This window comes from Rattus norvegicus, chromosome 1 (genome assembly GCF_021556685.1).
Source record: "Rattus norvegicus strain SHRSP/BbbUtx chromosome 1, alternate assembly SHRSP_T2T, whole genome shotgun sequence".
NCBI classification, from domain to species: Eukaryota; Metazoa; Chordata; class Mammalia; order Rodentia; family Muridae; genus Rattus; species Rattus norvegicus.
Window position 1 is genome coordinate 146,622,235 of NC_141534.1, and position 115,222 is coordinate 146,737,456.

General features: G+C 47.6%; 6 protein-coding genes and 1 long non-coding RNA gene across 58 annotated transcripts; 5 read left to right on the top strand and 2 right to left on the bottom strand.

The window, feature by feature from the left end:
- The first annotated feature begins 15,986 nt into the window (after positions 1 to 15,986).
- Sema4b (semaphorin 4B) lies at positions 15,987 to 44,132 on the top strand. The gene is given in 14 exon segments (NM_001170462.2): positions 15,987 to 16,164; positions 30,378 to 30,541; positions 30,841 to 30,903; positions 33,311 to 33,409; positions 34,056 to 34,167; positions 34,451 to 34,564; positions 34,670 to 34,821; positions 36,705 to 36,886; positions 37,012 to 37,162; positions 37,930 to 38,140; positions 38,250 to 38,365; positions 38,600 to 38,766; positions 41,879 to 41,961; positions 42,488 to 44,132. Coding segments are annotated over 14 exon segments (2,466 nt in total). The 5' UTR covers positions 15,987 to 16,052; the 3' UTR covers positions 43,228 to 44,132.
- A 554-nt stretch (positions 44,133 to 44,686) lies between these two features.
- Cib1 (calcium and integrin binding 1) lies at positions 44,687 to 50,220 on the bottom strand. Of its 3 annotated transcripts, NM_031145.2 has the most exons (7): positions 50,124 to 50,220; positions 49,959 to 49,993; positions 47,879 to 47,987; positions 46,120 to 46,270; positions 45,885 to 46,003; positions 45,717 to 45,805; positions 44,687 to 44,922 (listed from the first exon to the last, which is right to left on the bottom strand). In NM_031145.2, exons 1-7 carry the CDS (start codon positions 50,172 to 50,174, stop codon positions 44,901 to 44,903), a joined length of 576 nt encoding a protein of 191 aa, NP_112407.1. In that variant the 5' UTR covers positions 50,175 to 50,220; the 3' UTR covers positions 44,687 to 44,900. The 3 variants fall into 3 exon arrangements, with proteins under 3 accessions (NP_112407.1, XP_087449963.1, XP_087449952.1); XM_087593837.1 differs by lacking the exons at positions 47,879 to 47,987; positions 49,959 to 49,993; positions 50,124 to 50,220 and adding an exon at positions 47,460 to 47,495 and having other exon boundaries at positions 44,695 to 44,922; positions 46,120 to 47,018; XM_087593826.1 differs by lacking the exons at positions 47,879 to 47,987; positions 49,959 to 49,993; positions 50,124 to 50,220 and adding an exon at positions 47,460 to 47,495 and having other exon boundaries at positions 44,695 to 44,922; positions 46,120 to 47,090.
- Positions 50,221 to 50,483: 263 nt separating this feature from the next.
- Gdpgp1 (GDP-D-glucose phosphorylase 1) lies at positions 50,484 to 59,741 on the top strand. Of its 11 annotated transcripts, none has more exons than XR_015624185.1 (4): positions 50,484 to 51,416; positions 56,137 to 56,245; positions 56,970 to 58,857; positions 58,979 to 59,741. XR_015624185.1 is itself a non-coding variant. In XM_087557869.1 (4 exons), exon 4 carries the CDS (start codon positions 56,979 to 56,981, stop codon positions 58,134 to 58,136), a length of 1,158 nt encoding a protein of 385 aa, XP_087413995.1. In that variant the 5' UTR covers positions 50,484 to 50,791; positions 50,985 to 51,436; positions 56,137 to 56,245; positions 56,970 to 56,978; the 3' UTR covers positions 58,137 to 59,741.
- LOC147996861 (uncharacterized) lies at positions 50,637 to 79,869 on the bottom strand. 9 transcript variants are annotated; one of them, XR_015651780.1, is made up of 5 exons: positions 79,784 to 79,869; positions 71,503 to 71,616; positions 60,028 to 63,053; positions 59,124 to 59,211; positions 50,637 to 51,206 (listed from the first exon to the last, which is right to left on the bottom strand). It is a non-coding gene; the product is annotated as an uncharacterized LOC147996861 (long non-coding RNA). The 9 variants fall into 9 exon arrangements; XR_015651781.1 differs by lacking the exon at positions 50,637 to 51,206 and adding an exon at positions 56,292 to 57,067; XR_015651787.1 differs by lacking the exons at positions 50,637 to 51,206; positions 60,028 to 63,053 and adding an exon at positions 56,292 to 57,067.
- Positions 64,082 to 79,548, top strand: Ttll13 (tubulin tyrosine ligase like 13). 22 transcript variants are annotated; one of them, XM_087557680.1, is made up of 15 exons: positions 64,082 to 64,657; positions 64,857 to 65,124; positions 65,702 to 65,742; positions 66,932 to 67,050; positions 69,640 to 69,770; positions 70,143 to 70,299; positions 70,679 to 70,822; positions 71,168 to 71,253; positions 71,562 to 71,793; positions 72,599 to 72,783; positions 75,457 to 75,642; positions 76,902 to 77,082; positions 77,365 to 77,544; positions 78,112 to 78,430; positions 79,064 to 79,548. In XM_087557680.1, the coding sequence occupies exons 1-15, from the start codon at positions 64,642 to 64,644 to the stop codon at positions 79,099 to 79,101; spliced, it is 2,283 nt and encodes a 760-aa protein (XP_087413806.1). In that variant the 5' UTR covers positions 64,082 to 64,641; the 3' UTR covers positions 79,102 to 79,548. The 22 variants fall into 22 exon arrangements, with proteins under 22 accessions (XP_087413806.1, XP_087413819.1, XP_087413827.1 ...); XM_087557693.1 differs by having other exon boundaries at positions 78,117 to 78,430; positions 78,808 to 79,548; XM_087557701.1 differs by having other exon boundaries at positions 78,117 to 78,430.
- Positions 79,870 to 79,934: 65 nt separating the features above from the next.
- Positions 79,935 to 85,813, top strand: Ngrn (neugrin, neurite outgrowth associated). Of its 4 annotated transcripts, none has more exons than XM_087582137.1 (4): positions 79,965 to 80,149; positions 80,561 to 80,671; positions 84,401 to 84,571; positions 84,808 to 85,804. In XM_087582137.1, exons 1-3 carry the CDS (start codon positions 79,986 to 79,988, stop codon positions 84,567 to 84,569), a joined length of 444 nt encoding a protein of 147 aa, XP_087438263.1. In that variant the 5' UTR covers positions 79,965 to 79,985; the 3' UTR covers positions 84,570 to 84,571; positions 84,808 to 85,804. The 4 variants fall into 4 exon arrangements, 3 of the variants coding, with proteins under 3 accessions (NP_001029072.2, XP_087438263.1, XP_087438258.1); XM_087582132.1 differs by having other exon boundaries at positions 84,401 to 84,561; NM_001033900.2 differs by lacking the exon at positions 84,401 to 84,571 and having other exon boundaries at positions 79,935 to 80,149; positions 84,808 to 85,813.
- A 4,617-nt stretch (positions 85,814 to 90,430) lies between these two features.
- Positions 90,431 to 113,447, top strand: Vps33b (VPS33B, late endosome and lysosome associated). 8 transcript variants are annotated; one of them, NM_022286.2, is made up of 23 exons: positions 90,431 to 90,837; positions 95,339 to 95,419; positions 95,871 to 95,932; positions 97,482 to 97,531; positions 97,838 to 97,905; positions 102,200 to 102,245; positions 104,180 to 104,274; positions 105,280 to 105,384; positions 105,988 to 106,084; positions 106,288 to 106,365; positions 106,550 to 106,623; positions 107,040 to 107,126; positions 107,270 to 107,360; positions 107,688 to 107,762; positions 107,977 to 108,041; positions 108,156 to 108,210; positions 109,054 to 109,100; positions 109,968 to 110,100; positions 110,614 to 110,687; positions 112,217 to 112,318; positions 112,472 to 112,547; positions 112,645 to 112,761; positions 113,073 to 113,447. In NM_022286.2, the coding sequence occupies exons 1-23, from the start codon at positions 90,742 to 90,744 to the stop codon at positions 113,150 to 113,152; spliced, it is 1,854 nt and encodes a 617-aa protein (NP_071622.1). In that variant the 5' UTR covers positions 90,431 to 90,741; the 3' UTR covers positions 113,153 to 113,447. The 8 variants fall into 8 exon arrangements, 5 of the variants coding, with proteins under 5 accessions (NP_071622.1, XP_087442981.1, XP_087442991.1 ...); XM_087586855.1 differs by having other exon boundaries at positions 90,432 to 90,837; positions 102,200 to 102,261; XR_015638337.1 differs by lacking the exon at positions 110,614 to 110,687 and having other exon boundaries at positions 90,432 to 90,837; positions 102,200 to 102,261.
- The last annotated feature ends 1,775 nt before the right edge of the window (positions 113,448 to 115,222 follow it).

The window sequence follows — 115,222 nt, forward strand, 5'->3', positions numbered from 1 at the left end:
GGTCCTCAGTACATAACATACACAGTAAAAAGAACAATGATATGTACAATTCTACAATATATATTCTATAGGAACACATAAGAAAAGCATGGCCTGGTGTGGAGGTGTACATCTGGTCACATAGGGAATCAGAGGCCAGCCAGAGCTATACAAGGAAATCCTGTCTCTGAGAGGGGGCGATGGGAGTGTGGGGGGGGAGAGGGAGGGAGGGGGGAGGGAGGAAGAAAGGTAGAAGGAGAAGGGGGAGAAGAGGAGGAGGAGGAGAAGAGGGAAGAAGAAGAAGAAGAAGAAGAAGAAGAAGAAGAAGAAGAAGAAGAAGAAGAAGAAGAAGAAGAAGAAGAAAGAAAGAAAGAAAGAAGAAAGAAGAGGAGGAGGAGGAGAAGAAAAGAAGGGAGGAGAAGGAGGAGGAGGCATGTATGTATGTATTCTGGCAACTTTTTGTCAGGTTGACAATAGGTTAGAGTCATTGAAGAGGATGGAGTCTCAATTGAGAAGACGCCTCCATAAGATCTGTTAGGCAAGCCTGTAGGGTGCTTTTTTCTTTTTTGTCTTTCTTCCTTCCTTCCTTTCTCTTTCTTTCTTTCTTTCTTTCTTTCTTTCTTTCTTTCTTTCTTTCTTTAATTTCTCTTTTTGTTTTGTTTTTTGAGACAGGAGACAGGTTTCTTTGTGTAGCCTTGGCAGTCCTTTAAGTATCTCTATAGCCCAGGCTGGCCTCAAATTCATAGAAATCCACCTGCTTCTGTCTCCCATCTGTTGGGATTAAAGGTCTGTGTTCCACAGTCCTGCCTGGGCATTTTCTTAATTAGTGACTAATGAGGGAGGACCCAGTTCATTGTGGGTGGTGCCATCCCTGGGCTGGTGGTTCTGGGTTCTATAAGAAGTAGGCTGAGCAAGCCAGTAAGCAGCAGCCCCCCATGGCCTCTGCATCAGCTGCCATTTGTCAGTTTTTGCCCTGTTTCAGTTCTTGTACTGACTTCGTTCAGTAATCTAAGATATGGAAGCATAGGTTAATAAACCCTTTCCTCCCCAACCCGTTTTTGGTCCTGGTATTTCATCACAGCAATAGTAGCCCTAACTAAGACAGCATATTAAACCCCTTGGACCAGTAGTCTGTGGGGGTAAGGGAGGAGGAAAGAGAGTGACAGATGACCACAGCTACTAATCAAGGCATGTTTGCAGTCAGGCCAGTGGTGATTGTGTGTGGTGAACTGACATGTTATTAACTCCAACCTCCCCGCACCTGAGGTCACATAGTGGGAAGGTGGGTACTGACAGATGTTGGCAGGGGTGAATCACCAGACCAGGTTCCTTTTAATGGGGTCTTTCCCCAGTGGTGTAAAACATTTCCCTCTTCACCCAATAAAAGGAAGGCTGGAAAAGAAGTAGGAGAAAGGACTATGAGGAAGAAAGAAGCTAGGGAGTAGGGTACATTCTCTCCAGAGCCGTGGGGTAATAAAGGAACCAAGGGGACCACACAGGAGCTAGCTGGAGTCCAAAAGCCCGGAAGGAGCAGGGATTCCTGGTGTTTTTCCCGAGCAGCTGGCACTCACAGGGTGCTCGGGAAATGGAAAGTACTAATTTTTTTTTTTTACATAGCCTCCAGGGCCACGATGACCTTTGACAAGACCTCTAATATAGCCGTGCTTGCAGTATCCCAACGAGAGACCAGACCGATAGACTTCCCGGCTGCACTGCTGGGAAGCCAGTGATAGCAGAGAGGGTGGGAAGACTTCCAAAGCTATTTGCCTAAGTGCTCTCACTATCTTAGCCATAAACACAGTATATTTTATTTTACGGTTAAAGGGCCTGCCCCTGAGAGGGAAGCAAAAGGAAATAATGGAGGAAGTACCTAAAGGTTTATTGACAAGGATGCTCATCTCCATGTTACTTAAGAATCTTAATGCTTCATAGAAGAGACCCTGTTAAAAGTTTTTGTTCCAACGTGGGGGGTTGTATACACTTTTAGCCTCTGGGGCAAAGGCCGGAGGATCCTGGAAGCTCTAGGCCGGCAGGACCTACAGAGCAAGAAGCTATGTAGAACAAACACACAACACAACACAACACAAAACAAAAACAAACAGAAAGAAACCAACCAACCAACCAATCAAAATCCCCAAAAACAAAAACCGAAGAAAACAAAAACAAAACAAAACAAAAACAACCCAAAACAAAACAAAACAAACAAAAAACTGTGTGTGTGGCTTAATTGGTAGAGTCTAGCATGCATGAAGCGTGTTTTCCATCTTCAGTGTCCTATAACTCAGTTGTGGTGCTGATCTTCTGTCATTCCCTCATCCCAGGAACTGGAGGTAGGGGGATCAAAATTTAAAGTCATTTCTCATTTCCTTTCCCCAAATTCACTCTAGTTCCGACACCGCCCCGACACCCACACCAACACACACACACACACACACACACACACACACACACACACACACACAACGCCCCCACACCCCCACGGGGTGATAGTAACAGATTTTGTAGATGAGTCAAAGTAACTACTGTTTTTGTTTTTCTGCTGGAGCTCTTCCAGAGAAGGCAGAGGGACTGTGCTCTTAGGACTCCTAAGGCCCCGGAAGATCTGGCCTTTGCCCTACAGCTTCTCCTGCTCTCTAAACCAGCCAGCTCTGGCCAGCTCAGCCACTTACAAGCGTAGAACTGGTTGTTTCAGGAACCGCCCAGAAAGCTGTTGTCCTTTTCTGGAAGATAAGGAGAAGCGGGATGCTAGAGCGGGAGAGGGACAGGCCAAGGTCACTTGATAGATGCTGTCTATATTTATACTCCTGTCTCTCTGTTTAACCCTTTCCAACTGGCTGTGAGGAGCCGTGAGTGGTTTCAGAGGCAGCTCTGCACTCCTCTCTCTCTCTCTCTCTCTCTCTCTCTCTCTCTCTCTCTCTCTCTCTCTCTCTCTCTCTCCCTCCCTCCCTCCCTCCCTCCCTCCCTCCCTCCCTCCCTCCCTCACCTTCACTGTAAACAATACTACCATTATTGAGAGTTGACCAAGTGCCAGGTGTTTGCTTCTCGCTGTGAGGTTCCTGTTGGTTTCATGCCCACCTTACAGGTGAACTAAGGCTCAGAGAGGTTAAGACACTTGCCTTAGCGGACACAGCCAGTTAATCCAGTTACACAGGGACCTGGATTCCAACTCTGGGCAGGAGTGGATTCCAGTTAGGGAGACTACCAGCCAGGCCGAGCATGCTAAGGTCAGAGAGGGTGCAGCCTAGTGGACTTCAGCCTACGTGGACAGTATGTGAAACGGTGGGAGGCTCTGGCCCGACGTGGGTAGCATCGTATCCAAAGCTGCTGGAAAAGGCTAGGGGACCGCGGAGCGGTGGCAGCGGAGCCAAGGAGGGCGCCTGTGGACAATTCCCGAAACCCGAGCAGCGGGGAGGGGCGGGGCTTGGCTGCTGCCCAGCATTTCCGGGGACACCGCACAGGACGCAGGGTGTTCACGGGACACTCCGGGTCCCCGGGGACGACGACAGGCGGGCTGGCCTGGCAGCTGGAGTGAGTCGGTGAAACTTCGGGGCTGCGCAGAGGCAGCCTTGTCGTGGGACGTAACTTCTTCCAGGTAGGGGACCGAACGAGGTGGGAACCAACGTCTGGGAGTGATTGGACAGGCCCGGGCCTTCGCCGTCGCCCCCGACCTTCCTCCCGCCCCTCTCTCCTAAGAGGGCGCCACCTGCATGCTCTGATGGGCACCAGCCGGGGCCAGTGGGGGAGCCTGTTGCCATGGCAGCGCAGGAGGTTGGGCCCACGTTCCCATGGCCACCCGGGGCCTCTGCGCGAATCCTTTAACAGTGTCTTTCAACACCGCCCCCTACTCCCTGAGCCCAGGGGAAAATCGCTAGGAAAAAGGCCTCGAGCCCCTCCTCTGAACGTCTGCGGTTGTGACCTCTGAGTTAGGGCTTTTGTCATGGCTTCTTTCTTCTTTTTGAACAACAAGGTGGATTAAAGGCCAGGAGGAGGAGGAGGAAGTTGGGGTCCTGGGAATGAGGTCTTAGCTTCTTCTTAGCTGTTCTAGTAGACTAGAACAGAGGTTCAGGAGGCCTGGGTCACTTCGGGAAGGTCATCGAACCTCTGTTTACAATCCCTCACTTGTCATGTGAATCTGTTTAAGAATCACTGGAAAGAGGGGTTGGGGATTTAGCTCAGTGGTAGAGCGCTTGCCTAGGAAGCGCAAGACCCTGGGTTCGGTCCCCAGCTCCGGGGGGAAAAAAAAAAGAATCACTGGAAAGGCTAGTGAGATAGCTCAGTAGATAGGAGCTTGCCATCAAGCCCAAGGTCCTGAGTTCTGTTTCCAGGACACAGATGGTAGAAAGAGGACACTGACTCCTACATCTTGTTCTCTGACTTCCACAGTGCAGTGTGACACATGCATACGGCCATCACATACACAAACACACAATAAATCAGCATTCTCATAAGGGTCCACCGCAAAAAGAACCGGATACTTTGAGATTTAGAAATCAGTTTCCCTTCCCCTTATTTTCACGGAAGCTGAACCCAGAGACATTCATTTACCCTGGGTGATTCAGTGAGTTGGTGGAAAGGTCAGGATTTGAACTTTGTCTCTTGACTCCTTGAGTGAACTCAGGCTGTGACTGAGAGTAATTTTTTTTTTCTGAAGCTCAGAGAAACAGGAGTTGTATATCTTTTTGCACTTAAGGTCTTGAGCTCTTAGAAACAAGTATCTGAAGATGGAGTGGGGTGTGTGTGGCAGAGTGGCTTATGGGATAGAGGTGCCTGTCTTCATGTCTGATGACCTGTGTCTGGTGGAAGGAAGAGAATGAACTCCCAGTTGTCCTCTGACCTCTGCATACATGATACACACGTTCACTCCCTCCCATATAAATAAATAAATGTTTGAAAAACGATGGAGATGAAGCCAGGGTAGCTTGGTGGTAGTGTGCAATGTTTGGTAGCATGTGTACGGCCCTAGATTTAATCTCCAGAACCAAAAGGAAATTGATGATGATGATGGTGGTGGTGGTGGTGATGATGGTGATGATGATGGTGGTGGTGGTGATGATGGTGGTGGTGGTGATGATGGTGGTGATGATGGTGGTGATGACGGTGGTGGTGATGATGGTGATGATGGTGGTGGTGGTGATGATGGTGGTGGTGATGATGATGGTGGTGGTGGTGATGATGGTGATGATGGTGGTGGTGATGATGGTGGTGGTGGTGGTGATGATGGTGATGATGGTGATGATGGTGATGGTGATGATGGTGATGGTGATGATGGTGGTGGTGGTGAGTGAGGGCTGGGTTTGTGTGGTGCACATTTGTACTTGCACTTCAGAGGTGGAGGCAGCAAGATTAAGAGTTCAGAGTTATCTCAGACACAGGAAGTTGGAGGCCAGCCTGGGGGTCCATGAGATTTTGTCTCAAACAAAAACCAAACAAATGAAAGATCCCAAGAGCCCCAGAGCACAAGACTTATAGAGCAGGAAGCCTTTCAGCTCTACCTGGGGCAAGCCTCTCTATTTGCTGCCATCTGCAATGTCCCCATCATCACTTTATTGTATATATCTAATGTATATCATAAATCATCATATGCATTTTGATATCATATAATCCTGGGTGCCAGGATTACAGGCACATGTACTGTGACTTGTTTCATGCAGTGCTGGGAGTCTAATCCAGGGCCTTGTGCATGAGCAAGCGTTCTACTGGCTGAGCTCCATCCCCAAGCCCAGGAAACCCAGTAGGATCTGAACACTCAAACATCCTCCCTCTGGTGAAGCCAACAGAGCAGCTGAGAAGACTCAGAGCAAGGCAACCTCGATTAGGGAACTGGAGCCATTGGCCCTCTTTGGTGCCTTTTCTTATTCACATTCTGTGAAAAGAAAAGAGAAAGGTGGGGGTGGGGTGGGGTGGGGGGAAGCACCTGGGAAGGAACACCGGAATGAATCACTTGGAAATGCTTTGAGACCTTCAGCAAGAGCAGAAAAAACCCATTTGTTCATTTAGTCAACATTTACTGGGTGCCTCATGTTTCCAAGCTCTGCCCTGGGGCTGGACATTTAAAAACCTGAGGTAGGCAGGTCTGGCCTATGCAATCAAGAAGCTTGTGGAAGGGTAGGGAAGAGAGGGATGAGACTCGTAAATGAGTGCTTTACTGCAGTAATGAGTGCCTTAATGGAAATCTAAGCCAAGGGCAGAAGGAGCCCAGAAGAGCAACTCCGGAAATGTGTTGAAAACAGCAGAATCTAGTCTGTGCGGCTTGGAGTCCTTCTGGAGTCCTGCCAGGCTTGCTGTGGCTACTACCTCAGTCTGAGACAAAGGAATGAGTGAGGGAAAGTGGCTAAAGAAATGTAGTCCAGGATGGGATGTCTCTGCAAAGAAACAGATGAATCCTGATGAATTATGAAGTCCTTGTCTGCAGCAGTCCTGGTCCTTTCTGTCAGTTTGTCCTGTGCTTTGAAGGTAGCGAGTAGAAGTAGTGATGGGTGGATGAAAGGAGGGAGGGAGAAAAGAAAGACAGCTACTCGTACCATCAAAAGTGGAGCCGGTTTGCAAGTTGAGACAAAACCTGGTTGAAATTCCACTTCTTGGTATAGTGACCACGTGAGCCATTGGATCCCTTGGCCCCAAGTCTTCACCTGGCATACATGTGGCCTTAGGAAGCCCCTGAACTCTGCAGCTTGTTATCTGAATAGTGGAATTTCCCATTGCTGTGGGGGTTACAGATTGTTAAATGTGAAAAGATCAGCGTATTACCTCCCTTATAGTTAGAACTAAGGAAAATATTACCTGAATGACTGTCAAGTTTGATTTAGGTAGGGGGGCTTGCCAAATACTTCTTGTGGAAATTACATAGCTATTCCAAGTGAAGGATGGCTTCTTTTTACCTAGTAAGGGCTTGTTTTGTAAATTCCTTGTTTCTGAAGATGAACACATTTTTAAAGAAATTGTTGTAGCAGGGTGTGGTGATACACATCCACAATTCCAACCACTTAGAAGGCCAAGGAAGGAGTGTAGTAAGTTTGTGGTCTGCCTGGGTCAAGTTCAAGGTCAGTTTGAGATAGTAAGACCCTGACTTAGAACCAAAACCAACAATAACAAAAACAAAAAAAAGAAAAGACAGGTTCTTCTCTCCACCCCCACCCCCGGTCTTGAGATGGGTTTCTCTGCATAGCCCTGGTGGATCCAGAACTCAAGTTGTGGATCAGGCTGGCCTCGAACTCCCAGAGATCCACTTGCTTCTGACTAAGTGCCTTGCAAGACCAGGCACCTCTAGGGTGCATGACAAAGGCCCTGCTCCTTAGGCAAGCACTCCAAGAACTATGCTGCTGCATCCCTAGCCCTCGTCAAGGTTCTTTTTTTTTTTTTTTTTTTTTCTTTTCTTTTTTTTCAGAGCTGGGGACCGAACCCAGGGCCTTGTGCTTGCTAGGCAAGCGCTCTACCACTGAGCTAAATCCCCAAACCCAAGGTTTTTTTTTTTAAGATTTAATTTTTTTTTTTTTTTTGGTTCTTTTTTTCAGAGCTGGGGACCCAACCCAGGGCCTTGCGCTTCCTAGGCAAGTGCTCTACCTCTGAGCTAAATCCCCAACCCCTAAAATTTTTATTTTATGTATATGAGTGTTTTCCATATAAGGGGAGCACATTTGTGCCTGCTGCCTGTGGCCTTCAGAAGAAGGTGTTGGAGCCCCTGAAGTGGAGTTAGGGTTGGTTGTGAGCCTCTGCAAGTGCTGGGAACCCAAACCTGTGTCCTCTGCAAGGGCAGCAAGTGTTCCTAACCACTGAGCCACCTCTGGAGCCCAGACAAGGATCTTTCTGACATTAGATGAAAGCTCTGATACCTGTTCTCCAGAAGTAGAACTTCACCCTTAGGGCTCCCAGTGCCCTGAATACCACTGTGGAGTCAGGGCCTCTGCTTCATGGGCTGTGCTGAAAGGCTTAAGGCCATATTCCTAGGAGAGGAACCAGAGCATCACAGTATCATGATGGAAGTCTACATCTACTCTTTCAAGGGGAGAGTGGCAGGCCCATAAGCCTACTCCAAGCTCCTTCTGCTGGGTCCAAGCTCCAGAGACCCGGGATGCCTCATTCACAGGGTGCTATCTGACAGTAGGAATCCCTGGGGTTTTCTAGTACTGACAGAGGGACCCATGCAAGTGTGAGGCTTTGGTGTTACCTTTACCTTCTCCTCATGAATGACCTGAGACTCTTTCGTTAGGACCGCAGTGAGCACACTTTCATGGTGTGGCCACCCTGGCAAGACAGGTCGATGGTTGATGTTGGAATTGCAGGTGATCAGTAGCAACTCAACTTCCATCTCCACCAGGCTCCTAGGAATCACTTGTCCCTGCTTATTCTCTTGGTCCAGTATGTCAGCCAAGAGCAGAGCTGTGGGAGGTGTGTCAGCCAGGGTGATTTAAGATGAACTTTGGAGTGGGAAGGAAAAGGGAAATGGGGAGCCTAAGGACTCTGGGGAGGAAACATGGTTCCCTGGGGATAGAGGCACAGGGGTCAGAGTGGAGTAGATTTAAGAGGGGGAGAATTTGATGGCAAATTGGAAAAGAGGTTTTTAATTTTTCTTTTAATCTTTACTCTTTTGAGATAGGGTCTTGCGAAGGAGTTCCAGCCCGCCTGGAACTCAATCTGTGACCTAGGCTGGCGTTGGAATTTACAGGAATCCTCCTGCCTCAGCCTCTCAATGATTACAAGCCTGTACCTGTACCTGGTTTCTTGACTTGAGATCTTGAGAAGAGAACATGGTTTCCTATGCTGGACTGGACACTGAGTCCCCTGCTAGGTCCTCAGCCTTCTGACCCCATCCCCACCTGGCCTAGCATCCCTGCCTCCCACCTGTGAATGGCTGCTGCAATCTGAGAGCAGCAAAGCCATTGAACAGTCAGTCAGTTTCAGGTCTGCCAGGCTAGTCTCCCTGACTGGGCAGGTCTATAGCCACATTCAGCACCTCCTGAACTCCTGTGGGGAGCACAGGAGTGACAGTGGCAACTTCATGTTCCACCCTGCCTGGGCAGGGACAGGCTGAGCCCTGCTGGTTGCACCACAGCCCTGTAGGGTGGGGGGATCCCCTCCCAGGGAGTGGCCAACTCAGGTCCTAACAGGCCCAGTGGGGGCGGCGCTGTGTGGTGGGCTGCTTGCCACAGTAGGCACACCCAGGGCCCAGACTGAGCAGGCTGGTTCCTTCCCTTCAGGGGAGTTGCAGCCTCAGCACCACGTGTGAAGGCGGCAGCTGAACCTGAGGGAGCACTAGGAAGGGGCTTCTCCGGAAGGGCTTCTAAGATGTTTACTCTCCTGCGACCTTGGGGTTCCTTTCAGACAGAGAGGGAGGCCGTACTAGTCTGGAACATGGGGCGTTCACTGTGCTTTATAGATTCTATCCCGTTCCCTAACCACGCCATAAAGTACTATAGTATTACTATCACGGGAGAAGCAGCTAACAGCTAGAGGGACTATAGTCCTCTTAAGACCCGTATAAAACGGGTAGTGATGAGTTCTCTACTGTATGCCCAGCCACTGAATTCTGTCACTTAACGGAGCACATATTCTGGGTAGGGAGTGGAGCACAGCAAAGGGCCTGTAGGAAGAAGCTGGTTTGGGAAGAGATGAGGCAGTTGCCGGACCCTATTGAAAGCTACCTGAGAGAGCTGAAGGCTGTGTTAATTCTGACCCTGGGTGGATGTCCTCTGCTGCAGAGGGCTGCTGCCTTTCCCAAGAAAGTGCTCAGCACTCAGGCCTGGCAATCATTGGCCGATTTAAAAGCACACACGGAGTTGGGGATTTAGCTCAATGGCGCAAGGCCCTGGGTTCGGTCCCCAGCTCCGAAAAAAAAAAAAAATAAATAAAATAAAAGCACACACGGACTGTGTCTGCTGCTGTGACTTCCTCATGTAAATGTATTGCCGCTGCTGCCCAAGTTGCTGCCTGGCCCCTGGGGAGGAGACACAGCCTCGTGCTTAACCGGGGCAGGGTGGGGAACCGCAGCTGCAGGTTGGCAGAAGAAGAGGGCTTGGGGCTACGAGGGGATCGTGGCAGGGGGCCAGGGCCTAGGGAGCTGGGCCACAGCCAGTTCATGTCTGAGAGACCTTGCTAGGCAGCCTGCCAGTCAGTACCCGGTGGTGGGGGAAGGGGTGGGAGGAGCCTGAATGTTGCCTAAGGAGGGGTAGGCGGGACCTTTGGATTCAAGCTCCACTGAGCTTGGCAGGAGGCTCCTCCCCCTCATAGCCTCAAACAAAGCTACAACTCCAGAGTAGAGGTGTGGGAGTCCAGCGCCTAGCTCCCCTGGGTGGGAGTCAGAGGTCAGACCTGGCAAGAGCCCTTTGACAGGTTTCATGCATGACCAAGGACATCTTCCTGCCTGCACCTGGGCAGAGGCTGAGGGGCGAGTGTTGACTGTGATAGTCTGGCTGTGAGGAGCAGCGCTAAGGGAGGCAGATGTGTTCACTCATTTTCTGTTTTCATTCTTCCTTGCCTTTACTTCCTCTTTCTTTTCAGGCTTTCTCCTACTGACCTATCAGTTTGTGCTTCTTCTGCTTGGTTCTTCAGTCATGGTCTGCTTCCCTACTTCCTCGTTCCTTTTCTCCCATGCTGACAGGTATAATATATACACTTCTAGCGGGATATAGACTACATTCCCAGCGTTGAGAAGGTAGACATAAGATCTAGAGTACAAGGCCAGTGTGGGTTACATAGCAAGTTTTAAGCCACCTTGGCCTAAGTAAGTGAGACTATCTAAAACAAAAGGCTTAAAAATTATAAAGCTCAGTACATTCTTTTTTTTTTTTTTTTTTGGTTCTTTTTTTCCAGAGCTGGGGACCGAACCCAGGGCCTTGCGCTTCCTAGGCAAGCGCTCTACCACTGAGCTAAATCCCCAACCCCAGCTCAGTACATTCTAACATTTGTAAATACTTGAAAATCCAACACTAGATCAAGATATAGAATCAGTCATCTCTAAAGTTTCTATATTTGCCTAGGAGGCATGTGCCCACTGGGCTCTGACATCGTCAATCATCATATATTACATCTGTCTGGGTAGCTGCTGCTTCTCCTCTTCCTCCCCCTCTTCCTCTTCTTCCTCCTCCCCCCTCCTCCTCTTCTTCCTCCCCCTTCCTTTCCCCCTTTTTCTCCTCCTCCCCTCTTCCTCCCCCCCTCTTCCTCCTCCTCTTCCTCCTCCTCCTCTTGGTTTTTCCAGACAGGGTTTCTCTATGCAGTCCTGTCTGGCCTAGAACTCACTCTGTAGACCAGACTGGCATCCAACTCAGATGTCCCCCTGCCTCTGTCTCCCAAGTGCTGAGATTAAAGGCGTGCGCCACCACCAGGCTTGTCTGGACTTCTTTATAATATATTCTTATGAACAGTATACTTCTCATCCTTGCACTAGTGAAAAAAGTGTGTGTGTGTGTGTGTGTGTGTGTGTAGGTTGTGGGAGGAAGCACAGATAGATAGACGGATGGGAGGAAGAAAGAAGGCTTGTGAGTGCAGGTGGACAGGGAGCAGACTTATGGATGTCTTTGTTTTGTAGGCTGGGGCATGGAGGAAGTATTACTTTTTTCTTGTTCTGTTTTTTGGTACTCTTTCCAAGTACCCCTCCCACCCCGGTTCTTTGTAAACACTGACATTTGGCTGAAAAACACTTGCTTACATCCAAGCGTGGCAGAGGGGAACAGGAGACACATCGTTGGCTTGGGAACCACTCTTTTGCCTAAAGTAAGTCAATTCAAAGGCAGTTCTTTGTCAGTTGCCCTTCTGTTCTTTCCAGTCCCAGAGAGAGCACATGAGAAACCACATTAGCACATGGACAGAAGACAGTGGAGCCCAGGAGCAAGGCTGCCATGCACGTCGATTGGAGGGTGCTTTCTCAGGTCAAGAGTCAGGACCCTCACGTAGATAGCTCTGTGTGGTTCCTACTGGGGTGCCTTGCTAGGCATGGGGGAGGGGTCAGAAGACCTGGCACTGTTCTCTAAGGGGCTTGCTGCCCACTTGGCGTACGACATACTTTCAAAGCACATGAGCAGGATATAATTAACAACCATGAGAGGCTGCATCAGCCCCTGCCTCCTCTCCTCAGGGATGAGCACAGCCATCAGACAAGCCCTTTGTTGCCAAGACATAAGAGCAGACCAATCTCCTGCCACTTTAGGAGCTACTGATCCCCAGATTCGGGCTCTGAATAAATGCTAATTGAGCAGGTGAGCCATAGGTCAGGCACTGCTCTAAACTGGGGTGTGGAGCAGAAGAAGGAAGTGCTGTAGCTAGCAAAAATTGATTTTTGACAAAGATGTGTGTGCATGTGTATGTATATGCATGGATATGTGTGTGCACATAGGAGATCTCATGCATGTATTCACAGGCATGCGTGTGTGTTTGAATGTATGTATGTGTGTGTGTGTATGTATGTATGTATGTAAACCAGAGAACAACTTTGTATGTCATTCCTCAGGAGCCATCCCCTCCCTCCCTTTTTTGAGACAGGGTCTCTCACTGGTCTGGAACCTCTACCTGTCTCTGTCTCTGTCTCTGTCTCTGTCTCTCTCTCTCTCTCACACACACACACACACACACACACCCCTAAGATCAGACTGACCCAGGCTAGTTATCTCATAGAATGCTCTTTGTGCCGGATATATCCGCTTCCATCCTTATTATTAGACGTGGGTTAACTCTTTGGTAGGAACACCACAGGGATTGATAATGTGAGGTTCTCAGGGCGTCATATAGGAGGCGAGCAAAAATTCCAGTGGACTCCTATTGCGGATGACCACTTGGTTAAGATGGTGGCTACCAGATCTCATTGGCAGGTATACATCTGCCTTTGGGTTAGAGGTCCTCTGTGGGACAGACTGTCAGACATTGTTCTCTCAGTCTTTATTTCCAGCTGTGGTCTTTGCTAAGTGTTCTTTCTAATCCTTCTATTCTACACTTAGCAGGCAGCATTTGTACATAAAGAAATTTCCAGGCTGGAGAGATGGCTCAGTGGTTAAGAGCACTGACTGCTCTTCCAGAGGTCCTGAGTTCAAATCCCAGCAACCACATGGTGACTCACAACCATCTGTAATGGGATCCAACGCCCTCTTCTGGTGTGTCTGAGGACAGCTACAGTGTACTCATAAATTAAAATAAATGTTTAAAAAAAAAAAGAAATCTCCTTCCCTTCCATTCTCTTTACCTTTCTCTCTGTGTCACACTGTTGACTAATGGGTTGAATTTTCATTTGCTGTATTAGAATCCATTACTGATTAAGCCATTTAATAACCAAATGGTCATCCGGCTGCCTCCTATCTGATGCTCAGCAAACTGTCTCTTCCGTTCTTTAGGCATGGCCTCATCAGTCTTTGCTTTGCTTTCAGACCCAACAACATGTCCTGTATACCTCGTACTTTCCCTCATTCTCCAAGGAGATCTCTCTGCTTTTACAGAGGAGTGGCGTGCAGAAACCAAGATCTGGAGGCTAAATCTGCACACCCATTATTTTTATCAGTAACTTGATTAAAGGTCCAAGGAATGCTTAGCCAAATTTACGATGACTCAAAACTAGGAAAGGAGGTGCCAAATGTATGATAATAGAATCGATATTCAAAACGACCTCTGTGGGATGAGATCTGGGCCAGAACCAATAGATTTAAGAGAGATAATTTTGAAGTCTGGTGTTCAGTTGAAAAAGTTTATTGCATCATTTCAGGTTTGGGACACTCTTCACTAGACAGAAATTGGCATCAAAAGATGCTCCAGGTTGTTAGCCAACAAGAGCTCGTAGCAGCCTGACGCCTGCCATCCTCACTCAGTTACCCAGTCATCCCTTCAGCCAACATTTATTGAAGGCCTGCCTGTCCTGTATACAAGTTCCATTCCAGGGGCCTGGGAGGTTTGAGCAGGGGAAGCTGCACCTGCACTTTTGTTTTATTTATGTATGTATTTATTAAGTTCACTTTCGTTGGTTGTTTAAGACAGAGTTTCAAGTAGTCTCCATTGGCCTCAAACTTGTTATGTACCTAAGGCTGCCCTTGAATTCCTGATCTTCCCTCCCTCCACCTGCCAAGTGCTAGAACTAAAGGAATGTGCCACCATTTTCCAGCTGACTTTAAATTTTATTTTCATCTGGGCAGTGGTGGCACATGCCTTTATTCCCAGTACTTGGGGGTCAGAGCCAGAAGGATCTTTGTGAAACCCAGTATCTAAATAGACAGACAGGCAGACAGACAGATAAATGAAATTGGGGGCTGGAGAGATGGTTCAGCAATAGCTCTGGCTGCTTTTCTGAAGGACCCGGGTTCAATTCCCTCACAGCAGTTCACAGCTATCAGGAACTCCAGTTCCAGGGGATCTGACACGTCACATAGACAGATACATGTAAAAAAAATTTTTCGGGCTGGAGAGATGGCTCAGTGGTTAAGAGCACCGACTGCTCTTCCCGAGGTCCTGAGTTCAAATCCCAGCAACCACATGGTGGCTCACAACCATCTGTAATGAAATCTGATGCCCTCTTCTGGTGTATCTGAAGACAGCTACAGTGTACTCATAGATAATAAATAAATAAAATATTAAAAAAAATTTTCAGATAGGGTTTCTCTGTGTAGCCTTGGTGGTCCTGGAACTGGCTCTGTAAAACTCGAGAGATCTACCTGCCTCTGACTCCCAGGTGCTGGGATTAAAGGCCAGACTTTGAAGCCGTTTTTAAAATGATAATTTATTTAATGTGCATTTGTGTTTTGCATATATATTTATTTTGTGTCACACACACAGATCAGAGGACACAACTTGTGGAGTGGACTCTGTCTACTGTGTTTGAGATTATAGAAGAAAAGGAAGAAGCAATTAGAGGGGCCTCATAGCCAGGAGAGCAAGGGTGGGTCTGAGAAAGCAATAAACTTCAGATGATGGAGTAACTAGCTCATTTGGACATGAGGAGTAAGAGAAATGACACGAGAGTGTAGAAGGATGTCAGGGTGGTCACAGGAATTGTGGGACATGGGGAAGTCTGGGACCAACCAAGAGCTTGTCTGCTCTGACTGCCACCTACCTGTGGGGGTGGAGATGAGGGGAGAAAGATGTGGCTCTGAAACTGCCTACTTTGGCAGCGGGTGCAGTGTAGCTTCGAAATTTAAGAAAATTCTGGGCAAAGTGGTTTCATTGCCACAAGAACAATGGACACATATTTTCAGGTTTTTAATTTTATCAGTGCACCTAGGAAAAGCTGAAACGGGTCTCCAAAACCTTGATGTCTTTCTTTGTTGATCTCCCCATCTCACCCTCCTTATTTCCCTCCATCTCTTTGCTGGGGCTCCACCACATTAACTTCAGATTGGGGTACTTGCGGGTGGATACCTCTCATTCCAGCCTTAGGGAATCCTTTCCTATGCTCAGCCACGTGCTGGTTGTGGGGGAAGATCTAGCCTCCTTGGCAGTGAAGTCCATGAAATCCTATTATCCCACTTGAACTAATTCTGCGCCGTCCCCCGGGCTTCGCGTGGACAGAATTCTAAGCATGGACAACCCAGCAGTGTATCTAGATTCTAGACCATGCAGACCTCTCACGGAAGTAAGACTGGAAAGCTACCAGTCTCAGTGTCTGCACAGCTCCCAGAGCCGGGGGTGGGGGTGGGTAGGGGGCAAGTAGGGCAGGGTTCCCGGGAGCCGGAAGGAGGGCGGGTCCGAGCGGTCTAGCGTGCTCTTCGGTCTCCAGGCTTCGGATCCCCAGGCTCTGTTCCACCCCGAGTGCCCCAAGTCGGGTGTCCCGATCTAGCGCCCCTCGTACTCTAGCGCCCAGGAAGGAGGAAGGGAAAAGAGCTGGGCGAGGACTAGCTAGGAGGCCGGCCTACCCGCCGACTTCCTGCTCCGCGCCCTCCTCCCTGCGGCGGGAGCGCGGGGCTTCCACCCCGCAGGACTGGGTAGAGGGATCCTACTCTGTGGCGACCCACGTGACCATCTTCCCTGCCGCCCACCCCAGGTCCGGAGGCGGAGGCCAGGGGAAGGACTCCGGGCCGAACCGCGGGGCGGGGCTCCAGCCTGAGACTCCACTTGAGCAACCTGAGCCGGAGGACGCCGCTCCTGCCGCGGTCCGAGCTCCACGCGCCGCGATGGGCCGGGCGAGCCGCTCCGCCGACCTGCTGAGCGCGCTGCAGCTGCTGTTGCTACTGCTGCGGACGACGACGGCGCGGGCGCTCGGCCCACGGATCAGTGTGCCGCTGGGTAAGTGCTGTGGGGCGCGGCAGAGGGACGGGAGTGCAGCCGGCAAGATGCTTGGTAGGATGGCCACGACAAAGGAGGGTTGAGACCCACTAGGACCAGGAAAGCATTTCCCTTTCCCAAGTGCTGTGGTCAAAGCGAAAGGAGAGGGAAGCTAGGGAGCTGAGAGCCCTTTTCTTCCATTTTCTATCTGGACTCGGTGAGGGCCGCTCTCCTGCTCGGTCACACTTGGCACTGTTTGGGGGCCTCAGGTGCTAGCCATCCTGCCGACTCATCTACTTGTCTTTGATGCTGACCAGGGTCAACCGTGGAGCCACCAACGGCATGGGGCTGAAGGCACTGCTGCTGGCTTTGCTATAAACTCTGGACTTTTGATATTCTCAGGCAGCCACAGCAGAGCCTGGAGCTCGGCGGGTGGTTGCCAGGTCTTTCCATCCTGCCAGCCGGTCTCTGACTGATCGACCTGGAGAATTCACTCCTCCCACCCCCAAACACCGGGACTTGGAAACTGACATTATGAAGACCCATCTATACCCTGCCTAGAGGGACCTGAGGGTACCACTCTGGTGGGACAGGTTCCTTTCTTAGCGCTTCCCATCTGCCCCTGGCTGCCAGTGTTTCCAATCCTTCTGTCTTTCTTTATTTCCCTTAGTCTGATCGCCCAGGAACCTTCTGGGAACCTCAACTTTTGGAATTCTAGGGACTTGGGTCTTAAGCCCAGCAAGTACTTCCTACTACCTGTACTCCAGCTTCCTCACCTGCAAAGTCACCTCAGGCTTAGCCACCTTGCAAAGCCATCTCGGGAAATTTATGAAACTTGGTGCATTGGGTGGGCATCAGGCACATAGGTGCCAACAGACAATGCTTGGCCAAACCCCACTAAATTGCAAACTGTCACGTGTGAGGCACTGCATAAATTAGAGGTTATAGACTAAAACTCTAGCAGACTTCCTTCTTATAGCATCCCCACCCCTAAAAGCATCCCATTTGCAAAAGGATGGAATCAGCTCTTCAATTAAGGCCCGCAACTGGATCTCCGTCTCTTATCAGAAACATTACTGGTAGCTCAAGTTCAAATCTTGCCTCCGCTGCTTAGTTCACCTGTGACCTTAAGTAACAACTTAAGTTCTCTCTGCCTTGATTTCTTCATCTGCAAAATAGGGATATTAGCACCTTGCTCAAGGCTCAACTCATTACCAGTTGCAAAGTCCTGAGGATAGGGCTTGGTACAGAAACCTCTCTGCGGGTGTTTGCTGTCCTTCTTGTTATGTTAAACCTGGACCACTCCTTCATGGAACTGGATGGTTCACCCTGGGGTGGGGATGGTTCCTGAGTGCTTGACTGCAGCTCCTTGGGAGTTCCGTTCTTGGAGTGAGTAAAGACTGAAATCTGAACCCAGGATTCTTGCTCTGCTGCTTTAAAACATTTACTTAGCTTATGTGTGGGTGTGTGAGCACACGAAACACATGTGGAGGTCAGTGAGGTCAGAGGGCAACTGGCAAAATTGTCCCTCAGCCTTGTGGAGCTCAGGAATTAAGATCAGAATCTCAGGTTGGGTGTCCAATCCCTTTCCCGGATGAGCCATCTTCCCATGAGCCCCTCTCCCTGTTTACCCCATCTGAGCTAAGCATGGAACCCATCTTTCATTAGACATGTGCTCTACCTCTGAGCCATACACACCCCTCCCTGCTTCTGTAAGATCAGTGGTTCTCAGCCTTCCCAATGCTGCAACCCTTTAATACAGGTTGCGGTGACCCCCTCTCCCAACCATAAATCATTTTTGTTGCTATGTCATAACTGTAAATTTGCTACTATTATGAACTGTAAATATATGTTTTCCCAAAGGTCTTAGGCAACCCATGCGAAAGGGTCATTTGACCTCCAAAGGGGTTGAGACCCACAGGTTGAGAACTGCTGTCCCAGTCCCTTAGACCCTCTCAGCCTTCGGGATAAGGCAAGGGCTATGAGATGAGAACTCACATCCCACTTATGCCTTGAGAAGGCAGGACTAGCTTTTTGGGGCCATGCCAAACACAGTAGGTCTTGTGTCTTAGGGAGTGGTGGGAAGACTTGATAGGAGAGTAGAGAGGCCCTGCTTCCTGGGAGAACGTCAGTCTTTGCTTAGTTATTTAGCTCCAGGACCTGGCCAGCTTCCACAATTTGGTGATCAATCAGGGCTGCCACAGGTGGGCAAGGTATAACTTGTGCACTTTACAGAGGTATCCAGCTGAGGGGTTGCAAGGGCTTGCAGTCCAGGAACATGATTTTACTGTGTTTGGAGGACTGATTCTGTCAGGGGAGTGGAGATGATTTTTCAGCCTTCTCCAAACTCTGCAATGTTTCAGCAATGCCCAGCCACCTAAACCCTGGGTGTGCATCCACACGTGACTGAGCTACCATGCTATCACAGTGCTTCCTGGGCCTGCGCAGCAACCTTGATACCTGCTTCCACTCCCTTACCTCCCAGCTACTGGCAGGTCCTGTGGCTGGAGTCCCAAATGGGGAATGCCCTGCTGACAGAATAGGCTCACTCTTTGAGTCTGGCGTGAGAGTTTCCTGTCTCATCCCTGGGGGCTCGTTAGATGTTCCTGGCAGTGTACCCATCCTTGGCAGGCCCATAGTGACCATGGGTGCCTGGCCCAGGGCCTTTCATTCTTCAGACTCGGGCCTATCAGGGAATGCACACAACTGAGACCACACCCCTTTTCCCACCACCTGAACTGAATTCACACCCAGGTTCACGCCCAAGGATCTGTCTGTGATCTAAAACCAAGTCGCTTGAAGTGGAAAGTCTAGTTTACTCTGCATCTAGGGTCTCATGGAGAACTCTCATTCCTGTTGATGGTTCTTGGGAGCTCTGAGCTTGGAGGGGTACTTGTAACCTCACCTAATGGTCAGTAGAGGGAAGGAAGACCCAGGACATTTTGGGTGAGAGTTGGGGAGCAGCCATGAGGGTTCCTAACCCAACTGGAAGTCTGTGAAAGCCTTGCCTCAGAGAAGAGCATGAAATTTGGGTTCTTTTAACATGAAAACTCCAGGGCCGGTAATGTGGGGTATGAGCAGGAATCTGGCCTTGAAGAAGCAAAACAAAACTGCTCCCACAGCCTACTGAAGTCTGGTGGAACCACCTTATTTGGGTAATTAAAAGAGTTATTAATGTCTCCCAGCCCCAGAGACATCCTGCTAAAAAGCTCTGGAAACAGTGTATGAACCAGATTGGAATTAAATCTGTAGGCCTGCAAAATGCAGTTAACAAAACCCCATTGAATGCAGAGAACAAGGCACTTGGCACGAGTCAGCTGCCCGTCTGAGTCAAGGATGCCCAAGCGGCCCCTGTGCTGGCTGCTGCTCTCGTTCCCTCTTGCCTGCTTATTGACCTCTGCCTTATATGACCTCGGCTCAGCGTGAGACTTTGTAGTTTTGTCTTGTATGTTGGCCTGTTCGTGATTCTTCAGAGGCACGTGGACAGTGGAGAGCTTCAGAAATGGATGCTGAGAGCCAGGCTGGGAAAACTGGCTTACCACTCTCATCAAAGGACACGTCAAATAGCAAGCTATAGCCTTCTTAAGCCTGTATCCTTATCCACAGAACCAGAAGAAGAGCAGGGCCCATCTCCCAGGCTCCTGAGAGGATTATGGAAATAGCATATGTAAGGTGCTTGGCAAGGGTCCTGACACACGCAGCCTGCCCAGTGGAAGTCAGCAGCTTTTACTGCATGCCACCCTGCTCAAACCTACAAGCCTTACTCTAGGAGTTGGATGCTCAGCACTGCTCGGGATGCCTGCTCTGCCCTGGGGAGGAGAGACAAGCCCAGGTCCCAAGGGTTTATGGGAGGTCATTCCCATGGACTTGCTTAGGTTTGCCCCCACTTCAAGAGCTCCTAGTTCTTTTATTCTGTGGCTCAAGACCCTCCAGTGCTTGGGACTGGATTGCCTCACAACCCTCCCTGCCTGCCTTTTGCTGCTTCTTTTTGCTCTGTGATCTGTGGAAGTCATTCGGCTGGTGCTATGCCTCCTACACTTGTAGAGTGTGGGTGGAGCTTCTTGATACATACACCACGTAGCGTAGTCATCATCTGGTTGATGGAATGAATCTGGTTAAAAGGCTCCCAAAGGGGTTGGGGATTTAGCTCAGCGGTAGAGCACTTGCCTAGCAAGCGCAAGGCCCTGGGTTCGGTCCCCAGCTCCGAAAAAAAGAAAAAAAAAAAAAAAAAGGCTCCGCAAAGTCATGTCACCATTCACACCTCCCTGTTATCCCCTTGTCCTATCTCTGTGGCTGCTTAGGCTGTGTCAGGGCTCAGAAACTTGAGGTGGAGCACCCCCTGCACCCCAGGGGAAGAGGTTTAACGGAACTAGTCCTGTGGTCCATGCCTGCCCTCTCTCCAGTCAGCATCCTGGAGAGCACTATCTCATAAGACTGCACTGTATAGCCACTTTCCCCAGTTGGCCCTCCCTGCTCTTTACCTCTGCCCTCCCTGTCCTGGAAGAGTTTGCCACATCAGGAAAGAAGCCAGCTCCCCTAGGGGGGACAGTGTCTTGTCACAGGAAACTTGCTGCTTGCCATTCTGATGACCACAAGCCTTTCTTCTGCTGCTCACACTTGCCCTCAGATGTCTCCTGGGTCACTGTTAGCCCCATACTTATGTGATCATCTCTGCCACGAGGCTTGCCTACAACCAATCAGGATCATAGCTGGTGTTCAGCCTTGGGAACCTAGGAGATAGTCAGCAAAGTGAAGGGTATAGCTGAGGGTCACAGAGGGGAGTGATTTATCCACTTCAGGGTGCTCCTTCCTGAGCCTGTGATCCTACCTAGAGCCTGTCTGGAAGCCCGTCATCTAGAAAGTTAGGAGAGGCCTCAGGGAGAGGCTTGGGGTAGGTGTGATAGGTGGGAGCCCTCGTTCCTCTTTTCTTCATAAGAGTGGCTAAAGTGGCCAGTGGCTACCTTTGGGACTTATTTTTACCCCCAGTGCTAGAGCGGAACCCAGGACCACAGATCCTCCTATCTGCTAAGGAAACACTGACATTGAGCTACCGCCCAGCCCTGGCCTCTCCTCACTCATTCTGTGGAAGAGGAAGACACCATCCATTTCCAGTACTCACTGGGCTAGGCTCACACTGACCTGTGGAGTTGTATTGTTTTACCCAGCGTAGAAAAATGTTGAGATGGGTCACTAAAGATAAGAGACTGTGCTTGGGCCAGTTTGTTTCTTGACTCGGGAGCCTCATTCTTTCTTAGAGAACAGTAGCTACCTCTGGCTTCACCTACCAGTTACACAAAAGCAGCCAAGTGGCCCAGCGGCCCAGCTCAGCCCTCTAGTAATTGATCAGCTGTGTGAGTCCATCTGGTAAAGAAGTCTGTTGAGGTTATCCTTTGACAGAGCAGACAGAACAAGGCAGCCAGCTGAGGCCCCTGAAGGCACTGTCATATTGGATGTCAGTGGACTTGGCAGGGAATGAGGGGCACACATCAGAGGTTTGCACACTAGGGGTGATGGCCAAAGCCAGCCTGTGGATATATTTCACTTGACTTCCAAGTGACTTAGAAATTTTTAATTAGTGGCTGATATTGATATTTAAAACTTAGGAAATTTTGTATAAATATCCAGATTTCTGGCTGTAGGGGACTCTGGCAACACAGGGCCCCATTTTCCTAGCAATAAGCAGCTGGGGCTTAGCAGCCACCTCCTCTTTCAAGGACCTCATGCCCATATGGTTACATTCATACCAGTTCTGTTTCCCCTGCCCTGGTGGCCCCAGAGACGCAGATGTTACACACAGAAAGCCTGCTACACGTGTGTGAAAAGGTTAAAAGAAGGAAGGAAGGACAATAGGGCAGGAAGAGGAGTGCTGCAGCAACAGTCTGTTAGTCATTGATGCCCTCCTGCAGGCCTTCCACCTCAGAGGCAGGTGGCTGGCCCCAGATTACACAAACGGTCAGTGATGACATCAGGATGTGCTGTGGCTTTTAGGACTTCCTACCCATTACCCTGCATCTCTGTGGCTCATTTTCCACTTCCTGCACCATTTTTAGCTGCCACCTGTCTCTCTGTGGCCTTTGGGTGCGACGACTGAGTGAGCTGCTGGTGATTGGAGGGCTCACACACAGTTTGGAACAAGAACCTTTAGGACCTACGTGCTGACCCCTATCAGTGTAGGGCTTCTTTCTGGGTGGAAGCACCTTTAAATGAGGGACTCTGTTTTTGCTCAGTCAACAAACATTCGTAACACACCTCCTTGGAAGTCACCTGAGCAGGTGATGTGTGTATGGGATAGCAATGAGATTTAGTCTTGACCCTGACTGCCCTTCTGTTGGGTGGGGCAGTCAGAGCCAGAAGCTTACAAATGTGAAACAGTGTCTCCTGAGCCTGCCACAAGTGTGAGGTGTACGACAGGCCCTCCTGAGTGTGGGCAATTTTGGAATTTTGGTTTATTTAAAAAGCATAGAAATATTACAAAAATATGCTTTTGGTTTAGTCCCAGGTATGGGAGGTAGGACTGCTTCAGATTGTCCATGGCAGCTGACTATGCTTTGCCTCGAGCTCTGGCAGGGGCGTGATTTTGCCAGCTACAGATAACTTCTGCAGTTGTGTGACGATTGGCATTCTGGGCACTTTCAGAGGGTTATAAATGCTAGGGACCCTCAGGTGTGGTGGGTTGTTTGTTAAGTAGTTGTGTGCAAAGAAGAAACAAGAAGAAATCAGATATCCTGACTGTGAAGATCAAACTTGCCCCATGAAACGTAATGCCTCTAATCAGCAGGAAGTAGTCTGTCTAACAAGAATGTCCCCCCCCCCCCCCGTTGGGCATTTAGCTCAGTGGTAGAGTGCTTGTCTAGCAAGCACAAGGCCCTGGGTTCGGTCCCCAGCTCCTAAAAAAAGAAAAAAAAATGCTGCCCCCTTTTTCCAACCTCTTAACTTTATTCTGGGATCTCTTTCCTTTTCGCTCTATCCTTTTTTTCTCTCCTATCTAGTGTTAGGCGGTTGAAAGGATGGAAGAAAGAAGAACTAAAGAGTAGCCAAAGACCAGCCATATACTCTTGTGTGGCTGGAGATTCAAGAAGGCCATAGAGGAACCCATAAATACAGCTTAGTCAGAGGGGAGACAGCAGCACAGAACTGGCCGTGACTAAAGCACCCTTGAACTTCAGTTCTGTGTCACTCACTAAATGGATGGGGGCATTGGGTGATGTTCCACTGTGGCAGGCATTGTGAGGTGGTGGTAATTCGTGGAGAGAGAGCCTTTCAGCTATAGTAGGGGGCACCAGGAGACTGTAGTAGCTGGGGTAGGAGAAGTAAGGGCCTTGTTCAGGACTGTGGCTGTAGACTAGTGATGTGGGGCAGATTAGGAAAATTCAAAGAAGAGGTGACATGTGGCTGAGCTGAATGGTAGGAAGATACTAGATCCCAAGACAGGGTGAGTGGCACAAAGGGGCATGAGAGGGGCCCACATGAGAATGTCTTTGAAGTAACCCATTGTGCCTAGGGGCTCACCAGAATTTAAGTGTGGACATGTGGCCCGTCTCAGAGTGAGACGACCAAGAGTAATACATGAGGGAAAAGCTTGAGAGGCCAAAGAGTGGTTAGCAACACAGACAGGAGCTGGGCAGCACAGGTTCCTGTCCCACTCTTACCACATACCCAAGCGGAGAGCAATCCTACCCCTACCCCACTTGAAGGGGATTGTGGGACTGAATCTGCAGAGCCCAGGGTATGTGAGGAAGACGTGAGTTGACCCTTGAGCCTGTGAGCCCTGACACCTGGAGGCCAGGCCATGGGGTCTACTGTTATCAAGTGAGACATTTCCTGGGTCTTAGAGGGTTCACCCACCAAGTATGGGCTGGTTGAGGCCAGTTTCCTGGAAGAGTGTGTGGGAGGTGAAGAAAGGTGAAAGCTCTCTGGAGGAGTTTCTAGAAGTGCTTTCTGAAAGGGAGGGCCTCCATGTGTGATGAAACTGGATGTTAAGGTCACTGTACTCAGTGGCCCCTATTTCTTCAGAAAAAACTGGAGACCTCCGTGAGGAAGGAAGGAGGTGGGTGGGTAGGAGGCTGGTGTTTTCTGGCCTTATCCTGCTGGGGCCTGTGGAAGACAAGAAGCTAGGGCCAGGTCAGCATCTCACACATGGCTCAGGAGTCACAGAGCAGAGCAAAGTGGGACTCTTGAGTCAACACAGGAGAAGAGAGAGAGTGGCCAGCCACTGAACAGAGGGACATAGGAGCTGACCATGGTCCTGCGTGGGTAGAGGGGTTGGGCCGAGGTCAAGGCCTGTAGGTGTTGGAACAGCCTGTGTAGCTGGGACACAGGTCTTGTGGCTTTGGGGTTCTGACGGGTTGGCCAGTTGACACAGGGACAGTTGGAAGGATGGCTTCCCAGAGTAAACGCACCCCATGAACAGAGCTTGTTCACGCTCTTGCTCTGGCTTTGGTCTAGTACTGTTATTATTAATAGTTTTGCTTTTGGGTCAGGGTCTTGAGGTATAGCCTAGACGTCCTTAAGTTCTAGACGTCCTAGAACATCCTAGTAAGTTCTTCCTCAGTCTTCCAAATGCTATAAATGCTTTCTTTTTTGAGGGGTGAGGGAGCGGGTTGAGACATAGTCTTGTGTAGTCCATGCTGGATTCATATTTACTTTGGAGCCAAGGATAACCTCAACCTTCTGATCCTTCATACTTTTACCTTCCATAGTGCTAGGATTACTGACTACTGTACCGAGCCAACAAATGGATTCTTGAGGACTTCAGTCCAGGGGAGACTTTGGCATACAGCCGTCTGTTAGCCACCACACTGGGACTAGCCCTCTTTTGTGGACTTTGTCCTGACCTTAGCCCAGTGAATGTCTCCCTTGCTTGGCTCCCCACTTACATAGCCTGGGGACAAGGTGGCTGCTTCCTGCTCAGTACTGGGTGGTGTGGAGAAAGGAAGTGCATATAGGTCAGTTTGCTGCTGACTGTAGCAAGCAGGTTCAAGGTTCATGATGTCCCTGAGACACCCAGGAGGCCTTGCTCTGACTCTGCAGGGAGGCTGGTATTTTCTGGCCTTATCCTGCTGGGGCCTGTGGGGGACAAGAAACTAGGGCCAGGTCAGCATCTCACTGGTGGCTCGGAAGTCACAGAGCAGAGCAAAGTGGGGTGGGACTCTTGAGTCAGCACTGTCTAGGGTGGGGCTGAACCCTATTCCTGTTTTAACTCAGAAAGTTCCACGCTTCCGGCTGAGTCACAGGGGTAGGGAGAATCTCTGTGAGGCTGGGGGCTGAGGAGTTCCCACATCACTTCCTGCTAGGTTGGGGTGTGGGACCTTGTAGGTGGTTGCCCTAGAATCATAGCCCTATTCTACTTTCTTGAAGGATGGGGTACTCATGGGGAGCAGGCCCTTGGGGGAGTCCCAGCTCTTGGGCAGCCACTGGCTCAAGTTGCCCGGGGCCCATAGAGAGGTTCCATCCTGATTGGGACAGCAGCCATAGTTTGTAGTTAGAGGCTAAAACCCAGGTAGGGGAACAGGGAGAGTATCTGAGCCATATTCACAACCAGGAGACCAGGTGGAACATGCTCTTTGGCACAACAGAGAACACACACACACACACACACACACACACACACACACACACACCCCTACACACCTACACACCTCTACCTCTCCAGTCACCTCTGCACAAAGAGCACCGGGAACTCATGCACAAGCCTGGACAGGCCTTGAGGTTCCGTGCACATAGGCACACAGACACACAGACATGGGCAGGCTCAGGCAGGGCCCTCTGCACAGACGTCTACACAGTCACTCTATTGAGGTGGCCCCAGACACATGGGAGTTTGGGTAGTCACAGCACCCAATGCATGCCTGTAGCACACATCCTGTTTCTAGCTAATCTGCTTGAGACCCTTGTGAGCCACACTCAGACTCTGGTGGAGTGAATGGACTGATGCTGTAAGCTCTCAGCAGGGAGGCCGCACCCCCTGCCCTGCCCTCTGTGGCTTGCCTGGCTGGATTTTCCTGCAGGGCTTTTGGATTTTGTTTTTGAGCTACTCGAGTGTTGATCGTGTGCCAGGCACCGTGCCAGCGCAGGGAGCGTGTGTAAAGTTGTTTTGAGTGAAGCTCTCGGTAAGTGTGGGTTATTATGTACATTGTTATTTACATACGTAATCTTGCTCCTTCTCATAACAGCTCCATGAGGCAGAGGGCTATTATTGTCCCCATTTTGCAGATAAGGAAAGTGGGGCTCTGAGAGGTTAAGTGTCTTGTCCTTATGAGCGGCAGAGGCTGGATTTGAACCAGGTCTTTGACTCCAGTATATGGTCTCAGTCTGCCTTGTGAGATAACCAGTGGCCAATAGTGAAGTCCACAGCCGGGATCATTAGCGCACCGTGACTCTTAAGTCTGAGGCACAGGGTGGAAGGGAGGAGGGCTGAGGGCAGGGACGGAGGGCGGTCCCAGCATGAGAGGGCATGTTATGAAGGCACTGTGCTCACTTTCCATCCCATGGTCATTCTGTTGAGTGTGTTCCCAGCAGATACGGAAAGTCTCGGACCGCTGGCACCCAGGCTTCCCCTCCAGCCTGGCCTGACTCTGTCTGAGGGACCCTGGGCAGCTTGCCATCCACGCAGGCAAAAGTGGAGGGGATGTTGAGCTGCCACCTGGAACTTGTGCTTATCTTGGCCTCTTGGCATTTCTGTATCTGGACAGAATCCAAGGGTGGCTTCCCGCTTAGAGCTGTAGGTCCCACCCAGGTGGAAATGCCCTCCGGAGCAGGCAGATAAGCTCTGGCAAACCAGAGGCAGCCTACGTTTCCAGAAAACCTTGAGGGGTACAAGAGATAAAGGGGTACAGGAGCTGTGTGCTTGATGTCGCTGAGCCTTCGTGAGGCTCCTGTGAGCTGCACTTTTTGTCTCGTCCCTGTGATAGACACAAGAAGCCACAGTGAATTCAGTGGGTATCATATGGAAGGGCCTCCTTGGACCTTCTCAGAGTAGTCCTTGGGCCACCTCCTTCTAAGTTACTGAGAGCTGGTCAAGAGGCTCAGACCAGCAGTTTCAGAATCTCTTGGGAGGGCCTGGAGTCAAGGTACTGTTTAGGGAGATTGGGATTGGTACTGGAACTTTCCTTGGCCTCCCAGTGTATTCAGTACTAAGGGTTGGAAGTCTCGGGTGCTACAAGAATTAAGAGTTTGAGAAGAGGCTCTTGGTAGTTTAGAAAGAGAGAAGGACATCTTTGGGTTTCGACTACCTGTGGTGGCAGTGTCAGAATTCAGGCTCTGGCCTCAGGCAGGACTGTTCCTTAAGTTCTAGTGCAGCTCCCTGTGTAACTCTGGGTTTTAGGAGTACGACAAAACTTCAGCCACAGAGACACACACATTTCCTCAACCTTCTGCACCACATCCCTCTCCAGGAGCAGCTGTGAGCCCCTACTGTCTAGTGACTGGAGGTGTTACCTATCCCATGTGTCTCAGCAGGCTTGGGGAAGCCTACCTGAGAGCTTCTTCAGCATCCTGTGCTGTGTGGTAAAAGGCTGAGCTTCGGTCAAAGAGTTGGTGTGGTTTCCTGTTCTTGAACAGTGTGAGAACCAAGTGTTTTCACTTCCCCTTTCTCTGTGGCTCCCAGGAGTCTTGATGCTAAATGTGCAGCCCACCCCAATAGCTGTGTGAAGATCCCATGACCTGCTTACGTGACTGCTGTCTCTCTGGCTTAGATGTCTTCTTCAGATTGCTTTTCCTCGGCCTGCGATTTTAATGCTTCTCTTTCAACACTTTCTTGTCTTTGCGTTTCCTTACCTCTTCCTGGAAGCAGGCTGAGGGTATGTAAAAACACTGGACTTGCAGACACACATGGAGTCATCCTCACATTGCTTGGCTGGCATGCTGCCTCATGGCTTCCCAGCTCTGTGAGTCTGTTTGTTTGCATGGTCCTGAGCCACTGGTCAGTTGGGACATGCCTGAGACTGGTCAGGGGCTGCTTTCTGCTTGGTGCTGTTTGTTTGTTTGTTTTGGGTCTGTTTTAAATAATTTCTCTCTGAGCCCATCAGTTGTTCAGAGTGTGAACACACTGACTAGCCATTGGGCTGAACACACTGATGGGCCAGTGGGCGTTGATTGTTTCTTTTTCCCTCTTCAATTCTCATCTTTTACATTACGTAAGAATAAGTTGCTTACCCTGAAACCTCAGAATAATACAAGAGGGAAATGCTCACGGCTCCTCGGGTTCACTGCAGTGTCCCCTGTCTGGGTTGTTTTCTCATTCATGTTTTTTTCCCACAAAGGGAAATAATCTGCCCAGGCATTCTGTAACCTTCACTTTTACTTAATAATTATTATCTTCTAATAAGTACATCTTCTGCAGCAATGAACAGGTTCTAAAGTTTTCTCGAGTTGTACTGTGTCTGTGTGTCTGTGCATCCGTATATAAGTAAGTGCAGGAAGGCTCAGTGGGTAAAGGCACCACGGTTAGCCAAGCCTGCCAGTCAGATCCAGTCTCTGGGACTCACATGGTGGAAGAGGGTACCGATTCCCAGAAGCTGCTCTCTGATGTACACACTCCACACTCCTTTAGATGTTAAGCAGGAGAGGCTTTGCTGTAAGAACCCACACTGTCAGCCGTTCTGTACCTGGTTCTCTGGGTCATCGAGAGTTCCCACCCTGCCAGTGTTCCTGTGGACAATGTCATGAGATGCTCACACCACCATTTCTCGTCTCTCATCTCTCAGTTTACTGCAGGGACGAATGAGGCTTTTCGTCCTCCTTGCCCATCCCTTCACGTTCTGCGCTTTCCCCTCCTTGCCACTTACAATAATACCCTGCCTGGGCAGGCTGACACGTTCTTGTCACCCAGCACTCAAGAGGCTGAGGCAGGAGAATCATGATTTTGAGAGTAGTCTGGGCTGTGTAACAGAGCTAGCTCCAAAAAAAAAAAAAAAAGCAAAGCAAATTCCATTTGGCTAAGGTTATATACTTCACAGCGGCCTAGGCTGGGTCATCCACAGTCAAATTAACAGCACACTTAGAATACACGTTAACATTTTATTTTCAATGTCTGATGTAATCCTCACTTGTGTGTATCTGACATACAGTCATGTGTGCTGTTAGGGACCCAACCCAGACACTTACATGTTAGATAAGCATGTACTGGACCACACCCAAGCCCTGTTAGCCTCGTACAGCATATTGTGACCCTCCTTGCTCCTAGGAGGGACAGCAGAGTTTCATTTCCACCCCACTACCACTCCCCAACAGGGGATCTGGCTGGAGGCAGAATCAGAGGGAGAGGGCTGCCCCTGCATTTCCTTTCGTTGGTCAGATGCTGTGCAAAAGGAGGATGTTAAATGTTTCAGCCCTTCTCTGCATTACAGTTATTTATTTGTGTGTGCGTGCACTCTGCCATACTCACGAGGGAGGGGGCAGATGACAGCATGTGGGAGTCACTGTCTTCTACCGTGTGGAGCCTGGGTATTGAACTCAAGTGGGAAGGCTGGTGGCAAGCATCTTGACCCACCGAGCCTGCTCTTTCTTACAGTGTGTTACGTACTTGTCACCCATCACTGTATATTTTAATTTGCTTCATATTCCCCGCCCCTCTCAAAACTGGGCCTCACTTAAGTAAACCCAGACTGGCCTGAAACTGCTAATTCCCCTGCCTCATCCTCCCGTGTGCTGGGATTGCAGGTGTGTACCATTACACCTCGCTAGAGTCTGTATCTCTTACACAATTTATCTGTGTGTTTTCTGGAGTTTCTAATCTATGTTGCTTTTGCACGCTGGGTTATATCCCATTGAGTGGACTATTATAATCTATTCTCACCCTACCTCGGACTCTTAGGTTTCCACTTTTTTTATTAAAAAGAATTATAATGTATAAGTACACTGTTAGCTGTCTCCAGACACACCAGGAGAGGGCAACAGATCCCATTACAGATGGTTGTGAGCCACCATGTGGTTGCTAAGAATTGAACTCAGGACCTCTGGAAGAGCAGCCAGTGCTCTTAACACTGAGCCATCTCTCCAGTCTGGTTTTCCAATCGTATGATTGAAAAAGCTGTAATTAATGTTCTTCTCCGTGTACCTTAGTGCATCTCTATCTTATGTCTGAGTGTCGGGAATGATACTCTTCTTTATAACCAACCTATTGCCTTGGGTCCATGCTACTGACTGTCCTGCAGATCTCCCTTAGACTAAATGCAATCATTCCTAAAATGGACGGAAAAGGCGATTCTCAGGCATGTCCGATTTTCTCTCCTCAGACTCTGAAGAAAGGCTGATTAGAAAATTTGAAGCTGAAAACATCTCCAACTACACGGCCCTTCTGCTGAGCCAAGATGGCAAGACGCTGTATGTGGGGGCCCGAGAGGCCCTCTTTGCCCTTAACAGCAACCTCAGCTTCTTGCCGGGCGGGGAGTACCAAGAGGTGAGAGATGTTTGAGGGTGGCCAGGGGTGGGTGGTTTTGTGTGTGTGTGTGTGTGTGTGTGTGTGTGTGTGTGTGTGTGTGTGTGTGTGTCTGTCTGTCTGTCTGTCTGTCTGTGTGTATCTGTGTGTGTGTGTGTGTGTGTGTGTGTGTGTGTGTGTGTGTGTGTGTGTGTGTGTGTGTCTGTGTGTGTGCGGGAAGCTGGCCTGCTGGTCAGGATGCTCTGGACGGGACAGGACAGGAGTGTGGCTCTGCATACCCTCTGTGCCCTTGCACACCTATTTTCCTTCTCCTTCCCCAGCTGCTGTGGAGTGCAGATCCTGACAGGAAGCAGCAGTGCAGCTTCAAGGGCAAGGACCCAAAGGTGAGACCTGGGCAGAACACTGAGCAGATATGGCTGTATGGGAAAGGCATGGCCTGGACATACCCAGCACTAGGCTTGAGACCCAGCCCCAGCCCTGTATGATGTTGGATAGATTCTTCTGGCTGAGCCTTGCTGTTCTCACCTGTACGATGGGATAATATGACTGCAACCCTGGATAAACCTGGCCCCTAACACTTAAAACAGTGTCCCATTAGTCTTAGTCCAATATGACCTGGCGAGGTGGTGATTATGTCTTTGTCAAGGGTCTCTAGTTGACAGCCAAGTCTGGCAGATTCTAGTTTGGTCCAGTCCAATCCAGCATTCTCCTGTAGGACTTGCGGCTATTCCCAGAGGTCTTCAGGTTAAGTTCTGGATGTCCCCATCCACTCACACTTACTTCTGTGAACAGTCAACAAGTGCATGTTGGTGGTGTGGGGTGGAACACTGTGCCTCCCACAGGCTGGACGAGCGCTCTGGTGGTGAGCCACACCTCAGCCCCTCTTCAGCACTTGGTCTGTGCTGTTAGCTACTAGAGACATTATGAAAGAGTAAAACCATGCCTGTAATCTCAGAACCTGGACCGGAGGGTTAGAAGTTCAAGATCATCCTGGACTACATAGCAGATTGATGGACTGAACACCATGACACCATTTCAAAGAGCTAAAAAAATTGAAAGAAAAACTAATGAAAAATCAGTTTGTACGGTGGTTATGACAAAAAGGAAAAACCAGGGCTGGAGAACTGGTTCAGCAGTCATGAGTACAGACTGCTCTTCTAGAGGACCGGCCTGTTCCACACGACACCTCATAACCTTCTGTAACTCCAGTCCCCAGGGACACAATTCCCTCTTCTGGCCCCCGTGTGTGGGCACCTGACACACAATGAGATCCACACTCAGGCACATAAACAAGAAAGCAAAGCTGTGGTGGCCACACCTTTAATCCCAGTACTCTAGAGGCAGAGGCAGGTGGATCTCTGTGAGTTCAAGGCCAACCTGGTGTACAGAGTGAGTTCCAGGACAGCAAAAACTACCTAGAAAAACCCTGTCTTAAAAAAAAAAAAGACTGGGGGCTGGAGAGATGGCTCAGCGGTTAAGAGCACCGACTGCTCTTCCAGAGGTCATGAGTTCAATTCCCAGCAACCACATGGTGGCTCACAACCATCTGTAAAGAGACCTGATGCCCTCTTCTGGTGTATCTGAAGACAGCGACAGTGTACTTATATATAATAAATGAATAAATCTTAAAAAAAAACCAAAACAGACAGACATTTATATAGTGCAAAGACTAGAGGAAGGTAAGGTATGTGACTGTGAGATACCCAGACACTAAGCAGGACTTAGGTTTCACTCTGCGTGAATGAATCATTTTGGAAACCAGTAGAAAGGTGAGCAGAGAAGTGGCATGGGTGTCTGTTTTTGCATTGTTTTACAGAACTCCAGATTAAGCCCAGGGCCTCACATGTGTTAGATAAGTGCTCTACCACGGAGCTACATCCCCGACCCTCTTTCTGAGAGGCAGGTTCTCACTTTGTCACCTAAACTGGCTTTTTCACCCAGGCTGGACTTGAACTTGTGATCCTCTTCTCTCAGCCTTCTGAGTAGGTAGAATTATAGACTTGTGCCACCAGACCTATCCTGCCTGTGTTCTAAAAAGATGGCTTTGAGCCAGCCATGTTTGTGCCTCCTTGTAATTCTAGCACTTGTAAGGCAGAGGATTATTAATTCCTGTCAAGCCTGGGCTATGTGGTGAAACTCATAAATAAAAACAGACAAATGGGTCCCGTTGTGTCCATGATAGTGTCTTCTCTGGAATTGAACACAAGGAAGCCATCGTGGGTCAGGCCATGATAGTGCCTTTTGCAGGGTGCTATCCATAAAGGGGTGAAAAATTATCAGATTCTGGGTTTTTGTTTATTGAAGGTTTAGCATCCAGGAAGGTGTGGAATTTGAGAGACAGCCAGGCCATAGCCTCCCACTGGAATGATGGAAAGACTTCAGTGGGCCTTGGGGTGTTGGCGGTACCAATTTGGAAATTTCCTATGAGATACCTTGTAGAGGTGGCATTTGTGCCAGGAGTTCAGGGCTGAGCAGTTCTTCTGCTTTACCTCCTGTCTCCCCCAGGGTTGGAGAATCCTCTCAAGAGGATTAAGACACTCTGAAAGGTGGAATTCCTCCCTCTGGGGTGCCTTTCACCACAGAGAAGAACATTAGCCAATCCAGAAACTAGCTGAGCCCCAGTGCAGACCCTGCTTAAGCTCTGCCAGCCAACCTCTGGCCTAGAGCCTGGTCCATTGTTCTGTTACTCACCAGGTCCCCAGTGAAGGCTTGGTTTTGGGTCTGGGGTGGAGGCCTCTGCTTTGCCCCCTGGTGGCATATGTGGACCTGACATGCTCTCCTTCCCCACAGCGTGACTGTCAAAACTACATCAAGATCCTTCTGCCCCTCAACAGCAGCCATCTGCTCACCTGTGGCACCGCAGCCTTCAGCCCCCTGTGTGCTTACATTGTGAGTTCTCTCCTGCAGCCTTCAGCCCCCTGTGTGCTTACATTGTGAGTTCTCTCCTGCAGCCTTGCTGCAGGAGACTGGGGCACAGCCTTCCTGCCAGGGGGGAATCTTCTCTCACCCTGATACCTGGTGAAGGAAGACCCTAAGGGCAGGCTTCTAGGTAGCAGCAGAGTCTTGAGACCCCTGAGCCCATCATCCTGGCTGCCACCCAGCTCCTACTAGGTCTCCCTGCAGGGGCAGGGAGGGGTGCATGCAGCCACCTTGTCTAGAGATCCTGTCTGACTTCCGGCTTCCTGCCCTCCAGTTTCCTTCCCTTGCTATACTTGATGCTCCGGGTCACCTCGTGCACCTTCAGCATGTGCCCACCCTGTGTTCCCACTGTACACCCTAACACGCTCTAGCAGAGGGTGGCATAAAGGCTGCGTTTTGGAACACAGGACTTGGAGTCAGAAGTTGCTGGGTTTGCATGGTGTTGCTCTCCCTGGCTCTAAGCCACACGTCTTCCTGTTCACTGGGGATCAGGGCCCACTGCACACATGCATTCACACAGACCATGGGGTGAGGAGGACACACACTTACTTCCCTGCTGTACACTCCCTCATCCATGTCTCAGTCCTGAGCAGGCCACCTATCTACTCCCCCACAGAACACAGCAAGCTTTACATTAGCCCGAGACGAGGCTGGCAGTGTCCTCCTAGAGGATGGCAAGGGCCGGTGTCCCTTTGACCCCAACTTCAAGTCCACGGCTCTGGTGGTTGGTAAGTGGTGGCACAGGCTGGGTGCTTCTGTGCTCTGTGGAATTCAGGACGACTGAATCTGGGGTGTGTCTGGGCTCTGGGCAGTGTGGGTTCCAGAAGTAAGATGGTGTCCCGCATGCTGTGCTGGTTCGGGGTGGGGGCATCGAGTGACCGCGGGCTGCCCTCTTCCAAGTCCCTGCTTCCATCTAGACAGGATGGATGGGGCTGTGGTCACTCTGGGCCCTGAGTAGGGCACAGGCCCTGGGCCAAGGGAGCCATTCCCATGGGAGCATTCTCTTGGCAGATGGTGAGCTGTACACTGGAACAGTCAGTAGCTTCCAGGGAAACGACCCAGCCATTTCCCGGAGCCAGAGTCCCCGCCCCACCAAGACTGAGAGCTCCCTCAACTGGCTGCAAGGTGGAGTTCTGCCTTGACCCACAGAGCAGTTGTCTAACCCTTAAGGGGGGGGTGTTGTCTCAGGGGTTCCTGGACTGACTGCATATCCTCCATTGGTCTCTGCAGACCCTGCCTTTGTGGCCTCAGCCTATGTTCCTGAGAGCCTGGGCAGCCCAATAGGTGATGATGATAAGATCTACTTCTTCTTCAGCGAGACGGGCCAGGAGTTTGAGTTCTTTGAGAACACCATTGTCTCCAGAGTTGCCCGAGTCTGTAAGGTGAGTGCGAGGGGAGCACCCCCATCTGTGACCTTCCAGAATTATCCTCCAGGGAGCAGCAGCTCAACCAGCAATCAGTCTGTCTCTCCTCTTCCTCCTCATCCTTGTCCTGAATCTGGGTGTCTGGGCTCAGGGCAGTGTGCCTCCCAGGGCTGAGCTGGTGTCTCTATGCTGTGCGGTAACCCCTTTTATTTTTTGGTTTGTTTTGTTTTTTTAAAAAAATTCTTTTTTACATTAAATTTATTTAATGTATATAAGTACACTGTCACTGTCTTCAGACACACCAGAGGAGGGCGTCGGGTCTCATTACAGATGATTGTGAGCCACCATGTGGTTGCTGGGAATTGAACTCAGGACCTCTGGAAGAGCAGTCGGTGCTCTTAACCACTGAGCCATCTCTCCAGCCCTTGTTTTGTTTTTTTAAGATAGTGTTTCTCTGTGTAGCCCTATCCATCCTGGAACTCACTCTGTAGACTAGGCTGGCCTCAAGCTCAGAGATCCTCCTGCTCCTGCCTTCTGAGGGCTGGGAGTAAAGGCTTGTACCACCACTGCTGGTTTCTTTTGGTTTTTGAGCTAAGGTTACACTACGTAGCTTTGGCCATTGTGGGACTCACTCTGTAAGTCAGGCTGGCCCCAAACTCACAGACATCCATGTGCCTCTGCCTCCCAAGTGCTGGGATTAAAGGAGAGTGCCACCACTCCTAGTTGGCCTCTGTTCTTTTAATTGAGAAAATCTTACATTAAAAGTGGGTATGAAGGTGTGTACCCAAAATCCTGACATTCAGGGAGCCGGGGAGTGGTAAATCTCAAGTTTAAGGCTATCCTGGACAACTTAACAAGGTCCTGTCTGTCTGTTTTCCAAGACAGGGTTCCTCTGTGTAGTCCTGGCTATCCTGGAACTTTCTCTGTAGACCAGGCTAGCTCCACTCAGAGATTCACCTGCCTCAGCCCACAGATTCTACCTTAACATTTTAAATAGTCATTCCTCTTTTAGGGTCTCTTGAGTAATCCAGCTGCCCTCAAATTTCCTGTGTAACTCAGGCTAACCTTGAACTTTTGATGGTCCTGCACGTGTTATCCCACCCTATTTACATGGGGCTAGGGATAAGCTATTTGGAAAAGAAGTCCTTGGCTTTCTCATGAGCTGGAAACCCAGGAACGTGCACCTAGAAGTGATCTATAGGAAACAGACAACAGCCAGATTCTTGAGTTGGAACTTCCAGGTTCCAGCCCCACTCCTTAACTGTTAAATGGCAGGGATGGTGTCACTAGCTGTCACATGAATTAAGTTCTGTGGTGTAAAGCTCTTAGGGTCCCGGCTATCCTCACAAGGAGGAGCCACTGTGTTTTCTACTGATCCATTTAAACTAATGCATCTGTATTAACTTAGTTACAAACCTGAGTTATGCTATTTCTCCCTGTTTGCTCAATAACCTGTCAATCATGGACACCTTCCCTATTATTCATTTATGTGTTCATTGTGTTGAAGTCCTTCCTACTTCACTCCCTGGCTGGGTGCAAACTCCTAGACTCTAGCAATCCTCCTGCCTTATCCTCCTGAGTAAGCTGAAGCGGCCAGTGGTGCTAGCATGCCAGATAGCAAGCATTGGCCCCTGAGTTCCCTCCTGTCCCTTCCCTCTTTAGATGGTTTCCCCTCTGTCCTTGTTTGCTCATCGTCCACAGTAGGGAGTATACTTTTGTGATGGAAAGCATACCTTCCTCCCTAAGTTTTCTCTGTTTAGATGCATATTTGTCCTGGTTCTCTCTCTGTCTCCATTCCTGTGTGTCTCAGTTATGCTGAGGAGGGCTGGCAAGGCAACACTGGAGTCTGAGAATGGCCCTCCCTCAGCTTGTGACTAAGCTGTGCCCCTCTTCTCCTCTAGGGCGATGAGGGTGGAGAGCGGGTGTTGCAGCAGCGCTGGACTTCCTTCCTCAAGGCTCAGCTCCTGTGCTCCCGGCCCGATGATGGCTTTCCCTTTAACGTGCTACAAGATGTCTTCACCCTGAACCCCAACCCTCAGGACTGGCGCAAGACCCTTTTCTATGGGGTCTTTACCTCCCAGTGGTGAGATGCTAGGATTTAGCAGGGGACAGGAGGGTGGGTAAAGAGTGGCTAGACCCCACTGATGGCATCTTCAACCTCACTTATCAACTCGGAACTCAGAGTTAATTTGGTTGTTTCCTTCGCAGGCACAGAGGGACCACAGAAGGCTCTGCCATCTGCGTCTTCACCATGAATGACGTGCAGAAGGCCTTTGATGGTCTGTATAAGAAAGTGAACAGAGAGACACAGCAGTGGTATACTGAGACCCACCCAGTGCCCACTCCCCGGCCGGGAGCGGTAGGTATCAGTAGGGTTGTGCTCAGAGTGGCTTCTGGGCAGGCTTGGTCCCTGGACCATGCCGAGAGCAAGGCTGTATGGTCTCATACAAACTGTGAAGCTTCTCTGAATCTGATTTCTCATCTTTGAAATAGGGCATAATAGACCCTTACCAAAGAAGATGGCCCGTGAATGACAAAACGCCATCAGTCCTGTCTGTCTTGTCAGCCTGACCTCTGTACAGTGGTGTAGATTGTTTTTAGTTGTCAACAACAGCAGTCTCGTGTGGTCTAGGTTCTTTGAACTCCTGATCCTCCTGCCTCCACCCCAAGTACTAGGAGTACAGGAGAATGCTACTGCATCCAGCTTTGCACAAGACTGTACTACTGTTGTACCTTACCTTGTCCACCCAGCTAAGCCTTGTGCACAGAGAAACCCTTGGGCAGAGAGAAACAGGGCCCGGGTAGGTGTGGGAATTGGGTATGGCTAGCTGTGCTGAGATAATGATGCCGAGAACCCTAGGGTAACATTCATGGGTAAGACCCCAGGCAAAATAAGTCACACCTTTTGAGGGCTGTGTGCAAATTTTTAAGGATCAGAAGGCCATAGGCCAGCAGGAAACCAGGGCCTTGCTTTCCTCACACGTCAGATCTGCCTTTGGACCAGCGCTGTGCAGAAAGGCAGATGTGCCATGATTTCTGAAGCATAGTTAGTGGGGCAGGGGCTGCTACTGTCCCTGTGGGGCATGCTCCATGCTGATCCTGCTCCTCATGCTTCTGCCTTTTCAGTGTATCACCAACAGTGCCCGGGAACGGAAGATCAACTCGTCGCTGCAGCTCCCGGACCGAGTGCTGAACTTCCTCAAGGATCACTTCTTGATGGATGGGCAGGTCCGCAGCCGCCTGCTGCTGCTCCAGCCACAAGCCCGCTACCAGCGTGTGGCCGTGCACCGAGTGCCTGGCCTGCACAGCACGTATGATGTACTATTTCTGGGCACTGGTGAGTGCTAGCAGTCCCCAGGATCGGGTTAAGGACGGGAATGCATATGTGACTGGCAGATCCTGGGCAGTGAGTTCTGCCAGGGCCTAAGTCATGTTCCTGATTCCAGGTGATGGTCGCCTGCACAAGGCAGTGACCCTGGACTCCAGAGTGCACATCATTGAGGAGCTGCAGGTCTTCCCTCAAGGACAGCCTGTGCAGAACCTGCTCTTGGACAGCCATGGGGTGAGTGGGCCGTGGAATGAACTTGACCACTTTGATTGTCAACCAGCCAGCTTTACACCCCTTGTCAAAGCAAGATGGGAAGTTACAGAGCCCTGGCTTCTGACCATCAAAAGGATGTGTGGCAGATCTTGTCAGAGGTTCCCTGGGGTGACTAGTGACCATGTGAGGAGGGTAGTGTGACTGAGTGTCCTGGTGCCTGTGCCTCTCTCTTACTCTTCATGTTTGGCTATGTAGGGACTGTTGTATGCCTCCTCCCATTCTGGGGTAGTGCAAGTGCCCGTAGCCAACTGCAGCCTGTACCCAACCTGTGGAGACTGCCTCCTGGCTCGAGACCCTTACTGCGCCTGGAACGGCTCCACCTGCAAGCTCCTTAGTCTCTACCAGCCTGATCTGGCCTCCAGGTGAGAACTCCCACAGGCCAAGTGACTCCTCCTCATCTCTGAACACTGCGTCTTTGCTGGGACCCTGCAAGGTCTCATTCTACCCGCACCTGCACATGGTTATTTCTCCGTTCTCTGTAGCCCTCAAAATCTATATGGGACAAATAGACAGGGTTTGCCAGAATAAGGAACATCTAGTAAAGCTTTAGACAAAATGTGGATTGCATGAGAACATAGCTTATTGTAAGTACGGCTGTTAAAAAGTAGTTAGAGGGGGTTGGGGATTTAGCTCAGTGGTAGAGCGCTTGCCTAGGAAGTGCAAGGCCCTGTGTTCGGTCCCCAGCTTTGAAAAATAGAAAAGAAAAAAAAAAGTAGTTAGAGTAACATTTGGATTGGAGATGTCTATTGAGAAAATAGGGGGGGGTTGGGGTTTAGCTCAGTGGTAGAGCGCTTGCCTAGGAAGCGCAAGGCCCTGGGTTCGGTCCCCGGCTCCGAAAAAAAGAACCAAAAAAAAAAGAAAAAAAAAAGAAAATAGGGATTGGCTACTTGGCATAGTGACACACACCTTCAATCCTAGCACGCAGGAAGCAGAGACAGGAAGATTTCTGCCAGGCTAGCCAGGACTACATAATGAGACCCTGCCTTAATTTAAAAAAAAAAAAAAAAACAAAACTAGGGATGAGTCGGTTGAAGTGGGGCGTGTCTGTAATCCAGAGCCTGGTTTTACCCTTACTGTTTGTTTTTTGCTTTATTGAGACAGGCAGGTCTCGAGTAGTCTTGGTGTGGCCTGGAACTCAGTGTATAGTGGTGGAGGATTAGAAGAAAATAGGGTGGCCAGGACCTGGTGTGCACCGTGTATATAATCCTTCCACTCAGAAGGTGTAGAGGTGGGCGGTTCAGAAGTCCCAGGGCATTCTCTGCAAAGTGATGAGTTTCAAGGAGAGCATAGGATACCTGAGACTTTGTCTCACAAAGAGGATGGTGGTGGAGACACGGCTCAGCAGTTAGGAGCACTTCCTGCTCTCATAGAAGACCTAGGTTCCATTCCCAGCACCCATATCAGGCAGTTTATAACCAACCAAGTGCTTCTAACTCACTTCCTCCATACACCTGCTACACATAAATTCACCTAGGCACATGCAAAGACACACACATAAAAGTAATAATTAAATATTTTTTTAAGAGGGATGTCCATGAAGTGGAGCCCCTCAGCCCTATCAGTGGGTTGGATTTTAACCTACATCCTATTTTCCTAAACAGGTAAAACCAATGGTCCTAGTGTTTAATACACACGGTCTGTCTCATTCGTAGTGTTCTGTGGTTTACAGCAAAAGGCCGGGAATTACTGCATGCTTAAAGCACAGAAGTGGTACACACCCAAAGCCATGTTCTTGTCTCGTGGTGGTGTGCTGCTGCCTGTTCTTAAACTTTTTCTGGAACTTCCCTATTTGGGGATGTTTTTGTGTGTGTGGCCTGCAGTTCCATTACTAGGGAGGTAGAGGCAGGAAGATCTGTAGTTCAAAATCATCCTGACTATATAAAGTTTGAGGCTAGCCTAGGATATATAAGACCCTTTTTGAGCTAGGTACTATAGCAAATGCTTTTAATCCCAGAACTTGGGAGGCAGAGGCAGGTGGATCTCTATGAGTTTTGAGGCCAACCTAGTCTACACATTGAGTTCCAGGACAGTCAGGACTGTCCAGAAACACAGTCTCAAAAAACAAAAACAAACAAAAGCCTCCCTTTCCTCCCCACCACCACCATACAAACAAAACCAAAACCAACCAAACAAAACAGCAACAACAGCAAACCTGAGAAGCGGTAACTCCTTGAGGGATATATGGAAGATTCTACCTTGGTTGCTTCAGAGCAGATTCTGAGCACCCTCTGTACTGCCTTTATTCTTTTTTTTTGGTTCTTTTTTTTTTTTTCGGAGCTGGGGACCGAACCCAGGGCCTTGCGCTTCCTAGGCAAGCGCTCTACCACTGAGCTAAATCCCCAACCCCCTGCCTTTATTCTTTATGCTTGGTGAGACTGTCTCGCTGTAGCCCTGGCTAGCCAGGAATTCACTACATAGAACATGCTGGCCTCAGAGTCACAGAAGTCTGTCTCAGCTTCCCCAAGTGCTGGCATTAAAGATGTGCACCACACCACTACACTGCTCGATTGAGTTTTCTAACTTTTAGGTGCATGGAATTCATCTTTCTTTTCTTTTTTTTTTTTTTTTTTTTTTTTTTTTTTTTTTTAAGGAGCTGGGGACTGAACCCAGGGCCTTGTGCTTGCTAGGCAAGCGCTCTATCCCTGAGCTAAATCCCCAACCCCTCATCTTTCTTTTCAAGTCCTAGCTTCTTCTTCTTCTTTTTTTAAAGAATAAAAGGATCTCTCTCTCTCTCTCTCTCTCTCCCCCCCCCCCCACTCTCTTCCCCTCTACCCCCAAAACAGGGTCTTGCTCTGTAGCCAGGACTGATGTGCAACTTATGGCAGTCTTCGTGCCTCAGCCTCTTGGTTTTTCTGTAGGAGGGTGGGAATTCAGACAGGGTCTCATGGAGTCTAGACTGGCCTCCATTCACTGTGTTGTGGAAGGTAACTGAATTTCTGTACCTCCTGTGAATACTTCCCAAGTGCTAGGCACATTCTGCTTTTAGAGCAAAAGGAGGTTGTACGTGACTTTTATTTGTAGTAATGTGTAGACAGGGATTTCAGGAGACAGCTCAGTCAGGGAAGTAATTGCCTCAACAACTGGGCATCTGAGTTTGATTTTCAGAACACACATAACAATGCCAGGCATGGTGGTGGCAAGAGAGACGGGTGAACCCTACAGTTCCCTGCCCATCTGATCTCTCCTAGTTGTTAAACTCCAGGCCAATGAGACTGTGTCTCAAAGGAGTTGGATAGTGTTCCTAAGGATGACACCAAGTTTTTCCTCCAACCTCCACATTAGCACGCACATGTGATTATGATTCTTGGAGATACCCAGTGAGCCCCGTGGTGGTGGAGATTCTACAGGCGAGCCTCTTGCACCTGCTTTGGACCTGGTGGTCCTTACACACCAGGTTCTCTGCCTGGGACCAACTCTGGAGGGAAAAGGGAACACTGGCTTATGGAATTCTACCTAAGACTCTCTTATACCCAGGCCATGGATCCAGGATATTGAGGGTGCCAATACCAAGGAACTCTGCAATATTTCCTCAGCCAAGGCCCGGTCTTTTAAGCCAGGTAAGATGCCCTGGAAAAGGTGAGCTGTATTTGCTTGGAAAACAATTCTAGGTATTTTTAGGTGCGTATGGATTTATTTCTCTAGCCCTACAAAGTAGGGTCCAGATCATGAATCACTTAACAAATCACCTAAGTTACCATTGGTCTTAGAGTTTCTGTTGCTGGGAAGAGACACCATGATTGCCACAACTCTTATAAAGGGAAACATTTAACTGAGGTTAGCTTACAGTTCAGAGGTTAGTCTATTATTGTCAGAACATGGCAGCATGCAGGCAGACATGGTGCTGGAGAGTGGCTGAGGGTTCTACCTCTGGCTCAATGGACAGCAGGGAGAGAGAGTGTCACTGAGCCTAACTTAGGCATCTGAAACCTCAAAGCCTACCCCCAGTGACACACTTCCTCCAACAAGGGGGCCATTTTCATTCAAACTACCACACTATCTGCACCAGATTGCAGGAGGGCGGGACTAAGCCTGGGGCTGCTCTGTGCAACGGCCTCTTCTACCCCATGCTTATTCTGCCCACAGGTAAGCCATGTAAACAAGTCCAGATCCAAGCAAACACAGTGAACACCCTGGCCTGCCCACTCCTCTCAAACCTGGCTACTCGGCTCTGGCTGCACAATGGGGCTCCTGTCAATGCTTCTGCCTCCTGCCGGGTGTTACCCAGTGGGGACCTGCTGCTGGTAGGCAGCCAGCAGGGCTTGGGGGTGTTCCAGTGTTGGTCCATAGAAGAAGGATTCCGGCAGCTGGTGGCCAGCTACTGCCCAGAGGTGAAGGAGGATGGAGTAATGGACCAAAATGACCAGAGTGATGGCACCCCGGTCATTATCAACACATCACGAGTGAGTGCACCTGCTGGTGGCAGGGCCAGCTGGGGTGCAGACAAGTCATACTGGAATGAATTCCTGGTGATGTGTACTCTGTTTGGGCTTGCTGTGGTGCTTCTGGTTCTGTTCTTTCTCTACCGAAATCGGGATGGCATGAAGCTCTTCCTAAAGCAGGGCGAATGTGCCAGTGTGCACCCCAAGACTCGCCCTGCAGTGCTCCCACCTGAGACCCGACCACTCAATGGTGTTGGCCCTCCCAGCACCCCCCTTGACCACCGAGGCTACCAGGCTCTGTCGGATAGCTCCCCAGGGCCCCGAGTCTTTACTGAGTCAGAGAAGAGGCCACTGAGTATCCAGGACAGCTTTGTGGAGGTGTCTCCTGTGTGTCCCCGGCCCCGAGTTCGACTGGGCTCTGAGATCCGAGACTCTGTGGTATGAGAACTGACTTTAGATGTAGCCACCCTGACCTCAGGGGCTGTGAATGTTCAGTGGAGGTCAGCTACCTCTGCTGTCACAGAACACAACCATGGTACCCTGCCTGGGAGGCAGCTGGTATCACAGCACCAACAGCCTGGCCAGCCGGTTCCAATGTCTGGCTGAAAAGGGCTGCCTCCAGGGGCCAGAGGGTCCCTGTCTGGATGGCAGAACTCTGCTACTTAACTGAGCCCTTTGTTTAAAACTGCAAATGTGAAGCCAGAGAGAGAGGAAGGAGAGATAGATAAGGAAGACTGTACGGCACAGCCACTCCAATTCAGCCTGCTGGGCTCTTGGGGACTTCTCTGAAGTGGCTTTGTGAGCTGGAGTTGGGAATCCCTCCCCCACTGGACTATTCATTCTACCTTCCGCCTTACTCCGCTGCTGAGGCCACTGCAGAATCAGGGCCCTGCTCCAGCTTCAGCCAACCAAGGACATGTCTGTGACCGCTGACACCCCACCACCTCAGGGACTAGAGGGCTAGGCTGGCTCTGCAGCCCTCCTCACCAGACCCTGGGCTCAGTCCCAGTTCCCAGACTTCTCCAGCCTGTATCAGGCTGTGGCCTGGAAAGCAAGGGAGTGACCCCAGGGGGCGTTGTGACAGAAGACTGTTGCCTGCTGTCCTTTTCCCAGTTGAGGAACTGTGTCGCCACCCACCTCATCAGCCCTGTTTTCTAATTCCAACACAGACTTCTGGATCCTCCCTGTTCCCTGTCCTAGCTCACCATGCCCTTGCCCACCACTCTAAGGGATACTGACACTGCCCATCACGAGGACCCTGAATTTACATGGGTTTTGTATTTTTTTTTTAATAAGATGCACTTTACTTTCTTTTTTTTTTTAAATAAAGTCCAGCAAATTATAGTTAACTGTGGCCCAGACTCTTGAAGAACTTCGCTTTGTGTGTGTGTAACATGAATGCATGTGTGTGTACATGTGGAGACCAGAGGCTCTCCTTAGGTACCATCCTTAGGAACTGCCTTGTCAGACAGGGTCTCATTAAGCATTCACCCTGAGGATAGAGTGGCTAGCTAGTAAGCCCAGGGATCCTCCTGTCTCTGCCTCCCCAGCATTGGGACTTAAGGACTGAGGTCCTCAAGCTTGTGAGGCAGATACTTGACTAAGTAAGCTATCTCCCCAGCCTGGCGCCGGGTTTTATCTGTCTGGGAGTTCTTCCCTGGTAGAGTGTGGCCTTACCAAGATGAATTCCCTTCCTTTGCACCCAGTTCAGGGTACTGGACAGGATTTTTTTTTTTTTTTTACTCTCTAGTGTTTTAAGTTTTCAGATGATATGGGAAAACTGACCTCTCTTTGGTGAACCATTCTGTAAGTTCCCACACATGTGGAAATGAACTTGAGTGTCTCCGACGTGGGGATGATCACAGGCTCCTACAAGTCCAGTCCTGCTGCTACTGTCATACAAGGAAGTCAAACATTTCTAAACCTTTATTACCAATTAGTAAAAACAGTGATGGCAACAGCAGTGACAAGGGGGAGAGTCCTCCCCTGCCAGGGGGCCAGACTCTGCAGCGCCCTCTCCAGGCTGGGCCGGCTCTGGCCCTGACACCGCAGGCATAACCTTGGCCACATCTCAGCAGTGGAAAGGTCTTGGACAGGATGTTGGTACTTGAAAGCCATCACAGGACAATCTTAAAGGAGCTGCACAAGGGAAGAGTGAGTTGGCTTTGGCCTTTTGGTTTGGTTCTGGGGATCGAACCCAGGGCCTGACACCTTTTAAACATGCACACTCCACCACTGCTAGATCCCAGCGCAGGGGTTTTCTGATCGAAAGGGGTGGTACAGACCTGACTAATCACACCCATTTCTTTCCCCCTGAAGCAAGTTCTGGCTGGTATGGAATTCACTGTAGACCAAGCTGGTCTTGAATAGGCACCAAGTCTGCCTTTGCCTTCTGTGTGCTGGGATTACAGACCTGCACCACCACAGCCAAGATTCCTTTGAGGAGCTGGACATAGGTGTCAGTGTTGTGCCTGCACAACAGGTTTGAAACTGTTCAATTCTTGGTACCACAAAACTAGACATTCCAGGTAGAGGAAAGGAAACCAGAGGTCCAAAATCCCAGGCTGGGTGTGGTGGTGCATTCCTTCTATATCAGTAATGGGGAGGCAGAGGCAGGTGGAATTTAAGGTCAGTCTCAGCAACATAAAATCCTGTCTGAAAAAAACAAAACTGGGGCTGGAGAGATGGCTCAAAGGTTGAGAGCACTGACTGCTCTTCCAGGGGTTCTGAGTTCAAATCCCAGCTCACGACCATCTGTAATGAGATCTGATGCCCTCTTCTGGTGTTCTGAAGACAGCTACAGTGTACTCACATAAATAAATAAATAAATGGAGTGGGCTGGGTCCCCTCTGAAAGAATATCCTGAACCATCCCTCTAATACCATCCCAGAGTAGATAGATGGGTACTCAGAATGCAGGCGCTCCTGTCACACCTGGCAAAGTCTGGTGAGCGAGAGATGACGTGCTGGAACTCGGAGAGATTGATGGTCCCATCCCTGTCAATGTCCGACTCTTCCAGGATCTGGGGAAAGGAGGGCTTTAGGCTTCAGCTCCAACCCTTCCCACCCAACACCCGCAGCCTAGCGAAAAGCTCAGCTCACATTGTCGATGAGCTGCTTCATCTCAGAAGCACTGAGCCGAGTGTCCTCGCCCTCTCCCGTGAGGCAGTTCACAAGCCGGCTCAGGTCTTCTCTGTCCAGGGTTCCATCATCATCAAAGTCTAGGCAGCAGACACAGGGAGCACCAAGGACATGCTCAGAGGCAGTCCCCAGGCACGCACCCGCCCTCACTTCCTGTGTGGGAAGGAGTGGATCCAGTAGTTTTCACAGTGCTTACCAAAGATGCGGAAGGCATAGTGTGACTTGATGTCTGGGGTTGCTGTGTCACTGAAGACACTCAGGAGGTCCAGGAAGTCCTCAAAGCTCAGGCTGTCTCTGGTAGGCGACGTGGAGAAGACCATGCAGATTCGCTCCTTGAAGGGGTTGGCCTACATAAGAATGCCTTCTGTGAACATCACAGGACCAGGTCTGGGTTACTCAGCCAGCTCAACTGGAGACTTCTTTTGAGGAAGGATCTCATAAACCCAGGCTGGCCTCAAACTCCTGATCCTCCTGCCTCTACCTCCCAGATACTGAATTACAGGTGTGCACCAGCACACCTGATTCCCTTCTGGAAACTTGAGGAGCTCAGGCTTGGAGGGGAGGCTTTGAGACCAGGACATGGAGGGCACTAAAGGGCCACTAAGCCAGCCAGGGAAGGCACAGAGGCTCCTGGGAGTCTAACTAGACACGACACAAGTAGACTCACAGCTGGAAGAGGAGCTGATTACATGTGAGCACATGCCACTACACACGAGGGGAAATCAAGGGCAACTTTACATAGACAATTTCCTTCTCCTGCCATAGGTCCCAATGATCAAACCTAGGTCATCAGGACTACTAGGCGAGTGTTTCGTTTTCTTCTAAGTCTGGATCTACAGACCAGGCTGGTCTCAAACTCAGAAATCACCTGCCTCTGCCTCCCAAGTGCTGGGATTGAAGGTGTGCACCGCCACCACCCCCTGGCCCAAGGCAAGTGTTTTATCTGCTAACCTGCTCGGCTGGACCACTGGTCATTTTTAAATATACTTAACTCGGGATTATTTTGTTACAGTCAGGCTCTTTTCGGAAGAATCGCAGACAAGTGTTATGATGCATGTTCTCATTCTAGCACCGAGGAGGCAAAGGCAGGTGGATCTAAGAATTCAACGAGAGCCCGGTTTACACAGCAAGTTCCAGCCAGGCCATCCAGGGCTCCACAATGAGAACCTGTCTCAAAATAACAATTATAAGCCAGGCGATGGTGGCACATGCCTTTAACCTCAGGCAGATCTTTGAGTTTGAGGCAGCCTGGTCTACAAAGCTAGTTCCAGGACAGCTAGGGATACACAGAGAAACCCTGTCTTGGAAAAAACAACAACTATAATTATGATTGGTGTTGTTTTTTTATTATTATTATTATTATTATTATTATTATTATTATTATTATTATTATTAACAGCAAGCAATCCTGGTGCTCACATGGTAGGGAAAGGAGGATTGAAGCAAGTTCAAGGTCAGTCAAGGCTATGTAGTAAAAGCCCACATCAGAAAAAGAAAATGGGGGTTGGGGATTTAGCTCAGTGGTAGAGCGCTTGCCTAGCAAGTGGAAGGCCCTGGGTTCAGTCCTCAGCTCTGGAAAAAAAAAAAAAAGAAAAAGAAAATGGCCAGTTAGCTCAGCCGGTAAATATAAAGGCTTGCATTCAATCCTCAGAACCACTGTTTTTAAAGGGGAAGAGTGGGCTGAAGAGATGACTCGGTGATGAAAAGCCCATTCGCTTCCGCAGAGGACCCTAGTTCAGTCTCTAGCACAACTGCCTATAACCCCAGCACCAGGGGTTCCTTGCCTTCTGTACTCCACAAGCACCAGCACTTACATGTGTCCACATCCCACACAATTACACGCCATCATCATCAAAAGAAAACCCCCAGGGAGTGGTGGCATGTGCTCACAATCACAGGGGAGACTTAGGGAACGCAGCAGATAGTGGGTGGATAAAGTGGGTAGAGGACTGAACCTTGAGCTCTGGAAGGCTGAGGATCTGCTCAAAAGATACTCGGGTATGCAGTGACTCTTCCACGGTCCGATGCTCTGGGGGAAGCAACTCGCAAAAGCGTCTGTGGGCACTGGCAGAGAGAGGGGAACTTATTGGTGTGGGCACTGGCAGAGGGGAAATTATTGGTGTCCTCAAGCAGTATTCCCTGTATCTACTACATCCCCATTCTGCATACCAGCTGTGAAATTAAGTCGCATACTGGGGATTTCCAGTCATTGGGCAATCTTTAGCCAAAGAGAGGCAAGTCACAAAACAGCAGAGGCTTGGAGTCCCTTCTTAGGGTTGGTATTTACAAAGAACTTAACCTGTCTCTGCAGACACTGTATCTGAAGGGTCTCTGGCTAGCTGGAGCTTGGTGAGCACAGCTCTGGCCAGCCTTGCTCCCTCTGCAAGGCCCAATTCCTTCTACCTTGCTACTAACCTACATTCCTAAAGCTAATCCCCAAGATCTATTTCCTCATTTGGCCACTTCCTCCTCCTGAGACTGACTACCAAGGTCCAGCTGTCAAAGTGCTGAAGTCCAGCCATCACAAGCCTCCTTTGACTCACCTAGTTAACAAGCCCACTAAAAATTCAGCACCTCATCCTAACATGGGTTTCCCCCTTGTACCTTTATAAATTGTCATTTTCCTATGAGCCACGTCTGTCTCCTCTATCCAGAGGCAGTCCTTTGACCCCTTGCCCCTCTCCCTTGTTCCCTTCCCCTTCTTCCTGTCCTCTATCTCCTGTCTATGTCTCTTATTCCCTGTCCTCTGTCCCTCTACGGCAAATAAATCTCATGCTGAGAACTTGGTCTTGGGAGTCCTGGAGCCATCTTTCCCTTTCCGTATCAGGCATTCTTTGTAACAATCCAGCAGGAAACTTTGTAGTCCCTCTGGCTATCAGACTACAGAAACAATGTCACCGAGAAACTGGCATTCCCCCATAATCTCCTGTTGAAAGAAGGATGAAGCCTGTTGTCCACTAAGGAGGAAATGTCTACCATGAGGAGATTTCACTATTCTGATAACTTGTCATACGGTCTTTCATGGGACTGGAGCTGAGACAAGGATGGTGAGACTACATCTTGACCAGGGCTGCTGCTTAGTTATACATACCTCTTGGCCTGCATTGAAATAAATACCTCACATCAGCTGGACCTGAAGATTGACTTAGAGATGGGGGAGGGGCGGTCATTGGACCGCTTTGCTCCTTTCCCCACTGTGGCCACACTGAATACATTTGCTTTTCAATACTGTCCCATTAATTGGCCTAGTGGAAAGCAGGTAGCGAAGCCTAGCTGGTTAGGACTGCCTGCGTGGACCAAGTTTCTGGACTCTTTTTTTCTTTTTTTCGGAGCTGGGGACCGAACCCACGGCCTTGCGCTTGCTAGGCAAGTGCTCTACCGCTGAGCTAAATCCCCAACCCCTAGTTTCTGGACTCTTAACATTACAGTAACAAAACCACATTTCACCTTCACTCCAGTGACTCCTCTCAGCCACCACCTCTTTCTCAATGGAATTTCATAGCCACAGGGAGACTAGGAAACTAACTCAAGAGTCCTGGCGATCAGATAACTTACAGTGTGCTTTATAGTCAAGTTACCAGAACTCTCTGAACCTGGTTCCTTCATCTGTAACCTCCTCCTGAAGACTTAAGTAATGTGGGAATCACTCAGCAGCTTCTGGACAGAGTAAGGGCTCAGTAAACGTTAACGGCTACTGAATTAAACAGGTAAAGTTGGGATTGTTGCGAGCTCAAGGCATTTTGTTTTTGCCGGAGGGCAAAGTGCGCATGAGCCACAGCAGTTTCTTTCGGACGAGAGCAGGAAGCTCGGCAGTGAAGAGGCTAGCGCAGCTCAAACAGTTCAACTTTTCCTGGATACACAGAAGTGTTTGCATGATACAGAGGTGAGGCACGATCCCAGAACCAGTGATCCTGACGTCCCTGAAGCATGGCCCCGCCCTCGGAGGTGAGGCGTCCAGTACTTGTCCCGCTAGAAAAATCACCCGCAAAGCCCTCCCCACGGCAATCCCGAGTTGGGGGTCAGGGCAACACTCACAGGAGGATCTCCTGCTTGGTCAGGAACGTCAGGTCCTGAAAGGCAAATCCAGACAAGTGTCTGCAAGCCGCCCGAAAGCCACGGTCGACCCGCCACCTGTTCCCGAACCCCACTCCCCTGCGCGGGCCCGCACGCGAGCTCCGCGAGATCTAGCGCCCCGCGCACCTGGTACTCGGCCAGCAGCTCCTTAGACAGGCGACTGCCCGAACCTCCCATCGCCGCGGTGCGCGCACAGCTCGGCCAACTCTCCCCGGGACGCCGGCAACTTTCTCACTTCCGTCCTCGGGGCCGCGTCCCCGCCCAGTCCCCGCAGCAACCGCTGCTCGGCCTCCGCCCCCGGGCCCGCCCCTGCCTACAGTGCCCAGGCACCCTCAGCGCCGCTCAGCGGGCCAGTCCCGGCTCCCCACGGGCCCAGGAGAGCTGGAGGGAGGGCCCGGGGAGGAGCCGGACGCGCCGGGGCGGGGCCCAGGCCTTATAGCCCCGCCTCGCGCACGTGATGCAGACTGCGCTTGCGTCGCGGACCCCACACCTTGCTGAGTTCCGGGACCGGTCTGTGCTCAGAGCCCTCAGATGCATCCGCCTCACCTAAAGCAAATGCAGAAGACCCAAGCCCTGGGTGGAGGCGGGTAACCTCCAGACTCGCTCCCGGGCTGGAGGAAATCCGGTGCCCCTCTGCGGATAGAGGCAGTCCTAGACCGCCTCACTGGACAAGAGCTGCAGCCTCTGCCACCGTGCCAGCTCTTCCACAAGAAGCTTAGCTTGCTCTCGAAGTGGCTCTTGAAGCTGTTTATTGGATTGTGCAGTTATCGCCCATTCGTGGAACAGTTGACAAGGTAGGCTTCCATTTTACAAACATAGGCTCAATATCAGTAATGTGTCGGGACTCGGGCATTTAGAGGTCAGTTATGTCCACAGGTCCCCAGTGCTGTTTTATCATCACAGCTGACGTGTCTTTGATCCTTCCCATAAATTGCGAACTTCCAGCAGTAGGGACCAAGGTTGGTCTATTGCCCTTCTCTCCTTCAGGACATTCAAATAATTATCAGATGCTTGTATGAATGAACGTATTTACACTTCGTGAAAGAGTCCAAGCTTCTGGGAGGAGGAAACGTGGATTCTGTGACAGTTAATCTTGATGGTCATCTTGACTGGATCTGGAGTCAAGTAAAAGGCAAACTGCTGGGCACTCCTGTGAGGGATTTTCTTGATCAGGAAGACCCACTGCGCATTGTGCTCAGGTGGTCACCTCTACAAAAGGGAAACGGAAGATTGGAAACTCGGCTTTTGGCCTGTTTGCCTTGGCTTCCTGATAAGTGTCTATCCTGTTCCTGCCACTAAGGAGTTCCTTTGATGACATTAGAATCATCGTCTTCCGCTGCCAACTCAGACTGAAGACCAACAGCTCTCTAGGAACCCTCCAGGCCTTCAGCACCGGATTGGGACTGCTGAGACACTCTTGTGAGCAGCTGCCGCTGTTGGTCAGCCCAGACCATATTGAGTAAACCCCTAACAAATCCCCTCTTAATACATATTCATCAATTCTGTTCCTCTAACAACAGCGGTTTGCAACCCATCTACTGCTGTGACCCTTTAATGCAGTTCTTCATGTTGTGGTGACCCCCAACCATAAAATTATTTTGTTGGTACTTCATAACTGTAATTTTGCAACTGTTATGAATCATCATGTTTTCCAATGGTCTTAGGTGACCCTGTGAAAGGGTCATGACTCAAAGGTTGAGAAACGCTGTAGAAGCTAATACAAATTCATTCTCCTTGACCCCCAACCCGTGATATATCAGTAAAAGGCAAGATTATAAATGAATAATCCCAAAATACCACTGAGTTCATTTTGAGTTGGCCATCTACTGCCTGCATGCAGTGTGCTTGGTATACCCAGTGAGACTCCCAGTGCACAGATTTATTCTTGATCCTTCTAACTCATTCTAATTCTGAGCTTTATTAATCCTGAGCATGTATAGCTTAAAGTTATTAAATAAATAAGTTGGACCTGGTGGCACAGATCTGTAAACCCAGCTACTTAGTAGACTTGTATGATGATGATGGTGGTGGTGGTGGTGGTGGTGGTGGTGGTGGTGGTGATGATGATGATGATGATGTAGGGGATAGTAATGTGTCTTAGGGTTTCTATTGCTGTGATAAAAACATCATGACCAAAAGCAACTTGCAGAAGGGTTTATTTCATTTTACAACTCTCAGGTTAACTCTATCACTGAGTAAAGTCTAGATGTTAACCTGGAAACAGGAGCTTAAGAGGAAGCCATGAGGCCTGGAGAGATGGCTCAGGGGTTAGAGCACTGACTGCTCTTCCAGAGGTCCAGAGTTCAATTCCCAGCAACCACATGGTGGCTCACAACCATCTATAAAGAGATCTGATGCCCTCTTCTGGTGTGTCTGAAGACAGCTACAGTGTACTTATATATAATAAATGAATAAATCTTAAAAAAAAAAGAAGTCATGAAGAAACACTGCTTACTGGCTTCTTCCTCATAGCTTGCTCCAACTGTTTTCTTTTCTTTTTTTTTTTTTCTTTTCTTTTTTTTTCGGAGCTGGGGACCGAACCCAGGGCCTTGTGCTTGCTAGGCAAGCGCTCTACCACTGAGCTAAATCCCCAACCCCTCCAACTGCTTTCTTACTCAACCCAGGACCATATGCCCAGGGGTACTGTCACCCACAGTGTGCTGGCCCCTCCCATGTCAATCATTAATCAAGAGATGCCTACAGACTTGCCTACAGGCCAGTCTGATGGAGTCAGCCCCTCAGTTGCGATTTCCTCTCCCCAGATAGGTCTCAGTCTGTGTCAAGTTGACCGAAACCAAACAAAAACAACCAGTGCTGTTTGTAACTCAGTCAGTATGTTAAAGCCCTAGCTTCAATCTCCTGGTACCCAAAAATAAGTAAGTCAAACAAGAACAGAAAGGAGAAAACATATTATGTCTCAGTAAGATGGGGGACAAGGAAAACAGACAAGGGAATAAACAGCAGTAACAGTCTTTTGTTTACGACAGACCTGCAAGAATAAAAACTACTGCCCAGGGATAGGCCGACAGTCTGAGACAGAAAAGGTTGGCATGGAGGCTGGTTGGAAGCCTTCCTCTTTTGGCCTACAACTGGCCATTGCCTGGAGTAAGAAATGAATCTGTGTCAGGTGATCAGTAAGTATCTTTCACGGCCAGCCGTTACTTGGGGTTGAGGGGTATGCATAAGGCACAGAAGGAAGGAATCTAGAAAAACAAGTCACCTTAGTTCTAGAAACCAAATGACTTTAGTTTTGGAATTTGTCACTACAAATGTGAAGGTGGTTTACAAAAACAGCACAGACATGGCTAATGGTTTCAAGCCCCAATCCTGGCACTCTGTGACCAGGCTTCCTCCTTTCTGCTCCTCTTGGCTCCCCACATTCGAGCCACTGTGCGTTCTCAGTTCTTTGTGCAAGCCTCCTAGGATCTACACAGAGGATCCAGCACTGTCCCACACGTTGTGCCTCATGTTTGCAGTTTCGGTTGACTCTGGTTATTGTTGGGATAAAGTCTTTCTCCTCCATTCTGCAAACCTCATGAGGAACTCTGAGAGCCATGATCTCCTTCCTGGAGCTGAGCAATGGCACTCGCTCAGTGAGTGTTTACTGAGTGACAGTTTTCCCTGCATGTGTAGTGAAGTAACCATCTGCGTATGACTCATCACTACTTCCATGAGTGATTTCCATGACATTTAGAAACTAAGTGATGGGCAGGCCATGGTGATGCCCAAAGCAGTCATTTTTCTATGAGGACAGGTCTTTTCTTTTGGTTGGTTATTGTTAAATAGGTTTGTGTGGTTCTTATTGGCCTGGAACCGGCTAGATAGCTGTAGCTATTTTTATTTTTAATTTTCTTGTAATTTTCATACTTTTATTTTGTGTGTCTGTGAATTGAATGTGTACACACATGCGTCTGCAGGTGCCGTGGAGGCCAGGGGATGTTGGACCTTCTGAAGCTTGAGTTGCAGACAGTTGGGAGCCACCTGATCTGGGATTAGAATCCCAGTCCTTGTGAGCACCAAGTCCCCTGAATTACAGAGCTGTGTCTCCAGTCCCTTGGCCTTGACATTTTTATTCTCCTGCCTCTCCAGCCCAGGGATCATAAATGTGCACTGTCATGGTCCACCTCTGTTTTAAATTTAATTGTTATGTGATTGGGTGTTTTACCTACATGTATGTCAGTGCATCGCATGGTGCATGGTGCCCTTATAGCCCAGAAGAGGGCGTCAGATCCCATGTGGATGCTAGGAATTGAACCTCTGAAAGAGCAAATGCTCTTGGCCATTGAGCCATCTTTCCAGCCCCCCTCAGAGCATCTTAATATGCATTTCCCTGATGGCCAAAATAGTGAACACTTTAAAAAATATTGGCCATTTGTATTTTAGTTCAGAAAAACTGACCTGTAAAACTTAGGTTGAATTCTATATATCTTTTTTTCTTTTCTTTTTCTGGTTTACCAGTTTGCATGTCTAGACTAGCAAAACTGAGGGAAACACATTTAGACTGAAGCTGGTCTACCTCTGTCTCCCTCTCCTCTTTATCTCTACCTCCCTTCTTCCCTCCTTATCTCCCCTCTTTCTCTTTCTCCTGCAGATTCTTTTTTTTTTTTTTTGGTCTTTTTTTCGGAGCTGGGGACCGAACCCAGGGCCTTGTGCTTCCTAGGCAAGCGCTCTACCACTGAGCTAAATCCCCAGCCCCTCTCCTGCAGATTCTTACTCTGTAGGCTGTTGTGGTTCTGACAAATGCTGGGATTGAAGGTGTGCATCACTGCCCTGACTCTCAGTCTGATTTTTATTTTATTTTTTGAGAAAGGATCTCATGTAGCTCAGACTGGCCCCAGATTCACTATGTAGTCAACGCAATGCTCAATAAACTTCAGATCTGCCAAGTGCTGGGTTCACAGCTATGTGCCACCACACCCAGAATATTCAGTCCTAGGATCAAACCCAAGGCTTGGTGTATGCTAAGCAAGTAGTTTATGAACTGAGCTATATCCCCAGCCATGTGTGTGTGTGCGTGTGCGTGTGTGTGAGTGTGTGTGTGTGTATGAGAGAGGATGTTGAGTTTATATGACGTTTGTGTGTGATACATATGTGGGTGTGCACACATACCTGCTACCACATGTATTATGGTAGGAGCACTGATATTATAGCCACATCATGTGATCACCTTTAATTAGGTCCTGGGGATTTGTGGTGGTTTGAATATTGCTTGGCCCAGGGAGAGACACTATTAGGAGGTGTGACTTTGTTGAAGTAGGTGTGGCGTTGTTGGGGGAAGTGGGTCACTGTGGGGCTGGGCTTTGAGACCCTCCTCCTAGCTGCCTGGAGGACAGTCTTCTCCTGGTTGCCTTTGTAATGAGAACTCTCAGCTCCTCCAGTGCCATGTCTGCCAGGACATTGCCATGCTTCCCACCATGATCATAATCGACTGAAATCTCTGAACCGGTTGCCGCTCCAATTAAATGTTTGCCTTTATAAAAGTTGCCTTGGTCATGCTGTCTCTTCACAGCAACGGAAACCCTGACTAAAGTAGGATTCAAACTCAGTTCTTCACATTTGCAAGGCGCTTTACCCACTAAGCCATCTCTCCAGTTCCTTCAAACATACATGCATGCATACATACATACATACATACATACATTGTTTTCTAATTGTGTGTATGTGTACACCTACATGCATGTGAAGACCCAAGTGTCTCCCTTGAACTGATCACTTTATTTACAATGTTCTTAGATTTACACTTACTGGTGTGTGTATGGATGGGCATGGACACTAAGAGGACTGGCAGGAGTCTGTTCTGTTTAATATGGAGTTTCAGGGTACAGAACTAAAGTCATCAGGCTTGGCAGCAAGTGCCTCTACTCCATGAGCTGTCTTGCCAGTCTCTTCATCTTTATCTTTTGAGAGATCCTTTTCTCTCTGTGTTTGTGTAAATGTATTTTTGATTGGCTGGTTGATTTTTGAGACAGGATCTCTCTATGTAGTCCTGGCTGCCCTGGAACTCAATATGTAGACTAGCCTGGCCTTTGACTCACAGAGGTTCTCTTGCCTCTGCCTCCTGAATGCTGAGATTAAAGGCATGTGCCACCACAGCCAGCTCAAAATGTGTTCTTATATTTGTATTATATATATTTGTCAGTGAGCAAGTGCAGTCCACGCGTGGAGGTCAGGGGACAACTTGCAAGAGCTGGTTCTCTTCTCCAACCATGTGGATCTAGGATATCCAACTCAGGTTGCCAGGCTTGCGGGTGAGTGCCTTTACCCCGAGACATCTCTCAAGGCCCACAGAATATGTTTTTTTTTTTAAAGATTTACTTATTTATTATATATGAGTACACTGTAGCTGTCTTCAGACACACCAGAAGAGGGCATCAGATCCCATTACAGATGGTTGTGAGCCACCATGTGGTTGCTGGGATTTGAACTCAGGACCTCTGGAAGAGCAGTCGGGGCTCTTAACCACTGAGCCATCTCTCCAGCCCCCCAGAATATGTTTTTAATTCAGTAAAAACACCCTCATTTGCAGATGCTAGAATTAAGAACAATGTCTCTGCTGTCTAAATATTTTACAAAGGTCACTCTATCTATTACTTTTTAAATTTCATTTGACATTTCAGGATTTTTAAATACAGTCCAAATGAGGGCGTCTGGTTCATCTCCTTTGCTTCCAAACCAGGGGCTGTGTGGGTTTGGGGACTACTCAGTTTTTCTGCCTTCCCCTTATCTGTGACATTCAGGGTGGAAAGGTGCCTGCTGCATCGAACCTTGAATGTCACATTATCCCTGTTCTCCATCTGAAGGATCTGGAATCCTTTGGCCTGGCTGTGAGCAGCAAATCGTTGACCTCCACAATTTTCTGAGGCATGGTGACAGACTCCTATCATTTTTATAATCAGAATAGGAAGATTATTCAGAGATGGTCATTGGAAACGAGCTGGCCTCATGCATTTATGTACTTCTCATCTGTTTCAGGTAGCCTTCATGGCCGTTCCACATCGTTCTCAGGAAACTTCCTATCTGCTGCCTCCAAATCCTGAGGACTGGGAGGAGCAGGGCATCCCCGACTTTGTCTACGGACAGAAGGATCTTGTCAGCAAGGAAATTCAGTGGCCAAAGAATTCACCCAGCGCTCTGAACTCACTACCACTGTCTCGCTTTGACTCTGCCCTCTGCTCTGCATGGAGGCAGCGGGTGGAGCTGGGCCTGTTTCGATACCGCCTCGAAGATCTGCAGACCCAAATCCTCCCTGGTTCCGTGGGGTTTGTAGCTCAGCTGAATATAGAGCGAGGGATACAGAGGAGGCGCCCCCAAAATATCAAAAGTGTGAGGCAGGAGTTTGACCCGGAACAGTTTAACTTCAATAAAATCCGACCTGGAGAAGTCCTTTTCCGTATGCAAAGGGAGCCTAATGGCCCAGCTGCTCCAAAGCAAGAGGATGTCCTTGTAGTGATCAATGTCAGCCCCCTGGAGTGGGGCCATGTGCTGCTGGTACCCACACCTGCTCATGGGCTTCCTCAAAGGCTGCTACCTGGAGTGTTGAGGGTGGGGTTAGAAGCTGTACTACTGAGCCAGCACCCAGGCTTCCGGGTCGGCTTCAACAGCCTGGGAGGTCTGGCCTCTGTGAACCATCTTCACCTGCATGGCTACTACCTGGCCCACCCACTGCCTGTGGAGGGAGCACCAAGCACACCCCTGGACCCGAAAGGCTATATACATCTGTTGCAAGCCCTCCCAGCTCCTGGCTTCCTCTTTTACACGAGTGGGCCAGGGCCTGATTTGGAAGCGTTAATTAGCAGGGTATGCCAAGCTACTGACTACTTGAGTGACCATGAGATTGCCCATAACTTATTTGTAACCCGGGGAGCTCCACCCGGGCAGGCATCATCTACCTCAGACCTCAGTGGGATCCGAGTCATTCTGTGGGCCCGGAAGTCCAGCTTTGGAATTAAGGAAAGTGGAGCTTTCAATGTTGCCCTCTGTGAGCTGGCCGGCCACCTCCCTGTCAAAACATCTCAGGACTTCAGCAGCTTGACCGAGGCAGCTGCAGTGGCCCTCATTCAGGACTGTCTGCTGCCCCAAACTCAGGCAGATGAGGTACAGGCAGCGCTGGTGGCCCTAATGGCCCAGGAAGAGCTGTGATCCTTCAGAAGCGTTTTCTTTGCTGACTGACTCGAGGCCTTTTCCCAAAGACTGTGGTCAGTCCATTTGTGTATTTCAGGTCATGACTGCCTTCCAACCTCCCACTTAAGGACTGCAAAGAAAGCACTGAGTGAATGTGTTCTCATGAATGTTTCTGCTGCCTCTCACGTCTCTTCTTAGAGAAGCCCCTGTGTAACAGATGTACCATGAAGGGCCAGCTCCTACCTTTTCAGAGGGAGGAGTGCTTGCTGCCAAATCTCTTGACCTGAGTTCAGCCTCCAGAACCCATAGGGTAAAGGTCGTCTTCTGACTTTCACATGTGCACCACAATACACACACACACACACACACACACACACACACACACACACACAAATGTATCTCAAAACAAGATTTTTTTAAAAAGTAAATGTAAAAAGGAATTTTGCTTTGTTTTGTTTTTCAAGACAGGGTTTCTGAGTGCAGACCTGGCTGTCCTGGAGCTCTGTGGGCTAGATCTACCTGCCTCTGCCTCCCGAGTGCTGGCATTAAAGGTCTGTACCACCACCACCCTGCTAAGGAAAAAAAAATTTAAATGGAGAGTGTGAGAGTCTTAAAGTCCTGGTTTGTCAGTGTTCTGAGACTTCTAGGTCGATCTAAGAAAGAGGGTCCCTCCAGTATAAAATATGACCTTGTGGGCAGCAAGGACATCCAGCCTCAATGTTGGAACAGCCACCCAAAAGCATATTTCTTTTTTTTTTTTTTTTTTTGGTTCTTTTTTTCGGAGCTGGGGACCGAACCCAGGGCCTTGCGCTTCCTAGGCAAGCGCTCTACCACTGAGCTAAATCCCCAACCCCCAAAAGCATATTTCTTGATTGTTACACAAAAGTTGTTTTTGTTTTGTGTTGTTTTGTTTTGTTTTGTTTTGGACAAGACAAAGTTCTCATGCCAAACCTAGTCTGTTTGTTCCTGAAGGAAGCCATCATGCCCTGTAGCTTCAGTCCTTACCATGTGCCGTCTGCAGTGCCCAACACCGCACATTCCAGTGAGCCGGGACCGTCTAGGAAAACCGCAAAGCTCCTTCAGGAAAACAGTTCTATAGACAGTAGAAAACAATCAGTCTTCTCTTTAACGATTTCTTCAAAGTACTTCTGGAAAACAGCCACTCTGATGTCTACCCTAGATTCTAAGGATTCCATTAGATTTCTTACTACACCGGTTGCTATCTGGACTTCTTCACCTTTGGTTATGGATGCAGCCAGCTACCTTGTCTTACCTTTGCTCTTGTCCCTTTGTGCGCCACTGACTCTTACAGGGTCTCACTGTGTAGCCCTGGCTGTCCTGGAACTCACCCTGTATACCAAAGTGATCTTGAACTCAGAGATTCTGCCTGCCTCTGCCTCCTGAGTGTGAGCCACTAAGCTCAGTAGCCCAAGCTCCCCTCAGACTCTCCAAATCAAAGAACCCTGTCCTAGTTTTCCTGAATCTCTGGGGCTCCAGCTTTGCCTGTGGCTGCTTTATTGACTGACTTTGCCCCTTACCCCCGTGTATTTGACACTGCTTCATCCAGCTCAACTTCTCAAAAAAATAAAGAAAAATCGATCCTTTTTTTCTAGCTCCCAGTAACAGAGTTGACTAGTGAATTCAAAGCCAGTTTGCAGTTTGGGCCATATACTGAGATTACCTCAAAAATTGTTTTAAAAATGCTGGTCATAGACCACAGAGATAGCTCAGGGGGTTTCAACACCCTGTGCCATCAACACAATGACAGGCATTCAATTCCTAGGACCCACTTAGTTCAAGGAGAGCCAAGTCCCGCAAATGGATCGTTCACTTCCCACACCTGCACCAAATAAGTGTAGTAAGTCTTGTGTTTTGCGAGACAAGGTCCCACTATTTAGCCTTGACTGACCTCCAAGCCACAGAGATCCAACTGCCTCAGCTCCTCCATGCTGGGATTGAAGGCATGGGCTGCCACAGTCGGCTACTATTCTTAAAGAAGAGCTGGTCCTTTTATTGCTTCCATTTGACACATGAAGAAATGATGTGACACAGTCACGTCCTTAGGTCAGGCAGCTAATAACAGAGTCAAGGCAGCAGTGAGATGCCGGACCTGGTACAATGTATACTGAGGTCTCTCCAGTTGGCATTTCTCACGGTGGTAGTGCTGTCTTTAACAGTTGATGGACCCCAGGGATCTTTCTACAACTAAGTCTGTACAACCTGTAGTTGAGTCAATCCGCGAAGTTTTTAAAGATGTCACTGTTGATTACTCATATCCTAGCATTCCGGAGGCTAGCTTAAGTCATCAGGCTTGGCTGCTTTACCTGCTGAGCTGTCTTAAAGCCCCACCCTTATTTTTTTATGCAAATGTATTTATATGATGTCTTAGGGTTTTATTGCTGTGAACAGACACCATGACCAATGTAAGTTTTATAAAGGGCACCATTTAATTGGGGCTGGCCTACAGGTTCAGAGGTTCAGTCCATTATTATCAAGGTGGGAGCACGGCAGCATCCAGGCAGGCACGGTGCAGGAGGAGCTGAGAGTTCTACATCTTTATCTGAAGGAAGCCAGGAACAGATTGAGCACACTCTGGCAGCTAGGAGGAGGGTCTCCAAACCCACCCCCACAGTGACACCCTTACTCCAACAAGGCCACACCTTCTAATAGTGCCACTCCCTGGGCTAAGCATATACAAACCATCACATATGAGTTATGAAGTTACTACCAGATTACATTACAGAGTCAGTGACAACGATCTTGAGAACTGTAGCAAAGAGCTTGGCCAGATACATCAAGTCCTAAATACATACTTTCCCTTTTTAATAACCATATCTTGTTACAGGTATAAATTTCAAACGATGTTGTACACTTAGCATATATATCTTACAGGCTTCCATATAAATTATGACTCATTCTCCCAAAAAAATATTCTCAACAGCATCTTAAATTTAAAGGAAGAGCTTGATCCAGGTTTCAGAATAAATAAGCATGTATTAAACTGGCCCTATTGAAGACAAAATATATGTTTAAAGCTTAGATGTCAAGGGTAACATAACCTTAGGGTGCAATTTTCCTGCACGTGTAATGTATGCTTGTCTATTCATTTGAAACCCCTTTAATGAGTAACAAGACAGCAGATTTGTTGACTATAATACAAATATTCTTGAATGTACAAAAAGAAAATCACATAGATTCCTCCGTCCACACTCCAAGGCCCAGGGATCGTAGAGACATAAAGAAGGCAGGACTAGAGGATGAGGAGTCCTGTAAAATGCAGTCACGTAGACATGACATTGCACTCGAAATCATGAGTTCACAGAGACTGGTTCAAAGACCTGCATAAGGCAGTTCATGTCAACATTCCAGTGTGGGGGTGGGGTACATGAGGCACCCCCTCTAGCTGAGTAGCTTTTTGGCAGTTGATAGTTGCTGGGAAAATGGGAGTTAATTTTCTTGACTGTAATGGGTGGAAAGTTGTTCAGGACCTAGTAAATAACTCCACACTGGTGTACGTGCAAGGTACCCTAATTAAACTCAGTTATTAAAACAAAACATGAGGGGTTGGGGATTTAGCTCAGTGGTAGAGCGCTTGCCTAGCAAGCACAAGGCCCTGGGTTCGGTTCTCAGCTCCGGGAAAAAAAAAAAAACAAATGAAATTAGGAGGGGGGTGTGTTTGGCAGAAGCGTTCCAAAGCAGTGGGAGAGAATAAGAATTACAAGGTGAATATGATCAAAATATATGCATGAACTTGTCAAAGAACAAAAATTCTTTTTAAAAATATTATAATGATTTTAAAAATAAAAGAGGAGAGTCTGGAGAGATGGTTCAGCAGTTAAGAGCACTTAACTAACTGCTTTTGTAGAGAACTAGGGTTTGGTTCCTAACACCCACATGGCAACTAACACCCACATGTGACACAAGTTCCAGAGAACTGATCACCTCTTCTGGCCTCTGAGGGCATTGCACACGTGATATGGTACTCAGGCATAAAAGCATGAAAAAAAATCTACAAAAAATTAATAAATACAACTTTAAAAGAATAAAAGAGGGGCTGGAGAAATGTCTCAGTGGTTATAGGCACTGGCTCTTCCAGAAGATCTGAGTTCAGATCCCAGCGCCAACATAACAGCTCACAACCACCTGTAACTCCAGTTACAGGAAATCAGCACCGTCTTCTGCCCTCCTCTGGCACTGTGCCCACATATGCACTCAGGCACACACAGACACACCTAAAATAAGAATGTTAAAAGAATAAAAAGGCTAGAGAGATGCCCTCCTGGTTAAGTGCACTTGTTGAACTTGCACAGGACCTAGGTTCGGTTCCCATCAGTTCCCATGGTGGCTCACAACCATGTATAACTCCACTCCCAAGGGATGTGACACTCTCTTCTGACTTACACAGGCACCAAGCAAGAATGTGGTCCCCATACATACATGTGGGTAAAAGCTTATACACATAAAATACAAATATTTTAAATTTTTGAAAGGCTGAAAAACCTGTTTCTGTATAACTGGTTACTTTAGCAAACTTTCAGTACTACAGAGTAAGAAGATTTCATATCCTTGTACTGGAGGCTTAGACTTTTTTCAAAACCTACTTTAATTAGGGTTCTTGAAAGCTTCAACATCCTTCTAGTCCAACTACCAAGGTAGGGAAAAGAAAGGCTAATAGGAATTGAGGGTTATGGAAGGGTTTAGAAGTAGTTCTTTAGGAAGATTGGGATATCTCTGTGTCAGGATATTAGCAGTCCAGTCTAAGACAGCAGACATGAGTCAGTAGCAGCAGTCCAGTCCAATGGGCAAACATCAAACAGGAATCAGTAGCAGCAGTAGATCCAGAAGAAACTGAGAGGCGCCACAGATCAGCAGGAGTCAGCAGAAGTGGCAAGAAGCCACCTGGATGTCCCAGGAAGTTCTTTGGCAAGCTAGTCCCTATGGAGTCAAGACAAGCGAAGATCAGCGACTCAGTGCAAGGCGACCCAATGCAAGAGCCTTGTCACACTGTCTGTGGAGTATGTTTATATTCTTTCCAACCATCACACATCCTTTCCCCTGTCTGCTTCAGAAAGACCTTCTCTCAGCTGTCTCTGCTTCAGCAAAAACATATGACGTAACTAAGTCCCCAAAGAAACCAGAAATTTCCACTTCAATGTACCTTCTGCAAAAAAAAAAGGGGGGGGGGTGTCAATTCTTCTCTGGATTTTGCTACAACAAAATAATCTGAATTACATGTTGGACTGGGTTTGATAAAGAAAGCTTGTGGAATTCAAAGTAGGGGGCAGGGATGCCAAGTATAGGAAAGTGACAATGACAGAGCAACTGAATGAGGTCATTCTATTATTTCCTTCTCTTTAAGTTACAAAAGTAATTATTTATAGTTGTGGGTACCACGTCAAGTTGTGGGTGTAGAAGTGAGAGGACAATTGTTGTCTTGGTTTTCTTCTTCCACCATGTGGATTCTGGAGGTCGAATTCAAATCCCCTGGATTGTCAGCTAGCATTTTGACCCGCTGGGCCACCTTGCTGGCCTTATTCTGTAATTAGTTAATGGAGCTGGTTCAGCTTATCCAGGTGAAACCTTGGAAGACATTTGCTTTAATCACTGCTGTCCCTGTTAAGGGCGGGAATTTTTTCATAGCACCATTTCTAAAGTGTAGAAGAAACACAAGCAGCTATTTGTCCCAAACACAGACTTGTTTGGGTTGGCCATAGGATTCCAGGAAAAGTGGAGCAGAAAAGGTGCTAACCCGAGCTAATACGGGAGGACTACAAGTCCCATAATGCCTTGGAAGAATACGTCTTGGCCATTCACGGGTTCCCAGACACGCGGACCTCCAGACGCACCAGGTAAACGCAGACAGCCGGGGACCAAGATGGCTTCTGCTGGCGCCAAAGTGGGTGTGGTTCCCGGGAAAGCCACGCCCCCAGAACGCTACTGCAATAGGGGCCGCCTTCGTGTCCATAGCGACGGTGGCGGCGGCGGCCGTCGGCTTGCTTAAGAAGGCGCCGCCGCCGCCAGGATCTCGGAGCTAGGAGTTAACCCCGAGGGGGAGCGGGCTCCCCCTCGCGACGGCGGGGACAGACAGTCCTGTGGAACGACGAGACGGTCCCCGACGTCCAGCAACGCCCAGGAAGAGCCGCAGCGAACGAGCGGCGGCCATGAGCGACCAGCTGAGTCCAGCCCCAGGCCGCTAGGGGCAGCTCCAGCAGCCCCTGAGCTCTCCTCAAAACCTCGGGTGGGCAGTGTCTGCCGTGGGTTTCCTTTCCTCTGTTGTAACCCAAAGAGTCTTAGCTATCAAAAGTCCGACCCCAACGCGTTCACATAGAGAAACGGAGTTCTGCCTTAGGGAAATCACCGGTCCGATAACCTTTGTTTTTCAGCTGTATTTTAAAGTAAAGACTTCTCTCGTTTTGTCAGCCACCACTCTTCCCCTTCAGGAAACAAAACAGCCGCGGTGGTGGTTCCCGCCAGTTCTATTCTGCATGCACTGCAGGGTGTTGTATGTCCGGAGAGATCCTGGATGATGGTTTCTTTTAGTTAAGAACTTTACATCTTATCAGCACCCATACCTCCCACAGCCCTCTACTTGGAAACAACCTATTCTACAGTAGGGTTTGTCTGAAAGGGCAACATTTCCTTGTAGCACCATAAAGGGGATCTGGGTGAATTCCTGCAGGACTTCCTGTGCTTGAGAAAATGTCTGATAAATATTTATTCCTATCCCTTTCCCCTTAGAATCTGAGAGGATGGAGCCCAATGCGTGTAAGACCAGTGAATCTGAGGAAGATGATATTGAGGAAGAAGAATCTGAGGAAGAGTGTGTTAGAGAGGAATCTACCACCCCTAACTCTAGCCAGCAGGCACTTGGAAAGGCTGACTATAAAGAATTTGAGAATGGGGTTGCTTTATCTGTTGTAGCCAAGAATATTCCAAAGAAAATATTAAGTACAACAGACACAGATGATTTGGAAGTTGGGAGGAGGAAAAGAAAGCGGAAACGAAGGTATATGCCTATAATCCCATCACTAGGGGAGCTGAAACAAAAGAATTACTGAGTGTTCTAGATAACTTGGACTACAGTGTAAGATCCTCCATCAAAACCCAAATGACTATGGGCTGATGAGATGGCTCAGCTGGAGAAGGGGGCTTGTTGCGCAAGAATGAGGGCCTTGAGTTTGAATCCTCAGTGCTCACATTAACAAAATAAAACAAAGACGGTTGTGGTGGCCAATGCTTTTGATCCCAGCACTCTGGAGGCAGAGGCAGGCAGATCTCTGAGTTCAAGACCAGCCTGGTCTATAGAGCAAATTCCAGGGCAGCTAGGACTACACAGAAATCCTCTCTAAGAAATCTAAAAAGAAGGCTGGAGCAGTATTAACCTTTGCTGCAACAGAAAAAGAATCAGATCATTTGGGTCTGCCAAACTTGGAATTTTAGCATGTTGGTTTGGTCTATAAATGCTTCTGGAGAAAATGAGTTTGTGTGATGTCTGTTAGATATTTCTTCACCTGGGTTCCTGGGAGCCTGGCGCCTGTGCTTCCCTCCCACTCTGCCTGATTTCTATTCCTCCTCCATTTCAGACCCCTGGCCATCAACCTGACCAACTGCAAGTACGAGAGTGGTAAGCACTATGGTTCAGCGCTCACAGGTCGTGTGCAAGAGGGACCTTGTTCTTATTCCGGGGACAGTCACAACTGTTCTCCCAGCTGCTGGCTCCTTCCTAGGTGACCTCCTACTGAACCAAGGTTCCTGGGTCTTCCCAGACTTCGATGCTGACAGTTGAGATGTGGCTGTTGCAGTCAGTCTCAGTGGTAGGGAGGGGCCAGAGTCAGCTGGTCAAAAGAGAAAAAGCAAAACAAAAGCAAACAAAAAACTAACAACAACAACAACAACTACTACTACTACTGCTACTACTACTACTAATTAAAAACAAAACCACAAGCCAAGCATTTGGGAGGCAGAGGCAGGCAGATTTCTATGAGTGCCAGGCTGTCCTGGCCTTCACAGTGAATGACAGGCAAGATGACTGCCAGTTGATGCGAAGTTGAGATTATCCTAGACAGCCTGGATTACATGTAAAAACAGCAAAGAAGCATACATACAAACAAACTGAATGTCCTTCAAATAAGGAACATAAGGCAAAATTAAAACTGCCTTTGGGGCTGGGAAGATAGTTCATTGTATAAATGCACTTGCCAGCAAGGCTGACAACCCAGCTTCAGTTCTGGGGACCCACACGGTAGAAGGAGACTCCTACAAATTGTCCTCTGACCTCCACATGCATGATCTGGCAATTATGTGCTCACCTACATACACATGATTAAAAATAATGAAAATCTTAAAGAAAAAACAAAACAGCTGCTTTTGGAGGCTTGAGAATAGATCTCACTGGTAAAGGGCTTGCCTACCATGCAAAAGGCCCTAACTCTGATCTCCAGCCCCTCAAAAACAAAAACAAAAGGTTTCAACGATTACAATATCCCCAGCTAGGTCAGGGTTTCCATCTTTCCCCCCTTCTCCCCACTGACATCTGTGCAAAGAGCCACTCAGAGCCTTAGGTGCCCGAGAGCTCCAGGCCTAGAATCAGCAGCACACCCACACAGTCCTGACCCAGAGCAGCAGAGGGTCTGCCCTGTTTTCTCTGCCAGCCTCATGAACATAGAATTGCAAACTGGTAACTAAGATGCTGAGATAAGAACCACACGCCTTTACAATCTGCTCTCTGGTCAGGTCTGTTCCTTCCAGCTAGAGTTCCTTGTGGCTTGTGGCTGGTGCCCAGGCTGGCAGCATTGATCTCCCTGTCTCTACAGTGCGCCGGGCAGCCCAAATGTGTGGCCTTAAGGAAGTAGGAGAGGATGAAGAGTGGACTGTGTACTGGACGGACTGTTCTGTCTCACTGGAACGAGTCATGGATATGAAGAGGTTTCAGGTACAAATGTCCTGGCCCATTCCCACCCTGGCTTTTTTCCATTGCTGTACCTTATACAGACAGGGAGGCCATCCCCAGGTCTTCTGCGTCAATAAAAATATTCTCCTCTGGGGTTGGGGATTTAGCTCAGTGGTAGAGCGCTTGCCTAGCAAGCACAAGGCCCTGGGTTCGGTCCTTAGGTCCGGAAAAAAAAAAAGACTTTAAAAAAAAATATACTCCTCTTGGCTCTTTAGAGCTTGTGTTATGGGAAGTGTTTGGTGGGCACACCCTTGTCACCTTATCTATTCTCACTGGTGACATCTGACCAGCCTGCCCACCTTGAGAGCAGGTGTGGCCACCTTGGAGCGAAGACTGGAAAGCTGCTTCAGAGCTAAGAGCAGAAGGCTAGGCCTGTAGCTCAGTGCTCAATGCTCTGTGCCTGCCTACAGTAAGAAGGCAATTTCCCCGTATCTATAAAATGCGGGTTGGAGGACTAAAGTTTAGGTCATCTGGATGGTTTAGTATCTAAGCAGCTTAGTATCACACATCTACCAAGAAAGTGTCGAGGAACCAAGTTGGTGAGAAACAATGTGGAAGTCAGTCAAGTGATGGTGGAAGCAAGCTTGGATCAGGAGGGGTTAAGGCCATCCTACATAAGATCAGTTTCAAGGGCTGGAGAGATGGCTCAGCAGTTAAGAGCACTGACTGCTGCTCTTCCAGAGGTCCTGAGTTCAAATCCCAGCAACCACATGGTGGCTCACAACCATCTGTAATGGGATCTGGTGCCCTCTTCTGGTGCATCTCAAAACAGCTACACTGTACTCATATAAAAAAATTAAAAAAAAAAAAAAGATCAGTTTCAAGAAAGAAAACAAACAAACAAACAAACAAAAAACGGTGGAGAAGTGGGGAATCTGACAGAGAAGAGGGCAGGAGAGCAAACCAGCCAGCAATCACCTGCATGGGGTTAGGCACGGTATGAATGGGTACAAGGCAGTGATCCCAGCCAGCAGAAGACTCAGTGAAGAGGATGAGGTTTTGAAGCTATATGCCTTAGGCTATGTCAAGACTCTGGCTCAACAACAACAAAAAAAGACAGGAGCATGTTATCATGTCTGGTGAAGTCATGTCCCATTTGCTGATGAGAACAGAGTCGTAAAGAATGGGTTGGTAAGCACTTTTGTTGTGGGAACATCACAAGTGTACTAAACAAATGGCTGCCGAGATGCAGGTGCTCAAGTTTTCTAGACTACCCTCGGGTATGCAGCTAATTAAAAAGGGCCTGTGGGCTTCTTTGGGGACATCCAGGATGGGTATCCAGACCCTGTAACTTGTCCTAACTTAGTCTTAAGGGAGGGAGAGAGCAACTGCTCTAAACACTGGAGAAGCTTCAAAGAAGGGAATATGCAGGGAGCAGATGTCAGGTAAGGATTACCGAGGACCAGTAATTAACAGCTTTTACTGAGGGATTCTTGTGCATTGGTCAAACACTGTTAGGTGATTTTGTATTGCTTCTTCATTAAATCCTTATCATTCCTGAGTAGCAGAGAGCTGTTGTGTTAAAAAGAGGACAGGAAGACTCAGAACACAAAGTCACACAGCTAGTGATTGAGGAAGCCAGCTGAATGCATCAGCTGTCTTGTGCTAGCCTTCCATCCCTGAGGGCTAGAACAGCTACAGCCATTAGCAGACTCAATGTCAGCAGACCTACAGTCTTTTTTTTTTTAAACATTTATTTATTTATTTCATGTATATGAGTACACTGTGGCTGCCCTCAGACACACCAGAAGAGGGCATCAGATCTCATTACAGATGGTTGTGAGCCACCATGTGGTTGCTGGGAATTGAACTCAGGACCTCTGGAAGAGCAGTCAGTGCTCTTAACCTCTGAGCCATCTCTCCAGCACCTCCTACAGTCTTCTTATAGTTGTCTTTACTCCTTTGTGTTTTCAAGGAGATGTGTTTTCTTATTATTTCTTTGTGCTATCATGTTCATTATTCCTCTTTTAAAAGTATGAGAGCATGTTTGTGTGTGTGTGTGGTGGTGGTGGTGGTGAGTGTGTGTATGAGTGTGTGTATGGTGTGTGTGTCATTGTGTGCAAGTGAGTGTGTGTATCATGTGTGTGTGAGGTGTGTGTGGTGTATGAATAAGTATGTGTGTGAGTGTTTGTGTGGTGTGTGTATATGAGTATGTGTGTGAGTGAATATATGTTTGTGTGTGGTGTGTATGTGAGTGAGTGTGTGTGTTGCTGGGAATCGAACCTAGAACCTAATACCTGCTAGGCAAGCACTCCCACCACTGGGCCTTATAGCATAGTTATTCTGGTGGACTGAGAGGTGTGAGGTGGCTGGAGGGCACAAGGTCCTAGCACTGGACACCTTTCCAACTGTCCTTCCTTTCTCAGCTTTAACATAGATGTGCTGGGTGGATTTCCCTCCTGCCTTACGGAAGCTTCCTGTCTCACCCTTGCTGACTAGATACAGTGCCACCATCTACTCTGATATCTTCCTTTCCTTCCCAGCCCTTTTCATGGCTTCCTGGGATGCTCAGGCTCTAGGAACTGCCACTTGCCACAGCGGGGGCTGAAAAACCCACTGACTCTGTTTCAGAAAATCAACCACTTCCCTGGCATGACCGAAATCTGCCGCAAAGATCTGCTGGCTCGGAACCTCAACCGCATGCAGAAGCTCTACCCCACTGAGTACAACATCTTCCCACGCACCTGGTGCCTCCCTGCAGAGTGAGTGAGCCCAGGTCCTGAGGGCAGGACGAGGAGTCACTCTCTGGTCTTAATGACCCAGAAGTGTTCCAGAGGGTTGGAACTGGGCCAAGAAAGATTCAGCTGGCTGGGAGTGGTGTCTCAGATTTTTAATCCCAGTACTTGGGAGGCAGAGGCAGGTGGATTTCTGTAAAATTGAGACCAGTCTGGACTACATAGCAAGTACAGGATAGCCAGGGTAACAGAGAAAGTTTCAGCTGCCCAAAGCAAAGTGGGTCCAAAGCTAATTGCTCCAGGCAGAACCTGGAGGTAGATAACAAGAAGATAGCCATGGGGGTCCCAGGACAGGCAGGATGCACAGAAACCCTTTGACCAGCCTCTCTCTGCATGTAGCTATGGGGACTTCCAGGCCTACGGTCGTCAGCGGAAAACCCGCACTTATATCTGCAAGCCAGATAGCGGCTGTCAGGGGCGTGGCATCTTTATCACCAGAACCCCCAAGGAAATCAAGCCAGGAGAGCATATGATCTGCCAGCAGTACATCACCAAGGTGAAGGCCACCTCGGGACCCCCCAGGCCTTTCCCCACACTGGGATGCCGTATCCCACAAACACCAGGGCCAGAATTCAACTGTAGGTTCCTGCCCTCTCTGCTGTCTTCATTCTCTTACAGACAGACTATAGCCATCGTTCAGAGCCAGCCAGCCTGGGTTTGATTCAAAGCTTTCCTGTTTCCTGGACATATGATCTTGGGCAGTTATCTGGCCTTGTTTCATCACTGTTAAATGAAAGTAGCAACACGATTATTATTATGATTACTGTGAGGATTCAATGTGTTACCTATTAGAAGCATCTGTAATAACCATATATTGCATGTAAAAAGCACTTCATAAGTTCATTAGTATTCCCTCTGGGTTTGCATGCTCTTAGCCCTTCCTCATTGATGGCTTCAAGTTTGACATGAGAATCTATGTTCTGATCACTTCCTGTGACCCTCTCCGTATCTTCATGTACGAGGAAGGCCTGGCCCGTTTTGCTACCATGCCGTATGTGGAACCTAGCCATAACAACCTGGTAAGGAGGCGGCGTGGCACCCTCTTCTCTTCCATTGCCATGAGTGCCTTGGTTCTGGGCACAAACATGGTGGAAAAGTTTGTCAGCTAAGACCAAGGAAGAAAACCAGTGAAAGCCATAGCACCCCGGGGGGAGGGAGGGTCTTGCTGGGTGGGACTGAGGAATGGTTCTAAGGGAGTTACCCAGCACCTCTTCTTTGCCAGGATCGTACAGGACAGTCTGGTGAAGAGGGCCAGGAACTGAGCAATCTTGGGGCAGAGCAGTGGGTAATAAGAAGTCACTGAAGGGCTGGAGAAGCTGCAGAGACAGGCAGTGTAAGCCAATATAGGGCTGTTCACTTCACAGGAGGAGGTCTGCATGCACCTGACCAACTATGCCATCAATAAACACAATGAGAATTTTGTCCGAGATGATGCTGTGGGCAGTAAGAGGTATCCCCTATTCTGTTTTTCCTTGCTTCCTCTACCCTTAATCCCACAGCCTCAGGAGCCTCTATGGCTCTTGGGAAGCTGATTTCCCAGGAATGTCTGCTTTTGAAGACCCTAATCCTGTATCTGAGCTCTAAGTGCAGACTCTGTAACCATAACCCTAATAATTAATCTCAGCTCCCAGCTGCTAGCAGTGCTTTGAAGCCCAGGGTCCCAGAAATGGAAGTGGGGTTAAGTCAGGGAGCCTTGTACCTGCAGCCAGGCCCTGCTGGCATGGAGACTGGCCTTCCTCTGAGCACTGGGCCTCACAGGAAGCTGTCGACACTCAATGCCTGGCTGCGAGAGCACAGCCATGATCCCCGAGAGCTGTGGGGGGACATCGAGGACATCATCATCAAAACCATCATCTCAGCCCACTCTGTGCTTCGCCACAACTACCGAACCTGTTTCCCCCAATATCTGTGTGGAGGTACATGCGCCTGCTTTGAGATCCTGGGGTTTGACATCTTACTGGACCACAAGCTCAAGCCCTGGCTTCTAGAGGTAAGATTTCTTTCCTGTACTCAACAAGGTCAAAGTCAGAGGCTTCACCGTGGAAGGAGTACACCTAACTGGTAGAATAGTGAGGTCAGGGGATGTAGAAATCTCATAGTAGGGAAGAACCAGGTGAAAATATAAGACTTCTATCAATTCCTGAGACAAACATTCATAGTCTTTCAACAGTAGTTTAGACTGGGCACCTCATCTCAGGTGTCATCTTCCTTGAAAAAGGAAGGAGGGCTGGAGAGATGGCCCAGTGGTTAAGAGTACTGACTGCTCTTCTAGAGGTCCTGAGTTCAATGCCCAGCAACCACATGGTGGCTCCCAACCATCTGTAATGGGATCCGATGCCCTCTTCTGGTGTGTCTGAAGACAGTGACAGTGTACTCACATATGTGAAATAAATAAATCTTACAAAAAGGGGTGGGGGGAGGATCATGACTCCAGGCCTCAGCTACAGAGTAAATCTGAGGCTACCCTGGCTTTTATGAAATCCTGTCTTAAAAAAAAAAAAAAAAAAAAAAAAAAAAAAAAAAAAGAAAAGCAAGCAAGCAAGCATAGCAATCCATGTTTAGGGTTCTCCAGTGCTGCTTGAGTAAGTCTTGCCCTCAAGGACCCTGTATCCACAGTCAAACTGTCTGGTTTTTCTCTCACTAGCCTGCCTGTATATCGGTCAGATCTCTTCTTGGTTGTTGGCTGGGGCCACAGGCCAGAGCTGTTTCTCCCCCAGGCCCCTAGTTAGACCTGCAGGAGGCCACCACTGGCTCAGGTGGTCTAGGAAAGGGGTAATAAGGACTCCTCTTGGCAGGTAAACCACTCCCCAAGCTTCACCACAGACTCCCGCCTGGATCGAGAGGTGAAAGACGCACTTCTCTGTGATGCTATGAACCTTATCAACCTCCGGGGCTGTGACAAAAAGAAGGTGATTGAAGAAGAGAAACGTCGAGTCAAAGAGAGGCTTTTTCCGTGCCACCAACAGCCACGAGAAGCCAGGTGTGCCTGGTATCTGATAAATGATTGTTTATTTAAGACAGGTCTCTGGATGGCCTGGAACTACATGTGTAGACCAGGTTGGTCTCAAACTCAGAGATCTAACTGCCTTTGCCTCTTGGCTGCAGGGATTAAAGGTGTGTATCACTATGCCCGGTTTATTTATTTTTAAGCTAATACAGTACATGTTTATTCTGTGTGTGTGTGTGTGTTTCTGCACATGTGGCATGTCAGACCTGTGGTTAGAAGAAAATGTGTGGGAGTTGGTTCTCTCCTTCCACCGGTGTTGGGTCCTAGGAACTGGACTCAGGTCCATAGGCTTGGCAGTAAGTGCTATTACCCACTGAGCCGTGCAGGCTCTGGTAGGTGTTTACTTGTACAACTTGACTTCTTTTTTTATTACTTTCCTGAGAATAAGGAGGCCACAAAGCATTGATCAGTTTTTAAATACTCTTTAATTTTTTTTTTTTTTGGTTCTTTTTTTCGGAGCTGGGGACCGAACCCAGGGCCTTGTGTTTCCTAGGCAAGCGCTCTACCACTGAGCTAAATCCCCAACCCCACTTTTTAATTTTTTAATGATTTATTTATGTACTTATCTTATGTATATGAGTACACCGAGACTAGCTGTCATCAGACACAGCAGAAGAGGGCATCAGATCTCATTACAGATGGTTGTGAGCCACCATGTGGTTCTTGGGAATTGAACTCAGGACCTCTGGAAGAGCCATCTCTCCAGCCCCAATATAGACACATTTAAAAAAAATAAATTGAGTAGTCTTTCCATGCCATTGTCAGTGAGTTAGTTGTTAGCTGGTCCTCATTACTACAGTACTGCTTAGACTTGTGCAAACATTTAAAAGTCTAGATGTGTTTATACAAAAATGGGTTGGACCCTGGGTTCGGTCCCCAGCTCCCAAAAAAAGAACCAAAAAAAAAAAAAAATGGGTTGGAGAGATGGCTTAGCAGTTAAGAGCACTGGCTGCTCTTCCAGAGGTCCTGAGTTCAATTCCCAGCAACCACATGGTGGCTTACAGTTATCTATAAAAAGGGATCTGATGCCCTCTTCTGGCACACAAGTGTACAATGCAGCAGACAACTCATACATTAAATAAAATAAAAATATTTTCTCTTTGTCTATGCAGACTGTTAAGTAAATCCCACTCCGTAGCTTTTCTTGCAGGGGGCATACAGAACTTTATGTAGTGTGATTAGTTGTTTTGCTCTGTTTCTTTTCTTTTTTTTTTTTTTTCTTTTCTTTTTTTCGGAGCTGGGGACCGAACCCAGGGCCTTACGCTTCCTAGGCAAGTGCTCTACCACTGAGCTAAATCCCCAACCCCTATTTTTTTGACACAGATTCTTGCTATATACAGTTCAGGGTAGAACTCTGTAGAACAGGTGGGCCTTGAACTAGTGGTGCACCATAACTTTTTTTTTCTTACTATAATATTTTTATTCTTCAAAACTTCATAGATGCATACAATGTATTTTGATCACATTCACCCCCGACTCCAACTCTTAACTCCTTCCAGATGTACCCTCCCAATTTTTTTCCCCCCACATGGAAAGGTTTAATGAGAGAAGAAGAGTAGAAGAGGGGAGAAGTAAAGGCCAGCATGAGCACATGGAGGGGGTGATGGGGAGAGAAGGGACAAAGGGGAAGAGGGCATGAGAGCAAAGCAGAGCAGAGTAAGAACAAGAGAGCCCACCTTGTTTTTAAAAAGGATTTATTTATTCATTTACTTTATGTATAGGTGTGCTCTGTCTGCATGCACACATAAGTGCCAGAAGTGGTCCTGGAGTGGTGATACAGGACTGTGATCCCACCAGCACTTAGGAGGTAGAATCAGGAGGATCATGAGCTCAAGACCAGCCACTCAACTTAGCCAGAAATTGTTTCGACTCATTGCTGAACTCATTAAATTATGAGTTTTTCATTTTTACAGTCGAGGAATAACCTGTGTCTCGCACATAATAAGCATGTGCTCTACCACTGTGCTATACCCCCAGCTTGATTTTTTTTTTTGAGGCTGGCTTTGATCTCACTGTGGAGCCGAGGGTGGATTTGGACTCTAGTTCCTTTTGCCTCTGCTTTCCCAGTGTTAGGAGTATAAGCCTGTAGCACATCTAGTTTAATCCTTGTCTTTTACATTTTCTGCAGTGTATGGGTATTACACTTACAATTGGGAACCCAAAAGACTGTGGTAACTAGAGTGTTTGCTTATGAATAGATCACTTTCTGCACTTAGGAAGAGGATCAGAATTCTGGAAAGCGCGCTGGGAAGATGGCTCAGTGGTTAGGAGCACTGACTGCTCTTCCAGAGGTCCTAAGTTCAAATCCTAGCAACCACATGGTGGCTCACAACCATCTGTAATGAGATCTGATGTCCTCTTCTGGTGTGTATGAAGACAGCTACAGTGTACTTACATATAATAAATAAATATTAAAAAAAAAAAGTACCAGACCATCCAGGGATGCATTACAAAATCCTATTTAAAAAAAAGAATTCTGGAAAGCACACCTACATGGTGGGGCTGGCCATGAGCTTGGGCGCTTCCCTACAAAGGCAGGGGCCAGGGAGACCAGGCAGCCAGCAGGCGGTACTGAAACTGAACGCCTTAGCCATATTCCTTTCCCTCACACCCCTCCTCTGACTTCCCTGAGCTTGGTTTCCATAGGCGAGAACAGCTTGAGTCGTCCCAGGCTGCCATGCATGACCAGGAACTTTATGAAGATTCCCACCTAGGGGGATACCGGCGAATCTACCCAGGGCCTGACTCAGAGAAATATGCACCTTTCTTCAAGCACAATGGCTCCCTCTTCCAGGAGACTGCTGCCTCCAAGGCCAGGGAGGAGTGTGCCAGGTACCTTGGCTGCATTTTCCTCTATACAAGTGGGTTAGGGGCAATTCCTGAAGTCAAATTGCTCCCTAGCAAGGGAAGAGGAGGCCATACACTTAAGAGCAAAAGTTCGAACAGGTCCTTTCTGTGAGCAGGCACACACCTGCATGCCTTCACTTGAATTCATGCTGTGTATGTATGCAATACATGTGTGCACACATATGTATGTGGAGGCCAGAGGACAACCTTGGATATTGTTCTGTAGCTGTTCCCCCTGTATGTTTTTAAATAGGTTAAGATTACATTTACTTGGGGGTTGGGGATTTAGCTCAACAGTAGAGCGCTTGCTAGGCAAGGCCCTGGGTTCGATCCCCAGCTCCGAAAAAAAAAAGAAGATTACATTTACTTAATTGTATATATAGTATGGATACCACGTGCACATGTGGAAGTTGAAAGATCTTTCAGGAGTCAGTTCTCTCCTTCCACCATGTGGGTTCCAGCAAATGAACTCAGGCAGTCAGGTGTGGTGGTAGCATCTTTACCAGCTGAGCCATCTTGCCAGTCCCACTTTGTTGTTACTTTTATATACTTAGAGTTTTGTGTTTTTAAAAGTGTGTCTCCATGTATAGCTTTGGCTCGCCTGGAACTTGCTGTGTAGATGAGGCTTGCTCTGCTTGCCTGCGCTTCCCAAGTGCTAGGACTAAAAGTACCCAACCCCCCGCCATGTCTGGCCCACTTTATTTTATTATTATTACTTTTTGAATCTTTTTTTAAAAAATGATTTATTTATTTCATGTATATGACTACACTGTCACTGTCTTCAGACACACCAGAAGAGGGCATCAGATCCCATTACAGATGGTTGTGAGTCACCATGTGGTTTCTGGGGTTTGAACTCAGGACCTCTAGAAGAGCAGTCGGTGCTCTTAACCACTGAGCCATCTCTCCAGCCCTACTTTTTGAATCTTTTATTGGCCTGAAGCTCACCAACAAGGCTAAGCTACCTGACCAGTGAGAAGCCAGGGACCTGCCTATTTTTGTCTCCCCAGTGAGGGGAGCTTTTTGTACTCGTGCTCAAGCTTTCAGGGACTTGAGTGCCTGTGCTATCGTCCAATCCACTGACAGAGCCTCAATGATTCTTTCCTTCACTGTTTTCTATACCCAATTCCAGCAACGCATCATGAGTTCCTCTCATTAGCCCATCCTGTTTTCCCTCTCCCCACCCCCAGCCCCATTCTCCCCACATGGTCTCGCCTATGTCTGAAGCTTCTGTGTCTTGTCAGGCAGCAACTGGAAGAGATTCGCCTAAAGCAGGAACAGCAGGAGAACCCAGGCACCAAGAAGCGCAAGGAGAACAAGGAGCAGAACCAGGGAGAATCAGCTGGGGAGAAAAGCCGATCCAGAGTAGCTACACGGGTCCTTGCCACCAACCTGGCTTACAGGAACCGGAACCAGGAGAAAGAGGTGTCAGGGGCTGTGTCTCTTACTTCCTCACAGGAAACTAAGTTGGGAGTACTAGGGAAGGGAACCCTTGCTGTCCCTTCTCTCCTTGCTTGAGAGAGATGAGTCTCTGACTAGTAAATTGGATCTGACCTTTTGGAACAGAAGGTGAGAGAATGGACAGCTAAGGGAATCTTACAGTGGGATGGGGGAGGGAAGGAGGTAGAGTGGGTTAGTTCTGCAGCCATCCTTGCTGGTGGTATGAGACTCATCTTGGACATCCTGTATCTCTCCTGTACCTTGTAGCTGCTACCAGTACAACTGGACACTATGCAGCCTCAGGACATTGTGGAAGAGGAAGAGCTTGAGCGAATGAAGCTCCTGCTACAAAGAGAGAATCTCATCCGAAGCCTGGGCATTGTAGAGCAGCTCACTCGCATGCTGTACCCTAGCCACCGGAGCCACAGAAAGCTTCATGAGTATCGGGTGAGGGTCCCTGCGAAGTCTCTCACAAAGCAAGGGAACAAGGGCTGTGATACCAACACGTGGTGGTGGTTTCACCAAAGGAGGTTTATATGATGGCATCTGTCACTGGAGCCTGAGAGAGGGTCTGTTGGTTCCATGATGTCTGTTCCCAGGCTCCCTTGGGTTTGGTATTGCAATCCAGCCAAGTGCAGCTCCCAACCCCCTCAATTGCAAGAGACTTGTCTCTATTCCTGTTTCACAGTAACCCACAACTCATGACTGACAAATAACAAGGCCACCACCATGCTCTGTGGCTTCTATGTAATTGCCCTAGTATTGCCAATGCCCTGGCTCTAATGGGAGCTAAGTAAACAATCTTGGGCCAACAAAACAGCTGCCGTTTTCACTATTCCCTGGGCAAGGAGCAAACCTACTGGGTCTCCTGTTTTTGATGAACCCCAAAAGAATAACTAGTTAAACAATGGCTATGGCTTAGGAGATATTGTTTTATTTTTTAGTTACATATTTCTTCCAACACTCTATCCAGACTCACAAGAAATATGGTAAGGGGTTGATCTTCTCCTCTAGCCTAGATTTCACCAGGACGGGCTGAGCAGTCAAGAACTGCAACCTGTGAATTTGGTCCCATTGGTGTTCCTGAGAGGGGCTGCCTCAGAGCATATCCCTCCTCATTTCCTGCAACCACTTCGGCCCCACGAATTGATCCCCAGGATCTTAGGGCCACTATCAAGCATGAATCCCGCAATTGCACAGCACTCTCGCTACCATCTTCAGCCCAAGAACTTCAACTGGATAGGAGATTCAGCAGCCACTGGCCCCTGTTCATTGTCAGTGAAGAAATCTGGGAGGCACTATTTTTCCAGCTCTAGAGTCAGGCTCACTAGCCGTAAGTATACAAAAGTAGTCTTGGTCACTTTTGACTGGTGTAAATTCCCAGTAGCAAATGTTACAGCTGGGCTGCTCCTAAAATACAAAGTGTCACTCCTGGTAGTGTAGGAATGGGGGAAGGCAGTGGACTGGTTTATTTACTTGCTTCTATCTAGTGACCCTGGTGATAGAGATGACAGAAACAGTCCTAGCCCTCAACAAAGGTTAACAGGGAAATGGACATGTAAACAGACTAATTACAATACAGTGTAGTAAAGATGCTGGAGGGAAGCATGGGTTGCTAGTCTTCTGTGTAACGACCACAGATGGGAAAGAGGTGAGAACATCTCCTCTGTAAGTACTACAACTTAGTGGGGACCCATGTTTCTACTGCAGAAGGCCAAGCCAGCAGAAGGCTAGAAGCCATAAACAGAGCCCTGTCAGGATCAGTGCCACCCACTTTAACCCCAAAGCAGGGTTATCTTCTGCAACCCGAAAGACAGGAAAATGGCTCATGGACTGAATGCTGTAACTTGCCCTGCATGGTAAACTCTGAACACAGAGGAACCAAGGCTGGGGATCTCACCCTATGCCCTGCCTCTGCACCAGTACTGCAGCATTCCAGCCCACTCCTCAACATCATCCAACACAGGTAAAAGAAGGAAAGCCCAGCAATCAACCAAAGAGTAAATGGTCTTCAATCTTTGCTAATTGAAAGACTGCCATCAAGTTCCCGTTTGAAAAGCTCTGGCCAGGACCTTTGTTTGCAAAAGGCAAAACACGGAGACACCGAGAATTCTTCAACATTCTAAGATTCTTTGGGGATCGGTAAAGATGAAGAGCTAAGGCCAGCTTGTTTGCATCTCTGCTCATCAAGCCTTAGACTGAGTTTATCCCTAAGCGATGCGTCTGAACCCTGGGTGTGGCTTGGGGCTGGAGGTCACTGGGCAACAAGGAGTTCCTTTCCCAGAGGAGTCAAAAGCCCAAGGTATGGTGTAGTCGCCATCAGAAGATGGATGAGGGTTCGCCCTTCCTGCCACAGTGGCAGAATCAGGCAGGCCTGGGCAGCCTGTGCCAGAGGGGCGGCTCTGGGCAACCGAACCCGTCTTTTTATTAAAGTTTATGTCGTTTTCCAGGCGCGTGCTGTACCTCCTTTCGATCCTCCCGTCTGAGGCAAGCTCTCCTCATAGTTACAGTAGGGAAGTCCAGCCCAGCCTGTTGACTAAGGCCTGTAATCCCAGTTACTTAGGAAGCTGAGGCAAGATGATGAATTCAAGGCTAGAACAACTCAGACCGTCATAATTTTTTTCTTTTTAATGGCTACGGAGATAGCTCAGTGGCAATAGCTAGCTTAGCATGTACAAGGACCTACCTTCGCTTCCCAGCACCGCAAAACCAAAATAAGTCGGAAAGGGTGGACAATCGAACAGTAACCAGGACATCGCCCGGCCACCCAGTAAACTAAAGGCTCGTGATACCGCCTAACTTCCGGTTCTTCCTCTCTGCTTCCGGGTTCGCCTACCTGCTTCCGGTGCTCTCCGGTCGCGAGCTGTAGATCACCTCCTCGCATCGCAATGGCGCTGTCTCTGAGCCTTTTCTTGGGCGGTCGTGTCCGCGCTGCTGTCGCTCGCTGTGGGTTTGCGTCCCAGGGCGTGGCGGGTCCGGGTTCTATCAGCCGCGAGCCAGATCCCGATTCCGACTGGGAGCCGGAGGAGCGGGAACTCCAGGAAGTGGAGAGGTACCTGCTTCTTGGCGGGCCCTCAGCCTGAAGCTAGACTTCGCGCCCTGTCGCTCCTTGCGGTACCGGGTAGCTCCGGGCATCCGGCAGTCAGGTCCGCAGAGGCTCTAGTTTATTTTCAACCTTTGTCTAGGGCGCAGGGGGAAGTGGTCAGCTCCCTTGAGACCCCAGGTCCCGTTGCTTAGTGACGTGTTTCATCACCCGTTAGAGAGTTCGGCATGCTTAAACGCTCAGGTGGTTGTAGGTGTAGGATTTCTGGGGCGGTGTACACAGAGTGCTTTAACCTGGCAGACATGGCCGAGCTGCCTTAGCCGCTGACCAGAGCTGGGCTCTCCAAGATTTAGTCCAAGACTTTTGGAAACACTCGTATTACTTCCACGCATGGCTTTTGCCATTGGTTCTTTCCCCCAGCGCTTTGAAACGACAGAAAAAAGCAATGCGATTCCAGAAAATTCGAAGGCAAATGGAGGCTCCAGGTGCCCCACCTAGAACACTGACATGGGAAGCCATGGAACAGATCCGGTAAGACATTGTTTACAAAATGGAGTTTACCTTTTGGGGATTTTAGTATTATCGCCTTTTAAATAGAAAGCGTCATAATAAGGAACTCCCTAAACTGTCCAGAATTTTGTTTGTTTATTTTGCGATTCTGGGATCAACACAGGGCCTTGTTTATGGTCAACTGAGGTCATCACCTCCTAACTACATACCGGGCTGGGATTTAGTATGTTACTTTATGGACAGTTGATTTTTTTTTTGGTAACCGTTTTGTTATTTATAGTGTTCAAACACCTAACATCTAAATAGAATGTTATATTTTCAATCTGAGACCCTGAAATGGAATTTTCCATGGTTTGTGCTTTTTTTCCCCGGAGCTGGGGACCAAACCCAGGGCCTTGCGCTTGCTGGGCAAGCGCCCTACCACTGAGCTAAATCCCCAACCCCTGTGCATTGTTTTTGAAAGAGAACTATAACTTAGAAGTCTTGGAACTTTTTTTCTTTTGAGACCTCATGTAGCCCAGCTGGCCTTCAGTACATTTTAGGCAAGGACAGTCTTGAACTCCTATCTTCCTGCCTCTGCCATTGGAGTTTTTAAAAGATTTACTTATTTAATATATATGAGTACACTGTAGCTGTCTTCAGACACACCAGAAGAGGGCATCAGATCTCATTACAGATGGTTGTGAGCCACCATGTGGTTGCTGGGAATTGAACTCAGGACCTCTGGAACAGCAGTCAGTGTTCTTAATTAACCATTGAGCCATTTCTCCAATCCTCTCCTGGATTTTTATTTATTATTTATTTTTTGACAAGGCCACTCTGTGGACCAGGTTAACCTGGAATTCTTGGCAATCCTCCTGCCTCTGCCTCCTAAGTGCTGGGATTACATTGTGTATGAGCCACTACTGTTCCTAAAAGAGGTCTTAAAAGAATTTCTTTAAGTATTAAGTGTTTTCTTCCCCTCCTCTTTTAGGAGCTAGGGGTGATAGCTTATTTGGTAACCTGACCAGCAAGTATGGGATCTGAATTGGTTCCGCATCACCCATGGGAAAAGCCTGATGTGGCATCATGCTCTTGTAATTTCATCCCAGCAGTGGTGAAATGGGAGGCAGAAATCAGGCACATACCTGGGGCTGGAAGACTGGTTAGCCTGCATGGTCTGGAGCTAGATGGCAGGTTAGCCTGTATGGTGACGTTGCAGGCCAATGAGAGGCCGTATCTCAAAAGGCTAGAAGGCGTCAGAAGGCCAACCTTGATTGTCCTCTGACCTCCATGCACCCAGACACATATACGCACCCTTTGTACTTGAACACACACATTTTTTAATTCCTATTTAAGCTGAGTTTGGCCTTCGTACAACTGAAATCCCACCGCTGGGGAATGGAACAGAGGCAGGTAGAAAGCTCTGGTGTCTACATGGTGAGTTTTGGGGCAGCCAGGAATATAGTGAGACTTGTCTCAAAACAAAACTTTTGAGACAGGCTCACATATCCCAGGTTGGTCTTAAATGTGTTATCTCAGTAAGAATGACTGACTTTCTGATTCTCTTGCCTCCACCTCTTGAGTCTGGGTTGACAGGAATGCATCACCACACCACATCTGGTTTATAGAGTGCTCAGGATAGAATTTGGGGTTTTGTGCATGCTAAGCAAACCCATACCAACTGAACATCTTGAAAAATTCCCCCTTTTTGTCTTTTCGAAGGTTGCTTGTTTGTTTTTGCTTTGCCTTTTTAGCCTTTACTACGTATTTCGGGCCGGTTTGAAACTCATGTTCCTCCCGCCTTACCCTCCAATCCTGGAATTGCACTTGGGTGCTATTATTCTTACCTGTATTCTACCTGGAACACGGTGTGCACTGTGAGAATTATTTGTTCTACTTATTTTTAATAGGTTTCGTGTATCTTTCTAGATTTTCTTAGCCACAAATATAGGTATCAGTTTTTCACTTTTTTAAATCACAAGCAGCATTCTGTGAATTCTGTTCCAGACATTCCTTTTTCACTCACTATAGACTTGCCTTTTCCATTTCAGTAGTGAGCTCTTGGGCTGGGGCAGAGCTCAGCTAATTTACCTAGTATGCATGAGGCCCAGGGTCAGTCCTGAAAACTAACAGCTTCCTGTCCTGACCTGGAAAAAAAGTTCCAATCAATTCTATTTTGTTTGATTTTTGAGACAGGGTTTCTCTGTGTATCCCTGGCTGTCCTGGAACTCACTCTATAGACCAGGCTGGCCTTGAATTCATAGAGATCTGCCTGCCTCTGCCTCGAAAGTACTGGGGTTAAAGCGGACACACTGATTTTTTTTTTTCTCTTAACACTTAATTCTTTTATAGCTGCTCAGTGAGCCATAGTCTAGTTTACCTGTCTTCTATGACAGGTATTTGAGTTTTTTTCATTCTTTCCCTTACAAAGAGTTCTCCAAGCTGGGGAGGAGAATTAAGGGTGGCTTGGTGTCAGTGGTGCATTCCATTAATCCCAGTACTCAGGAGGCAGAGGCAGGTAGATCTCTGAGTTCCAAGCCAGCCTGGTCTACAGAACAAATTTAAGGACCACCAGGGCTACACAGAGAAACCCCTCCAAAAACCCAAAAAATAAAAAATAATAAAAGATTATTAAAATAATCTTTATTTATTAAAATAATAAGATTCTTTGAGTAAACAGCTTTATATTTTTAGTATGCTGCATATCTACCAGATGGAAGATACTTACATTTTGATAAATATAGCTAAATTGCCCCATGTTAGATAATTCACCATTTCCCATATCCATGGGAAAGACTCTAATAGAGCAGATGGTCAAGACTTTGTACCATGTCCTGGATACCTAGGAAACTATACTATTTCCCAACTCCAAGGTTCTGGGAATCCTGTTCTGAGCCTCAAACATGCTAGGTGAGTACTCTGCCATTGATACAACCCATTCATCAGCTCTACACTTTTGTCTGTCTCTCTGTGTCTAAAAATATATAAAATACCTTTCCATTTTGAAGACCAGGTCTGAATATGTAGTTCTGGCTGGCCCTCACAGAGACCCGCCTGCCTCTGCCTCTTGAGTCCTGGGATTAAAGGCGTGTGCCACCATGTCTGGCTTGTCTACCACTTTGAATAATAGCTTTTAACTAACTGTTCAACTTTTCAGCTGTTACTACTTGGTAGTCAATACATGCCCTATTTTAACAACAAAACAGGTCATGAAGCAAACCTGTCAGCTTCCTGGTTTGTTTTTTTTGTTTTTAATATTTATTTATTATGGGATTGGGGATTTGGCTCAGTGGTAGAGCGTTTTGCAAGCACAAGGCCCTGGGTTCAGCCCCCAGCTCCGAAAAAAAGAATAGAAAAAAAATATTTATTTATTATCTATAAGAACACTGTAGCTGTTTTCAGAGGAAACCAGAAGAAGGCATTGGATCACATTACAGATGGTTGTGAGCCACCATGTGGTTGCTGAGATTTGAACTCAGGACCTCTGGAAGAGCAACCAGTGCTCTTAACCACTGAGTCATCTCTCCAGCTCCCTCCTGGTTTGTTGTTGTTTTTTTTTTTTTTTCAGAGCTGGGGACCGAACCCAGGGCCTTGCGCTTCCTAGGCAAGTGCTCTACCACTGAGCTAAATCCCCAACCCCTCCTGGTTTGTTCTTAATGCTGCTGTTACCTTGCTTATGGCTGTAAGTTGCCAATTGACCTGATTGCTGATATGAAGTATACTTCCCATGCTATTTGCTCTACAAGTAATGTCTTTGTTTTCTCTCAGCTTTCTACTCCTTATCCTTTTAGATTATCTCTATCTTGGACTTCCTCAGGCAATTCCTGGGTCAGACTGCAAGTGTAGGATTCCCTGCTCCTGGTCTCCCTCGGTCTCCATCTTTGCTACAGTGCTTAGTTATTTTCTCTACCACCCACCTGTATACTGTTGTAAGTGAAGGTCAGTTCTCTATTACCCAGACCTAGCTAGCATTGTTCTCATTAGACAGCACTTGGTTAACAGTGGCCAGGTATTGCTGTCTGTACACAGGTACAGAGTTAATTGGCACAGTCCAAGGACTGCATTTGAGTTTTCCAAGCTCTTTGTTTCTTGTTTGTCAATGCTAGCATTATCAATTTGCTCTTCTCATAGGAGACTTATTTGTAATTTGAAAAACTGCTGTTTTTTCCACATAGGTATTTACATAAGGAATTTGCAGAGTCCTGGTCAGTTCCCAGGTTGGCAGAAGGCTTTGATGTCAGCACTGATGTTATCCGAAGGGTTTTAAAAAGTAAGTTTATACCCACTTTAGAGCAGAAACTGAAGCAGGACCAAAAGGTCTTGAAAAAAGCGGGGATTACCCGAGTGGTTTGGCAGCTCCCTGTTTCTGAAGATACGTTGAAGCCGCTCAGTGCAGGCCATCCTATGTCTGGCCCTCTGCTGATGCCAGGGGATGAAGTCTCCTCTAACAGTCAGACTCACAGCAGAGCTTTGAAAGTAAAGTCAAACGCTCCCAGCGCAGAGGCACAGAAGAAACGGGAAGAAAAGAATAAAAGAATCCGAGTCTTGGCAGAAAGCCTGGTGCCTACCACCACAGCCTTGGGTCATCAGAGAGAGCTTCAGAAATACACCACCCATGACTCTGAGGCTGACAGGAGAGCCAACAATCATATATTACCAAGTGTGGAGAAGCTGGAAGAGTTGGAGGCTGGGGAGCCAGGTGACCAGAACTTCAGCAGCAAAGTAGTACAGAAGGGGCGTGAGTTCTTTGACAGTAACGGAAACTTCCTCTACAGAATTTGAGCCTGGGCCTGGATTTTGGAAATGCCTAGACACAGCTGGACAAGTAGATTTGAAGCTGCCAGCATCGGGCAGCCATTGGCCACTTTGGAGTAAGAGTCGATGAGGCCAGGATGAGGGTGGATGGCTTACTTATAGGTAGGTCAGACTTCCTGGAGTAAGCCCCATGGATCCCTGTGGATCTAAGGACTCATTCATCTTTGTTCCTTGGAGGTCTTTCTGTTGAGAACAAGAATTCTAGGTATCCTGTCATGGATTTTTGTGATACCGTGTTGGGAGGAAGTTGAAAGCTTGCTCTTGACCTCTTTTCCTTTCTAATTCCTGAACACTATTCTTGCTCTGTCTAATCAGTTGGTTTCCTTATGTGCAGAATAAAGTAAAATGGTGCGGTTTGATGCTTGGTGTTCTTTGCGGCAGATTTTACTTGAAAATTGTGGAGAGGGATAGAATAGAAAAGGTGGAAAGGAAAAGTATTGTCATTAAATTAAATTTTGGTACATGTCACCAGAAGAATCCTAACCAACGGGCTGGAGAGATGGCTCCGTGGTTAAGAGCTCCGACTGCAGGGTTGGGGGTTTAGCTCAGTGGTAGAGCGCTTGCCTGGCAAGCGCAAGGCCCTGGGTTCGGGCCCCAGCTCCGAAAAAAAGAAAAGAAAAAAAAAAAAAGAGCTCCGACTGCTCTTCCAGAGGTCCTGAGTTCAATTCCCAGCAACCACATGGTGGCTCACAACCATCTGTAACGAGATCTGATGCCCTTTTCTGGTGTGTTTAAAGACATGTACAGTGTACTCATATATAATAAATAAATCTTTAAAAAAAAAGAATCCTAACCAACAAAAGACTTTCGTGCATATAGCACTCTTCTCAGTGATACATTCTTATCCTTTTAAAGTTAGATTTTGTATGTGTGCCACAGTGCACATTGCTGAGTCATAAGACAACTTGTAGCAATTGGTTTTCCCTTTCCACCCTGTGTGCCTTGGAAATAGAACTCAGGTTGGCAGCAAGAACCTGTACCTGCTGAGCCATGCCACCAACTTCCATGGCAACCAAAACTTGGACTCTTGAGTTGCTAGGGTTCTGAAACTAATTTGGGAGTGGGAACAAAGTAGTTTTGGAACAAAGCCGCTAAACATCAACTCCAAACTTTACTGGTCAAAGGCCTAGAGTTCCTAACATAGTCTCGGAAACTGCATGCTAAGGTTGAACTGTATTTGATACCCTGGTTGATGCCAGGTTTTTCCTAGCGATGCTGTGAGTTTATAGGAGCCCAGCCCCCCACAAATGAACAGACCCTAAGATGGCTGCTGGTAAATGGTAGTTCCGGGGCTTGAACCCACACCTCCACTAAAATTCTAGCAATATGGCATGATGTGACCTAATTCCTCATTGTTTTAGGAGTTACACTAAAAATGTTTTAGTGGAAAACGAAACAGGTCAGGAACAAGAATCCAGTAACAGGGGGTTGGGGATTTAGCTCAGTGGTAGAGCGCTTGCCTAGCAAGCGCAAGGCCCTGGGTTTGGTCTCCAGCTCCAAAAAAAAGGAAAAAAAAAAAGAATCCAGTAACAGTTTTTACCTATGTTTTACTTGAACACCTTGCCGGCTAAAATTGGTATCTGAATTTCTGTTGGCACTTAAAGCATGGACGTCCCAACTTTGACATTACTGTCTTTTAGTCTAGCCTTCTGAAATGCTGGTAACAGTAATAATAATAATATTTATTGGCATCTTTTGTTTTTGAAATAGCGATCTTACTAGCCCAGGCTGGCCTGAAACAGCAGTCCTTTTTTCTCAGCCTTGGAAGTACTGAGATTGCAGGCTTCTGTCATTTCCCTAGAGGCTCCCTAGCCACCCTGCATGCTCTGTGACCCTACACTTACTTTCTGCAATTGATGAAGTTAATACTAGCATCCTTCACTTTCCCTCGTTTTGAATAAAGACCCCGTGAAAGGAAGAGACCTATGCATTTATCACTGTCCCACTACTACCAGCTCTCCATGGAGACTCGAAGTTCCTCACACTCAGAACCCACTGTGGTGCTAAGCACTACCTTTTAGGTTTGCCCTCTTACCCATCTAGACCTTAGCACGTACGCTTCCAGACTGACTGTTCCTGTTGTCTCAGATGTTAACTCACTGCTGTTTGGAAACAGCCTAGGCTGGGAGGCTGTAATGTAGGCTCTAATACAGTTCCAGGTGGTGGTTTTTTTTGTTGTTGATTTTTGGTTTTTTTTTTTTTTTTTTTTTAGATTTATTTTATGTGTATGAGTATTTTGCCTGCATGAACATCTTATGTGCACCTCATGCATGTCTGCTGCCATAGATCCTTGGAACTGGAGTTACAGACAGTTGTGAGCTGCCGTGTGGGTACTGGTACTGGGAATTGAACCTCGGTCCTCTACAAGAGCAGCCAGTGCTCTTAACCACTGAACCATCTCCAGCCCCTCTCCCCTTCAGTACCCACTATCTATAGTTGTAGGATTCCATGTTCTCGTTTGGGGGTCGTCTCGTTTCCTGATGTGAACATCAATCACACTGAGTGAGATAGAACTGCACTTAGCACAAGAGGAAGAAACGGGTAATGAGGCTTCACTTGAGCGGGAAGAAAAAGCCACAGAGGACTGGAGACCTGAGCAACATGAGTTGGCGGACCACAACACAGAGGACTGCACCACAGAGGCATACTTCGCTGCTCTAAAGAAGGAGCATGAGGGTGAAGGCATCTTAGGCCACCTCCATCCTCAGTGCTGGTTAAGAAGGTATGAGGTCAGGCAGAGGTCGACAAAGCATGAAGCACTATGGGCTCAGGCCTTTAAAAAAAAAAACTTTATTTATTTATTTATTGTATTGGGGCTGGAGTGAACCACCCAGTCCTTTATATAAGTGACTTATCCCATTGGCTTTATAAACAGGATTCATATCCAGTAACACTACATTTTGTTGGTATGTTCGGTTTAACCCTTTGTGGAGAGGAAGGTAACAAATTCGAGAGAATAGGAAGAAGCAAGTGTTATTTTTACTATTCCACAGAACGGGATGACAGCATAGGATAAAGGCAAAAATAGCTAATATCCCCCTTTGGTGCCAGATGGTATTTTTAAACTGATTATGAAAAAGTCCTGCCCCCCAGCCCCGTGGACCATTTGGGGTCACAGTCTAGCATAACCCCCTTCACAAGATCCCCATCCAATTGCTTAAGAGGCAAGACCTTTTAATATAAGTAGTTTTGAGGCTTGAGACTCTACCCCCTTGTGTAGCTACCTTTTCATTTTAATGAATTTTTTTGCGATAGTGCCTCCGTAGCACCAGCTGTACTGCAACTGTGGAGACCATGCTGGTCTTGAAATCACACAGATCCTGCCTTTGTCTACCCACTGCTCAGTCTGGCTGTAGTCATTCTTGGTTACTTTGTCGATTCTTTCTTTTCGCCCTTCTCCACTCCTTTCTCATGCTTTCCTCCTCCCAAACACTAGATAATAGAGAAAAAAGGATAGAGAGGAAAAGAAAGATGCCTGAATAAAGTCCAGTCAGAAGGGATTAGACCACTTCCTGCTGATTAGGGGTGATGAGTTCCTTAGGGCAAGTTTGGTCTTCACTGTCAGGACATCTAATTTCTTCACTCATGACTAAACAAACCACAACCAACAACCCATCATGCCTCTCGGGGCCCTAGCATTTATATACCCTCTGAAAGGTCACCATAATCCCAATGTCACACAGTCACAGAAACTATCTGCGGCTGGCAAAATCCTGCCCCTGCCAGAGCACGATGAGGCAAATCATAATTGATGTGGACAGTCTGAAGCAGCCCCATATCCCACACCTAGGGTTAAAACAAAAACATTTCTGTTTATTTTTTAAAGAGTCCAAAATTCCAAAATTGTTACCACACCCGGTCTCAATATATTTCTTATGCCTTAAGTTTCACCTCTCACATCCTTTCTCCCTTGCTATTTATTTTTAGAAGCTAGGTCATTTGTCCTAGATTCCTGCTTTGAGAGAGTGGGAGTTGGGAAGGCAGGGAACAGATTGGCCAGAGGTTGAGGTGGAGTCTTTGATAGCTCTCCAGCTAATCTTTTGAGGCAGGGTCTAATGATGAACCCAGAACCATGTAATTAGGTTAGTCTAGCTAGACAGTTTGCCTAAGGGATCCCCAGCCTCTGACTTTGGAGTGCTGAAGTTACTAAGGAGCTGCCACACCCACTTAGCATGTTTGTGGGTGCTGGAGGTCCAAACTCCAGTCTTCACCCTTTACCCACTGAACTGTTCCCCAGCTTCCCTCAACTTATTCCCTCCCTTTCTTCTGTGGAGACAGAGACTCGTATTACCCATAGTAGCAGTGAATTCCTGATACTCCTATCTCCATCCAAGGGTTGAGATTGCAGACGCCCACCAAAATGACAGACTGCTTTTTTCTTTTTTTAAACAGGAAAGTATTATACCTGACCCTTTCTCCCATTGATTCATTTATGGATTTCCTCAACTCCTATCTGCCACATACTGTGACCTTGCATACTGTGACCTTGTTTCAAAAACAAAAATCCTATGTAAATAGCACTATATAGATGTATTTCTGTGTTTTTACTTGTTTGTTTTTGGTTTTCTTTTGGTTTCTCTAGACACGGTTTATCTGTGTGGCCCTGGCAGTCCTGGAGTTCACTCTGTAGACCAGGCTGTCCTCAAACCTAAAAAAGATTGACCTGCTTCTTCCTCCCAATGGCTGGGATTAAACTCATGCACCACCACCAGCTGATTGCTTCAGTATTTTGCCTCTTTAATTTGTTCAGTTGTTTTGTAGCATGGTTATGCCACAAGCTTATTATTTCTCCCATAACACACGCACACACGCACACATATCCCTCACATTCACAAAAAGTAAACCTATAAAAAAAATTAACTCGTCGCCTCGTGTTTTTAAATGTCCCCTCCCGGACGCCGTCTTCTCCCAGTGCTCTAAGTGCTGACTAGGGGAACCGGATTTCCGGGATGTCTAGGAAGTCGCTTTTCTCTAGGTAGGAGGCGGGGTTCTCCCGGCACGCTGCCGAGTGTGCGGATGTTATAGGGAATCCTGCTGACAGGCTGAGTGGACCCAGGTAGGACCAGTGACTGTAGGTCGCCAAGGAGAGTCACTCGACGCTGTGGCCGTCTGTGCAGTAGGTGGTCATTCATCCGTCTAGTGCGGCAGACGAGCGAGGGCCCCTCGGGGGTCCTGGAACCCAGAGCCCAGGCAAGCGGGATACCAGCCTGCGGTGTCACCTAGGGCTGTCGCCGGCCTTTTCAGAACAGGGGCCATCCTGCTGCTCTCACACGGTGGCTCAGGTGACCTCTCCCATGGCTTTCCCCCATCGACTGGACGCCCCTGAGCTTCCCGACTTCTCTATGCTCAAGAGGCTGGCTCGGGACCAGCTCATCTATCTGCTAGAACAGGTCAGTGCCTGCCATGGCTGGCGCCTTTACTGCGTCAACAGTGTGGCCCTTCAATGTGACTTCTGACTTGCTGAGTCCCTTTGAGCTTCCGAGGCAGGTCCACAATGGGGCAGTCAACAGGAAAAACCAGAGTGGTAACAAATTGCTTGCGACCTGGCCAGAGAATAAATGGAAATTGCCAGCCTCCGTGCAAATGAAAAAGACACATTTGTGCCAGGCCGTGGAGATGGAAATACAGTTGAAATACCTTTGTCACTGGTTACATTCCAGGAGGTGCCCTATGAAATAATGACCCCTAAAGGTGTCGGGTGGTAAGTGAACTCTAGACTTCCTGAAAAGTTCAGAATAAACAACAGCTGAGGTGATGTGGAGTTTGAAGAATAAACGTGCTTTCTCTGGGGTAGGAACAGTGTGCGTCATTCAGGTAGTCGGGCTGCTTGATGTGAAGTCTAGCAGGGAAAGACTGAAGCCTGAGCAGAGGAAGGGCTATCAGAAGTTACAATGTAGGCTGGAAAGACAGGTCAGTCGTAAAAAAAAAAAAAATGCCTGTGGAGGGTCCTAGGTTTCATCCATTGCACCCCATGGAAATGAAAGGGGTGGTTGTACACACCTTTAGTCCCAGTACATTCATTCATACACAGGCAGAGGCAGGCAGATCTCTGAGTTTGAGGCCAGCCTGATCTATAGAATGAGTTCTAGGACAGCCAGGGCTACATAGAGAAAAATTGTCTCAAAAAATCAAAAACCAAAATCACACAAACAAATTACACCACAGGCTAACCCACACCCATTACAGTGTGAAGCAGTACTTAATGTTTGCAATCGTGGTTTGTAAAGTAGAGTAAATGAACAGCAGGCTAGTTAGGAAAATACTGATTTAATAAGTAATAAAAGGCTACAGAAACTTGGTGGCAGTAGAAATGAGAGAAATGGTGGGTTTTGACTGTTGGCTTTGTTTCTTTGGTTTTTTTTTTTTTTTTTCCGGAGCTGGGGACCGAACCTAGGGCCTTGTGCTTCCTAGGCAAGCGCTCTACCACTGAGCTAAATCCCCAACCTCTTTGGGTTTTACTATGTAGTCCAGGATACCCTCTGACCCAGCCTAACAAGTGCTAGCATTGCAGGAATTTGCCAGCACCCCTGACTTGTGATAGATTTATAAGTACAGTGAAAGAAAAATGAGAGACATTGGTTAGTCGTAAATGTTGAGGAAGGAACAAAGTTTATTGACCTTTTAATGTGGGTTTTTAGGAAAATAATGTTGCCACTGTCATTATAATGGTTTGCTTATTGTTCATGGAAGGTTCTCAGGTATAGGAATAGTGTATGTTCTGCCCAATGTCATGTACTTAGCTTAGAGTCAGGCACATATCAACATTGAACAAAAATGAAAAGCACACTTGCGGGCTGGAGAGATGGCTCAGCGGTTAAGAGCACTGACTGCTCTTCCAGAGGTCCTGAGTTCAAATCCCAGCAACCACATGGTGGCTCACAACCATCTGTAACAGGGATCTGATGCCCTCTTCTGGTGTGTCTGAAGACAGCTACAGTGTATTCATATACATGAAATAAACAAAATCTTAAAAAAAAGAAAAAAAAATAGAAAAGCACACTTGCATGAATGCTCTCTCTCTCTCTCTCTCTCTCTCTCACATACACACACACACACACACACACACACACACACTTTGGAAGAGGCTAAGCGGAGGAAGTTGGTTAATTTGGAGCTTATGTGAAGTTAAAGTGGTAGTAGTGAGGGGCTGTGGATATTCCTTAGTGTATAGTTCTTCTCCTTTGGAAACCTAGGTTCAATCCTACGTTGGAGAGGGAGTAGAGAGAGGGAGAGAAGGAGGGAGGGGAGGAGGGAGGGAGAGACAGAGACGGGGGGGGGGGGGGAGAAAAAGGAAGAGGAGGAGGAGGAGGAAGAGAGAAGGGAAGAGGGAAGAAAGAGGGAAGAGCGACTGACTAGTAGAAAGGACAGGATGAAACTTGGAAAGTGGAAGAACCTTAGGGGACACAGGACCATATGGTTTCTCGTTTGTATGTCCCATAATGCTAACATAGAGATTTGCACATGAAAGTGTTTCAAAAAGTATGTGAAGTGGAAAAGACAGGTACTAGGGAGAAGGAGAGACTAAGGATAGAACTTTATTAGTGGAGCAGTGTGGCAGAAGAGGCACCACAGGGTAACTCAAGGTCGGAGGGACTCAGGGCAATATTGTCCTCCCACACTAATTTGATTTTTTTTCTTTTTGTCTGTGCATGGGGCATATATGTGTGCATGTTTAAATGTGTATGGGTAGGGTTGGGGATTTAGCTCAGTGGTAGAGCACTTGCCTAGCAAGCACAAGGCCCTGGGCTTGGTCCCCAGCTCCGAAGAAAAGGAAAAAAAAAACTGTGTATGGGTACTCACACATGTGCCATGTGTGGGGAGGTCCGGGGTTGACTATTGTAGTCTTTCTGCATTACCATCCACCTTATTCATTGAAGCAAGTTTTCTCAGTGGAACCTAGAACTTGCTGGTACAGACTTTCTAGCAAGGCAGCTTGCTGGAAGGATCCTTCCTCTGTTAGAGAGTACTGGGACTACAAGTGGCCCAACATCCCCACCTGCCATTTCCATGGGTGCTGGGAGTCCAGTCTTCATACTTACACAGCAAATACTTTATCTGAGCCACTTAGCCCTGGTTTATGTCTTTTTTACTGAATACCGCTATTCAGGCTTCATAATCAAAGTCATATTTGACTGTTGTTTCCCTTATACTTAACTGGGTGGCTGGCAGAGTCCTGTGGGTACTTTATCAAACATGGCTTTGCAAATAACATTCATACACTCTAGGAAGTGTAGGGGAAAATATTAAAACAAAAAACAGTTGGGCAGTGGTGCCACACACATTTAATATCAGCATTGAAGCAGATGGATCTCTGATTTCGAGGCCAGCCTAGTTTACAGATCAAGTTCCAGAATGGTTAGGGCTATACAGAGAAACATTGCCTCGAAAAAAAAGCAACCAAATGCATATATATATTTGGTTGGTCTGTTCTATTACCTCTTTTTTTTTTTAAATGATTTTATTTACTTAATGAATATGAGTACACTCTGTCTTCAGACACCAGAAGAGGGCATTGGATCCCATTACAAATGGCTATGAGCCACCATGTGGTTGCTGGGAATTGAACTCAGGACCTCTGGAAGAGCAGTCAGTGCCCTTAACCGCTGAGCCATCTCTCCAGCCCCCATTACCTTTTCAAATGAGCCCCTACCTTCAGTTTCTCATCTCTTCATTTTATCAATAGTTGTCCATTCCATCTAAAATTCCTGGCTGCTTTGTGCTGTAATATACAAAAAGAAGTTCTCCTTCTTTCTTAAAGGATCAAATCCAAATTCCCTACCTATTGCTCAGCTCCAGTCAACTGTTTCAAACCTATTTCCCACCATTTCTTTTGCATCAGTATTATTAATCCTTGGCACCGCAGACATGCTGTGTGCAGTAACTCTGTGTTGTAGGGCCTGTCCTGTATACTATGGATGGCTTAGCAGCATTCAAACCTCTATGCATCGGATGCCAATATCTCCCTACATCCTGTTCCAGATAAACCAAAATGTGTGCTGGCATTGCCAAATGTCCCAGCTGAGAACTGCTGCCATCACTCACCAAATGTGTCAATCCAACGGGATTGCTTGCTCAGCCTTCTTCCTCAACACCTACCCTTGCTGGGTGTCCCATAAACATCACTAACGACTCTCAACCTTATGTCAAGTTGAAAGGAAGCTTCCGGGGTTGGGGATTTAGCTCAGTGGTACGGCGCTTGCCTAGCAAGCGCAAGGCCCTGGGTTCAGTCCCCAGCTCCAGAAAAAAAAAAAAAAAAAAAAGGAAGGAAGCTTCCAGGGACTTAGCCCTCCATATCACTAATTGTGACCTCCTTCTCATGTACAAATGAGAGAGCAGATGCAGAGTGTTGGTGCTGACTTCCCGAGGTGGTGTCATGAGGTGGTTGCTGGGGGAGGAGATAGGGTGAGCACTGCTGGGGTGGTGATTGAAATCAGGGCCTCGTGCTTGCAACACAAACGCTACCTCACTGAGTCACACACACATCCAGCCCTCCCCTGATTTTCAAAGTTCTTCATTAAGTGTGTCATATTTGTAACTAAAAGGAAAATGCTCCTGGAAAAGATATTTAGCAGTTAGTTGAGGGGTTGCAGGATGCAAGGTGGGTGTTTGTTGACTTTGTCTTCATTGGGACATGAGAAACTGTTATGAGGCGGAGTATAATTGTGTCCAAACTCACAATTGACTGACAAGGAGCCAAGCTGAGAAAGAATATTTTTTACATACAAAGAAGTGTCAGTGGTGAATACAGACAGTAAGTAAGATGCTTAGCGAGATATCTGGTGCCTTTTAACTCAAGATCCAAGTTTTTGTTAAATGAGTGACTGCATAAATTCCCAGCTGAAGGAAGCTTGTGTGACCTTTGAGTGATCAATCATTCTTTCTCTCCTTCAGCTTCCTGGGAAAAAGGATTTGTTCATTGAGGCAGATCTCATGAGCCCTTTGGATCGAATTGCTAACGTCTCTATCCTGAAGGTATCAGCCATTTTCAGGGCAACTCCTTGCCCCTTTTCCTCTTTGAACAGTTTTTCTTTTAACAAACATAGCTAATTCCTAAAGAATGGTGCCCTCGACAGGGTGAAGACAGTCAGCTCACCTGGGTGGGCACACAAGGGATGGTGGTGATGTTTTCTTTCTTTTTTCTTTTTTCTTTTTTTTCTTTTTTCTTTTTTTCAGAGCTGGGGACCGAACCCAGGGCCTTGCGCTTGCTAGGCAAGCGCTCTACCACTGAGCTAAATCCCCAACCCGGTGGTGATGTTTTCTTGTGTTTTACTTTTGGTTTTTCTGTTGACAGTAAGGTAAAAAATTTTAGTGGGATGGAAACATATTGACTTCTAGGATTAACCCTTTAAGTGTTCCTGCCTTTGCGTCATGCCTGGGCTTTTCTAACTCTCCTGTTCACTGTTGTGTTTGGTTCTCTTTGTAGCAACATGAAGTAGACAAGCTGTACAAGGTGGAAAACAAACTTACTCTCAGCTCCAATGAACAGTAAGTGTCTGGGAGCATCTGTGTGACTTCCAGGCTGGTCCTGAGGAGGCCCTGAGGGGTATGTTTGTTTGCCTTGCTTTGTTCTGGCCTGAGATCTGCAACCACAGTGCCTGTGGTGTGACCCGGTTCCCTGAGTGTTCACAGCATCATGCATGCACAGATTGTTACACATACCACACTCAGATTGTTAGTCCGCCTTTCTGCAGTTTCTTTCACTCTGCCTTCTCCCCTCTCTACTCCATGTTATTATCTACAATTCAAAGTATTCCTTCTCCAAAAATTATTCCTTCACTATCAACCACTTCCAAGGTTGGTAGCTGGTAGACAGCTCATGGATAAAGCGCTCGCTGTGCAAGCCCAGTGGTCAGGGTTCCACCTTTGGAGTCCATGGAAAGGTAGAAGGAGAGAATCTTCCGCAGAGTTGTCCTCTGGCTTCTACATGTGTGCCTGCACTCACACGTATACAGTATTAGTGAACAGATAGATAAATAAGTAAGTAAACAAATAAAACGAACCTCTGGGGCCAGTGAGATGTCTTAACAGGTAAAGATATTCCCCAGCATGGCTAGCAGACAGCCTGAATTTTACCCATAGAGTGAAGAAGAGAACCTACTCCATAAGTTGTCCTCTGACTGCACAAGCTGTGGCACGTGTGTGTGTACACACACATAAATGTTAAAAGGGAAAGCCTTCCAAGATAATACATATTGATTGCATGTAGTCCAGTTGAACATCATGGGTTCCAAGGCCTGATGCTACTCGTATAGTCTTGTTCCCCATGTATCCTTTCAGGCCTTTGTGGATATGTGCTTCCTTTCACACAGACTAGAACATGCCTCTGCCCTTCATCACTCCACTTACTCTACCTAGAGTTCTCTCCTGCCCCTCACTCCTATAAAGAGCACCAGGCTTTCAGCCCCTTCCTACGCTTCATGGAGCTCCCTTCCAGACCAGGTTGGTTTTCCTCCAGGGCATTTTGTATTGTCCTGTCGCATGCCAGGCACTCACAGTCTGCTGTGCAGGAAATCAAACCAGGACTTCGAGCAGCATCTACCATTACACTCTATCTCCAGGGCTTTGATTTCTTTTACACATTGCCCAAACTTGAGTAGTGTATACATTTCTTAAGGTTTTCCTGAAAAACTTCTAAATATGTAAAAATTACTACACACATTCCAGTTCTTATTATTTTTAGTACTTAATTGATAATATATACATATATAATTTATGAATTAGAAACTTAGAAATTATACTAATATATTATATACATTTATATATAATATATAAATAAAAAATATATAATTTTGGCTCATTGGATCATCAAATATTTAAGAACAGCAAGCAACTCCTGGATCTGCCATAGAGCCAATAAAGCTACTTATATCATCACATTGAACCTGTTGTATTGAGAAATGTCTTCTGTGGCTGGCACGTGGTAGCTCAGATCTGCAGGCCTGGTCAAGAAGGGCAAAGGATTAAAGACTTGGTTGGTTTACTATCTCCTTAGGTCTTATCATCATCTTCATGATTTTCCCTTTCTCATTCACAGATTGTGCTTCTTGGTCAGACCTCGAATCAAGACTATGCGCTACATTGCCAGTGAGTGAGCCATGGTACTATGTGGAACTAAGCTGGGAAAAGGTGGGCAAGTTAGAAGGGTCTTGGCCATAAGGACCCTTTGATAAGAAAAGTCCCTATGGGCCTTTTTGTACATTTTGTGGTATACATTTGTCATTTCTGTACTTTGGAGGTCAAGGCAGAAAGAATCCTAGTTTGAGGCTAGCCTGTGCTACATAGCAAGATCTTAGTGGGTGAAGCGGGGAAGCCATCAGGAAGGCATCTTTGTTTCTTGTCTAAGAAATGGCTTGTGGGGCTTGCTGAGTTTTGCTCTCTCTTTCTCTCTAGATCTTGTCAATGCTGACAAACTGGCTGGCCGAGTTAGAAAATACAAAATCATCTTAAGTCCTCAGAAGGTGAGATTTGATCCTAGAAGGAGGGATATATGAGGTTGAACAGAGAGGAGGGTTGTTGTGATACAGTATTCTGGGAGACACTGACAAATATCTGCTCACCCCAGATAGATTGACGACAGATTCAAGGATGGATACACCAAAATCCAGCTTGGTGAACCATCGAGTTTTATTGGGGTTATTTACAAGCACATGGTAGAGCTTGCTTACAGGAGCAGAGATGACTCAAAGACAGCTGCAGTACCAAAGCTTACCTAGCATGGATGACAGTCACAAAAGCTGGACTCCTGGAGGACCCTGCAGTCTGCAGGCAGCTCAAGGACAGTGTCCATTTCAGGTGGCTCAGTTGATCTCCACTTCCTCCATGGAGCTCTGCTTGGCTGACACTGACTCATTGGTCTTCATTGCTCAGATACTCTCGGGAAGGGAGGGCCTAGTGTGTCTGGCCAATTTCAGGGGCTTCTTAAAGATGGTTTGCGTTGGTTACTTGCTGTTTTAATTAGCTTCCCTGGAGGACTGAGTTTTGCTCTCAGTGACTGTAACAGGACTGGGATAGATGGCCAATGACATGCTGTCTGTCTTTTCAGTATGTGTCTATGGTTACTAGATAAACGGTCTGTCCTCACACTGCCCCAGAAGAAAGCATTGTGGATTAGTGGATTAATAGTGACTTCCATGTAGATTTCTTCTTCTCTCTCTCTCTCTCTCTCTCTCTCTCTCTCTCTCTCTCTCTCTCTCTCTCTCTCTCTCTGGGATTTGGGGTGGGGATGCTTTGGTGCGCCAGTAGTCTAGTTAAGGTTTTAAGTATCCTGGGCAATCACTCCACCGCTGCACTACAACCCCAGTCATAAATAATTTGAATAGTTTTATATTTTTGAAATGGCTCCTGCCCTGTGTCCCTGCCCACACATATTCCTGTGTAGTAATGGTACTGTTTGTTCCTGCTCCTGTCCCTGTGAGTGCTCCTTCAGTCTTTTCTCTCTGCTTCTGTATTCAGTACCACTTTTTTTTTTTTTTTGTCTTTCCTGGACTCCTGTTCTTAATGTAATAATACACACAGACACAGACAGACACACAGACACACTTGTTCTTAGTGTAATACACACACACACACACACACACACACACACACACACACTCTTGTCCTTACTGAAAGACACACAGATACACACACACACACTCCTGTCCTTACTGTAAGACACACAGGCACACACACACACACTCCTGTCCTTACTGTAAGACACACAGGCAGGCACACACACACACACACACACACACACACACACACACAGAGCCCATTTTCTTTGAGACATAGTCTATGTAACTCAAGCTGTTCTTGAACTTTCTTTTATAGCTGATGACCTTGGACTCCTGATCCTCCTGCCTCTTCCGAGGGCTGAGATTGCAGGTGTGAATTACTATCACTGACTCCTCCTTTTTTTTCTTGAATAAAGCTTGCCGTATTTTGAGTTATGATCTTACTGTATAGCCTAGGCTTACCTTGAATTTATAATTCCTGCTCATGACTCTAGAATGCCAGGATTGCAGGCTTACCTTACCATGCCCACCTCTGTTAAAACACTTAAATGCAATATTCATATCATTGACCCGGGCAGGATCTCTGCATCTCACGGGTGTGTCCTACACAGAACTTCCTAGTCCCCTCCTGCTACTCTTCCTAGTTGACCCAGCACAGCTCTTCCCTCAAAGTCTGCCAAATGTCTACCCCTTTATAACGTTTCACAGTCTCTAAGGGAGATGAAAAGCATAATACATAAGTAAAACTGATGAAAGAGAAATGAAATTTGGGGCTAGTTAGTCCTGGAGGGCCACTGTAGACTGATGAGTTTTCCTGTCCTTATCCACTGATTGTGTAACTAAGATCCTCACCATTGACTGCCTCAGGTTATTTCTCTTCCTACCATGAGATAGCCGAGACTGTAAAGCAAGCATAAAGGCTTACTTTAGTCTGTGTTCTGCAGGTTCAGGATTGGAGGGACATATCTCAGGATGGCTGTCTAGCCAGCAGCGTCCTGAGGCGATGCAGACCATCATGTGGTGAAAGACAGAACACGTGGCTGTACCCTGATCCCCACCTCCTTTTGTGAAGCCACCAGTATTTAATCATGGGGCTCCATGCTGATGACCTTACTCCTAGTGAATTCTAAAGCCTTTCCTCTGGACACTGTAATTAGGTTAACTTTACACTCTTCATATCTCACAGTGGAACTTAATTCAACAATGAGCTCTTGGAAGATGTGCTCAGGCCTTATACAAGCCCTGACACTAACTGCAGGGGACTCCAGAGACAGAGAAAGAATGGGGCTGAGAGTGTAGCTTGTGTGAAACCCCAGGTGCTTTAAAACTATTTATTTATTGTGTGTGTGTCACACTCATGTACAGGGTAGCAAATGCCACGTGTGCAGGTTGAGGTCAGGCCAGCTTCTGGGAGTCATTCCTCTCCTGCCATCATGCTGAGCCCAGGAATCAAACTCAGATTTTCTTTCTTTTTTTTTTTTTTTTTTTCCTTTTCTTTTTTTCAGAGCTGGGGACCGAACCCAGGGCCTTGCGCTTGTTAGGCAAGCGCTCTACCACTGAGCTAAATCCCCAACCCCAAACTCAGATTTTCAGTTGTGGCAACAAATGCGGTTACCTGCTGAGTCTTCTCACAGCCCTGTTTGGTTTTGAGAAGAATATCACTAATTAGTCTAGGGTGGCTTAGAACTTACTATTCAGTACAAATTGCCTTGAACTCCCAATTTTCCTACCTCAGCCTCCTGAGTGCTGGGATTGCAGATGTGTGCAGCACTCCCCACTGAGACCCGGGTTTGATCTCACATTGTGACAGATAAACCTGTGAAAAAGTTTGAAGGAAGAAAGATTTACTCTGGCTCTGGAGTTTTAGAGGTTTCGGTTCATGGTTAGCTAGCTCTCTGGATAGGGTTTTTGTTGTTATTGGTTTTTGTTATTTTGACACTCCCTGGCCTGGAACTCACTCTCTAGAACAAATTTGCCCTGAACTCACAGAGCTACACCTGCATCTGTCTCTGGAGTGCGGGGATTAAAGGCGTGCCCCTCTATCTCCATTCCTTTACCCTTGTTTATCTCATGGCAGACAGGAAGTGATTAGGTTCCATGATCCACTTTAAGAACATCTGCTTCTTAGATTCCCACAGAAACAGGTAGCCCCAGAGTCCTCAGCATGGCCTGCCGTGTATCCCAGAGTCCCTTGGCTGGGCATGGTGGCCCTCAGGAGGCAGAGGCTGATGGATCTCTGAGTTCCAGGCCAGCATGGTGTACAAGTCTAGCCAGGATAGCCAGGGGTACATAAACAAACCCTGTCTCACAAAATGAAAAAACAAAAGAAAATATCCTTTGCCACCACTTCCTCTAACTGAGCCCTACTTTCCTTCTGCAGTTGCACCACCTTGTTAGTATTTTTAGATTTTGAGTCCACAGGGGATTAAAGCTGAAAAGCTCTCAGGGAGAACTTTCCCTCGGGATGGAGACCCTCCAACTCCAAAGACCAGACCGAGACACCACAGGATGTAATCAGCAAGAGGATTTGGTTTATTGTCGGGATACACAGGCACAGGCACCTGCGGGCGCTTCAGTCACTCGGGGGACTGGCGCGCCCCATGGAACCAAGGATGGGCTTTTATAGGATTTTGGGGAGCAGAAGCAAGCATACAGAAGCAGATGCACGGTTACAGGGATATAATTGGTGGATTCTAATATGGCAAGGGTTTAGCCCGGGGGCAAGTTTCCTAGCTACCTTCCTGAAACATAAGGACTGACTCGGCCCCCCAAGGGTTCAGCCTGGGGGCAAGTTTCTTAGCTACCTTCTTGGAACATAACGGCTGACTCGGCCCCCCACCAGGGTGTGGGACCTCTCCCGGGGCTTTTCTCATTGTCAGGTGCTCAACGGCAGTCCTCCTGTTGCCAGGCCTTCAACCAAACACATCTTGTTTGGCAGCCGCTGTGTACTCAGTGTTCTAACCTTTCTCTGAACCAGTCATCTTAAATATAGCCTTGCAAAATGGCGTTATTGCTGCTAAGCTGGGGTCTTTCAAAGCCTTGATTAGACAGGTCTAGTTAGGTCAGTTAGACCTAGCTATCTCTGGAAACACCCTTACAGATTCACCAGGCAGAGTGCTTTACCAACCTTTAGATGTCTCAATGCAGTAACCAAGATTACCGTCACATCCAGCATCAGGAAAAAACAAAACAGGATGAGCAGAGTAAAGTTGTTACTAATCAGCTTTTCCCAATCAGCTAATTGACTTTTCTCTTTCAGTTTTATGCATGTGAGATGGTGCTTGAGGAAGAGGGAGTCTATGGAGGTGAGAGGAACCGAATGTGAGTGAAGGGTGAGAGAACATGTGAAGAAAGAAATAACTTGTGTTTTCTGGTTCCAGCTCCTTCTCTGGGTCTCACTCCTGTTGGTCTAGTGAGAGTTCCCTGGGAATGAGATTGGGAATAGGACCCGGTTGAGAACAGCATGGGAGGCTGAGGCTAGCATAAGGAATGGGCAGCTGCTGCCTCTCAGATTCCCACGGACAGGTGGCCCCAGCCTCCTCAGCATGGCCTGCCATGTATCTCAACCGAGCCTTCTTCCTCTCCCTTCAGCCTCACAGTGTGCTGCTTCTTTCCCTAGCTTGTTGCCTTCTAGTCTCCCAGGCTCTGCACTGAGCGTTTTCCCCACCCCACCGACATCTCACTCAGGCTCTAACTTCACTGTCACTTCCTTTTTTTTTTTTTGCGCTTGCTAGGCAAGCGCTCTACCACTGGGCTAAATCCCCAACCCCTCATTGTCACTTCTTTAGGGAGGCATTTCCTTCTGCAGCTCAGGTGTGACTGGTGGCCAGGATCTGGGCAGTAAGTCCCAGATTTCCTTTGCCTCTTAGCAAAGGATTTGAAATAAGGGCTGACATAAATTTGCAAAAGAAACAAGATAACTTCATTCAGAGTTAACTGATAGTACAGATGATAAAGGGTCAAGATTGTCAGTCAGCTACATGAGTGACAGTACTCAAAGTCCCCAGACTGGCACTCTTTCTGTTTTGAGACAGGGTCTCTATACAGTCCTTGCTGTCCTAGAACTCACTGTGCATATCATGACCTCAAAGAGGTCCTCCTGCCTCTGCCTTTGGAATAGTGGGATTAAAGGTGTGTACCACCATGCCTGGATTGTGGTCTCTTATGAGGTCTAAAGGAAGGAAGGGCTAGTTACTGACAGCCAGAGTTTGGGTTATTCTCCATTTAGATTGATAGATTAGGCCATCTATTCATTTTTTCTATTGCCCATATCTTCCCACAGTTTGTCTAATTTTGATCATATCCATGCCCAATTATGCATAGGCATAAGATGATAAAGAGGACAGTCTCCCTAAGAGGTCAACCGAGGATGCAGTGCAGGCCAGAGTAGTGTCTATTCTTGTACCTGATAAATTGGGAATATACATGAATGAAAACTGCCTAAATTTGATTGTTACTAGGGATGGAGAAACCTATAGTATTTTTCAGGTATGGGAATAGGTGTAGTCTGGTACAGGTGTGTGTGTGTGTGTGTGTGTGTGTGTGTGTGTGTGTGTGTGTGTGTGTTGTAGGGGGTGGATCTTGAGGTTGTACACACACTGTTGGAGAGGAGTGTGTATGCAAGTGCATGCAAGCCAAGGAGCTGGGCTGCCAAGTGCATCGTTACAAGGGTTGGGAGCTGGATATAAACAAAATCAAATACAGTCTCAGGCTAAGCTGTCTGCTGTGCTTCCCTGCTTTACAGACCTTGAGATTGTAATCTTGCCCCATTCTCCTGCATAGCTGTTTTATTGGTCTATGGCATCAGGCTTGGCTTTATTTATTTATGTAAAACCCTGGCTATTGTATGAAGGGCAGTGCACATGCTAGGCAAGCATTTATGGCTCTTTTTTAAAATTTTATTTTTATTTACTTTTTTTGAAGACAAGTGTCTCTCAATGTATCACTGACTGACCTTGAACTCACAGACTTCTGGCTGCCTCCACCTCCCAGGTGCTGAATTAAGGGTGTGCATGGCTGTGCTCGGACTCTTTTACTTTCTCGTATTGAGTCTAAGTCTCATTGCGTTCCCTAGGCTACCTTTGGACTCACTCTATAACCTAGACAAGCCGGGTAGTCAGTCCTTTGCCCATAGTTGTGGTTAGTCTCTGTAAATATGTGTTGGTTGGCTGTGGCAGACCTTCACTGAGCATGGAACCAATACCTTCTACCTGAAGGTTGATGTTCTCTATCCCCACAGATGTGAGCTGTGATGAATGGGCCTTTTCTCTGCTGCCTCTTGATGTGGATCTGCTGAGCATGGAACTGCCAGAATTTTTCAGGGATTACTTCCTGGTAATGCAGGGCCCTTGAATCTTAGTATCAGGTGATAAATATTGGTTCCAGTGGACTAGAAATATTGACACTTTTTTCCAGCTCATATAATTTATTATGAGTGAGTGATTTCACAGATCAAGGCTATGGGTGTTTTGTATAGAACTACTGTCAGGGCTCTCAGTTAGCTGTTGCTGCAGTCAAACCCGAGAGCAAGCCTCTTGTTGGGTTTTCTTTTTTTTTTTTTTTCTTTTTTTCGGAGCTGGGGACTGAACCTAGGGCCTTGCGCTTGCTAGGCAAGCGCTCTACCGCTGAGCTAAATCCCCAACCCCGTTGGGTTTTCTTCTTGTTTTTTTTTTTTTAAGACAGTGTTTCTCTGTGTAGCCCTAGCTGTCCTAGAACTCTGTAGACCAGGCTGATCTCAAACTCAGAGATCTACCTGCCTCTGCCTCTCAAGTGCTGTGATTAAAGGTGTATGCCACCATGCCTTCTTTTTTTTTTTTCCGGAGCTGGGGACCGAACCCAGGGCCTTGCGCTTGCTAGGTAAGCGCTCTACCACTGAGCTAAATCCCCAACCCCACCACCATGCCTTCTTAAGGGAAGAAAGATTTATTTTAACTAATGATTTGGGGGTTCCAATCCATTATTTCTGATGGGGCACAGCAGAACAGCTCATGATAGTCAGGGAGGGGAAGGGGAGGGAGAGGGAGGAGAATATACCTGGCAGGCCTTTTCCCTGTTTCCCTTATTCTGCCTGAGGACTTACTTGGTCCCAGAGTGTTCGTTTACCTGCAGGCAGTTCTCACCCTGCGGTTAGTTCTCTCTGGAAACAGCCTCACAGACATGCCCAGAGGGCAACTTTACTACTCTCCTAGGACTTCCCACTCCTGCCATGATAGGGTCTGTAAAATTAACTTCTCCAGCAGTCCCCAGATACTGTCATATACTCTAGGGCACCTAGGGCTGCATTCTCCACTGCATCTGATGGGTCGACACGGGTCTTTGTGCCCCATGTGATTGCTGCAGGAAGGGGATCAGCGTTGGATCAACACGGTGGCTCAGGCCTTGCACCTTCTCAGTACTCTCTATGGGCCCTTCCCTAACTGCTATGGCATTGGCAGATGCACGAAGGTAACAGTATGAGCAGAGCTCTTGTGCTTAAAGCCTGTTTTCCTTTTTCTTTTTTTTTTTTTTTTAAAGATTTAATTTATTTATTATATATAAGTACACTGTAGCTGTCGTCAGACACACCAGAAGAGGGCATCAGATCTCATTACAGATGGTTGTGAGCCACCATGTGGTTGCTGGGATTTGAACTCAGGACCTCTGGAAGAACAGTCAGTGCTCTTAACCGCTGAGCCATCTCTCCAGCCCCCTGTTTTCCTTTTTCTTTACCCAACAAAGATTAGCGCTAGGCATCTCTGACATAAGGAATAGCCTTTCCTTTGCTTTTTTGTCCCAGGATGTTTCTCTAGAGAGGAAAATCTGTGTGGTTAACAGATAAGCAAGAGCTCCTAGGTCATATTCCTAAATCTTTTATCTTTGGGGCAGAGGAACATTTTCCTCACTGTATGGGAGGATAGAAGCAAATGGGAAAATAGGCTTAAGGTATTCCTGACAGTTAACTCCCTACTTGGGGATAAGACAGGGTATGCCATAGAAAGGGGTTAGCCTCTGTAAGTTGGGCCTTCAAGGGGACCTGGACACAAAACAGATTGTCTCGGGTTCTGGTAGATGTCATATGACCTGTGGAGGAAACTGGAGGAGGAAGAGGACAGTGAAACGAAAGGTCGGAGACCAGAGATTGGACACATCTTTCTCTTGGACAGAGGTAAACATTCCCCACCACTGTCTTATCTTTGGGTTCTAGAAGGCAAAAATGTGGAAAATGTGCTGGCAAAATTGGAGTCCTACAGTTAGATCTGGGAATTTTAGTGTGAACACGGGCGTATGTGGGGCATTCCTGAGCTGATAGAAATAACTGACTAGAAAGCTGCGTCTAGGGAACCTTTGTGTTTGGGATCTTGGTTTCAGATGTGGACTTTGTGACAGCACTTTGCTCCCAAGTGGTTTATGAGGGCTTGGTAGATGACACCTTCCGAATCAAGTGTGGTAAGTACCATGATCCTCTCTCTGCATCTTGGCAAAGTGGAGATGATGCATCCTCTGGTGGCTCCTGTAGTAGAGCAGTACTGTGGGGAGACTGGTGACACCGAGGGACCTTTAACAGAGTTGAGGAATGAGTAGGAGAAGGCCTCTGTGGAGCTGCCAATAGCTGTCCCCTCTGCCTTCAAAGGAAGTGTCGACTTTGGCCCAGAAGTCACATCCTCTGACAAGAGCCTGAAGGTGCTGCTCAACGCTGAGGACAAGGTGAGGATGTGGGTGTGTCCGGATTTACTCAGGACCAGTGCTACACAAGGCTGGGGTCCAGCCCTGCGCAGGAGGCCAAATCCCTGGGAGGTTTTCTCTCTCAATTAGGATCAGACCCATGCTAGGAGTGGTGGCTCCTACTTGCAGTTTTATCTTTTGGAAGACGGAAGCAGATGAATCAAGAGCTTGAGACCAGGCTCAGCTAAATAAAACTATCTTAAAATCCAAAAATAAATGTGTAAAGAGCAGATCCAGAACCTTATAAATGGCCCTGACACCCACTTCTGAAACCAGCTCTGCTCTGGTCATATTTTGGCTCGTGTATCACTTCCTGTGCTGTTGTTGTAGCCATGAGGCAGGCAGGGGCCTGATACAGATCTGTCATAGTCGGTGGTTTCTGTCTTGTTCTCTCACAGGTGTTCAGTGAGATCCGCAATGAGCACTTCTCCAATGTCTTTGGCTTCTTGAGCCAGAAAGCCCGGAACTTGCAGGCTCAATATGACGTAAGGCCTGTACCTCTGTTGGCTTTTTCAGTGTTGCCTTTCTAGTCCTATGATAGGCCTCTGGTGCCTGCTCATGGATGGGTAGCAGCTGAGGGAGAGTGGAGGTTTCTCAGGGGTGCTGACCTATGGGTACATTTCCACAGCGCCGGAGAGGTATGGACATAAAGCAGATGAAGAACTTCGTGTCCCAAGAGCTCAAGGGACTGAAACAGGAGCACCGCCTTCTGAGTCTCCGTAAGTGCTAGCTGGGGGATAAGGGGAGGTGACTGTGCCCTCCAGGGGAGTGCTGCTGAAGGCCATGACTTTCTTCCAAGAGGAGATTCTTGTTCTCTTGATATAGTCTCTTTTGATTTAAAATAAAAGAGTGCTTATGGGGGTTGGGCATTTAGCTCAGTGGTAGAGCGCTTGCCTAGCAAGCTCAAGGCCCTGGGTTCGGTCCCCAGCTCCTAGAAAAAAAAAAAAAAAGAGTGCTTATGGATTTTCCTTTATGAGGTTTTTCTTCTGGAAATCAAAGATTTTCCTTGTGCAACCAGGAAGATGAGATTTTTGTCCTTTCTGCAGATATTGGAGCTTGTGAATCAATCATGAAGAAGAAAACCAAGCAGGACTTCCAGGAGCTAATCAAGACCGAGCATGGTAACTGCCAGAGCATCACAAAACTCTTCCTCTTGCTCCCAGCCCGCTGGTTCCCAGCCCCTGGAAAAGATGCTTTCTTACTCTCTCCAGCTGACGTTGCTGGCTATGTGGAGTGCTGGGGGTCCCTTAGCTCCACCCAAGGATAGAGATTGGGAGACAGACACTTCTCAGCTAAGCCGATCTCCAGTAATAGCTGTTTTTTGATCTCTGACAGCACTGCTGGAGGGCTTCAACATTCGAGAGAGCACTAGCTACATTGAAGAACACATAGACCGGCAGGTGTGCACTGGAAGGCTAGGGATTTAGGGTCAGAGGTGGGTGGGGGGCTGCTTGAGCAGAAAGAGGAGAAGACTCGCATCCTGAAATAGTCCTTGACCCTTCCTTCCTGTGCAGGTGTCGCCCATAGAAAGCCTACGCCTCATGTGCCTTTTGTCCATCACTGAGAATGGTGAGCCGAAAAATCAAGCCAAGAATGCCCGTTGAGAAATATGTGCACCTCAGGAATAAAGAGTGGACTTTTCAAAACCCAGCAAACAGGGTTTTTGTTTTGTTTTCTTTGGGTTTGTTTGTTTGTTTGCTGTTTTGGTTTTTGGGTTTTTTGGGGGGGATACTTACTGAATTCTTTCTCCCTTAAAATGAAGTTTTCTTGTTTGGGATGGGTCATTAGCAGGTTGTAGGGGACATATTGTTTGACTGTAAACAGGACCATCTTCAGTCCACTCCACAGTACCCATCATATGTAGGGTGCAATGGCGATTCTCTCCCCCCTCAGTTTGACCTGTCCTCAGTGAGGCTTCCTGAGGAAAAGGATGTGGGACCAAGGAGTTTCTCTCATAATCACTCCACAAAGCCCCAGTTCTTCATGACAAGATGGTTTTACTGTCGACCCTTTCAGTGTTAAGTGAATCATGCTTCTCTCTACCTGGAGACACATTCTGCTTCTTCTAGCTCCCCTTCCTTGTAGTTAGAAGCCCAGTTTCCTATCTCTGTGGAGAAAAACACTTGAAACCTTTGGTTTCTCAGAAGCTGTAAATCAGTTCTAATAACTGCACTTAGCTGGAATACTAGGAAATACGTCCTCCTTCACAGCTTTCAGATTCTGTCCAGCACTGGTGATTTGCTTTAAGTAAGCAAATTAGATTAAGCGGTCCATCCGGCGTCGGCTGCGTCCTATTCAAGGGTAGCACAGCTTTTCCTCCTGGTTATATATTTTGATTGGTTTGGCTGTTCTCTTCTGGGGTCCATGGCTGCTTTTTTTTCCTTACATATGCCTTGTTTCCCTTACTCTTAGGTTTGATTCCCAAGGATTATCGGTCCCTGAAAACACAGTATCTGCAGGTAAAGATGGAAAGATATAATTCTTTTTTCATTTAAAAATTTCATTTATCAAGGCTGAAGAGTTAGTTGGCTCAGCAGTTAAGATTGCTTGTTGCTCTGGGAACAGAGGACCTGGTCTCTGTTCACAGCACTCACATGGTGGTTCACAACCACTCCCAACTCCAGTTTCAGGAAATTCACACCTTTTGATCGCTATGGGCACCAGGCATACACATGTACATACACATCCAGGCAAAACATTCATATACACGAAATCTAAAGAACCATTTCAAACTATGCTTGTTGATTGTGTGTGTGTGTGTGTGTGTGTGTGTGTGTGTGTGTGTGTGTGTGTGCACATGCCTGTGGAGGTCAGAGAAAAACATTTTTTAAAAGGTTTTTCTTATTCTTTTTTAATTTTTTTAAATTTATTTAATGTACAAGTTGCTCTGCTGCATATGCATCCACCTGCCTGAAGAGGGCATTGGATCTCATTACAGATGGTTGTGAGCCACCATGTGGCTGCTGGGAATTGAACTCAGGACCTCTGGAAGAGCAGACAGTGCTCTTAACCACTGAGCCATCTCTCCAGCCCAGAGAAAAACATTTAAGAGATGGTTTTCTGCTTCCACCACAAGGGTCCCTGGGGACCAAACTCAGGTCATCAGGTCAACAGCAGGCACCTTTGCTTGTTGAGCCATCCAGCCAAACCCATCCTGTTCTTAAGCAGTTTCTACTTTTTATACCTCTTTGAGACTGCCACTCAGGTGAGCTCTCTGAGTAGACACTGCAGAGTACATATGGATTCCTCCCCTCCCCTGTGAGTCACTAACAAGTGCTGGTTGAGTGGTGGACACTGAGTAAATAATTGGCTTCAAATTCCTTCAGAGCTACGGCCCCGAGCACCTGCTAACCTTCTCCAACCTTCGGAGAGCCGGGCTTCTAACAGAGCAGGCTTCGGGGGACACCCTCACTGCAGTAGAGAATAAAGTGAGCAAGCTGGTGACTGACAAGGCCGCAGGTGAGCCTCCTTCTCTCCACCCTGGGGGCTGTTCCTCTCCTTACAGCTGGGAGAGAGAGCCCTGGAGGCAGAGAGGACTGGGAGGGCTGGTTTCACATAAACCACAAACTTCCCCATGTGCTGACCTTTGACCTGAGTTCTCACTTAACCCTCCAGAGGCAGGTCGTCTTTCCCTTGATTTTCTTCTAAAGAAAATGCAGCTTAGAGAAATGGAGTAGCTGTTTTCACAGTCCCTCAAGACAGCAGGCTGTTTTTATTCTGAAGCTGATGCCTACCCTAGAAATTAAGGTCACCTTGTAGACTACATTGAGTGGGCAGTTGATACCTTGTTGGAGAAAACCTGTGTATGAGGAGAGGTCTGCTGATTGCCTTGGTCATGCCCAGGGAACTGTCGGGAATGATTTCAGTGGCAGGGAAGATGGGGGAAGTGTTGGTATGTCATTCTTTCCTATCCCACATACTATTGCGAAGCTGTAGATCGTAGATGGAACCTAGCACAGATTTCTTCCCCAGGAAAAATCACTGATGCCTTCAGTTCTCTGGCCAAGAGGAGCAATTTTCGTGCCATCAGCAAAAAGCTGAATTTGGTATGTAGAACAAACAAGGCTGGATGGGAAACATTTTTGTGTTTCGGTTTTGGTTTTGGTTTTAGTTTTATGAGACAGGATCTCAGTGTAGCCCTGGAAGTCCTGGAACTCACTCTGTAGACCAGGCTGACCTCAAATTCAGAGATCCACCTGCCTCTGCCTTCTAAGTGCTGGGATTAAAGGTGTGTGCCACCACCACCTGACTGTTCCTTTATAATGTACTTTGAATTCATATTAACCTGTATGCCATTGCATTTCTTTCTTTTTGGTGAGTATAGTGTGTGTGTGTGTGTGTGTGTGTGTGTGTGTGTGTGTGTGTGTGTATGTGTGTGTGTGTATGTGTGTGTGTATATGTGTGTATGTGTGTATGTACAGTATGCATGTGTGTGCATGTGTGTACTGTGTGTGCATATGTACGGTGTGTGTGTGTGTGCGTGCAGTATTGTGTACAGTGTGTGTACAGTGTGTGCCTATGTGTATGCAGTGTGTATGTACAGTGTGTGCATGCATTCATATGTGAATGTATAGTACACATTCAGAGGTCAGAGGAAATCTCAGGTCCTCACCTTCTGCCTTATTTGAGATGAAGTCTTAAGTTGTGTTTCCTCTGTATAGGCCAGTCTAGCTTGCCAACTAGCTTCTAGGGGTTCTCCATTGTCTGCCTCCCAATTCCCCATAGGACACTGGGGTCAGATGTACTTTTGCTGTGGGTCCAGCTTTTCGAGTGGGTTCTGGGGAAGGGAACACAGACCTTGTGCTCGGGTAGCAAGTGATTTTTACCCACTGAACCATCTCCTCATTCTCTATTCTTCCATTTAAAATTTTTCTTATTTTGTGTGTTAATTACATTTATGTGTGTTCCACATGTCGGCCTAGAGGCTGAAAGAAAGTCTTAGATTTTCTGGAACTGCAATTGTGTGTTGCTCTGTGGGTGCTGGGAATTGAACCCAGGCCATCTGCAAGATCCCTGTGTCATTGTTTTGTTGTTGTTGTTTAAATATTTATTTATGTATGTGAGTATACTGTCCCTCTCTTCATGCACACCAGAAGAGGGCATCAGATCCCATTACAGATGGTTGTGAGCCACCATGTGGTTGCTCAGAATTGAACTCTGGACCTCTGGGGGAGCAGTCAGTGCTCTTAACTGTGGAACTATCTCTCCAGCCCCATGCCATTGCATTTTTGTGGTAACTTTACAGCATGAGCTTAATTTAACAGAGACAGAGCATAAAGAGCCGCTGTTTAATAGACATGTAGCAGTACTGTCGATGTGAAAGAGCCTTGAGGAGTATGGGTTCCCTGCTCCCTGGGAAGGGGCCTTTTCAGAGCCTTTACAGGGAGCAGAGGAAGCCTAGAGAGAGGGGCAGGTATTTACTGCAGTGGTTGTCTGGTATACACCCTTTTGTCAGTGCCTCTGCTGGTTTTCTCTGAAGTGTGAGCTGCTGCCCATGGTGTGCTGCCTTAATCAGACCTCTGAAAGGTCAGAGTGCTGAGCGTCACCTGCCTAATGCAGTACCTTTGCTCTCTAGATCCCACGTGTAGATGGGGAGTATGACCTGAAAGTGCCCCGGGACATGGCTTACGTCTTCAGTGGCGCCTACGTGCCTCTGAGCTGCCGAATCATTGAGCAGGTGAAAATGAGTCACTTTTGCTCCAATTCCTATTGTGTTCTTTACGTCTTCTTGGTCCTTGGCCCACCTCAACTTTCACTTTCCAAGTAACTAGCTAGGAACTCCCTAAACTTCCTATCAGAAGACCTGAAGCCAGGGTCTGTACCTTCCTAGGTGCTGGACCGGCGGAGTTGGCAGGGCCTAGATGAAGTGGTCCGGCTGCTAAACTGCAGTGACTTTGCATTCACAGGTGTGTGGTATTGTTAGGGGGTGTGGCGTCAGGGAGGGCTGGGCAGGACCCATTACCCTGTGTGACTAAAGATGGGCATCTACTCTGACCCTCACAGACATGGCTAAGGAAGACAAGGCTTCCAGTGAGTCACTCCGCCTCATCTTGGTGGTGTTCTTGGGGGGCTGCACGTTCTCAGAGATATCAGCCCTGCGCTTCCTGGGTAGAGAGAAAGGTAAGAACAGAGAGGAGAGAACAAGGTAGCATGTTCTGGGGACATGTCCTGCCCAGTACAGCCTTGCTGGGAACTGCTATAGCAGGAGGCACAGTTCCGCCAGGCTTGACACATAGTCATACCTAGAGACTGCAACTGTTATTTTACTGTTCTATTTTTGTCCTCACGTGTTGGGGACAGGCAGGTCTAGATTAAGCCTGTAAACCTGCATTCTGATCCTGGGGTACTGGGGCACTACAGAACTGGTGGGCTTGGCCTGTTAGGACCTTGAGGTCTGTTTAATCACTTTTGCTACTTCTCTTGACTCTTAGGGTACAGATTTATTTTTCTGACAACTGCTGTTACAAACAGTGCTCGCCTCATGGAAGCCATGAGTGAGGTGAAATCCTGATGCTTTCCTGGCCAGTGCGGAAGTAATTCCTGATTGTGGACCCCAGTGAGAAGCTGGTGTTTCACATCTACCTTCTAAGACTCCCCCAACACACACATCCTACCTCCCAGCTATACTCTTCAGAACTGGGAACTTCAGAACTAATTTTCGGGAGAGAATTCATATCCTGTCCCCCAGGATACTCCTCTTGCTTATAAAGTGTATATAGTTCATGCTGCTAAGGTATGAGGGGAGAGGTATTCCTTGCTAAATCCCGTTTAAATATTGTAAATAAAGCCTCTCTTCTCAAATGCAACATCTTTGTAGTCCTAGACACACAATCCTTCTTTTACACAATGAGACTATCCTGGGGGGCTTCATGTGCTTCATGACCTGGAGTTTCATTGATTACTCCGGGCTATTGAGGTTTGGTCTGTTGCTACATATTGTAATGTTAAATTTTGTACCAGAAGGAGTGAGTTCTCACATCTATCCGCTTTTGTTGTACAAACCTTGTTCCTTAGTATAAAACTATTGGTTAAATAAAAATGGTACATCCAATTACTGGAAGAATTAGAGATAGGTAGGTTTTGAGTTACCTTCTTGGGAACTGCAACAAAGAAGAGAGAAAGGAGACAGAGGGAGGAGGAAGCCACTGTGAGAGGAGATGGGCCATGGGCACAAGGCCGGGAGAGATAGCAAGTGTCTGGGCTACACCACTGGGAGGTAGCCAGGCTATCAGAAAAATAGATTAGGGGTTACCGCCTGTATCCGCCATGGCCAAATAAAATAACCATAGTCTGAATCTCATTCTTTCGTCAACTAGACAGGGAAAAGATTAAAACAGTTCAGCTATCCTGGGCCTCCTCTGTTTTTCCTAGTAAGAGTTTCCTCATGTAAAAAGGAAGAGGAAGGGGTTGGGGATTTAGCTCAGTGGTAGAGTGCTTGCCTAGCAAGCGCAAGGCCCTGGGTTCGGTCCCCAGCTCCAAAAAAAAGAAAAAAGGAAAAAAAAAAAAAAAGAAAAAAAAAAGAAGAGGAAGGCAGCAGTGGTCCATTTCTAAAGCTCTGTGCTTCATTACACTTTCCAGAAGACAAACTTGTTACTGTTCTAACTTAAAGACTTTGACAGTGTTATTTGTTCCTGTTCTGACACATGGTCACTGGCTAGATGAGACTAATGAAAACCAGGCTGGACTTAAACTTATGGTGATCCTCCTGCCTTTCACGTGTTGTAATTTCAGGTTTTTATTACTGTGCCTAGTAAGTAAAATGTTTTGTTTCCCAAAAGTAAGAAAAACATCTTTCTGATGTCAGACTGGATGACTTTCTATATTCCCAGCACTTGGGAGGCTGAGGCAGGAAGAGGACTCAGAAATTCAAGACCAGATTGGGCTAATACCGAGTTTCCTACCATCCTGGTGCACAGGATAAGACCTTGTCTCAGAAAAGGAAAACAAGGCAGGGCAAGTGAGCGTTTGGGAGCACTCCCCTTTAACCCAAGCACTCAACAAATAAACAAACAAATGAACAAACAACCAAGCATGGACTACAATAAAACACAGTTTGAGCTGGGTGGTGGAGGCGTGTGCTTTTAATCTCAACATTCAGGAGGCGGAAGTAGGCGGATCTCTGTGTGTTCAAGGCCAACCTGGTCTACAGAGGGAGCAAGGCTACATAGAGAAACCCTATCTTAAAAAATAAAAATAGGAGTTGGGGATTTAGCTCAGTGGTAGAGCGCTTGCCTAGCAACCGTAAGGCCCTGGGTTCGGTCCCCAGCTCCGAAAAAAAAAAGAAAAAGAAAAAAAAAGAAAAAGAAAAAAATAAAAATCCAAGGAACACATAAAACCAACAATATAGTTCTAGAGGTGGAATAAAGTTTTTTCTCTGACACAGGGCCTATTTAAACCTGGCTGGCTGAAAATCTGTTTGCCAGACTGGCCTCTCTCACAAGAGTGCTGAGATCTAAGGTGTTGGCCACCATGCCCAGTCCTGCCTTCTTTACTTTTAAACAAAAAAGTAAATGACAGCCTAGGGAGTTGGCTCAGTAATTAATGGTGCCTTGACAACCTAATTCAAGCTCCTAGCACAGTG

Bases quoted from the DNA above. Each gene is read 5' to 3' on its own strand.
- Cib1 (NM_031145.2), bottom strand. From the start codon at position 50,174: ATGGGAGGTTCGGGCAGTCGCCTGTCTAAGGAGCTGCTGGCCGAGTAC. The intron at 49,994-50,123 runs GTGCGCGGGGCG...TTTGCCTTTCAG, and splicing joins AGCTGCTGGCCGAGTACCAG to GACCTGACGTTCCTGACCAA. The intron at 44,923-45,716 runs GTGTGACAGGAG...TCCCTTGTGCAG, and splicing joins CGCTCACCAGACTTTGCCAG to CTCCTTTAAGATTGTCCTGT.
- Gdpgp1 (XM_087557848.1), top strand. From the start codon at position 56,979: ATGGCCGTTCCACATCGTTCTCAGGAAACTTCCTATCTGCTGCCTCCA.
- Ttll13 (XM_087557677.1), top strand. From the start codon at position 64,868: ATGGAGCCCAATGCGTGTAAGACCAGTGAATCTGAGGAAGATGATATT. The intron at 69,771-70,142 runs GTGAGTGAGCCC...CTCTGCATGTAG, and splicing joins ACCTGGTGCCTCCCTGCAGA to CTATGGGGACTTCCAGGCCT. The intron at 77,083-77,364 runs GTGTCAGGGGCT...TGTACCTTGTAG, and splicing joins ACCGGAACCAGGAGAAAGAG to CTGCTACCAGTACAACTGGA.
- Ngrn (NM_001033900.2), top strand. From the start codon at position 79,986: ATGGCGCTGTCTCTGAGCCTTTTCTTGGGCGGTCGTGTCCGCGCTGCT. The intron at 80,150-80,560 runs GTACCTGCTTCT...TCTTTCCCCCAG, and splicing joins GAACTCCAGGAAGTGGAGAG to CGCTTTGAAACGACAGAAAA. The intron at 80,672-84,807 runs GTAAGACATTGT...TTTTCCACATAG, and splicing joins GAAGCCATGGAACAGATCCG to GTATTTACATAAGGAATTTG.
- Vps33b (NM_022286.2), top strand. From the start codon at position 90,742: ATGGCTTTCCCCCATCGACTGGACGCCCCTGAGCTTCCCGACTTCTCT. The intron at 95,933-97,481 runs GTAAGTGTCTGG...TCTCATTCACAG, and splicing joins ACTCTCAGCTCCAATGAACA to ATTGTGCTTCTTGGTCAGAC. The intron at 112,319-112,471 runs GTGAAAATGAGT...GTACCTTCCTAG, and splicing joins GCTGCCGAATCATTGAGCAG to GTGCTGGACCGGCGGAGTTG.